The sequence below is a fragment of the Schistocerca americana genome, chromosome 5 (assembly GCF_021461395.2).
Source record: "Schistocerca americana isolate TAMUIC-IGC-003095 chromosome 5, iqSchAmer2.1, whole genome shotgun sequence".
Taxonomy (NCBI): domain Eukaryota; kingdom Metazoa; phylum Arthropoda; class Insecta; order Orthoptera; family Acrididae; genus Schistocerca; species Schistocerca americana.
Window position 1 is genome coordinate 627686493 of NC_060123.1, and position 144179 is coordinate 627830671.

General features: G+C 43.7%; 1 protein-coding gene across 1 annotated transcript; it reads left to right on the forward strand.

The window, feature by feature from the left end:
• The first annotated feature begins 14569 nt into the window (after positions 1–14569).
• Positions 14570–113834, forward strand: LOC124616596 (protein Wnt-1-like). Its single transcript, XM_047144917.1, has 7 exons — positions 14570–14736; positions 42106–42250; positions 51526–51646; positions 77210–77367; positions 81442–81549; positions 91695–91969; positions 113380–113834. Exons 1-7 carry the CDS (start codon positions 14570–14572, stop codon positions 113579–113581), a joined length of 1176 nt encoding a protein of 391 aa, XP_047000873.1. The 3' UTR covers positions 113582–113834.
• The last annotated feature ends 30345 nt before the right edge of the window (positions 113835–144179 follow it).

Consider the following 144179-nt stretch of genomic DNA (forward strand, 5'->3'; position numbering starts at 1 on the left):
AGAGGACCAATGGCTGTCGTTAAAGAAAAATAATTAAAAAAGTAAGTTCGTTTGGCTTTTTTATTACAGTCTCTTGATTGGTGGTAAGCAGTTTCGGAGAAGAATATCATGATAACGTAATTGTTTTGTACCATGTCTATTTTTGTGGTACTCAACCATTCATTTAAGCGTAAGCAAATTCTAGAAATTATGCCAGTAGTTTTGATTTCAAATGGTAGAGATATCTCTGTTTAAGTCATATCTGTGGAGAATTCGTTAATCGTTCCGGTGCGATTTAAGCGTTGATGGAAAGTACATATCAACTAGAAATCGTTTGTCTTAGCTGACGAATATGAAGAAAAGAGCTTACAATAAGTGGAAGCAGGAGGATGTTGACAAAGCTTTACTGAAACATTAGAATGGTGAAAATGGATAATTGAAGCATGTAGAAGACGTAATGTACCAAAGTCTACACTGCGTATTCATTTGAAGGGTTTAGATAAGACATGAAAATTTGAAAGACCTAATGATATAACAGCGGATATGGAAATTGAATTATTACTGCACATCATTAATTTAGGGTCTCGCTTCTTCGGAGTGACTATTAGCGAATTAAGGAAACTTACCTACTAAAGCTATCATCTACCACATCGATTCAATAAAAAAAAAGAATAGTCGGTAAAAAATGGTATTAAAGGTTTATGAAAAATCATCCCATTATGTCCTTGCAATTTGCCTAAGCTACATCGATGGCATGAAGGAAGAGGTTTAACAAAGAGCGTACAAATGAGTTTTGTGATATGTTTACTGCTGACCGAATTATAAAGTGGATGAAACTGCGTTAACCACAGTCCACAAATCATCTAAAGTAATTGCCCCTAAAGGCAAACATCAAATCGGCGCAATCACGAGCGGAAAAAGGGGTCTTACAACGAACTGTGTATTTGCAATGAGTGCAGTAGGGGAATCCATACCTTCAGTGTTAATATTTAAGCGCAGCAGAATAAATGATGTTTCAAAAATTATAGTTGCACCAAACACAGACTTTGGGTGGTCTACAAATGGATGGGTAACATCAAAACTGTTTCGTCTATGGGTCGAAAATTTCATAAAAGTAGAAGAAAAGGGATCAGAACCAAAATTTGCTTTTACTAGATGGACATCGCACATACCAATAATTTAGCTGGTTCGTGATTATTGTATGAATACCATCATTTCCTGCTCACAAAACATAGCACTAGACGGTTTTAAGGCAACAGGCTTGTGTCCAAATGATAGAAAAGTCGTCAAAGAAGAGGACTTTGTAACTCTTACTGTACATATTGTTGATCAATCAGACCAAGAATCGGCTGATCGAACTGAAGCAACAACGAGAAAATTTGGAAGGCCGCCCAACATTGCAACCCTACGCAATGATCAGTTTGGATCTTCTACAATGACTCAAAATTGTGGACCCAAAAACAATATTGCAGCCGTTGCCGAAATTAACAGTCAGCAAATAACGTCTTACTTGAACTCTTTATTTCCTATCCCGTGTGTAACAACAGTATGAAGAGAAGTACGAACCGACCTAAACCAACTACGGAATTAACATCAAGTCCTTACAGAAAGGAAAGAAAAGTCAAAGAAAAGGGAAATAAGAGGAAGAGACCTGTGCACGAACCTATAAAAAGAGACGGATAGATGAAAAATTTAACAAGAACGATGAAATAATATGTCAACTGTGTAAAGAAGATCGAGAAGAAGACATAATTAAGAGTATGAAAAATAAAAGTTGGGTACTTGACCTATGCGCTGGCGTGGAAATTAAACTAAAGAACAATTCCTGTGATATCTGTGTTCAAACCAACTGATTTTCCCAATGCCAGTTATCCAATTTAATTTGTTAAGAATTTATGTTTTCTTACTCATGTATAATTTCACTACGTGTAACTATGGGAACCACGTTAGGTTTATAGTTTGTAATTTGTTATTTTGACTTTTGTTACATTATGGCATATGTTTGTTGTGTCGTCGTTGATTTCTTATCCTAAGTACGGTTTAGACTATCGGCGGTACGCATTAGGAAACCAGGCGCCTTAATCGTACTGAAGGTACAGTTTTGGAAAAGGTTGAAAACGCATTTTGTGACAAGATCTTTGTAGTTGTGCGGATGTTGATTGCTAGCTTACAAAATAGAGATTCAGTGTACGCAAAAAGTATTGTGTTATTTAAATTGCCCTGCCAAATACAGTAATTTTCCATCAAGGGGCACGACATGAGCAACCTTATCCTTTTTGAATTATCACGCTTCATGCAAATTAGTAAAAATAGATAGTCTGCCATTAAATACTCATGTATTTGGATATTTGTTTATAAACCGTAACTTGCATATAGCATGATAGCTCAAAATTTGCTAAAAATAAGGAATGAATCGTACTGTACTTGATACCCACATGTCATAACTGCACGTCATTCATTTCTGGACCCAACATTACTTACGAATACTAGGAGCTGTTGCTTAGAGCTGATTCACAGAGAATTTACATTGCATAATAATTTTTTGCACATTACTGTCATTTTGTTAGTGTGCATAGCCTAAAAGCATAAACATGCCTGACAGTATATAAAGCTATATTCTTGTTTTCTTTACTAAAATGTTACTGATATTTCTAAGATATTAAATAGTTTCTTGTAGATTTCAAAAGTACTTTGCAAATTATACGTACTTATTTATATGCTTTTAAATAAACCTGTGTGCATGTAACACGACTTGTAAAAACTGTCCCATACGAGCACTGGGGAAAAATCGATGTAAACTTCTGATAATGAACACCACATGTTGAGGATGAACCCCTCGTGTAGAGGGTGCGTTGTGAATAATGTCACATTTTCTAACTGATTGCAGACTTTCATTTCACAATTTGATCAACTATAATTCGCAGCTGTGAAAGCAATTAGGATGGGTAATGTATATAAAAATAATTTATGACTATGTTATTCGATCGTGAATGTTTGTTGAAATTTATCAACTGGTTATTTTAGAGACTGCTATCAATCTAAATGATTTGTTAACTTGCTTAAATTATTTTAGTATTGTAATAAGTTTCGGTCAAAATTTTCAGCACAAAAAGGTTTGACATGGTGTTTCCTGTATATTCATATTTAATATTTCTGTATTGAAATTTTTGGCTGACGATGATGTCGTACCTTGAAATTCGTTACAATACTAAAATAATTTAAGTAATTCATTGGTATTTACACCCACCAATTACGCAACAAACCGTCTGTTTATTGCTCAATCATGTTTCTACATATTTTTGCCTTCATCATTGGATACTTTATTTAAGTCTGCATCATACGAACATGTTTAATAGTAATTATTGGAACGAACATTAAATCTAAAATACCTTTTCTTTCCTGTGATATTGTAACCTCTTACAATATTACCTTAATTTCTAGACTGTTAGATTCCGTGGAGCCTTTCGTACGTTTTTACGTAGCTTACCAATTTCACCGTAATTATGTCTTTGAGCGGCGAATTAGCAAATAGCTTTTTCTTTTAACAAAATTTTCGTACGCGAAAATATTATGCGTCAATATTTTGTGATAACTCACACGCAGTTCTTCTCTTGGTTCCTGTCTTCATCAGCGTCTTCATCTGTTGTAGAAATGCATACGGAAGCATGTAACATGCTTTTAAAGAACGTCAATCGTAAGATGAATTATTGAACTATAAAAAACACAGTGCTTGGTCGCTTTTGATGTTCAACTGTTTCCATAATAATTCTGGCACTTCATTTGAAATTTATTTACCTGACTCTCTCTCTCTCTCGCTCACTCTTTCATAGTGCGCGCGCGCCTGTGTGTGTGTGTGTGTGTGTGTGTGTGTGTGTGTGTGTGTGTGTGTGTGTTTTCACATTTATTTTCATCTATTTGTGTTGTCATTTTTGTATTGCTCCTTTAGAACGTCAAACAATCTAGAAAATAATGAGAAATATAGAGTAAAAATATCCATTGATGATCTCACAAAGGTGATGAAACGTGTTAGGGCGAGAAAACGGTTAGTTGTTTGCGTGATTGGCGGATCTGATTCTCGTCATGTAATACGCAGGCTTAGCTTCTGTTTGAGCTTTAAAAAGTAGAGGATGAGAATCTAAGCTCGTTAACAAAGAACTGTAACTGACAACGGTCTTTAAAAAGAATTGTTTGTGAATGTGCTACAGTGTCTTCCTAATGGCTTCCCGGTATATCGACCATCAGAACACGATAACATGTGTCTCGATGCACGAACAGGCCGCACCAGTCTCCCCTGCTTGATAACGTTGCCAATGTAAGACAATAATTGTTAAGCCACGTTGTGTGTGTGTGTGTGTGTCTTTTTGATGTATAAATAATTAATAAATGAAATAAATATGCAACCAAAAATGTTAGAGAATTGAAGAAATCTAATATCGAAGTAGCTACAATATAACATTAAATGAGAGAAAACATAATCTAATTTTATAGTAGGTATAATATAACGTATTCCGGAAGTTGTAGAATTTCCCTGTGTTTCCGTTCTTGTGGTCTTTCTTGTGACAGGTTGGTTTTGTGATCTTTAAGAAAAAGGTTAATCCACTGTTCACCAGCAGTTTCGTCTTTGAAGGGTGTTCTAGTTATACACCTCTGCCAGTTATACGCCCATTCTACGCAGTTCATTGCAAGTAAGTCTAAAGAAAAGCTTCGTAAGACGATATTAAACCAGCTCTTCTTCAAGATCTTTACCCAAAGAATTTACACAAAATTGTAGATCTGCCAGTGTTGTTTTCGCTGCTTGCTCCGGTGTAGCATACTCTATGTTGGACAACCTCGTAAGTGTTGATTTTGGGACGTAAAATTGTTTACTCGCCTTCTTCCACCCCATCTTTCTCCGCACTGCGTCAATAGGTTTATTCGTTTTAGAGGGACTCGACTTTCTTTTATCAACTTCCCTATCATCCTCTTCGAATCTGCAGTAGAATTTCAAGAGTGTAAGAATGTGCACTAATACAGGCAGTCTTTAAACGTGAAAAAGTGAGGGGTTCGTTTCAACAAGTTGAAGGTGCTCCAGTTTACGCAATTACAGCCTACATTTTGTTAACCAAAGAAATTTTTAACCAAACATCTAAATGAAACGATTTCATCATAAACGATAACCTTAAACCTTGCTATAGAAGAAGACATATATATTGAAAGGCTTACCTGCCAATATCTAGGAGAAATAACAAAAATGTAGACAATGTAAAAACTTTTTTTGATTGTCAGCATATGTAAGGCTAACTGATAAGTAACCAGTGAAGTGAACGACTTGTGCACTTTGCTACACTGCAGTAGAAGCCTAAGCTATTATTTACAGTTGGTTCCACTAGGCTTAAGGGGAATACAGAGCTAAGAACTAGGCGCACCGCTTTAGGGGGAGGGGGGGGGGGGGGGGAGGGAATTCAGTTCAAAGCACTTTTCTCTATTTACAACCCAGCTGTTGGCTGATTTGCAATAGCAGACAACAATTTTGCCTTCAAGTATTATTATATTTATTTGTGTAAATTTCCTTTACTTTACGTCTATGGTCAAAAATTTTTTGTCATCAGACTACCGCTTTCAGTCTGTGATGACCATCTTCAGATCTGCTTTATAAAAACATATCCTAATGTACTGCAGCCATAGTAGTACTGCTGACAAGATGACTCTTGCATCTGCTGTTTATATATATATATATATATATATATATATATATATATATATATATACTTACTTATCGCGAATGGACCCAGAAGGATCACGCAAAGCTTTCTGACGTCGTTTCTTCCATACTTCTTTCATTCGTTCTCCATGTTTTCTTTTTCTTTCTTCTGTCCATTTTGTTCCTGGTCTCTTTAGTGCTTCCTTCTCCGACAATACAATCCACTTTTCCACCTTATTTCTAAAAGTTTTTCTATCTTTGACATCTTTAAGTTCAATATTTGCTTTTTGTAAATCTAATTTTACTTGGCTCATCCATGGTGTTGTTGATTTGACTTTTTCTATGTAAGTGAGAATTCTGTTGGTGAGTCGTGTGGGGGGGAGTCTAGTGACATGTCCATAAAATTTTAATCTTCGCCTTCTTATGTCTGCTGCCAGGTTTGATATAGTTTCTGTGGTTCTTCTTGATTGTATCCGGTATCCTTCTTCTGTTAATTTTGGACCTAAAATCTTTCTCATAATTTTGCGTTCTTCTTTTAGTATTTTTTCTAAATCACATTTTGTGTGGAGTGTGAGCGTTTCACTAGCATATAGTGCTGCTGGCTTAATTACTGCGCAGTAGTGTCTGATTTTTGTGTTCGAGGAGATGCATTTTTTATTGTATATTTCATGTGTCATACCATATGCTCTCTTCATTTTCTGTTGTCTGATCTTCTGTGCAACTTTCTCTCCTCCGGTTGGCTCCAAAATTTCACCTAGGTATTTAAAATGTTTTACTCTATTTATTTTTCCATATTTTGTGTTCAAACTGTGTATATGGAATTTCGTACAGAAAAATTCTGTCTTTTGAAACGAAATTTGTAAACCTACTTTATCCGCGCATTCCTTAAGGATCTCTATTTGTTTGGTGGCGATTTCTTCATCATATGCAAGTATGGCCAAGTCGTCCGCGAATGCTAAACAAGATATCTCCACGTTGTCTTTGGTTCTACCAAGATGGATTGGTTTCCAGTAGGATTGATTTTTTAATTCTTTTTCCCATTCCTTAATGACTTTATCCAGGACTATATTAAACAGAAGTGGAGATAGCCCGTCACCTTGACGTACTCCAGTTTTTATGAGAAAAGGTTCAGAGATTTCTCCCCTGAATTTAACTTTAGATACAGTGTCTGTCAGTGATTCTTTGATAAGCCTTAGTGTTTTGGAGTCAAGTCCAAGTTCCTCTAAAATGTTAAACAAAGATTGCCGGTCAATTGAGTCATAGGCTTTCTTAAAATCTACAAATGTACAAATTATGGGGGCATTTCTAATTGCTTTGTGTTTTAATATTGTCTTTAAATTAAATATTTGTTCTATGCATGAGCGACCGGGGCGGAAGCCTGCTTGATAATCACCAATTTGGCGTTCCAGCTGCTCTTGTGTTCTTTTCAGCAGGCATGTTGAGAGAATTTTGTAGGTGACTTGTAAAAGTGAGATTCCCCTGTAGTTATTGACATTTGTTCTGTCTCCTTTTTTATGTAGCGGGTGAATAAGGGCACATTTCCAATCCTCTGGTAATTTTTCTGTTTCCCATATTTTTGTTATTATTTTTGTGAGCTCTTGCAACGTCTTTGGTCCTAGGTTTTTTAATAGCTCTGCAACAATGCCATCTTCGCCAGATGTTCTATTATTTTTTAAGTTTTTAATGTGACATTTGATTTCTTCCTGTGTTGGTGGTAATGAATCCGGTTGAGCGTTGGCACAGATTTCTTTGGGAAACCTTAAACTAGGTTCTGGGCAATTTAGTAGGTTAGAAAAATATTGAGCCAATACTTGACAGTTTTCCTGGTTTGTTAGGGCTAATTTACCATCTGGTTTTCTGAAACATAAATTTTGAGGGATATATCCCCGTATTTTATCTGCGAAAGTTCTGTAGAAGTCTCTTGTATTATAGTTTTGGAAATTTTCTTCTATGGCATCCAGTTGTGCCTTTGTGAACTTCCTTTTGCTTGCCTAATAGATTTTGCAACCTGTTTTCTAACCTCGTTAAATAAATGTAGACTTTCTTGTGATTTTTTACTGTTATATTCTTGAAATGCCTTTTTTCTCCTTTCCAATGCATTTTCACAGTCTGAATCCCACCAAGGGTGTTTGAATATCTTTTTCAAGGGAATAGTTTCCTTAGCTATTCGCGTGATTTTAGAATGAAATTCTTCCCATGTGTTTGCCTTTTCCTTCTCCCATTCTTCTTTTACTTTAGATTCTTTAATCTTCTTGGTGTCATATTTCTGTATTTCTGTTTTCTTCTGATGACTTCTTCGTGCTGTAAACTTGATTTTAATTCTAGTTAGGTAATGGTCTGAATCAATGTTTGCTCCTCTGCGTACTTGGACGTCGTAAATTTCTTTTTGTACTGGGTATGAAATCGCCACATGATCTATTTGAAACTCGCCAATTTGTTGTATAGGAGATCTCCATGTCTTTTGTTTTCTTGGACATTTTCTTAGAGATGTTGACATTATCTTCAGGTTATTCTGCTTACATAGTTCGACGAGCCTTGTACCATTTTTATTGGTAAATTTATGTGCAGGATATTTGCCTACGGTTTTTTGGTGGATTTTCTCTCTACCAATTTGGGCATTAAAATCGCCGAGTAGAACTTTTGTATCATCTTTTGGAATCTTGGCCATTATATTCTCCAAATTTTCCCAGAACTTTTCTGTTTCTATGGGGTTTTTCTTGTTGTCTCCGTTTGTGGGAGCATGAACATTAACCATTGTGTATGTTTTGTTGGCACATTGTAAGCGCATCGTCATTATCCTATTATTTACGGGAGTAACTTCCTTGATGGAGCTGAGCACGCTCTTGTGTATGATAAACGCCATCCCGAGATGGGGGGCTCCTCTTCCGATTCGTTTATCCGTCTTGCTCTTAAAGATGCGATAGTTGCCATAATCTGATGTTTCTTCATCTGTAAAACGTGTCTCCTGTAAAGCTAGTATTACTATCTTTTGCTTTTCAAGTTCTGTTGTAAGGTTTAGAAGTTTTCCTGGTTGGATTAATGTATTTATGTTAAAGGTTCCAATGTATGTAGGTGATTTAAGTGGAAGTTTGCCAGAGAGCTCCGACTTTCTCTGATGTAATCGTGTAAGTCCAGGTTCCCCAGAATCCGAATTCCTGGTTGCCATCTGTTGATGGGTGGATTGGTTACCACCTGGGGTAATGTTGTTATTACTTGCACGAGTCATACTTGCTTGTAATCAAGTTGGTCCAGTGTTTCCACTGGGTGTTTAGAACCAGGGATTGTTAGTTCCTGGCGCATTATGACCAGCCGCACATTGTGTGAACAGACGCTGACCAGGATGCCGATGGTTCCCACTTCAGACGCGTCCTGGATTTGAGTGTTGACAGTGCTTATTGTAATGGCGGCACTTACTCGCCATGCCACAGCAACGTCTTCGGTTTCTGTGGTTTTTGAATGAGTGTGACCCTTGCCAAAAGTCACCCTCCCACACCCTCGTGATGCTGCCGCCTCGGTCCGGGACTGCTTATTTGGGATTCCCCTTATTCGCAGCTGTCCACCATATCTGATGGATCGTTCGCTATCCGCCACCTGCGACCCGCCCTGTACCTGAGGCTCGGCTAGGGTATATATACATATATGACTATCCTGGTGCTAATTTTGTGTTGAACATTTGACGATGCCACTATGGCTGCAGTACATTAGGACATGTTTTTGTAAAACAGATCTGAAGATGGTCATTATAGACCGAAAACGGTAGCCTGACGACAAAAAAATTTGTAACCATAGGCATAAAATACATTTATTCTATATTCGGGTCACTGTTTTATTCGCTGCCATGTCGCAGCTTGTGAAATTTATTTGCGTGTTTGTTGCCCCCTTTTCATTCCTAAACCAAATCAGCTTTCGGATTCATCTTTTACGTTTTCTTTTTCTTGTACTTAACTCTTAACTCAGCTCTAATGCCACAAGCTGCTACATAGGGTGAAACATCGAAAACTTGCACCGCAAATATTTCGGAAATGAAAAGTGCTATTGATGTTTGGTTTTCACAAAATGGATTGGTAGTCAGAGGCTCGTATTGTTAGCTAATAGCCGGCCTTGGCGGCCGTGCGGTTCTAGGCGCTGCAGTCCGGAGCCGCGCTGTTGGTACGGTCGCAGATTCGAATCCTTCCTCGGGCATGGGTGTATGTGATGTCCTTAGGTTAGTTAGGTTGAAGTAGTTCTAAGTTCTAGGGGACTGATGACCACAGCAGTTGAGTCCCATAGTGCTCAGAGCCATTTGAACCAATTTTTTTTTGTTAGCTAATAAGCAGATTATAATATTACTCAGAAAGTGCATTTCTTGTGGAAACATACACTTTTAAAGTGGCATCAACAAATTGAAAGTAGGGTAAATTAGAATGTCAGTGGTGTTCGTTGCAGGATCCTAGAGCGAGTCATTTGCGAGATAACGTATTTTGAAAAGTTCCCATACCGACAATTGGTTATAGCATTCAACCTGTGTAGTTCCGGGTACGATGTTATGTTTGCTTGCAGTGTGCTTGTGTGTTCGCTTAATGCATTGCAACAAGCTTGTCAGTTATTGTGTGACAGTCTAAGTAGTAGGTCGTGAGTGGGCGATGGAATTCACCAATGCAGAAAAAGGCGACACCCTCATGGTTTATGGAGAGTGTAGGAAGAATGCACCTCGCTCTTGTACCGTGCATGCGGCAAAATACGCCAACAGACGTCAACTATCTCGGCACTTGTTTATCAACCCCTTCAGAAATGTTCAAATGTGTGTGAATTCCTAAGGGACCAAATTGCTGGAGTCATCAGTCCCTAGACTTACCCACTATTTAAGCTAACTTAAACTAATTTGCTAAGAACAATACATACACCCATGTCCTAGGGAAGACTCGAACCTCCGGCAGGAGGAGCCGCGCAGTCCGTGAGACGACGCCTCAAACCGCGCGTCCATCGCTTCAACCAGTTACGTGGAAGTGGTCGTGTAACACACAGATAACGTAACAGAAGGAAACAAGTGACGACCGAAGAGGGGCCACACGTTAGCTCCTTCGCAATTGCTCGAGTAAATGGCATGGGTCTGGCCAGTGTCTCAAGCATTCCCCATCGACATAGGTTCTAACGTTTTGACGACACGAGAAGTGGTGCGAAACTGGATTGCATTCAAAATTCACACCTCCCTCTCATCGGTTGACTTACTTGATGCGTCCAGCCTATCCTCTTCTCTGGATAAACAGCTAGCTCGATCTTCCAAAACTTCTCCGAACACTCTCAGTGGTTATAGGAATTTAAAAGACTCTACTTTCGAAATAATTGGTTACTCGCCGAATACTTTCAGTTCAATAGCAATATATTTTCAACTATCACAAAAAAACAACTTTGCCGTTTCTCGTATAAACATTTAAACTTGTGCAAGTCAACTTAGTCGTCAAACATTAGAATTAATTAAACACAGTTTAGTGTCCAAATCATTTTTGAACATGACCTATGTCTTGCCATGAAGTAAAAGTCTGTGGTCAATCGTTCGTTTGTCTTTTTTGCAGTAATCACAGTACCAAAAACCACAGAATATTACACAGACACTCTTTGTCCTTTTAATACAGCTTCCAAGGCGCGACGGGCAAACACTTGTCGGTGCCGCTCGTCTGTCGCAACTGCTGTCTTCCCACGATAAACGTCAATCCTGCACACACAGACATGTGTCGCGCAGTAAATTGGGATCTCTCTAACACTACTCTTTAAAATATCGCGTGTTCGAGGCGGCAGAAAGTCGAGTGGTTCCAAAATTTACGTGTAAATCCTCGAAGCACGACAAGGTTCCATCTCTATCACATCTCTCTCCATCAAGAGCTGCATGGAAACGATTATGAGACTCGTGTTAACCTCCGTACATGGGCGTTACGACAGGATACTCCAGACGTATCACATACCTTGTTTAGTGATGAAGACACGTATACCAGTCATGGCCAGGTGAACCGCCGGAACATACAGTTGGTCTGTTGACGATCCCCGTTCGTCAGATGGAACGTCAGCGCCCATGGAGTGCAAACGTGTGGTATGGGGTAAGGAACCATCAGCCCATAGGCCTATATTTCATAGATGGAACACTGAATGCGCACAAATGTCGCAGCCTCCAAACAGACCGTCTTCCACGGATGACAGAAGACATTCCTCTCCAGACTAGAAGGAACCTGTGGTACCAAAATGATGGCTGTCCAGCGCATAGCGCACAAAGTGCTACAGCATGTCTTCACGAGTTTCCAAATCGTTGGACTGGACGCAGAGGACCTGTACCTTGGCCGGCCCGTACCCCGGATCTGACACTTGTAGACTTTTTTTCTATGGGGAAAGTTGAAAGACGCTGATTATAACGACATACCAACTACACCCGATGATATGCAACGATGTATTACTACAACCTCTTGGGCCATCTCCGCTGAAATACTAGCACGTGTGCAGCAGTCGTTCCATACCAAGCTGGAAGCTTGTATTGCTGCTGGTGGTGGTCATTTTGAACAGAGCCTATGATAGTCAACTGTCTCGTAACTGGTCAGAATTCGTATAACTTGTACTGTCTGCCATCGGGTTCCCCTAAATGGCAGGCAGCACCGCATAACAGCCACGCTATGAGGGAAACAAACCAACAGCCAAACAGGCGAAGACATCAGGTAAACACGCCGAAGATTCCAGTCGATTAATAGGAACCTTTCCTTGCAGAGGTCGCCGCGACATATCCGGCCACGGATTCCTACGCCGGGTTTCTATTGGCTCCAGCTCACTATATAGGCCCGGCCGGTCGAGGGCAGTTAAGTCTTCGTCCGCTGCTAATGGCAACCGCTATAGCAGTGTCCGAGAAGATATCACCGAAGCCGCTGTACTGCACTGCCGATCGAAGTACCAGCCGACCGGCTAGATCGACGGACGTCTACATCTATTGTACAGCCAGCTATTGTATCGTAGAAGAAATTACTTCAGTAAACTGTTGGAGAATACAACATAACTAATGTATGTATTCGTGTTGTTCTTTAGTGTGTGCTGTCACAGGTATTGTGGGTGTGGGAGCTTTTCAAAATACGATACCTCGTAAACGACTCTCAGTAGACTCCTGCAACGAACACCACTGACATTCTAATTTACCCTACTTTGTTTGTTAATGTCAGTAGGCATTCTTCCATTTAAAAAAGTGTATGTTTCCACAAAATGTGCGCTTTCTTTGTGTTATTCCAACCTTTTAATCGGCTAAAAATACGAGCCCTTGACTACCAGTCCATTCTGTAAAAACTGCACATCACTAGCAGTTTCTGCGGTGCAAGGTTTACGTCATTCTACATCTACATCTACATCTACATACATACTCCGCAATCCACCATACGGTGCGTGGTGGAGAGTACCTCGTACCACTACAAGCATCTTCTTTCCCTGTTCCACTCCCAAACGGAACGAGGGAATGACTGCCTATATGCCTCCGTACTAGCCCTAATCTCTCTTATCTTATCTTTGTGGTCTTTCCGCGAAATGTAAGTTGGCGGCAGTAAATTTGTACTGCAGTCAGCCTCAAATGTTGGTTCTCTAAATTTCCTCAGTAGCGATTCCCGAAAAGAACGCCTCCTTTCCTCTAGAGACTCCCACCCGAGTTCCTGAAGCATTTCCGTAACACTCGCGTGATGATCAAACCTACCAGTAACAAAACTAGCAGCCCGCCTCTGTATTACTTCTATGTCCTCCCTCAATCCGACCTGATAGGGATCCCAAACGCTCGGGCAGTGCTCAAGAATAGGTCGTATTAGAGTTTTATAAGCGGTCTCCTTTACAGATGAACCACATCTTCCCAAAATTGTACCAATGAACCGAAGACGACTATCCGCCTTCCCCACAATTGCCATTACATGCTTGTCCTACTTCATATCGCTCTGAAATGTTACGCCCAAATATTTAACCGACGTGACTATTTCAAGCGCTACACTACTAATGGAGCATTCAAACATTACAGGATTCTTTTTCCTATTCATCTGCATTAATTTACATTTATCTATATTTAGAGTTAGCTGCCATTCTTTACACCAATCACAAATCCTGTCCAAGTCCTCTTGTATCCTCCTACAGTCACTCAACGACGACACCTTCTCGTACACCACAGCATCATCAGCCAACAGCCGCACATTGCAATCCACTCTATACAAAAGATCATTTATGTAGATAGAAAACAACAGCGGACCTACCACACTTCCCTGGGGCACTCCAGATGATACCCTCACCTCCGATGAACACTCACCATCGAGGGCAGCGTACTGGGTTCTATTACTTAAGAAGTCTTCGAGCCACTCACATGCTTGGGAACCAATCCCAAATGCTCGTACCTTAGTTAGGAGTCTGCAGTGGGGCACGGAGTCAAACGCTTTCCGGAAGTCAAGGAATATGACATCCGTCTGATACCCTTCATCCATGGTTCGCAAGATATCATATGAAAATAGGGCGAGTTGCGTTTCGCAGGAGCGATGCTTTCTAAAGCCATGCTGATGCAAGGACAGCAACTTCTCTGTCTCAAGGAAATTCATTATATTCGAACTGAGAATATGTTAGAGAATCCTGCAACAAACCGATGTTAAGGATATTGGTCTGTAATTTTGAGGATCCGTTCTGCGCTTTTTTCCAGTCGCTCGGGACTTTACGTCACTCTTAATAATAAATAACTGTAGGAGTCATGTCAGCTGGCGCCATACTGAAAACTGTGCCGCAGCGTAGAATTTGAGGCGTTCTGTGTGAACGGTATAGCTCACCGTATCACTGCGGAAGGCCACGACGTGCGGCGCTACTTCAGTAGCGTTTGTAATCGTGGGTATGTACCGGCTGCAAGCTGCACCCGCCGCGAAGCGAACACGGGACCGCAGAGAGCGGGTCTAAATGCAGCGTTTCTGGCGCCGGCCGAGCGGCCGGGCTAACGACAGCGTTCCTTACCCCTCGAGGACAATTGCGGCGCACGAGAGGCCGGGCCGTGACGTCGGCGCGCACTCGTGCCGCGGCGCGCTCCTATTGGAGGGCTCATTAGCCCCCTCAGCCGCGCGCCTTGCGCCGGCACGCCCGCCCCGCCGGCTCTGCCCTCTAGGGCCCTCGCGCTCCCCCACTGTTCCTTTAATACCCAAACACAGCGCACCGCATGACCGCGACTAATTTTCTACTCTTAACGAGCAGTCTTTGCTTCCCTTCGCTTACCTCCCTTTCCAGTGGATAATAAAGGTAAACGTCTTACCTCCGTGACGCACTTGGGCGTATCTCTAAATTTCTTATTCCTCTCTTCTTTGGCTTTAGAGCGTTCGGGGATTTTCGTTTATTTCAACCACACCGCACACTGATATGCAGGCGAGGCTCTTTGTAGTAAGGTCAGCATGCTACTCTATCCTGTGCAAGCTTCTTCATCTCGCAGTACGTACTGCAGCCTACATCCTTCTCAATATGTTTTGTGTATTCATCTCTTGGTCTCCCTCTACGATTTTTACCCTCCATGCTGCCCTCCAATGCTAAATTTGTGATCCCTTGATGCCTCAGAACATGTCCTACCAACCGGTCCCTTCTTCTTGTCAAGTTATGCCACAAACTCCTCCCCAATTCTATTCAATACCTCCTCATTAGATATGTGATCTACCCATCTAATCTTCAGCATTCTTCTGTAGCACCACATTTCGAAAGCTTCTATTCTCTTCTTGTCCGAACTATTTATCGTCCATGTTTCACTTCCATACATGGCTACACTCCATACAAATACTTTCAGAAACGACTTCCTGAAACTTAAATCTATACTCGATGTTAACAAATTTCTCTTCTTCAGAAACGCTTTCCTTGCCATTGCCAGTCTACATTTTATATCCTCTCTACTTCGACCATCATCAGTTATTTTGCTCCCCAAATAGCAAAACTCCTTTACTCAGTTCCTAATCTAATTCCCTCAGCATCACCCGATTTAATTCGACTACATTCCATTATCCTCGTTTTGCTGTTGTTGGTGTTCATCTTATACCCTCCTTTCAAGACACCGTACATTCTGTTCAACTGCTCTTCCAAGTCCTTTGCTGTCTCTGACAGAATTACAATGTCATCGGCGAACCTCAATGTTTTTATTTCTTCTACATGGATTTTAATACCTACTCCGAATTTTTCTTTTGTTTCCTTCATTGCTTGCTCAATATAGAGATTGAATAACATCGGGGAGAGTCTGCAACCCTGTCTCACTCCCTTCCCAACCACTGCTTCCCTTTCATACCCCTCGACTCTTATAACTGCCATCTGCTTTCTGTCAGCATTACATATAGAAAAAAAAGTTACGTAATTTTTTTGGTTAGTTTGCAGGTACACATGTACAGTTCTAACCATCACTGACACCCTCTCGCTGCAGGACCGTAGCACAGTGCTAGAACATGTTGAGTCTTGCACCATAGGAAACAAGGGAGAGGTTGTTGTTTGGTGGCCGGTATCGTCTTTCTACAACACAACTGCACACATGTGTTAACAGGATTCCTTATTTACATGAACAGGAAGCTACTTATTTTTAAGAGAGTCCATGTGTTGTGGCACAAACTCTTCAAATAACAGTACAGATTAGCCTCACTGCTGGTGAAGTGCAAGTCCCGCTATAAACATTACCCGATCGCTTATATACTCTTGTAGCCGATGATGTGAACTGACAGATCCCATCTAGGATAGTGACTAACCTAGTGGTTGCTAGTGGTTGAGAGACTGAGCTAATGACTGGGACTGAGACCGAGAACCTCCGGTCAGCGGCGGCGGCCTAAATACTTGTGGTCGAAAGGGCGTTGGAGGTGTGTTGCTTGCGAGTTTGTCTTTGGCCTCTCTTCTGATACACGCACTTGATCCAGTGCCTGCTATCGATCTTCTCGCTACATCTTTGCTGTCCGGTGTGCTGGCGACAGCTTATGCCAGCACAGAACACACAAAGAAATAAGACAGTAGCTGTCAGTGAGCACTAATTTATGTTCGTGGGGCAGGTTGAAAATTTGAAACTTTGTGCTGGAACAGGATTCGAACCTGGGCCCCCTGCTTAATATTGACCACCACGCCAACTGGACACAGTGGTCACCACAGCTGCACGGACTACCCTAGCACGCCTCCCGTCATACTCCAAATTCTCAACTTACACCACACACTATTGATGTAATGCCCTGCTCATTAGCCTCATTATTCCTGACATCTCACCAATTCCCATAAGAGTTCGAGTTTGGTGAGCATCTGTACAGAAAGGATCAATGGTCTTAATCGCCTTAATTAAATCTGTAGTGTCTTTTCTTTTGGACACATACCACATATATACAGTGTCATAACAAAGTGGCGCAGCTGGAATCGCGGAAAAGTTATCGATATTATATCTTCGCCTGAAGACGCTGGTGGGAAACTTGTCGAAACGTGGGAACAACGCGATGCCACGACTCGGCTGATAACACGAGAAGATTTCGTCAGCCAAAAATTCAATTATGTAATTTTGCTTTTTCGAGGTTATGATTAAAATCCTATGACTACCCCTACTAGTTCGTCTCCTCCTTCTCCCTCTCCCTCTCTCTCTCTCGATCTCCTCCCCTCCTTTATCGCTCCACCTCCTCCACTCTCCTCCCTCTGTCCATTTCCTCCAGACCCTCACTCTGTCCATCTTGTCCTACCACTGTCTCTATCCATATGCTACTCCCCCCCCTCTCTGTCCACCTCCTTCTTTTCCGTCCGCAGCTCGTGGTCGTGCGGTAGCGTTCTCGCTTCCCGCGCCCAGGTTTCCGGGTTCGATTCCCGGCGGGGTCAGGGATTTTCTCTGCCTCGTGATGACTGGGTGTTGTGTGCTGTCCTTAGGTTGGTTAGGTTTAAGTAGTTCTAAGTTCTAGGGGACTGATGACCATAGCTGTTAAGTCCCATAGTGCTCAGAGCCATTTGAACCAACCAACCTTCTTTTCCCTCTGTCCATCTCCTCCTCTTTCCTTTCTCTGTGCATTCCCCCCTCCCAGTTTCTCTGTCCATTTCCCCTCCCCTCTCCGTCTGTCCATATCCTCTTTCCCCGTCTCTGTCCTCCTCCTGCCCCTTCTCTCTTCAAGTTATCTCCCCCACAGTATTTCTTTCCGGATCGTAACGAATATGAGTACCAAGTTGGTTGAAATAGATCCAGGGATTTGTTCTCATATTTCACCTGTATCTCGAGGAAATTTCGCCCTGCAATTTCATTTTCACACAGCTCAATGTTTATGATGTTCTATATCCTGAACGACGTGTTGTACAGCGATATATTTTTCTAGGTAAACTCAAAGGCATATTGGATACTGTCTTCAAAATGTGTTGCGAACAGAGTTAGCAGTAAAGAAGTAATAAGCTAAAATGTTATGCAAGATGCGGCGGTTTTTGTCGGATCTCAGTATTTATGACATCATATCTCCTAAATTATGTGTCGTGCAATGATATAATTTTGCTGTTACACTCAGTGATATATGTGATTACTAGTGCAAGGATTTTAAGGAGCAAATTGTGGTCAGGAAAGGGAGGGGGGAAGGTTCTGAAAATACTTACAAAAAGGTGCTGATGAAATTGTTTTATTTTGATTTAAACCAGCTAAATTAACTTTCTATACCCCATTTACATGCTTCTGTTATATTGAGTTCCACATACCATTTCAATGTTTCTGACACTAATTCGCTGGCGCTATAAGTTCAGTAGCTCATTATATACAGAGAAACTCCGCTCGACATCTATAGAAAGCAATGGAGCATGTCTTGTCAGCATCCGCAAAGAAAGTTCAGTCAGAGTTGCAAAAGTTTCCACATATGAATTTTTACCAAATTTAATTCTAATTTATCGTATGAAAATCCATCAAGGACGTCCAGATCTCTCATCAACATCTTCTGCTGTTCCTCCTCCCGTACCTTCTTGTTCCAAACTCTGAATCACACCAGGCAAATACTTGTAGCAATATACTACAAAAAGTTCCAAATCTAGGTCTTTCTTGTTGACTAATTGTTGGGCCTGCTTGGGTGATGGCTGCTGCGACCATTGAGCCTAGGGCACATATGAGGTGTTTGATATTATCAAACTTTTCGCGCAAGAAAACTGCGAATCTTAGCCAAGCGTCCCATCTTGTGGTGACAGGAAACTGTGGGAGGTGAAGCCCTCTCATTTTTTATACAAAGCATGACGACTGGGAGCCTTTACCAGAATCTTCTTCAGATCTGTGATGAAATCATTTACATGCAGTAATTCTCCCTGGTACTTTCGCAAGCACAGTGTAGACCATGTGCAGTACATGTCACCTGGCTGAGAGATTAGAGTGCATGTCCTTCAATTGTTGGATAGCCGAAAGCATATAGCGTGCTTGGTTAGCCACCACAAGCCAGACTTATTCCTATTGTATGCCCCCTGGCCACAAGTTCACATGTGAGTCTTTGAATGATAGCTTTATGGTGCAGGAATTAGTCTTCTCCCAAGTTGATACAGTATAAAAAGCGTAATTTTCAGAAGACAATGAAAAATCAACAGATTCAAAGTATAATTTCGCAGCTAATCAATAGTTTCAGCTTGCGAACCGCCTCTTTTACTTTCTTTAAAACGTTCTCGTAAGTTGGCTGTGTGGAACTTTCAGAGTGCTTTCATCCGGTACTGCCCTTTGTGTGTTCTTCTCAACAAATGATCTGAATGCAGGATTGCTTACCTTGTGAATTGTAGTTCCTGACAGGATTAATGCCATTGCAAGATCCGCACTAAACTCAGCTAGTGACTGCTGCTTCTCAGATCCTGAAGTGTAGGTGTGTATCAGAGTAGTGAGCTTAGGTTTCGAGTTAGGAAACTCAGTGTTTCTTAAATTTCTTAAAGTGTACACAACTTCTCCTTCTTAAACTTCGGCATGATTTGACTGTGAAAAATCCATTCTGGTAAAACACTGCCGCAGTTAAAGAGACAACGCACAGTCGATAGACAGGAACCGTTAAATGCGTGCCAGTACTAACGGAATTTAAGCTCTACTGTTACAGCATCGTTGTTTAAATTTTATTTGATTTCACAGCTACAAGTTGAACATTGTTAATGAGGTTGACTATTGTTGCTGAGGTTAACCATTCTCGCTGGTGGTTTCCATAAATATTTTAAATATATTTATTGTCCACTTTTTAACTTCTGATCAAACAAAATCTTAAAATTCTGTTCAAGAAGAGAAAAAATCTGTCTAAGCTATTAAATTCGCAATCAAAAATGGCCTGGGGGGGGGGGGGGGAGGGCTTAAGCATACAAGGTGCGACAATAAAGTAATGAGACGGATTTTCTTTTCAAGATGTGACAACCCTGCAGGCTTGCGACGGCACAATATCTTTGACCTTGGTCTATAAGCTGCTTCTAGTCCAAGCGGCACGTCGATGCAACTCCTCAGTCGTAACTTGTATGACCTGATCGAAGATTACCCGTGAAAATGCAGAAGAACCGAACATCAATCGAGAAACGGTTCGTCTAATAGTAAGTGAAGATCTTGGTATGAGAAAGATTTGTGCAAAAATGGTCCCCAAAAATCTCACACCACAACAGAGAGAAACACGGTCTATTAGAGCAAAACGGAAATCAATCCAGAATTGTTGAGCCGTGTTATTGCGGGTGATGAAAGTTGGTTTTTTCAATATGATCCAGAGACAAAACGCCAAAGTTTGCAGTGGTGCTCAAAGGGATCACCCAGACCAAAAAGAAAAGCTCGCATGTCAAAGTCAGAAGTGAAATTCATGCTTGTGTGCTTCTTTGATTCCAAGGGAATTGTTCATAAAGAGTGGGTGCCTCCTGGACAAACAGTTAACCAATATTACTACAAAGAAATTTTAGAAAGACTTCGTGAAGGAATTCTTCGTGTCCGTGCCAACATTGCTGATAATTGGATTCTGCATCACGATAATGTGCCATCACATACTGCTCTGTCAGTGCAGCAATTTTTAACCTCAAAACAAATTTCAGTACTACCATAGCCATCTTATTCACCAGATATCGCTCCGTGCGACTTTTTTCTATTTCCAAGCGTCAAAGCGGCGGTCAGGGGACACCATTTTCAAACAACACAAGATGTCCAAAAAGCTGTGACGAGGGTCTTCGAGTATATTACATGGCATAAGCGCTGGAAATAGTGTGTGCAATCAGAAGGGAACTACTTTGAAGGAGATAACTCAGAACTTGACTAAGACGGTAAGCAACATTTTTTTCACATCAGTGTCATTACTTTGTTGTTGCACCTCTTAGAATAGAATGGAAATACGCAAAGTTTAGTAGTCGCACAGAAAACTGCAACAAACTGGGCTAATTTTGATGCATTTCATGTCCCCAAGTGCATATACTGATCAGTCTGTGTGAATTTTTTTTTTATGTGCTGCAGCTTAAAATCCTTTTCTTTAGTTATTACTGTCTGCAAAATATGTCGTGAATACACTTAGTACTAAAGAAGTAATAAACTAAAACATCATGCTTCATACGGCAGTTTTACTGCATTAACAGCGAAAACTTTTTTTCCGTTTGTCATTTTGTGGAGGTTGTAAGCAGACAAAAGTTTCGTAATGGTTTGAAATCATGCGTAAAGTTTGTTGCAACTCACTAAGCAGTCTCATTCTAAAATACTGGATGAATTAAGTATGGATATTCGCGCGTCGTGGGCTACAGTGCTCTTTGATCCCCACCTCTTTGATAGGTGAGTGGTTGTTTCGTCCAAAGTGATTTTTTCCAGACAGTAAGTGAAATGTGTAGTGTACCAAGTTTAGCTTAAATCGGTCCAGTGGTTCAAGAGGAGGTGTGGAACATACGTACATCCATTTTTATAATATGTCTGGATATCTGCAGTACCGTTGTAACTAGAACGCAAAGAGGAAGCGTGTGCATCGCGCGTGGTCGCAACCACGACCGTGCGGATGGCGGGAAACTCGTCTGTGGAAACACGCGGCGCACAAGCGTGAAGAACTCATGTCTCGGTTCTACAGCAAGCTGTCCCCGTAACGGCGGCACTCTGCGGAAAGTCTTGCGACGAAACACGCGCCTCAGTTGGGCCCGGCAGCCCCTGCGTGTCAGGTGCTCGGCGTTTTTCCCATCTGTGGCGGAGCGGTGCGGCGCGCCGGCGTCCAATTTGGCGCGAGGCCGCTATTTGGGTGGCGGTGTGCTAAGCTGGGCTTTCAGCGCAGGATTGCCTGCGACACACGTGCCGGGCTGCGGAAGGCGCGCACACGTGTGCTGGAGTGGCTGTCCTACTGGGGACCGGGCGCTATCTCCACCAGTGGCGCCAACATTCCGGCAATTGCGACACTTCTCGGCGCCAACTGTCGCTCCGAACGAATATCGGCCGCTGCTCCGCCTCCTTGTTATTGGGCGCAAAAAGACTGCGTCTGTATGGCCAGTTCGAATAAATAACGAAAGACCGTCGCGAGACTGATGACATTTGACGATTCGTCCACATTATTCGACTGTAAATATCATACTAAAATTATTTAGTTTCTCTTCGAATGCAAGATGGAAATCGCACTAAAATTACCCTATTTCTCTCCGAATATTTGCTAAAAAGCAAATAAAGCGGGCAGAAACATGTTTTATAGCGTTCTCTCTGGAATAACTAGAAACCGGTGTCGAGTTCTGAAATGACAGTCTGCCGCACTACGACCAACACAGAGAAGAGACAAAGCTGCCTGTTTTCGACAGCGCATGCTCTGATGATGTGACGTCCTGCTTGCAGGCACTGAGGGTGCTACGTTGCTCACACCACCAGGCCATTACTTTTCTTCGAAATTACGTGTAAAGTATTGTGTGAGGAGCATGGCGAATTCTGTGCACGATGTGCTAAGGAGGCCCTTTCCAAGTAGAACTTGGAGGAGAAAATGAGAGTTAAAGAGTTTGGTAGACCTCCTCCACATTTAAATCCAACAAACAACGTGACTCACCGATCTGGCTTCGACTGTGTGTAGAAGAAGGCAGATGCCCGTTTCAGGTTCCCAGAGTATTTCGCTTGAGTGGATCGTGGTAAAAGTTAAAATACTCTCTAAAGATTTACGAGAAGAGTACGAGGGATTCTTGAGCAATGCTCGCTGTGTTGGTGCCGTGGTCCAGTAATCAAGTACACTGACTGTCAATTCGCCGGTTTGGACTCGATCTTTGCTGCTACCATAACTTTTTTATTCCTCATAATGTTAAACTGTTAATTATAAAATTTAAATATATTTAAATATTTCAATTTACACATTTTATAAAATTAATGCATTCAGTTCAGTTATGGTTACTTCTGTTACAAGTCAAAAGGCTATACGTCACTGGTTCCCAACCTTTCTTAGATCATTACCCCTGAGTGCAATCAGACATTAGCTAGTACCACCCCGTCCCCTCCCCCTCATATTCACCAAGTTTAGTACCTAACTAAGCTGTAGAATGAAAGACTTTTCTTTTTAAAATGATGTAAGATGAATGACATTTAGTTTGTGTGTGTGTGTGTGTTTGTCGAGAGCGGGGGGAGGGGGGGGAGGGGTGTTAGAATGAATGACGAAGGAATTCGTGGTGCATCGTAAGTGCTACCCACAACTTCTTCTCAGCTAAGAAAGCTAACTATCCACAGTGAATGTAGATATTTGGTACAAAACGTGGTTCCATTGCATTACTCCTCTCCATTGCGCCACTTGCTTCACCTGCCCACTGCAACCCTATTTAAAATCAAACTAGTTGAGGTACTTGAATTGTAGTTACTGCTTGTGAATCCTGCGATTGCTGGGCTCCTTACTTCTGATCTGGCACAAATTGGACGACTTCAGGCTGCTAATGCTTTGTGTCTGACCATTCTAATAATAATACTTTGTCCAGTAGTCCGCAGCTCGTGGTCGTGCGGTAGCGTTCTCGCTCCCCGCGCTCGGTTTGCCGGGTTCGATTCCCGGCGGGGTCAGGGATTTTCTCTGCCTCGTGATGACCGGGTGTTGTGTGCTGTCCTTAGGTTAGTTAGGTTTGAAGTAGTTCTGAGTTCTAGGGGACTGATGACCATAGCTGTTAAGTCCCATAGTGCTCAGAGCCATTTGAACCATTTTTTTGTACAGTCTTCTGTAGTTACTGCTGTGTCGTACTGTCACATCGTTCATTTATCTGTTTCGAAGGGAGTAATGAAACAGTCTCTGGACGACTGCAGATACTATCTACACCATGGAGAAGACATTTTCTTGAAATATTTGGCATTTGTTACCAGTATGTCTCACTTTTATCATCTGTAATGTACGGGACAAAGCACGACATGGGTGTGTAATGGATGAACTATATGAGGAACTTGTAACCTCCACCAGATTAATGCTATTAATTGATAAAAAACAATTATTGATAACTTATGTAAACAATATTAGGGTCTTACAAAATTGTGATAGTAGTAATCATCTTTTCAAAATAATTTAGTTTTGTGACAGAAACAGAATCGAAGAGTTTAGTTTTTATCCCTCAGAAAATTTCATTTTACCCGTCAGGTGGTAACTATCCCCAGGTTGTGAACCACTGCTATAGGTGGCGATAAAAGAAGCGAGTATAGAAGTGTAGGAAGAGGGTTGCATCTGTGGGTGTGATGTTTGTAATGCACTTTTTGCTTTCCATGTTTGTTGTTCATGAAGTGTAATACGTGTCGTATGGGAGGAGTGAAAGAGCTGTTACATATTAATGCATTAATAAAAAAATATAGCGGAAATCATAAACATACAAACAAAGTACTTGTTAGTGCATTAGGTAAAGCTAATATCAGAACGATATTAAGTCTCGCCTATCATGACTATATAGTGAAACCCAATCTGTTTATTTTTGTAATACTGCAGCACACTTGTAAAATTTTGTATTAGCCACCGCTCACAGTTGGCGACGTGGGTCTACGGTTATGACGTTGAGACGAAGGTTCAGTCTTCACAGTGGATTGGGAAAGGTTCTCCAAGATCAAAAACGTTCGTTACCTCAGGTCAAGTGTCGAAGCCATATTTATAATTTTCTTTGGCTTTGTAGGTTTAGTTATTTATGAGTTTGTGCCACAGGGACGAACTGTTAATATATGGTACTATAATCGGCACGTGTTGGCGACGTCTGCGAGAAAATATGAAAAGGAAACGGTCCGAAATGTGGCGAGACAGTTCATGACCCTTGCGTAACGATAATGCACCCGCACATTGATCCCTGTTGGTGCGTGACTGTTTCACAAAAAACGAAATCACTGTGCTGCCCCACCCTCCGTACTCTCCATACCTGTATCCTGTGGACTTCTTTTATTTCCAAATTTGAAAACCCGATAGAAAGGACGAAGATTTGCAACGATGGATAAGAGAAAATAAAATTCGTAGACGGCGCTTCGCGCGAACCAGCAAGAGGCGTACCAAGACCGATTCCGGAATTGGAAACGCGTAGGGAGCGGTGTATCAGTTGAGGTGTTTCGGAGGAGACCATGCACAATAAGTAAAATGTAAGCGTAGAAAAATTTTGTGTACGAAGTTCCGGAATTTTTTGGACAGATCTCGTATGCAATACATGTGCGTAGAAATGCAGCCTTGTTTCACAGGCTACAGTTCCTGGCGTACGGCAAATGGCCGACTCTTTAATAACTTACAGCGCGTTGAATAGGGGTTTTTCGCACACTGAGGGAAGAACGCAGTTACCGCAGCACGGCGACCTTAAATGGTCATGGCTTGCCACTGCTCATGCCGTCGTCCATAAGGACTCCCGAGATTGCCCGTGTTATGCCAGTGAAAGTAAGGTTCGCAGGAGAGCTTCTGTTAAGTTTGGAAGGTAGGAGACGAGGTACTGGCAGAAGTAAAGGTGTGAGGACGGGGCGTGAGTCGTGCTTGGGTAGCTCAGATGCTGCCGGCACAGTAGCTCAGCGTGTTCGGTCAGAGGGCTGTTCGCCCTCTTTAATAAAAAAACTGAGTAAAGGAATCAACGATCAACTTGTGACGTCCGCCCAGTTAAAAAACGCAACGAACAATACCGAACAGAAACAAAAAGAAGATGGTAGAGCACTTGCCTGCGAAAGGCAAAGGTCCCAAGTTCGAGTCTCGATCCGGCACACAGTTTTAATCTGCCAGGAAGTTTCAAAGTAACGACTGATTGTGAACCATATAGATTCGGTGTTGTCGAGACACATACTCGTTACGATATATTCGTTACTCATTGCTTTCGTTATTGAGCATCATTACGTATTTGCAAATTTGTGTTAAGGTCTTATGGAACCAACCTGCTGAGGTCATCGGGCCCTAAGCTTACACACTATTTAATATAACTTAAACTAACTTACGCTAAGGACAACACACACACCCATGCCCGAGGGAGGACTCGAACCTCCGATGGGGGAGCCGCACGGACCGTGCGCCTCAAACCGCGCGGCTACCTCGAGCGGCTCACCATTACGTTACCGTGGATCAAACAGCGGACTAGTGTTTGTTGACAAATAATGGTGTGACTGGTAACAGAGCGGGAAGTGAAGAATTAGTAGATATGAGGGCACATTTCATTTTGAGATATTAGACATCGCGGTTAAAGATATTTTCTATGACAGATTTGATTTCCATGTTCTGCAGGTAAAGTGCATTCGACGTGATTCTTGTATTATAGCTTGGGTGACGAAAGAAATGCTGTTTCTGGCGGTAGTGGTAATTGTAATGGTAATGTAGATACCTGTTGTAGATATTTCAACTCTGGTGGAAATGAACTGACGTAGGTTGATCGATGTTTCGTTAAGAACCCTTTTTTTTTTCTAATTTGTTGTTGACTTCCTTGACTGTCGACATCAATAAAATTTTACTTGATTTCCTGGCGCTTCGAAAACTCCCACAGGTTGATTCTTTTCCTTCCCTTGATCGTCTTACTGCATGGTGATAAACTGTACTGAATTACTGTTAATGTGAATTCAATACAGATATTATAACGAATTGTTGTAAACATCTACACCTACATCTGTATGTACACAACTACCCTGCAACCCACATTTAAGTGCTTGGTAAAGGGCACTTTCAACCACCTCCAGTCTCTTTCTCTACCGTTCCATTCTCTAACAGCGCGTGGGAAAAATGAGCACTTCAGTCTTTCTGTACAAGCTCTGATTTGTCTTGTTTTATTAGGATGATCATTCCTCCCTATGCTGGGTGGTGACAGTAAAATGTATTCGCGTTTAGAGGAGAAAGTTAGAGATTGAAATTTCGTGACAAGATCTCGCCGCAACGACAAACGCCTTTGTTTTAATGATTGTCATCCGCAACTCGCTTATCATACCCGTGACAGTATCTCCTATATTTTGCGATAATACAAAACGAGGTGCACATCTTAGGACCTTTCCGATGTCCACAGTCAATCCTATCTAACTTGGATCCCCATACGGCACGCCAGCCGCTGTGGCCGAGCGGTTGTAGGGGCCTCAGTCCGGAAACACGCTGCTGCTACGGTCGCAGGTTCGAATCCTGCCTCGGGCATGGATGTGTGTGGAGTCCTTAGGTTAGTTAGGTTTAAGTAGTTCTAAGTCTAGGGGACTGACGACCTCAGATGTTAAGTCCCATAGCGCTTAGAGCCATTTTGAGCCATTCTGCGCAACAGACAACAGAGAACGGACAAGCTTAGAGTCTCTTTAGCAGACCAGTTATATCTGTTCTGCCAATAAAACGCAATTTGTGGTTTGCCTTCCCTGCAACATTATCTGTGTTATCGTTCCAATTTAACCTGTTCTCAATTGTAATTCTTAGGTATTTAGTTGAAGTAGCAGCGTTTAAATTCGTGTAATGTACCGTGTAATGTAAATTTAAAGGATTTCTTTTTGTACCCAAGTGGATGACCTCACACTTTTCTTTATTCAGAGACAATTGCCACGTTTCGCACCACACAGATACCGTATCTAAGTCACTTTCCAATTGGCTTTGATCTTCTCATGAGTGTGCTAGACGATAAATAACAGTATCATCTGCAAACATTCCAAAGGGCAACATCAGATTGCTTCCTTGAGGAACACAAGGAATCACTTCCGTGTAACTCGGCGATTTTCCGTCGATTAATACTGCAGGGTCTCTTCATGAGCTTCTTGCTGATTTTGCCACACCACACAGCTTCATTTGTTTACCTCAATTGAGGGTGCAAACGGTCCATTACCCTAGATGTAAAGAAGAAAATGGAAACGATAGTGCAGCTGAGTGTGTGTGTGTGGTGGCCACAGTATACTATCCATATTTCGTTTTAACATTTCATTAGGTTATTGGTACTTGTTGGAGCCCCATACGCGTGTCTGATACAATTAAGTGCCATATTTCAATGCCTCTATTCTTTCCTCTTCTTGTCCGATGAGTTGAATGTATGAATGAGAGTGTGAAAGGATTTCAGTGTGTAGATCCGTGGGAGTGTAATAGTCTGCCACTGTGCCAGAAAAGCCAACTGTAAGAAACACGAACCAGGCAGCAAAGAGGTTTCTGTTTCTCTTGGACGAACCTTTTGTATAGGTTGGCACCACAATAGGGGTTCCTCTGTCCACTTCCGTAAGTACGGGGTGCGGTTTGGGTTGGAGTGCGAATGCTCGTGGAGTGTTCAGGGGGTCGTGAGACGGGTGAGACCCACTGGCGCTAAGTGTGCCTTTTCGATGCGAACTTAATGTTGTGTTTAATGTTACTTTTTGAAAGCTAGTCAAAGTAAATGATCCCTTTCATCGTTCATATTTTATTATCGTGTGTAACAAATTTTACTTGCTAATTCGCGAGTGTTAAATGCGATAAAATCCAGGAACGGTGTAGGCTATTGTTCACTTGAACTTTTAATCAAACACGTGGAGCAGTCTTGAGTTTATTGTAATTCAGTTCACTTTGTTTAGTATCCCTTTCGCGAGAGCATGTGTATTGCGTATGGTTTCCGTGAGTTTATGACTGAATTTTGTGCAATTCGTCTCACTTGGTAACTTTCTTTGTGCACGCTTTTGTTTGTGATGACCACGTGGTCGTGATCTAATGAGAAAGTCTACAGTGCCAGGGCTACAGTGATCTTCCGCTTTAGAATATTAGAATTAATTGTGATTCTTATTTATGCTTCATTTTTATAGTAATTCACTTTAATAGAAATTTATTCATTTATCCAGCTTGTTAAAAAGAAGGGAACAGTCCCTCTTGCTACCTACGTGTGCTGTGGTGAAGGTTTTTAGTTCTTTTCTTTCCTGTTACTCTCACAAGTGCGTGTGATGTAAGTGTTCGAGATCAAACCGTCCTTTGATCATTCCCTTTCCATAGATCATAGGCCTTGCAGGGGACTCAGAAATAAAGTTCTAGGTTTAATTAATACGCGGCGTAATAGATTGCAGGCAACAGCAACCATCACGTTACTCTCTACACATATTCATGTGTGCAATTAATTTTACTGATCTAATAGATGTTCTTTTGCCAGACTTTTTGTTTACGCTCTCACTGCTAAAATTCCACTCCATGCTTCATCCAGCTGTGATGTACGGCACATCCTACTTCATTCCGTTTGCGCGACAGTTGTATTGAGGCCATACTTTATCCCCCTCCCCCCCCATATTCAGATTAATTGTAAAGATACCCCTTAATTGTAAAGATACCTTTCACTTCTACTGTGACCTTACTGACAGGAAGTCACAAATCCAGTCACACAACTGAGAGGCACAATCAGGCACAATCAGATTAGAAGTCTCTTGATGGGAACGGTGTCAAAAGTCTTTTGGAAATCTAGAAATATGGAATGACTTTGAGATGCCTTGTCGATAGTAATCATTACTTCTTGCGAATGAAGAGTTAATTGTGTTTCAGAAAGATATTTTGTGAATCCGTGCTCACTAAGTGTCAGTATATCGTTCTCCTCGTGGCAATTCATAACATTCGAACACAATATGTGTTCCGAAATCCTAGTAAAGTAGAACTAACCTTTCTACTCACCGCACGTCATAATGTAATTTTATAATCGAACTGAAACGTACGTCGGTCGAACTAAACGATGCTGGAGACACAGTTCCCGCACAGGTCACTCACGCCATCTACTGGACGCGCGTAACGCATCAGGGAGTGAGAAATTGAGGTTTACAGGGAAGGAAAGCATGGCGCTCAACAAAATATTTTCGTTATTCCGTGTTACCGACGACTCCGGAGAATAAGAGTTGGGAGGATTACGAAAGATACCGAGCCGGCACGAAGCGTGCTGGACATAGGACAGGCTAGTGAGGGAACGGTTCCATTACTCTGAATCTGCTGAGGACAACGAATCGGAGGAATCCGTGACCTGCAGACTCCAGCCGAGTCGGGCACGAACTGCGTGCGGGGAAAAGAACCATACGATAACGATATGTTTCGGGCAGTAACGAAGCGATACGGCGAGTTTCGTGCAAGATTCGTTACTGAGTGACGAATATGTACGATTTGCAGTAGCGGTAGCCCGTAGTGTCTAAGTAAGTTAGTTGCGTTCTTTGGATTAATCTGCTAGGTGCCGGGGTGGAGAAGAGTTTGTACCTCTTTAATTCAGACTAATTTTGCATGAGAACGAGAACATGCACTCGACCCCCTCCTTATCTACCAACTAATTAATTATGCGCACAACGGTAACGGAAGGAAATGATGGTGGCCTCTGCTGGTTGGTAAAATAAGGAGTGTGTTGTGGATTGGCAAGACAGCCAACCCACTATGAGAGGAAGCCGAAAGGCACGCGTTTTAGCTCACGCAGGCTGGCGTGATGTCTGGAACAGGTCAAGGAAATGAGACTAGCAAAAAACGTACGTAGCTGCTGGAATACTTAACTTTAATCCATAATTGGTGAACATCGCTCTTGACGGTACATGTTTTACAGCATCCGTAGTAACTGGTAATGGCACCTTGCTAGGTCGTAGCAAATGGCGTAGCTGAAGGCTATGCTAACTATCGTCTCGGCAAATGAGAGCGTATTTTGTCAGTGAACCATCGCTAGCAAAGTCGACTGTACAACTGGGGCAAGTGCTAGGAAGTCTCTCTAGACCTGCCGTGTGGCGGCGCTCGGTCCTCAATCACTGATAGTGGCGACACGCGGGTCCGACGTATACTACCGGACCGCGGCCGATTTAAAGGCTACCACCTAGTAAGTGTGGTGTCTGGCGGTGACACCACAGAGTGCACACTCACAATAATGTAATAAAAATCGTAATCTAATCACAGGGTGTATACGACTCGGGACAACCGGGAGATCCGGGAAAAACCCGGGAATTTTTTCATCCGGGAAAAAACCGGGAAAAACCCGGGAATTGTTTACAATTCCGGGAGTTATTCATTGTTTTAATTTTCAGTTAAATTTTTGTGATTTTGAGTGGCAAGAACCAATACTCTAACAAAGGATATTACTGTACCCTGCTACTGCAGAATAACACTGCAGCAACGAAACGTGAACGAGGGAGAGAGAGAGAGAGAAAAGAACAAACAAACTGAAGTTGCAAAGGAAATGCGCCGTATACAGCTACCAAACACAGCGCTCATACAAGCGTCTGCAAACAGCAAAATGTGTCAAAGGCTTTTGGAAGACTATGCAATGCTTCATAACAACAAATTGCCTCCGATGAGCGTGGCGTGACAACTGTTTAAATTAGATTCCTTTGAGCAGTTGCGGGCGGGCTCTTGTGCATGCGTAGTTGAGTCGCGTATGAGTAGTACCTTCTCCCGCTTCTTGTTACAGAAGTGTGGCTTGGCGCCACTACCCAATATTTCCCCGATTCGGAAATGTAGTAAATCCGGGCCTGATGCACAGGGCAGTCTGAGTTGTGTGGGGAGGTGGGTCGTCTCCACGTGACCTGTGTTTACGTTCAATGATTTTGTCGTTTCCTCTTCTTTTATTGCTCTCACGTTAAATGATAAAACGGATTTTTGTAACCGGGAGATATCAAATGAATTAAAATTACGGATGGCTAAAATATGTCATTAGTTTCAGATTTTATTTCCACCTTTCTGACAATCAAACATGAATCGCCTTGCAGAAGAATGAAGTTATCTTTGTCGGTTTGCTAAAGAGATTTGGCTTTTATTAATCTTTTCTGCTGAGGCAGTCAGTTTATATGAAACGAACTGTTTAATTTCACACTGTTGGCTGGTTTCAACTGTTCGCTGATTTCAAGTGCAGGTAAGACATTATGCCATAATAAAGAACCAAACAGGAGATAATACAACACTGGTGCTCCAAGAAAATTTACATCCGAATCTGGACATACGAATGTGCACGTTAAGCCGAAGTATCCTTTGATGTCTTGGTCCTTTTATGACATAATGTTAAGATCTTTTAATGTTTTACACGTACGAACATATGGCCTCCCTGCGTCATCGCGCGGTGACGACTGTTATCTGGCGCTCTCTTGCAACTACCGAAACTAACCTATTTCTAACAGGTAGCGGGAAAATATTGCGAACGGTGATTTGAAAAGCGTTACATACATTAAAAGCAAATTTCCTTTTACGCAAGATGAACTATGTGCGAGAATGTACGATGAATTTCTTAAATAACAAAGCGTTTAACTCTCATTTAAAAATCAACTCTTTGAGGACGGCCATTTAGAAGAATTTCGAGCTCAGAAGATCACTCATTTACGTCGTTGTTAAAAATTTTACTGGCACATTTGTGTGATGTATCTTAAAGTGTCACACGCAGAAAAGATCAACATTATATGTGGAAGCTTAGCTTCTCTTCCAGCTTATTAATCTTGGAGACCAATATTATATGTGAATGCTTTGTATATTAATTTAAACCATTAACTTTTCTTATTTGTGTTTCGCTACTTAAGAGTTATCTTGCTATTGGCTGACTACATCACGTGTCCTATGCTGTCATCAGCTGGCGAGATCACGTGACATGAGTTATGAGTGGCTTACAACAGCGCATCGAAATCTCGATTTCAATGCTTCGGAAAGTAACATGCGGTACTTGGTGGAATTTGAATTTATACCTTCTTAATACGAAAATATGCAGCGTACATAACCAAAGGTGTTTCTAAACGTGTCGTCCCCCCCCCCCCCCCCCCCCCGAGTTTCGTTTTCTAAAGTGGCAGGAAATTCTACATCAGTATAAAAAAATGGTTCAAATGGTTCTGAGCACTATGCGACTTAACTTCTGAGGTCATCAGTCGCCTAGAACTTAGAACTAATTAAACCTAACTAACCTAAGGACATCATACACATCCATGCCCGAGGCAGGATTCGAACCTGCGACCGTAGCGGTCACACGGTTCCAGACTGAAGCGCCTTTAACCGCACGGCCACACCAGCCGGCTACATCAGTATATAAAACCATAAACATTCTAAGGATTGATGAGTTTTACAGTGCCAAGGAGTAGTATACGATCACCTAACACGGAAAAAGTGTATTTTCGCCCTGGAGAAAGTGTATTTTTAACCGGGAAATCCGGGAATTTTTTTTCCTTGTCTATGTAGACACCCTGACTCAGAGAAAAAGAGAACTTTATCGTAATAAACAACAGGAAATGGGATTCTGCCTATATCTACAAACTGATATGCTGATTAAATATTACAATGAGATTTATTATGCATCAGAACATAAATGCACATGATTGTCGACACACACAGTCTACTGAAATATTATGAGAATAAGAGTTGGCTGGAGAACAAGGGGGTTCTACTCTCTGTGATGCAATAGATTGACGATAATGACTGGAGGTCCTAATGAATCAACTATTAATCTCCCGACTATATAGCAGTATCGCAATTAGTAGTGAGAGCTCAAATGGGGTCACATGGAGAAACAAGCAAGATGGACTTGTAGCAAAGCGAGCGCGCGTGGTGCTGAGGGATTCAGTATAAAATTGATAAGGTCCTACAATGCTGGAGCCGCGAAATACTGTACCAGTACTGAAATCTGCAGCACGTCGTCGGGAGGTAGCGTCCTGATGTAGGCGCTGACGTCTGCCATGCAGCAACTCTGTGTCAACCCCTGGCCGCGAAGGCTGTCCGAGAATTCTAAGTTCTTCCGAAAATGAGCGACCAAGTCCCAAGACTGTCCGACTTCGAGGAAGATCAGATCCCGAATCTACTGCCCACGCAACGCAAGAGCGAAGCCAACATTGCTCTACTCCTTACTCTCCTCGAAAACTGCGAATCAGCATTCAGTTCAGATTCCAAAATTCCCCCCACACTGTCTCAGCGCCTCATTCGCGCCAATAGCGATCATTCCCTCTAATTTCGAGCAGGGCTTTATGACGTTCACTAGCCTCAGTTTAAGTTGACCGATCATGCCTCTACTATTCAGCTGAGGGCACTGAACTTACCGTTTGACCGGCTACGAAAACAACCTGCCTAGACCACCGGCCATCCGGCGACAGACAGTCGCACACACCAGGGCACAGTCCACAAGTATTCTCAGAATCAAGAGTCAGTCGGTGCCAGGAATCTTCATTCCGGACGCGCCAGAACGGTAAACACATAAACTGCGGCGACTCTCAGATGTCTCGCAGGTCGTTTCGCCCTGCATGCAATAGGCGAAACTCGACCGACGTCAGTCGTTCCGCCACGCGCTTAGCCTATTGTACGAACCCCTCAGAATTCAGAAAATTGCAGCCCCCAACCGGAAACGCAGTGCGCCGCGTCCTCTGATGCTCGCCTCGCGCAGGCCACCCAGGGAAGTAAAACATGTTTAGGAATCAAGTGAAAAGTATTTTTTGAGCTCTTAGTACAAATACTCTCATTACAATAACCTTATTCGTTCTCTTTTTTACCGTGCAATAACATAGAACATTAATAAAAATGATGAAAATGGAGAGGAGACATGCAAAAGAGGGCATGGAAGCTCTCAAATCCTATGAAACCAGAGGATTATTTGGCAATGTTGACACCGATAAAAAATGAATAAAAAGTAAATGCTTGCGGTTCATCTTCGTTGAAAGTTCAGCCACGGTTATCGCTATAAGTGGGTGTGGAGAGCCGAAACCGACAACTGTTCTGAAGCTGAGGCTGTCTGCCACCCGACCTGAACAGCGCGGTGTTAACGCCTTTACATGACGTCCCCTTGGTCATGAACGGAGATCTATATTAGTTTCTTCCGAAGATTATAAAAGATCGAACGTTGAGGTACAGTGTATGGCGTAAAACGAAGCGATCGCTAAGTTACACGCTTTTGAATACAATTTTTGTGGATGAAGTGCACGTGATGACCAATGCTGAGCTTTCACAGAAAACAGTGAGGAAAACTTGTAATGCTATGGGTTTATCCCGAAGCTAAGGTGTTAGCCTATCACATATAAAAAACAATCAGATATTTTAGCAACCTTTTTTTGCAAAATCGAGCGAGGAATTTGTGGTGCCAAAAATCACGCGACATGTGTTTTTCTTTTTTTCATATGAAAAGTTATACTGGAAATGGAAATGAGCGTTTGGCGTCATTAGCCGGGAAGCCCAACAGCAACCGCGACACAGAAACAGTTCGACACAAGGTGACAAAGTGTAGCGTGTGGAAGAAGAGGCTGACGGGTCGCACTTGTTGCTGGGCTGCTGGGACTGCGCCAGCGGAGCGGGGTGAGGGAGAAGCGGCCGGTTCGCCGCAGAGGCCCACCTTCACCTTTTAATGGCTCCCCGACAGCTGCCGGCAATGTTCTCCGTATAGTAGCAGCGCCTCTAGTGTCGACTTTCAGTTAGTATTCACGGTTCCTTTAGTTCCTCCTGCAGCTCTCGCGACAGCTCGTATTTATGCAAAAAATAACCTCCTCAGTTTTGCGCAATGAATCGCACAGGCGTCTATTCAGATTACAACTAGCATCTTATACTAAATTAATTGTGTCATGCTAGATGTACAATCTCTACAGAATCTTCCTCTTGAAAAACGTTTCAACATACAATATCCCATTTCTCTACTCAATTTTTTTTTCTTTTTTTTCCATCGGTTTTCTGACTGGTTCGAGCGGCCGCCACAAATTCTTCTCTGGAGCCAACCTCTTCATCTCAGCGTGTCCTTTGCCCTTACACTCAGCATCCTCAATCATTTGTGGATATATTCCATCTGGCGGCTCTTGACAACAGCCTCCCACTGCAAAAGATTGAGACGAGCTAAGTGAAGAATGCGATACACATGTTTAGTTTACTACCCGATCCAACAGTTACTTCGTACGAAAATATGCAATATTAACCCACTTCATTTTTTCTAATGTTAATTAGACGTCATTGTATTAATTAAAACCATAAGCGATGTCACTATTAATCATTTATGTGAATGATTTATTTGTTTCACACATAAACATGGTAGTATTTCTGGCAATCTTCGTAATTTCCAACAGAAGCTAGAACATTACATGAATCTATACAATATGAAGTTCAGACGCTAATGTCAGTAATATAACTGAAAAAGATATTTTGTATGTAATTAATATGGTAAACAATAATTTACATATTAATATAATTTTTATAAAACTGAAACTAAAATGATTTATGTTTCCTATTTCCGTGTAGAAAAAAATGTTTACTGTTTATTAAGTTCGCCATGTTGCATCACAATACCTTTCTAATTCTTTTTTGTAATAGTAGTAACAGTACTGACCTTTTTTTGAATTGGCAGACGCGTCTAGATCAGTCCATGAGTCACGAAATCACGGTTTGACATGAGTAAAACAAGACCAATGCAGTACACGATGATGATTGTACGCATCTATAAAAAATTGTATTAGTTTTGTGAATGGAGAAGTGTTGTGGATCATTAAATGGAGCATATCAGTTTTGCTTGCTCGTTTTTATTCCGGAGTACCATAAATGTTAAACTGCCATACCCAGAACTTGGATAATGCAGCGAGTAGATGCAAGTAATTACTGTCATGAGATAGCACATATAAGATAAGTAAGTTATTAAATGGTGTTTCATTCTCCTGCCATACTATACTCAATTCGTGGCATGCTTCGTGATTTCGTTGATGCAAACACAATGCCGACAAGTATTTATTTGAATTATTGGCAGTGGAATGTTACAAGCTCTTTATTTGTTACTTCGCTAGGGTATTGTAGAATATCAGAGGTCGGCGAGCGGGTGCTGAAGCCAATACGCTATTTGCCCTAAGGCTTGGATTTCTGCTGTCGCTGGACTGGAACGAAACGCGACGATGTAGGAACCAAGCAAAACGAAAGGAGCTGAAGTGATATTTAACGTAATTTACTAGCCCCTCCAGTCAGTACTTTTGTAGTCCTAAGTGTCGGTTGGTACGATCCGCTACGTAAAAAAAAGAATTCGGGATGCGATATCTGTAGTGCTCTTAGCTCGTCGTGCCTATAGACTAGTAAACTCTGTGTATACAGGGTGGTCCATTGATCGTGACCGAGCCAAGTATCTCACGAAATAAGCGTCAAACGAAAAAGCTACAAAGAACGAAACTTGTCTAGCTTGAAGGGGGAAACCAGATGGCGCTTATGTTGGCCCGCTAGATGGCGCTGCCATAGGTCAAACGGATATCAACTGCGTTTTTTTAAACAGGAACCCCCATTTTTCATTACATATTCGTGTAGTACGTAAAGAAATATGAATGTTTCAGTTGGACCACTTTTTTCGCTTTGTGATAGATGGCGCTGTAATAGTCACAAACATATCGCTCACAATTTTAGACGAACAGTTGGTAACAGATAGGTTTTTTAAATTAAAATACAGAATGTAGGTACGTTCGAACGTTCTGTTTCGGTTGTTCCATTGTGATACATGACCTTTGTGAACTTATCATTTCTGAGAACGCATGCTGTTACAGCGAGATTGCCTGTAAAAACCACATCAATGCATTAATGCTCAAAATGATGTCCGTCAACCTCAATGCATTTGGCAATACGTGTAACGACATTCCTCGCAAAAGCGAGTATTTCGCGTTCCGTAATGTTCGCACATGCATCGACAATGCGCTGACAACAAAAAGAAATCCGGGACGTCAGATCCGGTGAACGTGCGGGCCATGGTGCTTCGACGACCAATCCACCGGTCATGAAATATGCTATTGAATTCCGCTTCAACCGCACGCGAGCTATGTGCCGGACATCCATCATGTTGGAAGTACATCGCCATTCCGTCATGCAGTGAAACATCTTGTAGTAACATCGGTAGAACATTACGTAGGAAATCAGCATACATTGCACCATTTAGATTGCCATCGATAAAATGGCGGCCAATTATCCTTCCTCCCATAATGCCACACCATACATTAACCCACCAAGGTCGGTGATGTTCCACTTGTTGCAACCATCGTGGATTTTCCGTTGCCCAATAGTACATATTATGCCGGTTTACGTTAACGCTGTTGGTGAATGACGCTTCGTCGCTAAATAGAACGCGTGCAAAAAATCTGTCATCGTCCCGTAATTTCTCTTGTGTCCAGTGGCAGAACTGTACACGACGTTCAAAGTCGTTACCATGCAATTCCTGGTGCATAGAAATATGGTACCGGTGCAATCGATGTTGATGTAGCATTCTCAACACTGACGTTTTTGAGATTCCCGATTGTCGCGCAATTTGTATGCTACTGCTCGCACGTTGGGCATTTTTATCACAATAGCCGTACATCAACACGATATCGACCTATTCCGCAGTTGGCAAGCGGTCCATTTTAACGCGGGTAATGTATCACGAAGCAAATACCGTCCGCACTGGCGGAATGTTACGTGATACCACATACTTATACGTTTGTGACTATTACAGCGCCATCTATCACAAAGCGAAAAAAGTGGTCCAACTAAAACATTCATATTTCTTTACTTACTACACGAATATGTAATGAAAAATGGGGGTTTCTATTTTTAAAAACGTTTGGCCTATGGCAGCGCCATCTAGTGGGCCAGCCATAGCGCCATCTGGTTTCTCCCTTCAAACTAGACGAGTTTCGTTCTTTGTAGTTTTTTCGTTTAACGCTTATTTTGTGAGATATTTGACCCGGTCACTATCAATGGACCACCCTGTATAAGTTCAACCGTTTTATGCACAAGTTTATGATATGGCACTAATCATTACCTACATTACTCATGCGTCTGGTGTGAGACCACTGCAGATACTTCTCCCTTTTGTGTTAAGTAGTTTTTGTGATTTGAGCTCTGTTGAAACTCTGAGCAGCGAAAGTCATAAAGTTCTTTGCTGTCACCGTGGTAAACATTTAAGACATGTACAATCGGATTGACTGTACCTGCCACCCGTGTCGATAAAGACCAATTTACAGTACGTGCTATAATCAGTGAGATATAGATTTTGTTTATGTTCAAGTTTTTCACAAAGTTCATACAATATAGATTTTCTTAGTACAGTGATACATTTAATTTGTTCTGTGCAATATTTTTCATTAGTATAGTTTATTTACCACACATACTTTAGTAATTCTTCACTTTCATTCAACCTACTTGCAAAATTTGCTAACTGTGTAGAAAACATTGCTGAAAGATAATATTTGGGGGAAAGGGACGGGGGAGGATTCACAACTTTCGGATGGGCGCAGGATCATCTTGGTATGGCTCTGATTATACCACTGTAAGAATTTTGTCACTATCTGGTAGAGCTGTACCAGACCTAAATGGTGGGCGAAACGTATGTAGCTATAATAATAATAATCCTCACACCAGTCAGCATGTGAAAGTGTCCTAATGCGATACACGGTTCGAAAAATCCTTAAAGAGGAGTTGTAATTTCGCTCGTGGAAGTGGCATTAAAGCCAGGAAGTGCAGATGATTGCGACTGTCGCATGGAGTATCATGAGGGATCATGCTAGACGGGATAAGAAACTGCCCCCAGTTGTTTTCAAACACAATCTGGATCGAGCTGTGTTTCACATGGGAGGTTTGTGAACCTCATAATTTCCATTTATGAACGAAAGATTTTCTACATGCCTCCGTTGAGAAACTACATCACCCCTAGGTAATGGTTCAAACGGCTTTAAGCACTATGGGTCTTAACATCTGAGGTCATTAGTCCCCTAGACTTAGAACTACACTCCTGGAAATTGAAATAAGAACACCGTGAATTCATTGTCCCAGGAAGGGGAAACTTTATTGACACATTCCTGGGGCCAGATACATCACATGATCACACTGACAGAACCACAGGCACATAGACACAGGCAACAGAGCATGCACAATGTCGGCACTAGTACAGTGTATATCCACCTTTCGCAGCAATGCAGGCTGCTATTCTCCCATGGAGACGATCGTAGAGATGCTGGATGTAGTCCTGTGGAACGGCTTGCCATGCCATTTCCACCTGGCGCCTCAGTTGGACCAGCGTTCGTGCTGGACGTGCAGACCGCGTGAGACGACGCTTCATCCAGTCCCAAACATGCTCAATGGGGGACAGATCCGGAGATCTTGCTGGCCAGGGTAGTTGACTTACACCTTCTAGAGCACGTTGGGTGGCACGGGATACATGCGGACGTGCATTGTCCTGTTGGAACAGCAAGTTCCCTTGCCGGTCTAGGAATGGTAGAACTATGGGTTCGATGACGGTTTGGATGTACTGTGCACTATTCAGTGTCCCCTCGACGATCACCAGTGGTGTACGGCCAGTGTAGGAGATCGCTCCCCACACCATGATGCCGGGTGTTGGCCCTGTGTGCCTCGGTCGTATGCAGTCCTGATTGTGGCGCTCACCTGCACGGCGCCAAACACGCATACGACCATCATTGGCACCAAGGCAGAAGCGACTCTCATCGCTGAAGACGACACGTCTCCATTCGTCCCTCCATTCACGCCTGTCGCGACACCACTGGAGGCGGGCTGCACGATGTTGGGGCGTGAGCGGAAGACGGCCTAACGGTGTGCGGGACCGTAGCCCAGCTTCATGGAGACGGTTGCGAATGGTCCACGCCGATACCCCAGGAGCAACAGTGTCCCTAATTTGCTGGGAAGTGGCGGTGCGGTCCCCTACGGCACTGCGTAGGATCCTACGGTCTTGGCGTGCATCCGTGCGTCGCTGCGGTCCGGTCCCAGGTCGACGGGCACGTGCACCTTCCGCCGACCACTGGCGACAACATCGATGTACTGTGGAGACCTCACGTCCCACGTGTTGAGCAATTCGGCGGTACGTCCACCCGGCCTCCCGCATGCCCACTATACGCCCTCGCTCAAAGTCCGTCAACTGCACATACGGTTCACGTCCACGCTGTCGCGGCATGCTACCAGTGTTAAAGACTGCGATGGAGCTCCGTATGCCACGGCAAACTGGCTGACATTGACGGCGGCGGTGCACAAATGCTGCGCAGCTAGCGCCATTCGACGGCCAACACCGCGGTTCCTGGTGTGTCCGCTGTGCCGTGCGTGTGATCATTGCTTGTACAGCCCTCTCGCAGTGTCCGGAGCAAGTATGGTGGGTCTGACACACCGGTGTCAATGTGTTCTTTTTTCCATTTCCAGGAGTGTAATTAAACCTAACTAACCTAAGAACATCACACACATCCATGCCCGAGGCAGGATTGGAATCTACGACCGTAGCAGCAGCGCCCTAGGTAATGGTGTGGTCCATTGTAACATCAAAACAACTTATTGGTCCGTTCCTTCTTCGCAATACAGTGAGCTCAGACCAGGGGACCGGCTGATGTGGCCGTGCAGTTCTAGGCACTACAGTCTGGAACCGGGCGACCGCTACGGTCGCAGGTTCGAATCCTGCCTCGGGCATGGATGTCCTTAGGTTGATGTTGATGAGTCCCATACTTCTTTACAGAGCGTAGGGGAGCGACGCGGGAGACCCGCGCCGCCTTACTAGGCAAGGTCCTAATGGAGGTGGTTTGCCATTGCCTTTGACATCCGGCCGTAATGGGGATGAATGATAATGATGAATACGACACAACAATGGCCAGTCATCTCGAGGCAGGAAAAATCCCTCACCCCACTGGGAAACGAACCCGGGACCCTGTGCTCGGGAAGCGAGAACGCTACCGCGAGACCACAAGCTAGGTTAGTTACGTTTAATTAGTTCTAAGTTCTAGCCGACTGATGACCTCAGAAGTTAAGTCGCATAGTGCTCACAGCCATTTGAACCATTCAGACCAGGGCCTAGCCGTGTTGGAAGATCAAGTTTGGCCAATTGTGTCCACGTACGACAAAATCTACAACCTCATATTTATGCTAGTTGATGCCGTGCCACAGATTGCAACAAGTGTAAGCAAATGGCTGGTTGCGTCACCACAGTCCTCAGACTGCTCAGTGCGTGGCCCTGATCTACACTGTGTGCATTCTTATTGTAGGTCTAGACAAAGGAGTATGCTAGATGATTTCGAAGTTCGTACCCTGCATGTTGTCACTAATGTACTACAAGCGTTCTTGCTGAAATCGACTAAGGAGATTGGCAAACGATTGAAGAAACTGGTGAAAAATCCTTGCGCCTATGTGGAAACCAGTACGTAGCAGTCTGCTGATAATAGTAAAACTTGTTTGGGTAAAATAGACCAGTTATGTAGGTAAACAGGTACTTGCTGTAGTTGTAGAGCCTCGCATGCCAGTCGGTGCCCGTCGCGTTCTCAGCCCCGCGTGTGTGTTCCTTGTTGCCCGCAGGTTGGTGGCGGCGCCGGGGCAGAGCCCGCAGCCCACGACGGCGGCGCCGCCGGACCGCGAGCGCCAGCAGGACGCGTGCCGCGGCTTCGACTTCCTGGCGGGGCCGCAGCGGGACATCTGCAGCAGCCGGCGCGGCGTCATGCCCGTGAGTAGCGCCATCTGTGGGGCTTCTGGCCGGAGGCTTACAAGTTTAGTAACGCGCCGCCAACGTGCTATTACACGCATGGGTTGCCTACATGCAGGGGCACGGGTCGCGGCGAGGACAACAGCGGGATGCTTTGTCACAATTCCCAGAACCCACAGACCTTCGTCAAAACACACACACACATACACACACACACACACACACACACATACACACACACACACGCGCGCGGACACACACCCACCCACACACACACACACACACACACACACACACACACACACACACACAATTGCTCTCCCAACATATTTCGTCGCTTCCTAATCTGAGTTTTCATCTCCGTTCAGTGATGATCGAAAGTGCATAGTTGTCCACCTTGCTGGTTCAAACAGACATCATACTACAGTAGTAGATAAAATGTCGATATATCGTTAATACACCAATAAAATATCCATATGTGCCAGTCCTTTTGCACTACAGATTTGTCGATGTATCGATATAGAAATGGCAATATCGAGTACCGACATTTTTATATTTTTTTCGCAATTTTGATAAATTTTTGAAGTTGTTATTTTGAAAATGTAGTAGAATATAATTTTACTTTCACTGTGTGAAGGAGTCTTACTGCTTGTTGAGCTTTCATCATGTCCCGTCTTTCTCTTCGACTGTGTGAAGCAAGTGTAGATGGCACAAAGAACAAGTCCGATTGCACTGGGGATTGGCGGTGTGATTGCAATAACATGATACCAGTGTGAAGAAATAACATTAGCATCTGCCAAACACTTCATGACTACCATAATTATCACACAAACTTGATGGTACGACAATATATTAGCTGCACTTCCATTATACAATATTAAGCACAGAACTTGGTTGCATCGCTAACTGCTGACAGTCTTGGTCGGTGGTCTGAACCTTTTGCCACTCATATACAGAAGTACCTACACTTTCTGGCCGAGCGGTTCTAGGCGCTTCAGTCTGGAACCACGCGACCGCTACGGTCGTAGGTTCGAATCCTGCCTCGGGCATGGACGTGTGTGATGTCCTTAGGTTATTTAGGTTTAAGTAGTTCTAAGTTCTACGGGACTGATGACCTCCGATGTTAAGTCCCATAGTGCTAAGAGCCATTTGAACCTACACGGTCTACTGCACATATCTTGCGACTTGATCCACTGGCACTGACACATGTTTTCTCCGGATGTGTGCTTCTTCAAAGTCAAACTCAGTGACCTGTAAAGCTCTTCGGTCAGATCTTTAAGGCTTATCAGGCATTTTAATGCTGTATAATCTTTTATGACCTTGAAACGCCTAACACATAGGTAGCAATGGAAACATATACCATAAACCAGGCTGAGCATGTCCTTCTCTGCAGCAGAATTTTTTCCGCCTTATATACCTGCCTAGGAGCATGTGGTATTGGGAGTTCTGCCTCATCTGTTTCCCGGCTTAATGTGCTCTCTGAAGCATGGTTGTTGGTATCGCCATGAAAGTATGAGCTGCTTTTGGTAATCTCGGAAATTGAGGACAGGACAAGAGGTCAATTTTTTTTTTTGGTCATCAGTCTACTGACTGGTTTGATGCGGCCCGCCACGAATTCCTTTCCTCTGCTTCTTCATCTCAGAGTAGCACTTGCAACCTACGTCCTCAATTATTTGCTTGACGTATTCCAATCTCTGTCTTCCTCTACAGTTTTTGCCCTCTACAGCTCCCTCTAGTACCATGGAAGTCATTCCCTCATGTCTTAGGAGATGTCCTATCATCCTGTCCCTTCTCCTTATCAGTGTTTTCCACATATTCCTTTCCTCTCCGATTCTGCGTAGAACCTCCTCATTCCTTACCTTATCAGTCCACCTAATTTTCAACATTCGTGTATAGCACCACATCTCAAATGCTTCGATTCTCTTCTGTTCCGGTTTTCCCACAGTCCATGTTTCACTACCATACAATGCTGTACTCCACACGTACATCCTCAGAAATTTCTTCCTCAAATTAAGGCCGGTATTTGATATTAGTAGACTTCTCTTGGCCAGAAATGCCTTTTTTGCCATAGCGAGTCTGCTTTTGATGTCCTCCTTGCTCCGTCCGTCATTGGTTATTTTACTGCCTAGGTAGCAGAATTCCTTAACTTCATTGACTTCGTGACCATCAACCCTGATGTTAAGTTTCTCGCTGTTCTCATTCCTACTACTTCTCATTACCTTCGTCTTTCTCCGATTTACTCTCAAACCATACTGTGTTCTGTTCATTCCGTTCAGCAGATCATTTAATTCTTCTTCACTTTCACTCAGGATAGCAATGTCATCAGCGAATCGTATCATTGATATCCTTTCACCTTGTATTTTAATTCCACTCCTGAACCTTTCTTTTATTTCCATCATTGCTTTCTCGATGTACAGATTGAAGAGTAGGGGCGAAAGGCTACAGCTTTGTCTTACACCCTTCTTCATACGAGCACTTCGTTCTTGATCGTCCACTCTTCTTATTCCCTCTTGGTTGTTGTACGTATTGTATATGACCCGTCTCTCCCTGTAGCTTACCCCTACTTTTTTCAGAATCTCGAACAGCTTGCACCATTTTATATTGTCGAACGCTTTTTCCAGGTCGACAAATCCTATGAAAGTGTCTTGACTTTTCTTTAGTCTTGCTTCCATTATTAGCCGTAACGTCAGAATTGCCTCTCTCGTCCCTTTACTTTTCCTAAAGCCAAACTGATCGTCACCTAGCGCATTCTCAATTTTCTTTTCCATTCTTCTGTATATTATTCTTGTAAGCAGCTTCGATGCATGAGCTGTTAAACTGATTGTTCGATAATTCTCGCACTTGTCAGCTCTTGCCGTCTTCGGAATTGTGTGGATGATGCTTTTCCGAAAGTCAGATGGTATATCCCCAGACTCATATATTCTACACACCAACGTGAATAGTCGTTTTGTTGCCACTTCCCCCAATGATTTTAGAAATTCTGATGGAATGTTATCTATCCCTTCTGCATTATTTGACCGTAAGTCCTCCAAAGCTCTTTTAAATTCCGATTCTAATACTGGATCCCCTATCTCTTCTAAATCGACTCCTGTTTCTTCTTCTATCACATCAGACAAATCTTTACCCTCATAGAGGCTTTCAATGTATTCTTTCCACCTATCTGCTCTCTCCTCTGCATTTAACAGTGGAATTCCCGTTGCACTCTTAATGTTACCACCGTTGCTTTTAATGTCACCAAAGGTTGTTTTGACTTTCCTGTATGCTGAGTCTGTCCTTCCGACAATCATATCTTTTTCGATGTCTTCACATTTTTCCTGCAGCCACTTCGTCTTAGCTTCCCTGCACTTCCTATTTATTTCATTCCTCAGCGACTTGTATTTCTGTATTCCTGATTTTCCCGAAACACGTTTGTACTTCCTCCTTTGATCAATCAACTGAAGTATTTCTTCTGTTACCCATGGTTTCTTCGCAGCTACCTTCTTAGTACCTATGTTTTCCTTCCCAACTTCTGTGATGGCCCTTTTCAGAGATGTCCATTCCTCTTCAACTGTACTGCCTACTGCGCTATTCCTTATTGCTGTATCTATAGCGTTAGAGAACTTCAAACGTATCTCGTCATTCCTTAGTACTTCCGTATCCCACTTCTTTGCGTATTGATTCTTCCTGACTAATGTCTTGAACTTCAGCCTACTCTTCATCACTACTATATTGTGATCTGAGTCTATATCTGCTCCTGGGTACGCCTTACAATCCAGTATCTGATTTCGGAATCTCTGTCTGACCATGATGTAATCTAATTGAAATCTTCCCGTATCTCCCGGCCTTTTCTAAGTATACCTCCTCCTCTTGTGATTCTTGAACAGGGTATTCGCTATTCCTACCTGAAACTTGTTACAGAACTCAATTAGTCTTTCTCCTCTTTCATTCCTTGTCCCAAGCCCATATTCTCCTGTAACCTTTTCTTCTACTCCTTCCCCTACAACTGCATTCCAGTCGCCCATGACTATTAGATTTTCGTCCCCCTTTACATACTGCATTGCCCTTTCAATATCCTCATACACTTTCTCTATCTGTTCATCTTCAGCTTGCGACATCGGCATGTATACCTGAACTATCGTTGTCGGTGTTGGTCTGCTGTCGATTCTGATTAGAACAACTCGGTCACTGAACTGTTCACAGTAACACACCCTCTGCCCTACCTTCCTATTCATAACGAATCCTACACCTGTTATACCATTTTCTGCTGCTGTTGATATTACCCGATACTCATCTGACCAGAAATCCTTGTCTTCCTTCCACTTCACTTCACTGACCCCTACTATATCTAGATTGAGCCTTTGCATTTCCATTTTCACATTTTCTAGTTTCCCTACCACGTTTAAGCTTCTGACATTCCACGCCCCGACTCGTAGAACGTTATGCTTTCGTTGATTATTCAATCTTTTTCTCATGGTATCCTCCCCCTTGGCAGTCCCCTCCCGGAGACCCGAATGGGGGACTATTCCGGAATCTTTGGAGAGATCATCATGACACTTCTTCAATTACAGGCCACATGTCCTGTGGATACACGTTACGTGTCTTTAATGCAGTGGTTTCCATTGCCTTCTGTATCCTCATGTCGTTGATCATTGCTGATTCTTCCGCCTTTAGGGGCAATTTCCCACCCCTAGGACAAGAGTGCCCTGAACCTCTATCCGCTCCTCCGCCCTCTTTGACAAGGCCGTTGGCAGAATGAGGCTGACTTCTTATGCCGGAAGTCTTCGGCCGCCAATGCTGATTATTTATCAAAATTTAGGTAGTAGCGGGGATCGAACCCGGGACCGAAGACGTTTTGATTATGAATCAAAAGACGCTACCTCTAGACCACGGGTCCTTTAAATGATCAGAGATATGCTCGCAATTTGAAATCAACTGAAACTTTATTCTCTTGTCTAACACATGAGTAAGACGCCTTGTTACCTTTGTCAAATTTTGCACAAACTTTATATAATATTTAGCCGAACCAAAAAATGACTGAAGCTCTTTTTGAGTAGCAGGAGTGGCGATTTCTCACATTGTTAATACAAGCTGTATGTCCGCTCCGACACTGTCCTGGTTGACATGTCCCAAATAGCGCACTACTTTTAATAGATAATGACGCCATTATAAACTAAATGTTAGTTGTCCTGCTTGCTCTTTAGTCATAAAGACTTCTACAAATATATCACATGCTCTTGGATGTTTTTAGAAAATACTATGATATCGTCTAAGTACACCATCCGCTGTTTGGTATCATGTCTTACGATACCTGGTCCAGTCGGTGTTGGAATGTAATCAATGCATTGTTCTATCGAAATGGCATTCGTCGTGTCAGGTTATCCAAGGTTTTGGCAGTGTTTGATGTAGAGTACGAACCTGTGATTATACACTGATTAAAATATTGATAGTCACGACAGAACCTATAAGCCTTACTGCCATTAAAGCTCTTTGTTGGTACAACTACTACCAGCATTTCCCAGGGACTGGTCCTTAAATTATCCTGTCATGGAGTTACAGGTTTAGAAATTCCTCCATCGTCGATTATAGGTGATGTGGAACCTGGTATGGCTTCCTATACTGCCAACGGTTCGTTCCCAGTGGTAATCCTATGTTACGTTATTGATGTAGCTGGCAGTGGTCTAGCAGGATTAAATAACTCTGTTCTTTTCGTGAAAATGCAACACTTTTCCTCACAACATGACTAAATCAGCTGACTGACCCAGTTTCAAAGACTTTACACTGTTCAGTTCTTCTTTCTCTACCACTTCCAGATTGGCTGTCAGTGTATGACATCATAGCTCCACTACCGTTGGTCCAAAATTACCTACACTGGTGGGCATAACCCAGCTACCAGCAACTACTTGCACGTATGACAAACCAAGGCATATAAAGCACTATGCTATGTCCAGTTCTTCATTTTCTGCCAAAGGTTCAACTATACATAACACATTAATTGATAGATCTACTCCTACATCCACACAGACTAGATGCCTTGCGCCTTGGTACTTTATCCCATGAGTTGGATATTACGTTTAGTAGGCTTCCACAATGTCTGGCATGTATCTTGTGGCATTACCGTTTCCAAGTGTTCCACTGTAGCTTTTGCCAACCCGAGAAAGTACTTCCGCACTTGCCCGGAAGTCTTCCTTTTCCACTCAGAAGTTCATCCATGCTAAACTGAGAAAACTACCGCCTCCACCTACACCACTGAATATACGATGAAGTGCGTTCAACTTCTTCGCACCAAATACACCTTTACTTGAAACAGATACATGTTACCCTGTATCCAATAAAAATATATGTTCGTCCTCCAACAAACACGGTTAAGTCTGCCGCTGATTCAGCTTTTCTTTTAATACCAGAGTGTTAGCTGTATCCTGCATCCATATTGTGCCTTTGGGAACCAGTGCGGACATTACCATTCAAAATCTCCAAATGTCTTAACACATACGGCACTTAGGTCCCCTATAATTCCGCTTAATGTGACCAGGTTGAGAAGAACGCTAACATACGATTTCGGCACTAAAGACCATCTTCTTTTCCCATGTCTTGGTCACTGCATCCATCTGTGCTAACACTGTCACAGCCGTTACGGTTTCGTTTAAGGCTTTTGGGAATTGTAGTCATGTTGTTGTTGTTGTTGTTGTTGTTGTTGTTGTGGTCTTCAGTCCTGAGACTGGTTTGATGCAGCTCTCCATGCTACCCTATCCTGTGCAAGCTCCTTCATCTCCCAGTACTTACTGCAACCTACATCCTTCTGAATCTGCTTAGAGTATTCATCTCTTGTTCTCCCGCTACGATTTTTACCCTTCACACTGCCCTCCAATGCTAAATTTGTGATCCCTTGATGCCTCAGAACATGTCCTACCAACCGGTCCCTCCTTCTTGTCAAGTTATGCCACAAACTCCTCTTCTCCCCAATTCTATTCAGTACCTCCTCATTAGTTATGTGATCTACCCATCTAATCTTCAGCATCATATCTCGCATGAAATTTCAGCTGGAAAACCCCACAAAAATGCGTCTAGCGCCCTTTTGTTTTGCTTCTTGCGGAATGGCCCTGTTAGCATTGTCGTCATCCGTTAACTCGTAACTGATTTTCAGTTTTCTAATTCGATAAAAAAAGCAATCCGCACACTCTCTGTCTTTGTACTATGTCATTGAGATGCTCACGATAAAAACTGCCTAAAAAGATTGAACATTAAGCAACTTCTCACGGCACTCAACATATGCCCTAACCCTGTAAACTTTAATCGATCCATACTTACGAGGGAACCTCCACATCGCACCCCCCTCAGATTTAGTTATAAGTTGCACAGTGGATAGGCCTTGAAAAACTGAACACAGATCAATCGAGAACACAGGAAGAAGTTGTGTGGAACTATGCAAAAAATAAGCAAAATATACAAACTGAGTAGTCCATGCGCAAGATAGGCAACATCAAGGAAAGGGTGAGCTCAGGACCGCCGTGGTCCCGTGGTTAGCGTGAGCAGCTGCGGAACGAGAGGTCCTTGGTTCAAGTTTTCCTTCAAGTGAAAAGTTTACTTTCTTTATTTTCGCAAAGTTATGATCTGTCCGTTCATTCATTGACGTCTCTGTTCACTGTAATAAGTTTATGTTTTGTCAGTGTTTTGCGACCGCACCGCAAAACTGTGCGATTAGTAGACGAAAGGACGTGCCTCTCCAATGCGAACCGAAAACATTTTATCGCAAGGTCATAGGTCAACCGATTCCTCCACAGGAAAACACGTCTTATATATTCTGTACGACACTGGTGACGGCATGTGCGTCACATGCAGGAATATGTTGTCGACCCACCTAACTTGTACACATCGCGAATGGGTAAAAAGATTCTTCTACCTTGCCCGATTTAGGTTTTCTTGTGGATGTGATAATCACTCCCAAAAAAGTGATGAAAACTCAAGAGTTCGTCACATAATCTGCAACAAATGAATGCAACAGTTTAGGTGTAGCGTCCCCATACTACGGCGCAGTTACCTCGCATCGGACGGACGGACAGATAATAATTGTCTGAAAATAAAAAATTAAACTTTTCACTCGAGGTAAGACTTGAACAAAGGACCTCTCGTTCCGCAGCTGCTCACGCTAGCCACGGGACCACGGCACTCCTGATCTCATACTGTCCTTGAAGTTTCCTATCTTGTGCATGGACTGCTCAGTTTGTTTATTTTGCTTATTTTTTCATAGTTCCACACAACTTCTTCCTGTTTTCTCGATTGATCTGTGTTCAGTTTTTCAAGGACTATCCACTGTGCCAACTTATAACTAAATTTGAGGGGGGTTGGATGGGGAGGTTCTCTTGTTAGTAACCATTCCTCATTCCATCCCTCAGTTTTACAGCTGTTAGTAAATGATCTATAAATGGAAAAATATCTTCCCCTGGCCTCCTTACTGATAAGAAATTACTGTTACGCAGGTGTAGAGACACGTTAGGAGACCACTGTTCCCTTCTCTTCTTCCCTGCCAGACTATAAAGCTCCTTAAATAATTATAAGTTATTAGCTTGCCTTTGAGCAACCTAATCCAACATGTCACGTTGAATTGCTTCCTGAGCTAAAACCTATTCACCTGATGCCATTTTGATTACTATTATTACTACCATAAGTTCCTCCTCCATAGCTGAGTGTTCAGTGCAGCAGAACATCATGTGAGGGGCCAGGGTTCGATTCCTGGCCTGGCCAGAAAGTTTCTCTGATCGGGGACTGGGTATTGTGTTGTCTTAAACAACATTTCATCTTCATCGACACGCAAGTCGCCGAAGAGGCGTTAACTAAAAAAGACTTGCACCAGGCGACCGGTCTACCTGGTGGGACGCCCTAGCCGCAGGCACACTACCAAAAGAACAAAGTAAGAATATTACTGAGTTCAAAGGAAGAAGAAGTAAATAATCATACACGAACACACAGTCCCTTACGTCGACACTAAAGTGTTTTTCTTCTGTTGCTGCAGACATAGAACTACCATTTCAACCTGCAAAAAATGGTTCAAATGGCTCTAAGCACTATGGGACTTTACGTCTGAGGTCATCAGTCCCCTAGACTTAAAACTACTTAAACCTAACTAACCTAAGGACATCACACACATCCATGCCCGAGGCAGGATTCGAACCTGCGACTGTAAGAATTCACCTTTAGACAGTGTATCTTTGTAATTGTTTACTTTAAATTCTGATTGCAGTGTTATCTTTTCACGCCCTTACGGCGAGTATGCACTATACGATTAATGTGTGCGGCGAAAATGATGTTGTTCCTGGTTGCAGGCAGTCGGCGTGGGCATGAAGACTGCTCTGGAGGAGTGCCAGTTCCAGTTTCGCATGAGCAGGTGGAACTGCTCTACCGTGCCCGGCAGCGGCACGCTTTTCGGCAACGTCATGACCATCAGTAAGTCTTACAATTACCGTACATGTAGACTTTGTGATAATGATGCTGCAGACCTCGCACCCATTCTGTATCCACCACTGAACAGGGAGAGTAGCTCTAAATTTGTTCTGCAACTATGCTCCGTTCACCACCATCGCACCATAATTACATGCTCACCTTCAAAGTGTGCTGTATACAAACTAATTTGATTTCTTGAAAAAGTAATGTATTGTACTGTAGCTTCACACCTTTGTAAAAATAAAGTTTTAACAAAATGTCAGTTTGGTTTGCAGAAAGGTTTTGCAACGGAAAACGCTATATATACTTTCACTAATGAAATATTAAATGCTCTGAGTAACCGGAACTCACCCGTTGGGATTTTTTGTGATCTCTCAAAGGCTTTTGATTATGTAAATGATGGAATACTTCTAGATAAGCTCAAGTACTGTGTTATGAATGAGACAGCGCTCAATTGATTTAAATCATACCTAACTGGAAGAGTGCAGAAAGTTGAAATAAGCAGTTCACATAATATGCAAAAAACTGGTGATTTCTCAAACTGGGGAACAATCAAGAATGGGGTGCCGCAAGGTTCGGTCTTGGGTCCTCTGCTGTTCTTAATATATACACTCCTGGAAATGGAAAAAAGAACACATTGACACCGGTGTGTCAGACCCACCATACTTGCTCCGGACACTGCGAGAGGGCTGTACAAGCAATCACACGCACGGCACAGCGGACACACCAGGAACCGCGGTGTTGGCCGTCGAATGGCGCTAGCTGCGCAGCATTTGTGCACCGCCGCCGTCAGTGTCAGCCAGTTTGCCGTGGCATACGGAGCTCCATTGCAGTCTTTAACACTGGTAGCATGCCGCGACAGCGTGGACGTGAACCGTATGTGCAGTTGACGGACTTTGAGCGAGGGCGTATAGTGGGCATGCGGGAGGCCGGGTGGACGTACCGCCGAATTGCTCAACACGCGGGGCGTGAGGTCTCCACAGTACATCGATGTTGTCGCCAGTGGTCGGCGGAAGGTGCACGTGCCCGTCGACCTGGGACCGGACCGCAGCGACGCACGGATGCACGCCAAGACCGTAGGATCCTACGCAGTGCCGTAGGGGACCGCACCACCACTTCCCAGCAAATTAGGGACACTGTTGCTCCTGGGGTATCGGCGAGGACCATTCGCAACCGTCTCCATGAAGCTGGGCTACGGTCCCGCACACCGTTAGGCCGTCTTCCGCTCACGCCCCAACATCGTGCAGCCCGCCTTCAGTGGTGTCGCGACAGGCGTGAATGGAGGGACGAATGGAGACGTGTCGTCTTCAGCGATGAGAGTCGCTTCTGCCTTGGTGCCAATGATGGTCGTATGCGTGTTTGGCGCCGTGCAGGTGAGCGCCACAATCAGGACTGCATACGACCGAGGCACACAGGCCCAACACCCGGCATCATGGTGTGGGGAGCGATCTCCTACACTGGCCGTACACCACTGGTGATCGTCGAGGGGACACTGAATAGTGCACGGTACATCCAAACCGTCATCGAACCCATCGTTCTACCATTCCTAGACCGGCAAGGGAACTTGCTGTTCCAACAGGACAATGCACGTCCGCATGTATCCCGTGCCACCCAACGTGCTCTAGAAGGTGTAAGTCAACTACCCTGGCCAGCAAGATCTCCGGATCTGTCCCCCATTGAGCATGTTTGGGACTGGATGAAGCGTCGTCTCACGCGGTCTGCACGTCCAGCACGAACGCTGGTCCAACTGAGGCGCCAGGTGGAAATGGCATGGCAAGCCGTTCCACAGGACTACATCCAGCATCTCTACGATCGTCTCCATGGGAGAATAGCAGCCTGCATTGCTGCGAAAGGTGGATATACACTGTACTAGTGCCGACATTGTGCATGCTCTGTTGCCTGTGTCTATGTGCCTGTGGTTCTGTCAGTGTGATCATGTGATGTATCTGACCCCAGGAATGTGTCAATAAAGTTTCCCCTTCCTGGGACAATGAATTCACGGTGTTCTTATTTCAATTTCCAGGAGTGTATTAATGACTTGCCATTCTTTATTCACGAAGATGTAAAGCTGGTACTTTTTGCCGATGATACAAGTATAGCTATCACACCCAACAGACAAGAATTAACTGATGAAATTGTAAACGATGTTTTTCAGTAAATCCGTAAGTGCTTCTCTGCCAATGGGCTCTCATTAAACTTTGACAAAACACAGTAGATACAGTTCCACACAGTAAATGGAACGACACCATTAATAAATATAGACTTCGATCAGGAATCGGTAGCTAAGGTAGATCATACAAAATTTCTAGGTGTATGCATTGATGAGGGGTTGAGCTGGAAAAAACACACTGAAGATCTGCTGAAACGTTTGAGTTCACCTACTTATGCTATGAGGGTCATTGCAAATTTTGGCGATATACATCTGAGTAAATTAGCTTACCACGCCTATTTTCATTCTCTGCTTTCGTATGGCATCATATTCTGGGGTAACTTATCATTGAGTAAAAGAGTGTTCATTGCACAAAAGTTTGTAATCGGAATAATTGCTGGAGCTCATCCGAGATCATCCTGCAGACACTTATTTAAAGAGCTAGGGATCTTCACTGTAGCCTCACTATATATATATATATATATATATATATATATATATATATATATATATATATATATATATATATGAATTTTTTATTAACAATCCGAACGAATTCAAGAGTAATAGCAGTGTACATGGCTACAACACTAGGAGAAAGGATGATGTTCACTACTCAACGTTAAATCTAACTTTGTCTCAGAAGGGGGTAAATTATGCTGCCACCAAAGTCTTTGGTCACTTACCTAATAGCATCAAAAGTCTGACAGGTAGGCATATAGCATTTAAAAGGAAATTAAAAGAATTTCTGAATGGCAACTCCTTCTACTCATTAGGTGAATTTTTGGATATGGTAAGTGGGTAATATCCGCATCCCGCACCAAAAAAAAAAAAAAAAAAATTGTCATGTAAATATTAAGTGTCATGTAATATTTTGTGTAATGTAATATCTTGTATGGACATCTTCTATTAACATGACATGTTCCACATCAGTACTAACAAGGGAACCTCCCCAACGCACCCCCCTCAGATTCAGTTATAAGTTGGCACAGTGGATAGGCCTTGAAAAACTGAACACACATCAATCGAGAAAACAGGAAGAAGTTGTGTGGAACTATGAGAAAATGAGCAAAATATATAAACTGAGTACTCCATGCGGAAGATCAAGGATAATATAACCTCCCGAGCGTCGTGGTCCCGTGCTTACTGTGAACAGCTGCGGAACGAGAGGTCCTTGGTTCAAGTCTTCCCCCCAGGAAAAAGTTTAATTTTTATTTTCAGTTTATGTGACAAACTATTATGTTTTCATCAGTTTTTTGGGAGTGATTATCACATCCACAAGAAAACCTAAATCGGGCAAGGTAGAAGAATCTTTTTACCCATTCGCCAAGTGTACAAGTTAGGTGGGTCGACAACAAATTCCTGTCATGTGACGCACATGCCGTCACCAGTGTCGTATAGAATATATCAGACGTGTTTTTCTGTGGAGGACTCGGTTGATCTATGACCTTGCGATCAAATGTTTTCGGTTCCCATTGGAGAGGCACGTCCTTTCGTCTACTAATCGCACGGTTTCGCGGTGCGGTCGCAAAACACAGACACTAAACTTATTACAATGAACAGTGACGTCAGTGAACGAACGGAAAGATCATAACTTCGCGAAAATAAAGAAAGTAAAATTTTCACTCGAGGGAAGACTTGAACCAAGGACCTCTCGCTCCGTAGCTGGTCACGCTAACCACGGGACGACGGCGACAATGCACTTACACTGTCCTTGATGTTGCACATGGAGTACTCAGTTTGTATATTTTGCTTATTTTTTCATAGTTCAACATAACTTCTTCCTGTTTTCTCGATTGATCTGTGTTCAGTTTTTCAAGGCCTATCCACTGTGCCAACGTATAACTAAATCTGTGGGGGATGCGATGGGGAGGTTCCCTTGTAAGTGTCGTATTCATGATCTATGGAAAAAGTACTTAAAAAAATTCTACTCCCACTGGGCTGCTTGATTAGAGACTAGTCAATAAATAAATTGTGTTATAAAACACCTTCTTAACTGACACGTGTACAGGTTGGACAAAATAAAACTGTCGCAGAAAACGTTCGAATCACCTTGAACATGCACCCCAACTTACATTGTCCTTACTGGGGAAAACGGTCTAAGTTGGGTCGCCTCTCTTAAAGTGCATGAATTATTTTTGGGGCCTGTTTTATTTTGCCCAACCTGTATTCCTTTTTAAAGTTCTGTCTATTCACCTTCAGGTCTCCTGTCATGGAGTTACAGTCTGCAGACCTTTTTAGCATTCTGTGAAAGAACAAAGTTGTTCAGATGATCATATGTGACAAGTTAAAAACTCATCAAGATTCAAACCCTCATCCCCAACTTTCACGGGGAGTGCGCTACCATCCGATCTCACCTCCCAAAGATTCTCATAGTGTGAGGTCGCCACAAGTTTCTCTCCTTTCACATACAGTCATAGCAGCACGCACTCTTCATTGTCATTGTTATCGTTGACTTCCCTAGTGAGAGTGATGCTAGTCTATCCTGTGCGATTCTTTTCATCTCTGCTTAACTACAGCAACGTACATCCATTTGAATCTCTATTCAAACCGTGATCTCCCTCTACAATTTTAACCCCTCCACATTACCCTCCATTACCGAATTCACAATTGCACGGTGCCTCAGGACGTGTCCTCCCAACCGAGCTTTTCAGTCAGCCACGTTGTGCCACAAAATTTCATTTCTCCCAATTCGTTTCACTACTTGTTTATTAATTATCCGATCTACCTATCTAATCATCAGCATTCGCCTGTAGCGCCACATTTCAAAACCTTCTGTTCATTCCTTGTCTCTGCTGTTTGCTGTTCACGTTGCACTGATGCTGGTCCTCGCTACACCGGAGTATATTTAAAATACACTGTCGTCGCTACTTAATATGACGGAAGTCGGTCATCAGAACGAATGCTTTGGCGATTACCATCTCTGTGTCAACGCAGACGGCACCTAACTGTCTCCATTTGCACTGGAGGAGTGGGACGTATGAGGAGCTTACTAATGTTTGCAACAGCAAAGCAGAACCCAAAATTTCTGTTGTGGTTGGCAGGAGAGCCAACACCGTGTTACTAGAGGAGGCCGAAAGGCACGCGTTTTAGCTCACGCAGGCTGGCGTGAGGTCTGGAACAGGACAAGGAAATTAGAATTTAGAAAAAACGGACGTAGCTGGTGGAATACTTAACTTTAATCCATTAATGATGAACGTCGGTCTTGACGGTACATGATTCACAATATCGATAGTAACTGATAATGGCGCCTTGCTAGGTCGTAGCAAATGACGTAGCTGAAGGCTATGCTAACTATCGTCTCGGCAAATGAGAACGTAAGTAGGCAGTGAACCATCGCTAGCAAAGTCGGCTATACCACTGGGGCGAGTGCTAGGAATTCTCTCTAGACCTGCCGTGTGGCGGCGCTCGGTCTGCAATCACTGATAGTAGCGAAACGCGGGTCCGACGTATACTAACGGATCGCGGTCGATTTAAAGGCTACCACCTAGCAAGTGTGGTGTCTGGTGGTGACACCACAATTTCTATACAAAAAAAAAGCCTAATGTGTTCTCGTCCCAGCAGAGAGGTAGCACGTAGAGCTTAAGTCCGCTGCTCTTGCTGTAAGACTGTGGTGGAACTACTAATATAAAAAACAGAAAACTGATCACAGAAATTGAGCGGTAAAAAAACGTGTGCCTACGAGAGTCATACGTTTTATTGCGAATCATCCTAATTATTGACAAATATTAATCCTTGCTCATTGTTAAACATGGTAGAAAATATATAAATGTTTCACAATAAAATTACGTTTCCTAAGCACAGTTTTAGTCTGCCGCGCTCACAGAGATGCTATCTTGGTCGCACAGCATTTCGTAGTATTAGGAGCTAACTTTCCAGCTAAAGGCTATACTGTGTGGTGCGGTAACTAAAAGCTGTATTGTTCGGCCCTTCTGCTAAGAGCTGAACTGTCTGCTGCTAAGAGTTGAACTGTCTGGCATCAATCGCTTTGCTAGGCGGTCAGTCGGTACGAAACCGATGGCGCTCGAAGTTCTTGGGCTCTTTCTCATTACTCAAATATTCCTCAAAAACTGACACTAAAACAAAGTTTAGACTCTGTTGTGATAGCTTAGTATTAAGAGGTTCTCCCCTATTATTATAAACAGTGATAATTGTACTTTAGCTATAATTAATAAATAATGCACTGGTCCAAGGCTAATCCTTCCATCTTCTATCACAGCAGCATATCAGATCACTAGAGCACTGTTATTCAGTTGGTGCAATTTCTTACGATTTCTCACGGTATATCCATTTGTAGTAGAGTCTGTTTTTATACCTAACTCTATTTTATGACCTCTGTGTCAGCTAATGCATCGTCGCTCAACTGAGATGTGAAATGTGGGAATAAAGTTTGTGGCTCCCGTAGCCAGAAATGTTACGCATCCCCTCCTATGTGAGATTTCTAAAATTTGAATGTTCTCGTAGATATATAACATTTCAGAAATAAGTTTTTCTTAGTGCCTTTTGGATGAGAATGTAAAAAGCAGAGACTTCTCAGTAGTAGTGCTATCATATTAAACTTCGATTCCCAAATGATTCCCACGATTAAATTTTACAAACATTGAATTCAATAAGCAAAATAAGACAACATTAATTTCCAATTCCAAGACAGCTAATCAGTATTTACCAAAGAAACAGATATTACTAGTTAATTATCTAATATATCACGACATTGTTGATGCTGCAGGCCAAATTACTCACTTAGTTCACCTACTCAATCATTAGTAGATGAAATTATTCCTTATTTAATTACACTTTTAAGTATAATGACAAATATAAAGTACACTACTGGCCATTAAAATTACTACACCACGAAGACGACGTGCTACAGACGCGAAATTTAACCGACAGGAAGAAGATTCTGTGATATGCAAATGATTAGCTTTTCAGAGCATTCACACTAGGTTGGCTCCGGTGGCGATACCTACAACGTGCTGACATAAGGAAAGTTTCAGACCGTACCATTACGTTTCCGACTTTGATAAAGGTCGGATTGTAGCCTATCGCGATTGCGGTTTATCTTATTGCGACATTGCTGCTCGCGTTGGTCGAGATCCAATGTCTGTTACCAGAATATGGAATCGGTGGGTTCAGGAGGGTAATATGGAACGCCGTGCTTGATCCCAACGGCCTCGTATCACTAGCAGTCGAGATGACAGGCATCCTATCCGCATGGCTGTAACGGGTCGTGCAGCCACGTCTCGATCCCTGAGTCAACAGATGGGGACGTTTGCAAGACAACAACCATCTGCACGAACAGTTCGACGACGTTTGCAGCAGCACGGACTATCAGCTAGGAGACCATGGCTGCGGTTACCCTTGACGCTGCATCACAGACAGGAGCGCCTGCGTTGGTGTACTCAACGACGAAACTGGTTGCACGAATGGCAAAATGTCATTTTTTCGGATGAATTCAGGTTCTGTTTACAGTATGGTGATGATCGCATCCGTGTTTGGCGACATCGCGGTGAACGCACACTGGAAGCGTGTATTCGTCATAGACATACTGGCATATCATCCGGCGTGATGGTATGAGGTGCCATTGGTTACACGTCTCGGTCACCTCTTGTTCGCATAGACGGCACTTTGAACATTGGACGTTACATTTCAGATGTGTTACGACCCGTGGCTCTACCCTTCATTCGATCCCTGCGAAGCCCTACATTTCAGCAGGATAATTCACGACCGCATGTTGCAGGTCCTGTACGGGCCTTTCTGGATACAGAAAATGTTCGACTGCTGCCTGGCCAGCACATTCTCCAGATGTCTCATCAACTGAAAACGTCTGGTCAATGGTGGCCGAGCAACTGGTTCGTCACAATAAGCCAGTCACTACTGTCGATGAACTGTGGTATCGTGTTGAAGCTGCATGGGCAGCTGTACCTGTACACGCCATCCAAGCTCTGTTTGACTCAATGCCCAGGTGTATGAAGGCCGTTATTACGGGCGGAGGTGGTTGTGCTGTGTACTGATTTCTCAGTATCTATACACCCAAATTGCGTGAAAATGTAATCAAATGTCAATTTTGTCAATATTTGTCCAATGAGTACCCGCTTATCATCTGCATTTCTTCTTGGTGTAGCAATTTTAATGGTCAGTAGTGTAATTCATTCAGTGTTATATGAAAGCAATTATCAGAGAATTGCTATTTGTAGCACACAACATGCTATGTTAAGAAATAAGTAACCAATATAAAGCTGGTTTCATTTATAAGCTAGTCCAAAATTACTTAATCTTGATCATAATATTTAGTGACTAATTTAAAATGCCATAAAGGCTGGAATTGTTCATCAGTCAGCCCTGAAATTACGAGGGCGTGCTGGAAAGTAGTGTCTGTTGTGGACTGGCAAGACAGCCAATCCACTATGACAGGTAGCCGAAAGGCACGCGTTTGAGCTCACGCAGGATGGCGTGAGGTCTGGAACAGGACAAGGTCTTTGTAGTAGCAAAAATAGTACGTAGCTTCTGGACTACTTAACTTTAATCCATAATTGGTGAACATCGTTCTGACGGTACATGCATCACAAGATAAATAGCAAATGATAATCGCGCCTTGCTAGGTCGTAGCAAATGACGTAGCTGAAGGCTATGCTAACTATCGTCTCTGCAATTGAGAGCGTAATTTGTCAGTGAACCATCGCTAGCAAAGTCGGCTGTACAACTGGGGCGAGTGCTAGGAAGTCTCTCTAGACCTGCCGTGTGGCGGCGCTCGGTCTGCAATCACTGATAGTGGCGACACGCGGGTCCGACGTATATTACCGGACCGCGGCCGATTTAAAGGCTACCACCTAGCAAGTGTGGTGTCTGGCGGTGACACCACATTGTCTCCGAATTTTTTTGTGAAAACTCTTAAAGTTTTTTAAGTAAAAGAAACTTTATTAACATTCTACATCTTTGCTCTTCATGTCTACACATTTACTGCTCGACATAGTCATCCTGCAACGAACACATTTCTCCCAACTACAGACTAGTTTGTTGATTTCTCATTGTAGAATGCTTGACTTTGTTGATGGAGCCACAATCTCACCTCTGCTTGCACCGCTTCATCTCTATTAAAGTGTTGTTGACAAAGGTGTTCTTTAAGTTTTGGAAGCAGATAAAAATTAAATGGGCCAATTAGGGACTGTATGGAGTATGGTGGATGGCAGTGAACTCAAGGTGGCGGACTGCTGCAGATGTCGCAGCGCTCGAATGTGGTCTGGGATTGTCATGCTGAAGGGGAGGATGCTCCATGTGTGGACGAACTCTTCGAATTCGTGTTTTCATTTTTCTGAGGGTTTCACATTACCTTGAAGAGTTTATGGTGGTGCCTTTAGGCATGAATTCCAAATTCCACCACACCTTCAACATCTCAGAACGCTGTGGTTATGACTTTGCCTACTGATTGGTTGGTCATGATCTTTTTTGGTGTCCATGATCCTTTACAGTGGAACTACATTGATGCTCTCTCGTTTTCGTAGTCAAAATGGTGAACCCAGCTTTAATCGCCTGTCACAATGTTGTGAAGGAACCCGTCACCCTCACGCTCAAAACCAAAAAAACAAATTGTTGACAGATGTCCAACCTTCTCTATTTCATGAGAGGATTGAGTATTCGGGGTACCAGCTGTGCACACAGTTTTCTTTACCGTAGTTCTGCAATGATGGCCTTTATACGCTCTCGTGCTATGCGGCACTTACCTGAGAGATTTGTCTGTGTCATCCGACGATTTTTTTTTCCTTTGTAGTTATTTTATCCCCCTCGCCCCTTACTTGTGGCGGATGGGCTGTCAGTAGTACAATTTCGCTCTTCAGCCAAGCAAATTAAAGAAATTTTACAGTGAGAAAAACAAAGAAATTTTGGGGTTCTTTTCTATTTTAAATTAAAATTCATAGACGGACAGTTAAAAAAAAAAACAGAAATATAAATTTTTTTAAAATCACTGAAGACATGTTTTAAATTACGCTCATCTTGCTTAAGGAGAACAATAACGTTAGCATTGTCTCTGATTAACTGTTTAGGAATTTTGCTGTATGTCTGTCACAAATAGAAACTGTCTATACCGTAATGGCGACCCATCGAAAAGTAAGCTTTCATGTGATCTTGTTTGTCACAGGCAATGTCATCGAAAATAAAAATTTAAAGTAGTCAGGCTTGATCTGGTGGTATTACATCTTCCTTACTGGAAAATGTAAAGTAGCCAATATCATGTAGGTTTCTAAAAATTTGTTCCAAATATTTATATTTGCGTTGTTGTAGCGATTTGGAAAATATGTAGACGTTTTTAAATTTGAGACCATGTACGTGAATTAGGAGATTAACAATCACATTTGTTTTTCCACAATTGGAAGGACCTGTAATAAAACATCTAATCGTATCAGGAAATAGATCACCGTGCCTACGATCTTGCCTTTGTAGTTCATTTCTGTGTTTAGCAATAGGTTTGATAGGAAGTTGAAGTGCATGTTTCCAGAATTGCATCTTTAACTAAACTAAGGACAGTAGTACAATTCTTCGCTCTTCAGCCAAGCGAATTAAAGAAATTTTACAGTGAGAAATAAAAACAAATTTTGGGGTTGTTTTCTATTTTAAATTAAAATTCAAAGACGGACAGTTAAAAAAAAGAACAGAAATGTATATATATTTTAAAAACACACCGCAGGAAGGTGAAATTCTTCTTATGAAAACACCGAAGCACTACTCTTTCACTTAAAAATTGAAGGACCTGCACTAGGTGAGAGATATTGCTGGAGGAGAGAGTCTGATCCGTAGGACTGAGGGGTGTGGGTAGAAAGATAATGCTCTGTTAGATAGTAAAACTACGGAGATGACAGGTAGACGCTGAGGTGGATAGTGGGAAATACATTCGGTGGGAAAGACAGAGGTTGGGGAGTAGTGCGTCATGTGGGTAGGGCAGCAGTTACAAGAGGAAATGAATGGGGATGGAGATGGAGAGGGAAAGGAGAGCTGGAGCTGGTTTGTGGGAGGTCTGCCTGAGTGCAGTTAAAAACGGACAGGCCAACAGGATGTGGACCACTGTCAACTCTGATCCACAGCGGCAGAGAGGTGAGTCGTCACGGCGCAAGAGATGACAGTGCGTCCGCCAGGTGTGGCCAATGCGGAGCCGGCAGAGACCAACTGAGTCCTTGCAGGAGGCTCGTAAGGAGGAGCGCCACACACCAGCAGTGTCCTTGACGGCCCAGAGTTTGTTGGGTGAAGGCAGGGTGCGCCATTCTTCACCCCGGGTGCGAAGTAAACTCTGCCGTAAAACTGACCTGAGGTCACTCTCTGAAAGCCCAATCTCCAAGGCTGGTGCACCGACAGCCTGTTTGGCCAGCGTATCAACACGTTCATTTCCCGGGTGCCGGCATGACCCGGGGTCCACACAAAGACCACAGAGCGGCCGCAGTGGGCAAGAGTATGGAGGGACTCCTGGATAGCCATCACCAGACGACAGCGAGGGAAACACTGGTAGATAGCTCGTAAACCGCTCAGGGAGTCACTACAGATAACGAAGGACTCACCTGATCAAAAAGTCAGTAGAAATTTGAAAACTGAATAAATCACGGAATAATGTAGATAGAGAGGTACAAATTGACACACATGCTTGGAATGACATGGAGTTTTATTAGAAACAAAAAAATACAAAAGTTCAAAAAAGTCCAACAGATGGCGCTTCATCTGATCAGAATAGCAATAATTAGCATAACAAAGTAAGACAAAGCAAAGATGATGTTCTTTACAGGAAATGCTCAGTATGTCCACCATCTTCCTCAACAATAGCTGTAGTCGAGGAATAATGTTGTGAACAGCACTGTAAAGCATGTCCGGAGTTATGATGAGGCATTGGCGTCGGATGTTGTCTTTCGGCATCCCTAGAGATGTCGGTCGATCACGATACACTTGCGACTTCAGGTAACCCCAAAGCCAATAATGGCACGGACTGAGGTCTGGGGACCTGGGAGGCCAAGCATGACGAAAGTGGCGGCTGAGCACACGATCATCACCAAACGACGCGCGCAAGAGATCTTTCACGCGTCTAGCAATATGGGGTGAAGCGCCATCCTGCATAAACATCGTACGTTCCAGCAGGTGGGGATGATGCGATTCTGTAACATATCGGCGTACCTCTCACCCGTCACGGTAACAGTTACAAAACCATTACATGCATTTTCTCGAAGAAAAAAGGCCCGATAACGGTAGATGTGGTAAATCCAACCCATACCGTGACTTCCTCGTCGTGCAATGGAGTTTCCACGACAGTTCTAGGATTTTCGGTAGCGCAAATTCTGCAGTTGTGGACGTTGACAGACCCTCGGAGCGTGAAATGAGCTTCGACGGTCCTCAACACGTTACTCAACCAATCGTCATCTTCCGCCATCTTTTGAAACGCCCACACCGCAAATGCCCTCCGCTTCACTAAATCGCCAGGTAACAGTTCATGATGCCGATGGATTTTGTACGGATAGCATCGGAGGGTACGCCTCAGTGCCAACCAAACAGTAGTGCATGGAATGCCGGTGCGACGTGCGACTGCATAGACGAACCCGCTACAGTCTCCATTTCTTCCTGAACTGTCTCAGCAGCATTACGCCTTGTGCTCGGTCGGACAGTACGTGGTCTGTCGTCCAAACAACCCGTGGCTTCGAACTTCGAAATCATTCTCGCCACAGCTGCATTTGTCAACGGACCTTTACCCGTTCGAATCCCCTTCCTATGGCGATAGGATCGTAACGCGGAACTAGCACATTCCCCATTCTGATAATACAGCTTCACTATAAGCGCCTTTTCAGGTAACGTCAACATGCTGCGACTGCTGGCGCATCTGATTCTCTCTCTCATTACAGCTGCTTTTATACACGAGTGTCATGCGCAGTCACTGACGTTTTGCTGCCCAGCGCCATCTGTCGGACATTTTGTGAACTTTGTTTTTTTTTCCTAATAAAACCCCATGTCATTCCAAGCATGTGTGTCAATTTTTACCTCTCTGTCTACATTATTCCGTGGTTTATTAAGTTTTCAAATTTATACTGACTGTTTGATCACCCGGTACTCTACGGCGCGAGAGATGGCGACCAGCTCGGCAGTGAAAACACTGGAGCCAGCCGGCAAAGAGTGTTGTTCATAATGATCCTATAGAATAAGAGCACATAACCGACACGACCAGCAACCATCGAACCGTCAGCATATACAACGTCAGAGGCTTGAAACGCGGCAAGGATTGAAAGAAAGCGGCGGCGGAGCACCTCAGGAGGGACTGAGTCCTTCGGGCCCTGTGTCAAATCGAGCAGAAGGTATGGGCGGGGCACACACCACGGGGTAGACGTATATGGGCCCGGAAAACAGGAGTACGTTACATACGCCATGTTACACGCTCTAGAATTCGAAGTCCTCGAGAGGCGGAGGGTTGAACTTGGGTCAGCGAAGCGGGAAAGTCGACCGTGAAATATGTATGTGTGTGCCTCAACCAATATTGAGAACAGAATAAAAAATTTGGAGGCCCTACTGTTCAGTACGTCCTCGCACATTGGAGAACCTTAAAACTAACATTTCTTTAATTACACAATCTCTTTCTTACAACAAAGTGTCGTCCTATAACATTAACACGCCTATTTCTCATTACACTGACGTTGTTTCTTAAAATTAAATGCTTCACATCTATGTTTTTCCGAGACGTGGAGACGAAGGATTCCCTTAACTTGTGCAAGGCGACATCGAGACGTCTGACTTTCACACGTCGCAACCGGAATGGTACTCTTCGTCTCTCTCTCCTCTCGTCACCATCGTATTCATACAGGACAGGTACATATTCACATGATACTAAAAATGTCTTCAATTACCAAGCCTTTATAAGTTACAAAAATCTGAAATAAGTCGCAAAATCATTACCACACCAGTCCGCCCCGGTAGCTGAGTGGTCAGCGTGACAGACTGTCAATCCTAAGGGCCCGTGTTCGATTCCCGGCTGGGTCGGAGATTTTCTCCGCTCAGGGACTGGGTGTTGTGTTGTCCTAATCATCATCATTTCATCCCCATCGACGCGCAGGTCGCCGAAGTCAGTCTGCTTTCGGCCGGTGAGCGGCGAGGACGTCTTGTTTACGTCCCGTCCGCAGAGTCGCGGTCCCGTCGGCAGAGTCGCGAGCGCGCGTAGTTTGTTTACTTCCTCGCCGCAGCTAATAATCGCGTCCGTTAACACTGAGTCGCCATGGCTCATTCGTACAGAAAAGCTACCATCAAGATCTGCTTCCAGCCCGACTACGCACGACCACGAGCCTTTGAAGTCGAACGATTTATCCGTGACGAAGTTCAAATACCAACACAGCACATCATCGGTATCCACCTATCCATCACAAGCAGCGTCGTTTACGTCAAGATGGTCGATGACGAGTTATGTCACGCAGTTGTGAACAGATGCGCGAACACTCTCAAGTTCAAACACTCCGATGGTCACATCGGAGAGGTTACTGTTGACCATGCTGGACTAGGATTACGCACACTAAGAGTCTTCGAACTCCCTTTCGAAGTACCACCGGACGTCGTTACCTCAGCTTTCCGCCCTTATGGGACGGTAATTAGCCACGTGGCCGAAAAATGGAACACCTTCGAGACGTACCAAGTCCTCAACGGCGTCCGACAAGTGAAAATTGAATTAAAGAAACATGTGCCGTCCTACTTAGTCATAGGTGGCTGTCGAGCAATAATAATGTACGACGGCCAACCTCGTACTTGTTCTGGTTGCGGCCAGGAGGGTCATGTCCGCTCGGCGTGTATTCAACGTCGGATTACACAACTTCCATTGCATGACACGACACCACCTCCTACGCTCACGGCCCTCCCCCTCAATTACGCAGAGGTGACACGATCGACCGTCATGACAGACGACAACCCCCCCGGAAGACAGGAAGCGTTAGAATGCGCACCTGTCGCCGGTCCTGGATTGACCAACACCATTACAGTGTCTGCAGGGGTTGAAGAACGCCGCCCATCGACTCCACAAGAAGATTCGGACGAGAGAATGGAACTCGACGCTAGGGTTGTACCGACCTCTGCCTTTCTCCCTGAGGGGGATGCTATGCGGGAACCACAAACTCTTTCGGACTCAGAAACCCACGTCCGCAAACAAAGGTCACCGAGAAAACATAAAAAGCGACGTCGCACACCCTCAGACGATTGCCTCCAGCGGACGTCTTCTCCAGTTGACGACCGGACGGCCGACGAAACGACGAGGAGAATGGATGACACGAGATCGCCCTCACCTGTCACTTTGTCTGATTTTGACAAATCCGTTTCCGCTCCCTCGGACAAACGGATGGCCAGCACAGCGCCCGCCGTTGGTACACAACCGGAAACAACTGCGGATTCACCCTTAGTCACTCAGCCCACAAGTGTTCTACCGCAGCCACCGTTAACTTGCGGACCTTGGGCGGATGACATTGAAGACGATTCTACGGCCGCTGTGGTGGATGAGGAGAGGGGTCTCTCCTCCCACACCTCGGCCTCTCCCGAGTAGCAACAGATGACGGCGCGGACGCGGCCAGCAGATCACAGGCCCCACCTTTTACGGCGACACTGACGGCAGCCCCCACCGCAGAAGACGATCTACAAACCTATCGCTTAACGACCATCAACATTAACACCATTCGGACACGTACGAAGTTGTCGCTGCTCCAAGACATGCTCAATGCAGCAGACGTTGACATTGTCTTTCTCCAAGAAGTCTTCGTCGAAGATTTCCCGGGTATGTATGGTTATACGGCTCATGTGTCCCACGCCTCGCCAACTAACAGTGGAGTCGCCATTCTCCTCAGAGAGGGCCTCGAGGCGGACGAAGTCCGATATCTCCCCGACGCTAGAGGAATGGCCGTAACGGTGCAAGGCGTCCGGTTTATCAATGTGTACGCCCCTTCCGGAACGAATCGCCGTCGTGACCGATCGCTCTTCTTCGCAGAAGGAATAGCACCGCTTTTTCAGGGCAGGCACGATGACTTGATATTAGGGGGCGATTTCAATTGCACCCAAGCACCTAAAGATCAGCTGCCACGCCATTCACCGTGCCCCGAACTTGGGACACTCATCGGCGATCTCCAGCTAGTAGATACATGGGAACATGTCCGAGGAAATAGACCGGGATACACCCATTTCACGAGTCACTCGTCTAGTCGCATCGATAGGATTTACGTCTCCCGTTCTCTCGCGGCAACGGTGAGTGACGCGGAGGTGTGGCCAGTAGCCTTCTCTGATCACGAGGCCTTTATATGTGCCGTCACCCTTCGTCGCCAACGGGTGTGGCGCAGCCGACATCCCTGGAAATTAAACCCTGCTCATCTCGCTTCTCCGGATTGTCGACGCGCCATCGAAGACACGTGGAGTTTGTGCGTCCGCCGCCTCCCAACGTATCCTACGTCGATTAGTTGGTGGTTAACCTGCGCCAAGCCGGCCCTACGGCGAACCTTTATTACGTATGGTCGTGAGACTGCTGCTTGGAGGCGGCAGACCCTTGATTTTTATTTCACCGTCCTTCGCGAATGCGCCTCCTTGCCACCCACACCGGAACGACAGCTGACAGTTCAGCGTGCGAAAGCACAGATCGTAGCCCATATGCGCCGACACCTCGAAGGGACGATCGTCCGAGCGCGGACACAAGACAGACTCGCAACGGAACGACCCACCATGTACCACGTCATCCGAGAACGTACACTGCGAAGACGGGCGCTGATACATGCCATCACCACTGAGGACGGCCTTCATCACACCACACAACGCGATATTGCTGCAGCCTTCTTCGACCATTACGCACGACTTTATTCTGCTCAATGTTCCGACCCGATGACGGTGACAGCAGTCTCACAACTGGTTTACGGCATTGTCCCACAGGATTTACAAACTGAATTATTGAACGACATTACGGAAGACGAAGTTATCGACGCCATCGGTAAAGGAGCGGCGAATAAGTCTCCTGGCCCCGACGGGCTCCCTGTGGAGTTTTATAGAACTTTTAAGTATTTACTGGCTCCCAAGTTAACAGACATCTGTCGGGAGCTTATGTCCCCCGCCGTGCCGCTCCCTGCGACCTTCGTAGAAGGAATAATTATACCGGTTCACAAGCCTAAAGGTGGGGCTCGAATACAAGATTACCGCCCGCTAACACTCGTCAACTGCGACATGAAGATATTCACCAGACTATTAGCAAACCGTCTACGACCGACCCTACCTTACGTCATCTCGCCAGATCAGACTTCCCTAGGGGGTATCAACAACATCCACACAGCACTGTGTCGATACCTGACTTAATAGCCCTAGCCAGGGCACGCCGCGTCCCGGGAGCGCTGGCATCACTAGATTTTAGCCAAGCGTTTGATCGAGTGGATCACGCATACCTAACGTCCGTTCTCCAGCACATGCAGTACCCACAGCAATTCACAGCCATCGTGATGCGCCTACTCCGAGGAGCGACTTCCAAAGTGCTCGTTAACGGGCGTCTCTCGCAGTCCCTCCCGATTTTCCGCTCCGTCCGTCAAGGCTGCCCCTTGTCGACGTTACTATATGCTCTGGCACTGGAACCGCTCCTCTGTTGTCTCCGTCAACGCCTCACCGGTCTTACCCTACGTGACGTCACATTTCGCTGTACAGCATATGCAGACGACCTGGTTCTCGTGTTCCGCAATCGCGATGATGTCAACAGAGCACTAGGATGGATTACCACGTACGGTGTGGCTTCCGGCAGCTGTCTCAACGTCGCCAAATCGGTCGCCATGGCCATAGGAGACGGGTTGACCCCAGCGTGTGTCGAACCCCTACAGCTTCGTGGCACTATCAAATGTCTCGGAATAGAGTTTCACGACGACATACGGCGCACCGCGGCTCTTAACTACCGCCGCTTATTACAACAAATTCGGGTCCAGATCTTCAACCTTCGTCTGCGGACCCTCGACATTCTCCAAAGGACACACTTCGTTAATGTTTACCTCGCATCGCGCCTTCCACACATAGCGCGTGTTCTCCCAATACCGTTACTGATGGCTCGACGTCTATTAGCGGCATTCGGAGCCTACGTCAGTACAGGCATGCTCTTCAAGGTCAGTTATGAGTCACTGACCCTTCCCCCAGAAAGGGGAGGTCTTGGCCTAGTCCATGTCCACGACAGAGCTGTGTCTCTGTATGTCAGCTCACACATCAAGCTGTGGCGCCACCACCCGGAAAGTTTGACAGGTTTGTTGTTGGAGTCCTTAGCTCCGCCGTCCATTATGCCCCCACTGACGACGCAAGACATACCCCCACCCTTCTACTACTTCGGGAACTTTTACATTGAACACAGCTATTTCCGTATCGCAGTACCACCGACGAAACAGGCGTCGGCGCGGGATATATATCATGTCCTACAGCAGAGGCGCCCACCAAACATCGTGGAGACGAAAAGCCCTCAGGTTAATTGGAAGGTGGTGTGGAAGACGATTCACGCGATTCCACTGGACACAGCCGTCCGATCCACATGGTACATCACAGTCAATGGTAAACAGATCACCCGATCACGCCTCCACAAGATAAACATGGCGGAATCGCCTCTCTCCGTAGACTGCGGGATACCAGACACGGACGAACACCGTCTCACATGTGGCGCGGCAGAAGACGTATGGCGCTTGGTGCGACAAATTTTGTCGTATTTTCTACGAGTGACTCCGGAACACATTACACCTCGGTTTCTACTATTTCCGGATCAACAGTATTTCCCGCGCGCCAAGACCAACGCTGTCACGTGGATCCGTGCGCATGCGGTACACTACTTATTTCACGATGGACCTAAAGATGTATTAGACTTTTGGAACTACCTACAAGAACGTCATTGCAAGATCGTACGGAACCCAAAATACAGACAGTATTTTTCTAATTACTTAGGGAGTGCCCTACGCGACCCTCCGCGCAGCTGGATCATCAACAGGTAGGAGAAGATACCCATTGAGTGAGCTGACATGACTAAGTTCGATTCTCGGTGGAATAACATGATATACGTGAAGACGTACCTGGATGATGAAGCGTAAGGAGAGTAGCGACACACCCTTCTGTATCCTGTATGAAGCACTTTTTTTTTTCGTTTTCCCCATATACATTACCTCGGTGTAGGAACGTGCCGAGATATTGTTTTCTTTTTCTCAGAGCACGATGCGGTGCTAGATACATTTATTTTTGTTGTGGTATAAAGTAAAACCACATTAAGAATGTATTAAAACAGTAAATAAAAATAAATAAATAAACAATAATTCCCACAAAAGATTTCCCCTTCCCATCCCTGATTCCTTGACGGACGAGGGGGACACTGCGACCGGGCCTCGGGTTACGACCCCTGATCGCTCTGCCTTCCGCGCTTTCCCCACCTTCTTAAAAAAAAAAAAAAAAAAAAAAAAAAAAAAAAAAAAGTGGCGTCAAATGGAAAGACCTGCACCAGGCGAACGGTCTACCCGACGGGAGGCCCTAGCCACACGACATTTCCATTTATTACCACACCACGTTGTGTGGCAGCTCTCAGGTAGTGTGTTATTTTTATCATTGGTTGTGTAAAACATGACAGTCTTTCATTTGTTTTGTTTTGTTCTGTTCGGACATACAATGTGAAATCGTGTTGCGCTGAAGAAAGTTGCTCTGTCTTTAATATTACCTGTGTCGTTATTTTGCGCATAGTTCAGTAGTTCAGGTCACAGCTGACGCTAATGGCCATATACCGCTTCCGAGTCTCGCAGGCACAGTATAAAGTCCAAAGAGTCTCCGACCTTGGCACAGGTGACCTCCATAGAATAGGTAACTAAGTAAATGTTGCTTTGTTATATTGACTTAGTGTATGGAAGTCAGTTGCTCCATAGAAAGACAGTTTAGAGACATAGCAATACTTTTCTGTATTACAATGGAATTGACCAGTACAAACCAAGACCTTTTTCTTCTTCTTTTTTTTTTTTTAACGTAGCTGACAAGTTGCATCGTCACTTCATCCACTTGTCCAAATACATCCTCTTGTCCTAATACCTTTTGGGTATGACCAAATTCTAGTACTCGTCTTCTGCTCTAGAGTGAAGAAGGCGTAGCTGAATTAACTGTAATTAAGTTTTGACGGTAGTCTCCCATACTGCTGCTGCTTCTTCTTCTTCTTCTTCTTGTGCAAGCTTGTAAAAATAGGTTCTGGTAGCAGGTTTAACTTGACGTAGCTGAATTAATAGTCTTGGCCATGATGCCATTTTCCACCTGATGGCTTAACTGTAGATTCTGGTAAACTTTCACAACTGATTACAATATTCGCATATATTAGCAATGAGAATAGTTCATAGAGCAACCATCAGCACAAATACGCTTCGTAGCACCCCTGACAACCAAGTGCGTCTTCTGCATTGATGCGACAAAGACCTCGTAAAATCTCCAGGTTCAGGCTGGAGTTGTTATTCCGGTTTTTGTTTACACACTTCTGGCACAGGTTAATACCGTTACAAAAACTAGAAAAATGTGAAAGATATAGGTACAGAATAACGCTTACGGTAAGTATTGGTAATTGTTTAAGGGAACATGATGTCTACATTGCAATGACAATGGTATACTTAATTTGATTTGGGCGTGTATTCTACTCTGATCGTCAAACAGGTTTTTTGCAGTTTTGTGTTTTTCTATGAATAGGTTACATCTGTTTTATGTTCCCTATCAGGATGTACAAATAATGAAAGTAATTTTGGTGTGAACAATTTTGTGAATCAGCCATGCTTTTGAATTCAGAATTATAACGTAGTTTCCATATTTTAAATTTGGCAATTTCTCATTTGGTGTATAACTGACAAAAACTAGGAAGCGTTTCACTGTCTCTGTCTCCAGAGTTTCCGCATGAGACATAAAGTTCCAGAAGAGAATTTAATCAATAATTTAACATCATTGCACAATTTGTAATTTTCGTCTTTTGGTTTGTTACTAAAATTATCATGGCTATTTCTATGATGTTGGTACTCAGAGGTTTGTTTACATGTAATATGCATTTCGTTTATTTCAAAATTGATGATTTCTAGATAACTGTGTAGTTGTAAATTTGGTCGTAAGCTTACATTGAAGATAATTTTCGATAAGCTGTAAAATCCGTATTATATTTCTTGTCTGTAGAACTTATGTCATGTCTACAGATGTTATATATCGAAATATTGTGTGAACAGTTTCAACAGATTGTAAGGATGAACTAGAAAGTTTTACTTATCCATAATATTGTAAGCGCGCAGAAAAAATTAATAAAACAAAGCTGAAAAGGGGACCGCACTTACTCATCATGGCGAATTTCCTCCTATTTATGGTGTATGCTGGTTTGGGCCAGAAATGTTGGTGATAGAAATGGGAGCTCGAGATGGCAAAGCGCTTAGCAAAAAAAAAGCATTTTTGGCGTAGATGGAGCAAAGCATGAATCATTTATGTTGTCAAGAGTTCTCAGGCAGCGGTTGGTGCAATGGAAGTAGTACAGAACTCTAATCCAAAGGTCTTTGGGTCGAGTCCCTGCACGGAATTTTTTTATTCTTTAAAATTTTTACGTTACTTACAGTGCAGATAAATCGAAATAATGATCAATATACTATATTTATTAATATTTTCATAAAAGGCCTAAAAACAGAAGGCAAGGGAAAAAGTTTGGACGGAGGATTCAAAAAACGGTGGATAAGTTCTTGGCAAAATATAGGAATGTCGATATTACTTCGTCAGAATGTGGAGAAACAGCCTTGCACAATCTTTTTTTGACTGGTTTCATGGATGTCCTATGTGCAGGAGGACAAATTTAGTATGGCACTGACCTGTGGCGAGCTCAAACAGGTCCACAGTTATACGACGAGGATTTTCAAAATGGAGAACGATTGCCGTCGTGCAGTATTAAAGTGATTTTCCTCAAGCGCAGTCCGGTAGTGTACCCCTGCGATGTCTAGTTTTGTCGTCAGTTAAAGAGTTTTATCAAAAAGTATCAAAACGGCTCTTATCTCATACAGAGAGAAAAAGAAATCATACCCCGAGAAGACTGCACCAAACGATTTTCATTGTAGATCACAAACTACCTTCGCCAATATTTGACGAAATGAGTCATTACACGCTGTGTTCTGCCAAAGTGTGCGATGAGAGAGAACCTTTCGTGACTGTAAACTAAATTTTTCTATAGAAACATTAAAACAACCATGTAATTATAAAATGCGGCGTTTATAACGTGTGCAATATGTCGAGAAAATAATTGCTTCCACTGTTTTACGATGAGTATCACCCCAGAAAGTGTAAACAATCAACTCTAACATAATAAAAGTATCTAATTTTGTATACGAAGTTCTCGTGTACGCCTTTACAGTGTCTTCTTGAAAATTTAGTTGTAGTCCCAAACTTCCGTTTGCCTTCCCTTTTTGCGCTTTTTATGAAAGTGTTAATAAGTACAATATATTGAGAATTATTTTGGTTTGTTTAAACTATAAGTAACGTAGACATTGAAAATAAAAAACTTACCGCGAGACAGTCGACCTAACAACCCTCGAATTACCGTTCTGTACTTATTCCACTGCACCAGTCGCTGCCTGCAGGCTACAGTAACGAAAAAATCTCACGCCTCGCCCGGCATGAAGTTTCGCGTCGAGACGTTATACAGGGTGGTCCATTGATAGTGACCGGGTCAAATATCTCACGAAATAAGCACCAAACGAAAAAACTACAAAGAACGAAGCTCGGCTAGTTTGAAGGGGGAAACCAAATGGCGCTATGGTTGGTCCGCAAGATGGCGCTGCCATAGGTCAAACGGATATCAACTGCTTTTTTTAAAATAGGAACCCCCATTTTTATTACATATTCCTGTAGTACGTAAAGAAATATGAATGTTTTAATTGGACCACTTTTTTCGCTTTGTGACAGATGGCGCTGTAAGTACGTATAAGTACATGGTATCACGTAACATTCCGCCAGTGCGGACGTTATTTGCTTCGTGATACATTACCGCGTTAAAATGGACCATTTACCAATTGCGGGAAAGGTCGATATCGTGTTTATGTATGCCTATTGTGATCAAAATGCCCAACGGGCGTGTGCTGTGTATGCTGCTCGGTATCCTGGACGACATCATCCAAGTGTCCGGACCGTTCGCCAGATAGTTAGGTTACTTATGGAAACAGGAAGTGTTCAGCCACATGTGAAACTTCAACCACGACCTGCAACAAATGATGATGCCCAAGTAGGTGCTTTAGCTGCTGTCGCGGCTATTCCGCATATCAGTAGCAGACAAACTGCGCGAGAATCGGGAATCTCAAAAACGTCGGTGTTGAGAATGCTACATCCACATCGAATGCACCCGTGCCATATTTCTATGCACCAAGAATTGCATGCCGACGACTTTAAACGTCTTGTAGAGTTCTGCCACTGGGCGCAAGAGAAATTACGGGAGGATGACAGATTTTTTTGCACGCGTTCCATATAGCGACGAAGCGTCATTCACCAACAGCGGTAATATGCACTATTGGGCAACGGAAAATCCACGATGGCTACGACAAGTGATTTATGTATGGTGCGCCATTATGGGAGGAAGGATAATTGGCCCCCATTTTATCGATGGCAATCTAAATGGTGCAATGTATTGCTGATTTCCTACGTAATATTCTACCGATGTTACTAGAAGATGTTTCACTGCATGACAGAATGGCGATGTACTTCCAACATGATGGATGTCCGGCACATAGCTCACATGCGGTTGAAGCGGTATTGAATAGCATATTTCATGACAGGTGGATTGGTCGCACGCTCACCGGATCTGACGTCCCAGGATTTCTTTCTGTGGGGAAAGTTGAAGGATATTTGCTATCGTGATCCATCGACAACGTCTGACAACATTCGTCAGCGCATTGTCAATGCATGTGCGAACATTACGGAAGGCGAACTTCTCGCTTTTGAGAGGAATGTCGTTACACGTATTGCCAAATGCATTGAGGTTGACAGACATCATTTTGAGCATTTATTGAATTAATGTGGTATTTACAGGTAATCACGCTGTAACAGCATGGGTTCTCAGAAATGATTAATTCACAAAGGTACATGTATCACATTGGAATATCCTAAATAAAATGATCAAACGTACCTACGTTCTGTGTTTTAATTTTAAAAACCTACCTGTTACCAACTGTTGGTCTAAAATTGTGAGCCATATGTTTGTGACTATTACAGCGCCATCTATCAAAAAAGCGACAAAAGTGGTCCAACTAAAACATTCATATTTCTTTACGTACTACACGAATATGTAAAGCTAGACAAGTATGGTGTGCGTATTGTAAGACCTTCAGTACACACACCATCAGATTATTTGACTTGTCGCTCTAACGAAGTAGGCGAGTGTCAGCAATATGTCTCATGGTCTTATCGTGGCGTTTTATCTTCTGCCGTTAGGTCAGACGATAGAAATGCCACTTGCACGTTTAGAGTAGCAGATTGACGGTGACCAACTTTAAACAGAACTTGATTAATTTTCACCCACATTTATTAAAATAATAACAAGCATAAAAATTACTTAACTTGGTTCTGGATACTATTTACAATTGACAATCTGAAGTTCCTTTGGTATTGGTACGTTGATCTTATTCTCACATACATCTCTGATACTTGACAAAAGTGTCTATACATTTCTCTTCATGGCTATGTACAGGAATATGGTAATCTTATTAGGCGCAGACTGAAACTTGACTATAGGCTGGTACAGACAAATGTAGACTGGTACAGATTAGTGCTGACAAATGCAGACTGACTAATCGGAGGTCTGTACACTCATTATACTACATCGGGCATTCATGTATCACTGCGCGAGTGTGATCTGTGAGGAGAAAAGGTTCTACGTTAGCAGCAATTTCGGAAGCAGAATTTGGTCCGTCTCTATGGCAGCGCCATCTCGTAGTGCGGAGACGGACGAGCGCTGCGCCTGCGCTGTTGTGCTTAGCGGGGCGCACTCTAGTGGGAAAGTTGTGTACGCGCTGACTACGCGGAACTATGTACACAACAACAAGTTTCGTTCTTTGTTGTATTTTCGTTTGATGCTTATTTCGTGAGATATTTGGCCCGGTCACGATCAATGGACCACCCTGTAGAATGGTTGTACGGTTTTTCACTTTTGTTAGTTATGTGACGTCTGCTATGTCACAACAGTAAAAACCTGTCACAATTTCGAGTTGCTCATAAATTTATATTTTATTTTTCTTGTAATCCACAATAAGGTTTGTCTGTACTTCCTGCGTTTCCGGAATTAAACTTGTGACTACCAAGTGATCTAGGAGAGCTTATCCTCAGAGGGAGGCGCACGGCAATAAAGTTGTGTTTCACCTGTACGGTTGTACTGTGCTGCAGTAACGAGCACTTTTTAGTCCGTGGAACGTGATTGCTGTCTTCGTTTGCAGAGAGCCGCGAGAAGGCGTTCGTGTACGCGATATCAGCTGCCGGCGTAGCGTACAGCGTGACGAGGGCGTGCGCCCGCGGAGACCTGAACGAGTGCAACTGCGACAGCAGGGTGCGACAGCGGAAGGCCAAGAGCTGGCAGTGGGGCGGCTGCTCAGAGGTAAGTGCCGGCACCGGCTGCCTGCGTCCGCTTCCTCTCACCCCAACTAGAACCTCCCAGTGTGCTAACCACTGGACTCCGTGGAGGTTGTGCCACCCATGGAGGTAGAATAAGGGGAGATGGCACTACAGACTTACGCTGTGCGTTGTTTTGAAGCCAGTGGGCGGGACCTGCCGCCATATTGGATCCCCCAAAACGTAAGCAGACGAGTGTTTACAAATGCTTCTTGTTCGTTATTTCCGTCGTATGCACGCGACATTTGTTTTATATAGTAAATGTTAGACTGTTTTACTGAACAACACAGCATAAGGAGCGCAACTTCAAACATTTTTCTGGTCTTAAATGCGTATTCGATACAGTAATATGACACGAAAATATGACGCTTCTGGCCTCAGTACTGTAATTCCTTTTTGTGTATACACTTTGAGTAACCGAGAAGAGAAGTATGTGCTATGAAAAGCGTGCTTTCGTAATCCATTTCTATTCACTTTCTTTGTGTTTGTGTCGATAAATGATAAAACCAGAACTCCAAAAGCAATGATTGACAGTTTAGAGGCACCGATTTGTATTCTTTGCATTTTCAAGGCAAATTGAAATTTTAAATGTTCAAGTTTGCAAGAAACTTACCTTATTTCCTTTGGTGTCCCATAGATGTATGCAGGGATGATATAAACAAGCCAGCTGTCATGTCAACAAAGTGAAAGATTCGTTAAATTACGAAGGAAAAGAACTGAATTTGCGATTGTCAGGCCCATTTTAGTTTCACATCTGCTTTGTTTTTAAACTGTACCTACCAAGTGACATTCAGTGTGGCAAATAACAGCAATTTACAGAGTAACACGACAACACAGTCATTAATGTAATGACCTAAATAGCCTGGACTTAGGTAGGGAACTTTGCTTTAACAAATATGTAACCCTTTAAGTACTTATAATTTAACCACTGTAACAGGTGCTACACACATTTTACTGGAGATTTAGTTAACTACATGTAGTTACATTATTTTTATATTAAATTACTGCATTTAAAACATTAGTCCCCATTTGCAGGATATTTCTTGCCAGGATTTTTCAGTTACTTGGGAATAACCAAACAATGAAAACCAAGTGTATTGCTCACCTCCAGAGAGTTCTTCGCTTTGGATTGATAAGAAATCTAAAGTCAAATCACAGAAATAAAACCATACTATATATATATATAATCTCAGAAAATAGCTGTTAAATAAGTCCACCTACGAATGAAATGTGATTTGTTTAAACTGTAGACTACAATCAGAACGATTAGTACACCCGTAAGCGACGCAAGCCGACATTTTTTATCAAAACACTTCACGACTACACGGAATCAAACCACCAGAAGCGAATGTTTTGGGGTAGCTAACATGGCGGATCTTCACTTGGGTCGGCTTCAAGTTTGTGACGTCATGACAACTCCTTATTTTTACCTCCATGGTGCCACCAAAGGTGCAGGGTGGGGATCGATGTTAGTGGCGGTCCTGCGCCCATCTTGTACCTCTGTATAAGTAATCTACGAGGGTCACGCCATAAGAAATGCACACTACTTTTGTAAAAATATAGTTTTCATTCTGCATATGTGAATGTTTTACAGTGTGTAGATACATCCTTCCCGCTTGTTTTCAACCTTAGTTCAACCTGTTCCCCTGAGTGGCGCCGTCACAGCATGCCTTCAAGATGGCTGCTGCACTTGACGTTCGTCAGAAACAACCTTCGACCATAGACACTAGTAGACTGGTCTTGCTGTGCGGAAGCTATAGGGCTGGTGTGGCTCCAACATAAACCAAGTGACTGTTGGCAAAACGTGGCGGGATTTGAAATCAGCGGTCTGCCATCCTATGTTTCTATCGTATTTTCCCCACATTTCTCAATTGATTGCCAAACGCATCCAACAAAAATTACTTTTTTATTTGTGAAAAATTATGCCAGAACTACATTTGACCTGGATTTGTTCACAGTTCCATTTATAAAATGTAACAAATACATCCAACGCCACTCTAGTGTGCAGCGGGACGAAATTACCATAAACTATCAATTACAGTAAAATTTCGTTAAAATTCTTTTAAACAGTAAGAGTGGGCTCGTGTCAAAACTTTAAACATTGGATTCGCCGCGTTTTGAGCTCTAGTCACTTATAAAAGAAAATGGGATATGGGAATTCTGTCAACTAAGACTTTAGGAGCAAGTCCATTTTAGAGTATCAATTTTAGGTGCACTTTGAAGTTTCAGAAAATAATTTTGGAGCCTAGGTTTAAAAATGACAGACACTGTGAATATAAATTATAAATATACATTGTAAATAATAACTAACCTATCAAAACACTTCTCCTCAGAAGTGCTTCGAGCAAAGGCGCGTATGTGCAGATGGCTTCAAGTTTTTCCGTTTCAGGGCCTGTATCCAAAGCTGCCTTCGGTTTCCATCCTTAGGGAACCTATGAGAAGGAACGAGAAAGAATTATACTTACTTCTGTAACCGAATTATCACAGATACTTTCCAAAATGAAATATGAGTCTAACTTTACAGGCATCACTTTCAACACTTTAATTTACGTGATACTCTATTTCAAGTGTAAAAAATATATAAAAGTCACTTCAGCAGATTTCAATAAACGCATCTGCACTATCATAGAAACACTTACACGTGAAATGTAATGTCATTTCCCCTGACAAAACGCTGATTACAGCCATAAGCGCAACACGAAACAACCATGTTTTGCCAACATTCACGTGAGTTCAGACCAGAGATGTTGGAGCCACGAAAATGACGTCAGGGCCAGTCTATTATATTTATGGTCGAAGCAAACAACGTGCTGTCATAGAACTCCTGTGCTGTGAAAACGAGACAGTGAGAAACATCCGAAAGAGGTTGAAAAAGGTGTACGGAGATGTTGCTGTCGATCGCAGTACAGTTCGTCGGTAGGCGAGCAGGTTAAGTGATGAAAGCGAGCACGGCAATATTGAGGATTGTGCTCGCAGCGGCAGGCCTCGTACTGCACACACTCCAGACAATGTGCAGAGAGTTAACGAATTGGTGACTGCTGACAGACGCATCACAGTGAACGAATTGTCACGCTACGTTGTGATAGGGGAAGGAAGTGTTTGCAGAATACTGAAAGTGTTGGCGTTAAAAACGGTTTGTGCCAGGTGGATTCTCTGAATGTTGACAGTGATTCACAAAGAAACAAGAAAAACGGTACGCAGCGAAATTTTGGAACAGTACGAGAATTGTGGAGATGAATTTCTTGGAAGAATTGTGACAGGTGATGAAACATGGCTCCATCATTTTTCACCAGAGACGAAGAGGCAATCAGTGGAGTGGCATCATGCAAATTCACCCAAGAAAAAAAATTCAAAACCACACCTTTTGCTGGAAAATTTATGGCTACGGTGTTTTTCGATTCCGAAGGACTCTTGCTTGTGGACGTCATGCCAAGTGGAACCACCATAAAATTCTGATGCACATGTGACGACACTGAAGAAACTTCGAGCTCGACTGAGTCATGTTCGACCACATCGCAAAAGCAGGATGTTTTGCTGTTGCACGACAATGCAAGGCCACATTTTCAGTCAAAAAACCACGGAAGCGATCACAAAACTCGAATGGACAATACTGAAACACCCGCCTTATGGTCCTAACCTGGCTCCCATGTGACTATCATCTCTTTGGGAAACTGAAAGACTCTCTTCGTGGAACAAGGTGTGAAGATGATGACTCCCTTGTGCACGCTGCCAAACAGTGGCTCCAACAGGTTTGTCCAGAATTTTACCGTGCGGGTATCCAGGTGCTGGTTCCAAGATGGCGTAAGTCAGTTGAGAGGGATGGAAATTATGTGGAGAAATGAAAATATTCTTCCTAAAAGATGTATCTACACACTGTAAAACTTTCAAACATGTAGAATAAAAGATGGATTAAAAAAAATAGTGTGCATTTCGTTTGGAGTGACCCTCGTAGTAATGACATATTTATTCAGCTGTATTGATGCGGAACGAAAGTAAGTCTTGTTTTTATTTGCATTTGATAAAAAGAGCAGAGATTAAGTTACTATGTTTTTTTCCCCAGGACATCCATCATGGCGAGGCGTTCAGCCGCGAGTTTGTAGATTCTGTAGAGAACCGAGAGACTGGCGAGGGTCTAATGAACATCCACAACAACGAAGCGGGACGAAGGGTAAGTAGCATACGTCGCAGCCTGCTTCACTTGTTATATTGATGTCAGCTTTTCACCACTGTACTCATCATTCAGCGTTTTAGCAGCATCCTATACTTTCTCTTTAAAGATTAAAAACAGTCTTGATCGCAACTTTTTATTTTTATTGGAGTGACCGGTTTCGATTCTATTTAAGAACCATCTTCAGATTCCGAAAAAACATATTATCAGCTAGAGGGATCGTTATAATAATAAGTATATATAACAAAATGTAGAACTAATAAATAAATATACCCAGAACGGTGGGTGTACTCCGTGGTGCAAGTTGCGCCAACCCTCGACGCTGGAATAACGGCTAATCGGACAAGTGTTTTTATTTTATTTTTTTGCCTTTATTGAATTTCGATTTCCCCCCCCCCCCCCCCACCCACCCACCCACCCACCCACCCACACCGAAGAATCGGACAAGCAGAGAACGGTTATTAAATAGACTTGCTCACGTCCACCGTCCTGAGTGTGACATCATTCTAGCCAATCAGAAAGACGTCTATGGTTAGGTAAGCACAAGAAGTAGATTAAAAAGTGCGTTATAGTTAAATTACATCGTAACATCATTATAAATGATTATTCGTCATAAAATATAAACTATAAAGGTTACTTGGTTGACGATCAGCTAAAAGTATGCTGCCCTCCAACGTCTATTCTGCGAAAATGCACCAAAGGTTGTTAAATAGACAGGGAGACGCTACTCGCTAAGATACATCGAGGGTTGCCGTGGAAACGGCGTCCTAATTCCGATGTGGCAGTCTACTGTGCTGTCAGAGATTACCGACGGCCTCTGTCAATATAACGTGTTGAACATAATTAGGAAGTGAATTATATAAACTGTAAAGGTTAAAAATTTAAGATCAGCTAAAAGCACGCTGCCCTCTAATGTCATTTCCGTAAAAGATGTTTCTGTAAAAGATGTACCAAAGGTTGCTGTATCGATACTGAGACGGTACTAGGAAGCACATCGAGAGTTGCCATGGAACGGCGTCGTATTCCGTTGCGGCAGTCTACAGAGCTTTCAAAGATCGCTATGGATGAAGACCAACGTCCTCCGTCGATATAACATGTTGGAAATAACTTTGTGTGATGGTGGTTTTAACAGTCATTACAATGAGTGCGTGAGGAGGCAGTCTTCACATTGGTGCATAGTGAAAGACACAGATATTATAGAGTAGCATAATGTTACTATATGCAGGTTCTATTCTATCTAGTATTGATTACGAAAACGTTAAAAAGTAGAATCATGATGCTATTAGGTAGAATGGTGGTAATATTCGTGTACACTAAGGGAAATAATCCCGTAATGAGAGATAGTTGATCAAATGTGTGACATAAACGTTACATTACGAATAACATTTAGAGGATAGAACCTCTAAAACCAGGTGGCCATTTACTTATTAGTTCTACATTTTGTTGTATATTCTTACTATTAAAACGATCTCTCTATCTGGTAATATGTTTGAACAGGCTCTGAAGATGGTTCTTAAATAGAATCGAAACCGGTCACTCCAATAAAAATAAAAAAAAGTTGCGATCAAGACTGTTTTTAATCTTCAAATTTTTATTCTGAAAATCGCTGATAATGTTTTCAAAAGTTTTATATTTTCTCGTCAAATTTGATAGTTGACACCTTTAATTGGGAACTGGATGGGAACTGCAGCTACAAACATTGTATAAACGTAGGTTATGAGATAGCTATTACATCTTGCATGCACCCGTTGACACGAGGCATACCTCGCAGCATATTATTCACACCTGTCGAAAGCCTGTTTTCGGCACTTTTACGTCAGATACAGGTCTTTCTCTTATAATTTTAATTTCCGATAGTATTGTTATATAATTGATCTGAAAATGTAATTTGTTCAATCTTCCAGTTTATACCCGTCATCTGAAAATGTTAAGTACAGGGTGTTTCAGAATTATAAAAGAAACTGTCAGCCTCGATTGCGGTACTGAAACCAACGTTTACCTAGGTTTCAGCCCAAGTAATTGAGCCTTCTTCAGAAGATATACCTGATTCTATAATATATCTACGAGGGCATGGTCTAGAAATAAAACTGAAACAGCCTGAATAGGCGTAGTCGCATTTTAAAAATGCGGTACATAGGTACTAAGTCAACACTAAGACTTAAGCTCAGGGGTGCGCCTCGTCTCCATGGACGCCGTGCGCTGGGCCTCGGGAGCTCACGAGAAACTCAGTAGGACTGGATAACGCGCTGCATAACAACGTGGCGGGGAACATTGCGTATGTCTGAGACCATGACTGTCAAAGATAAAAGACCAACGCAGTTATATCTTGAAACAAATAACTTACAGAATGGTTGAAATTCTGAAACATAAAGCCTCTGCACCAGGTTTTGACTGAAATGTAACAAACTATGCATGGATTTATATGAGTGCGAACACACTACTCGGACTTAGTGCGAACACACTATCCCGACTTACAGTATTAGAATATATCGGCCCTTTCGCAACGAATGTTGTATAACGCAGCCATCGTTATTAATGAAATATGACATTAGACCTAAAACAGCGAAACTGTAGTATGTAAACGCCAAAATGCAATAATTTCGGATAACTTGTACACAGATGGTCGAGTAGGTGTTTTTATCAGTTGATGTAGATATACTTCTTATTGCTGACATGCACTGAATGAAGAACATTGTTAAGATTAATTATTATCTTATTACTAAAAATAATGCGTGAGTGAACGAACAACGCCACTTCATCGCCATGTAATAGCAATTGACCAGCATAGGTCAAATTATGTTGTACGTGTAAAAAATATGGTAATTGCGTGAACGGACGGACAACGCCCTCTCATCGCCCTTATACTCTATCGACCGACATCAGTTTCACTACGTGCTACAAAAGATAATTATCGCCTCTTATGTTAGAGGCTATTGTTAATTAGATAAGATGTAATAAAATGTGCTTGACCCGGTTTTTAAAATATAACTACGCCTATTCAGGCTGTTTTAGTTTTATTTCTAGACCATGCCCTCGTAGACATATTATAGAATCAGGTATATCTTCTGAAGAAGGCTCAATTACTTGGGCTGAAACCTAGGTAAAGGTTGGTTTCATTGCCGCAATTGAGACAATATTAGATTATAACGATTGCTGACTGGGCTGCAATGTTGAACGTATTAAAATGTTTCAAAATTAACATACCGGTTTTAAGGCGTTGTAGCGTTTATTACGTTCAACTTACAATTGTAAATAACACCAAATGAAAGAGCAACTCAAACGGTTTTGTTTGTATACCTGCGCGCAATGGGAAGAGTATGGAATGACAAAGAGTGACTGGAAAATGTCCTGAACGAGTGCGAGTCTTCCACGCTTAGCCCCAAGAAATATCCCCGCGGCAAGTTTATGGGCCTTTATTTTTCGGTGAATCAACTGTAACTGATATTTCTTCAGGTACTACAGCCATGGCCCGTGCCTCAGTGGGAAGAAGCTGAACAACATATCTTTGTTTGGGAGCAAGATGGTGCGCCGCCTCACTGGCATAACTCATTATGCCACTGGTTAAACGACGTTGTATCCGACCCAGGCCCCCACAACCGCACGAGTGGTCGACTGTGAAGAGCGGACAAATTGAATAGCTGGGCGGCGGCCATTAGAGTGGTAAACTGACGCGCGGAGTTCGGATGTATATACATCGCTTTTGCTTATAAAATGCCTTCCCTTGAGATAGGTCACAAACATAATGCCTCATTTACATACTTTCCTACAATATACGTTTTAATTTATGAACAAACAGCAACTAGTCACTGTTTATGAATTTATCTTACGTACTACATGGAATCTGCCGTAGCTAAAAGTTACGTACTGGACCCCTAGCATTTTTCGTAGTTCATTTACGATAGATGTACGCAAAATTCATCAAAATACTCGAAGATTTGCCCACTATATTAATAGATATTTTCTGACTGTACATTGCTTTAGATTTTATGACGAGAAGTGGGTTATAGATGGCATAGTGCTTTGGCAACTCACGACCAAATTATCAAGTTTCAACCTAACCTAGACCATGAAAACACTCCAGATCAGCCAACTTTCTTCAAAATGATCAGAACATATAAAATGGTATTCTGTCGGTCGGAAATGTTGCCTCCTGACAGCGTGAAACCATTTCTGTAACAGCTATGGTTTTGAGAAAGGAAACCTGCAAATAGATGCACAGACATTATACTAATACCGTGTTACAAAAACATTTATTAAGCAAGTGCATTGACATACGAAACAGCTTGAAATATTCACTTACCTGTGAAATGTAATATTCGTTCCTTTCTCGAATTTATTTGTACAATTAATCGCTGCACGACTCTTCACTACTGTACTTCTTTTGATTGGAACGTATAGACAGTAGAATTACGAGTAACAAATACTGTATGTACGTCCCAACAAATATACAACGTTGAATCAGGGTCTTCATAAACAACAGTACTACACAACACATCAGATTACAACCACTATAATGGCGTCCAGCCGAAGGTTCAAATTATCCCGCGACTGCAGCGCCATCAGTGAGTCTAGTTATTTTTTACAAGGTCTTTGATCCGACCAGTGGATTGGGAGCAAGGGGCCGACTGACACGGCATTTCATGCATGACCTCCATGTTTAGGCGCGATCATGTGTATGTGCCTCCGATACCGTCTTTAGAAACAATGTTATTGCAACAATTACTCCTGACACATCGATCAGGGTTTCGGAACAATTTGCCTATCGACTCGATGTGTGATCGGTTGTCACATTGAATAATTGTAAGAAAAACTGTTTGTGTTTCTCTTTCATTTGGTGTATTATTTATAATTGTAAGGGGAGTGTAATACGTGCTACAAAGTCTTAAAACCCGTACATTCATTTTGAAACACCCTGTATTCCTGAGAATGTCCTTGTGTCATAAGTCGTTCCAGGAATTCATTTCTTAGGATTATAACCTACAGTTTTTAAACCCATCATTCTTGAATGGGATCTCATGTTAGACATCACTGCTTTCTACTCCCATTTAACATATTCAATACTGCGACGTGCTTTTAAATCAGAAATTTGTATTAAATCTCTTCCAGGCTTTTCATCCGCTGTGTTTGGCTCCTCTTCAGCCCCGCGCTCCATCATACCGTCTGTTTTGTTCTGACGAGAATTCTTTCCAGGCATTATTTCATTCTGTAGTTGCTGATCAACTTAGTTGTCAACATTCCTCGGTAGTTGGCGCGATGATGTTTGTCGTTTTAGGACGGTTAACTACAGGGTAATCAACGCCCTTACCTAAAATGTTGACAGTCTGATTAAAAAAAGATTAAAATATCATTAAGCTCTAAAACCAAGCAGCAGCTACAGAACGGACATGTTTTGGAATACAGTGTTGACGTAAAGAAGATAATGAAAACAGTGATCCGAAACACATATAAAAACAACGCAGGATAGCAACCGCTAAAATTCAGTATAACATAACAGGCACAAAAGATCTGAAAGGCTACCAGATTACTCTGGCTGAGTGAGTAGTTAACAGTTGTATAATTCAGCAAGCTTCTCTGCAACGTGCTACATTCTCCCTCCCAGTGATTTGGGAAAAAAGACAGACAACACTCATAACATTACAGTCTGTAACACTCACATCTGTCACTGAAAGTGGTACGCAAGTATGCTCAATGTATTGGCTATCGCCTGGAGTATATGAGCCATCTTAGAGAAAAGGTTGTTCTCTTCCAATCCCTTTGTCTTTGCTGGGTTGCGGAATATGTGATAGTAAGTGATGGGACAGAGGCACTAATATTTACAGAATTTATGTTCTCTTCTGATATTTTAGCACCCCTAGCTGAGGATGGTTCGATGGTTTCGGCACTTTCTCTTTCATTACCATTTTTTAAAAGCTGCGTTTTCGTTTCTGTTGTGACGTTCGAGTCGGCGTAAGTACGGTGGGTGTCTGATCACGGGAGGTCGTGGACTTTGCTCCACTTACACCTGCATGTTTAAATGTCTTTATTAAGAAATCTATATACTGTTTCATTCTTGTGCCATTACAACTGAATTTGCATGAATATGTGGCCTACTTACAACACTAACGTGCCGTGAAATTTCGAGAGGATTTCGAAGTTCGACCGCGAATGTGCCTAACGGACAAGGGTATCGGACTATAATTTCGAGTTTGGTGAAATTAACAGAAAAACCAAGCGGGCTTTAACGTTGGGAGTTAACGAAAGTGGTAAAATCATAAATAAATGAAAAAAATGAACGGTTGCCAGCCCAATTAGGCACATAAATTTGGAAATACGTATCTGAGAAAATTGAATAATCGTTACTTTTGTTGAGATTTCCCTTTGAGTAGCAATAAGGATACAAACTGGCACAGTGCACTCTGTAATGTGTGTAGCAGTAGTTACCAATAACACACACACCAATAAATTGTGGGGAGCAAATTTGCACCGAGCTCATACACTAAAGACATTACGTAGCCAAATACTGAAACGTCACTGCACGAAGTGCAGGACCAATTTTGGACACGAGGGGATTCTATCTTCATCGACATGAAACAACACAAATAAAAATGAATAACAGCTTAAATATACCGTTTAAGCTCCTCTTCATATAGCAGTTTTCCTTCGTAACAGTAATAGTTCAATTTATTCTTAGTAGGTGGAGAATATGATGGGGACCCATAAACTAGTATAGTTCCACTAGTCAAAGATCTTTGATTATTGCAATAGTAAAGACTAACTCCAAAAGCTAATCATTCACTTAAATTACTTTGCAAGACAATAAAATACAACACTGGGCTTAATTAACTTCAAAAAGGAACCTTTCGTGATGGTTACCAAAACTACACCTTCTTTGAAAATGTGCATAATTTTACTTTTAACGGCACTACCGTAAATATATTCATTAAAGATTTATATGTACTTGAACTTTAATTACCTGTGAAGCCGGCATTCTTTGCAGGAATATTTACTCAATCTTGCACTGTACTCTTACAAAACTACATTTTATAATACACTAAGGACACTTCAGCAAAAGCCTATCCAACTTCACTTTTGTGGTATTAACTTTTAAATAATTAAGATTTTCACTTTCCTATTAATTGATCTTTGAATTTTTGTACTTAAACTTCCTACCTTAACAATTTCACTTGGAGTGGTTCATTAACACAGCATCCAAATGTCACTCTTCTTTAACTTTTACTACTCCTGTTACTTTAGACAAAAATTCTCTTTTAAACACACGAATGCAAGAATTATTCATTTAAATCAGGATACTTGATTTCAGTATCACTTAGGTGAGGACCGTGCGAAGGTTCGTGATCAAGATTGAAATTACGGTTCTGGACACGAATTTATGTGTTATGTGATTATTGTTGAAACAACACACAAGTTAAGTGGTCCATGCCCATATACATTACTTAACTGAATGTACGAAGTTTGTGAAGCAGTGGCGAAGATTGGTGGCAGGCGCAATGGCGGCTAACTGTACTCACAGCTCTTGTTGTGCGAATGCTCTATAAATTCTCTTCTTGGCGTCGTATTTTCAACATATTAGAGCAATTCTATTATGTCGTGAATACCAAATAATAGCCAGATCCACCTCCGAGCATATCCCTTCTATTGAAGCTTCCAATTGCCTCTTAGCACCGTCGAGGTGTAACGTGCTAAGGCTAGCCACGTACTGCCTGTCGTTCATACAAAGGAGCCGCTCAGTTCGACCGCCAAACCCACCTTTTACATCGCGCCATGTTACTTTTGTTCCGGAGGGACTTCCCTACAGCGTGTACATGTTACAAATACAAGTGCCCCAAGTATGAACCTGCTTTTAACAAACATACTCTGTTTCATAAACAGATTCATATCATAATAATTTAAAATTTCAAAATAAACATATGTTTTTTTTCATATATACATTACAAAACTCTAATTTTCTTGCCATACATCAAGGGGTTTAAACAAGACAGAATACACATTTCATAAATTCCAGATACACAGTTATGTAAAATAAACCTACTCCTAATCGATATAAATGTTACATACTGTTGCCTGAATCTGCATTGTTCGGTGGGCAGATAGAGAGTTCTTTTACGTAGAGATTTGTACCGTCATCACGGTATATATTTCACCTGTAGATCGACGAATCTTCAGAGCTGCATTGTGCTACGCTGACATTGTGTGATTTCCTTTGCTGAAAAAGTATAAAATATGTAGTTGTAGTTGAAAGGGTTCCTTAGTCCACTCTTGGCTAGCACTGGGTATAAATAACTTTCAAACATCAATCTGGATAATAGTAACGATTTATAGTTTATAGTTTCAAAGTTAACAACAAGAGAATAACCATCACTCACATCACAACAACAAAGAGTAGTCAATAGTATAAGAGCATTTCATATTGTCAGTACATACGCACAGCATAATGCAAACTGTCACGACACTAGCGCTCCAAACGCTGAGAAAGCTGACTCTTGCATGCGTCGTAATGATAATGTTTGTTCATAATTAATTTCTACGTAATTAACGGATTAGTTACATTTTTACGTTCCGTGCGTTAGTAAGCTACCAAGAGATAAGAATTATCGTGAATTACGTGTAACAACAGCCGAATCACACTGATTCAATGACATAAGGTACAACTCATTCATTATATGAAGAAAAATACTTTCGAATATGCCTATATTTGCAGCTTACTCCGCTGAAAGCAAGAGAATATAAACACATTTCATGCATGAGAAGCATATATTTCTGTTGTTATCTGTCGTTATTATCACAGGCACTTTCCCTGACACTTAAAAATTTTTTATGGCGTCCGAAGATCCGCCCTTTCTTATGTTTCACTCGACTTTCTAACAAACGAGTATTTTTGTAAATGTAATTACTTTTGCTTCAAAAGCAAACGTGTTGAAGATTTTTGCCCTTTGTGGCGCAGATTAAGCAACAATTGTGGAAGTGGTTTCTCCTGTATTGGGAGATTTCCTTCCACAACTCGAGTTTTCTGACGTCAAAACCTATCTTTCCTCGAGCGTTTCCCTCCTTCCACTGTCTTGTGTTGATTGCGATTAGGCTGGAATTACACTGTGGTGTCACTGACAGACACCACACTTCCTGGGTGGTAGCTTAAATCGGCCGCGGTCCATTTAGTACATGTCGGACCCGCGTGTCGCCACTGTGTGATCGCAGACCGAGCGCCACCACAAGGCAGGTCTCGAGATACGGAATAGCACTCGACCCCAGTTGTACGACGACTTTGCTAGCGACAATACGGACGAAGCCTTCCTCTCATTTGCCGAGAGACAGTTAGAATAGCCTTCTGCTAAGTCCATGGCTACGACCTAGCAAGGCGCCATTAGCCTTACCTAGTTTGAGAGTTATCGTATAAATGTCTCAAGAAGAACGTTGTAAACCAACAAAGAATAAAGGTAAGTATATTCCAAAGCTACGTATTTTCTTGACAGCAGTCATAACGTATCCTGTTCCAGACTTGACGCCCGTCGGCGTGTGTGTACGCGTGCCTTTCGGCTCCCTTCTCAGTGTGGCGTAACTAGCTTGTTACGCCACAACATACACTATCATATTTCTCTGTCTCGATGATATAATAGTACACTTTGTCAAATCTGGCCTCTCATCATAAATATGATCAAATCTAAGGCCTCCCCGTAGATTTGATCATAAAAGTCTTTCGTCTTCTGTTCACTGCAATAACTTTAGCAAACACTGGTGGCATAGAAATAGGTCTAAAATTGTCTACATTATCCCTTTCTCCCTTTTTATAAAGCGGCTTTACTACTGAATACTTTAATCGATCAGGAAACTTACCATTCCTAAAGGAAAAATTATTATCTGGACGTAATACCTATGGCTTCATACAAGTATGTTTCCTTTTTTTTCGCCACTTTTCTTCCAGATACACATTCAATGCAATTGTGGTGCTAGCAGCTGCAGCGCATAATAACAAGTTGTTATCCGCCATCTTGTAATTTGAGGAAAATATGACGACAGTGCAATATCCCTTTTTAGCGCCACGTCAAAGATCTTTGTCAAAGAAATTTGACTAATATTTGATCATGTTTCTTTGTCACTGGCGTTAGTGTTGTTGGGACAGGCCTGAGGGACGCCGTGGTGTGTGGTTGCAGTCGATCCGGTCGCGCATGGAGCGCGTGTGCAAGTGCCACGGCATGTCGGGCTCGTGCAGCATGCGCGTGTGCTGGCGCAAGCTGCCGCCGTTCCGGCGCGTGGGCGACGCGCTGGCGGCGCGCTACGAGGGAGCCTCGCACGTGCGGCTGGCGCGCAGCGGCCGGCGCCGCCCCGGCAAGAAGCTGCGCGCCGTCAGCAGGGACCTCAAGAAGCCCAACAAGACCGACCTCGTCTACCTCGAGGACTCGCCCGACTACTGCGAGCGCAACGAGACGTCAGTACCGCACCGCGCTCCCAGCTCTCTCTCTTTCTAAGCGCACGCCTGCTTCATCATAAATACACTACTAGTCATTAAAATTGCTACACCAAGAAGAAATGCAGATGATAAACGGGTATTCATTGGACAAACATATTATACTAGTACTGACATGTGATTACATTTTCACGCAATTTGGATGCATAGATCCTGAGAAATCAGTACCCAGTACAACCACCCCTGGCCGTAATAACGGCCTTGATACGCCTGTGCATTGAGTCAAACAGAGCTTGGATGGCGCGTACAGGTACAGCTACCCATGCAGCTTCAACACGATACCACAGTTCATCAAGAGTAGTGACTGGCGTATTGTGACGAGCCAGTTGCTCGGCCACCATTGACCAGACGTTTTCAAGTTGTGGAGAAAGCGCTGGCCAGGGCAGCAGTCCAACATTTTCTGTATCCAGAAAGGCCTGTACAGGACCTGCAACATGTGGTCGTGCATTATCCTGCTGCAATTTAGGGTTTCGCAGGGATTGTATGAGTGATAGAGCCACGGGTCGCAACACATCTGAAATGTAACGTTCACTGTTCAAAAGTGCCGTCAATGCGAACAAGAGGTGACAAAGCGTGTAACCAGTGGCACCCCATACCATCACGCCGGGTGATACGCCAGTATGGCGATGACGAATACACACTTCCAATGTGCGTTCTCCGCGATGTCGCCAAACACGGATGTGACCATCATGATGCTGTAAACAGAACCTGGATTCATCCCAAAAAATGACGTTTTGCCATTCGTGCACCCGGGTTCGTCGTTGAGTACACCATCGCAGGCACTCCTCTCTCAGCTGCAGCGTCAAGGGTAACCGCAGCCGGGGTCTCCGAGCTGATAGTCCCTGCTGCTGCAAACGTCGTCGAACTGTTCGTGCAGTTGGTTGTTGTCTTGCAAAGGTCCCCATCTGTAGACTCAGGGATCGAGACGTGGCTGCACGATCCGTTACAGCCATGCGAATAAGATGCCTGTCATCTCGACTGCTAGTGATAAGAGGCCGTTGGGATCCAGCACGGCGTTCCGTCTTACCTTCCTGCTAACAGTCGTTGGATCTCGACCAACGCGAGCAGCAATGTCGATACGATAAACCGTAATTGCGATACGCTACAATCTGACCTTTATCAAAGTCGGAAACGTGATGGTACGCATTTCTCCTCCTTACACGAGGCATCACAACGACGTTTCAGCAGGCAACGCCGTTCAACTGCTGTTTGTGTATGAGAAATCGGTCGGAAACTTTTCTCATGTCAGCAAGTTGTAGGTGTCTCCACCGGCGCCAACCTTGTTTGAATGCTCTGAAAAGCTAATCATTTGCATATCACAGCATCTCCTTCCTGACGGTTAAATTTCGCGTCCTTAGCACGTCACCTTCGTGGTGTAGCAATTTTAATGGCCAGTAGTGTATATGTCCAAGTGATGCTAAATGTTATTTTATTAACTTATAGAAAAATATTATCTTCTCAACAATCCACAAATCGTGATCTACACCTTTAATTTTTATGTATTAAATAAGCAAATTTACTCGTGGCACTTTTGTTGTCTTTGCCTGCGATCACTTTCAGAACTCAAATTAATCATCAAATTAACTAATTTAGTACGATTGCATTCTGAATTGCTGTTGTATCCACGTATCACCACAATAAAATAAAAACTGTAAATGGCTGGGGGGGAGGGGGGGTATGAACGAAAACAGTGGCGCATTTAAGTTCACAAAAATAATGACAAATTTTTATTAATCCTTTTATAACTACAATCGAGCTGGTAAATCTGACAAAGAAAAAGACAAACATATATCGGGAAAGGTTATGAACTGTAGATTAAAACTAAAGAAACCGCAAAAAGGTGGTAATTTAAGGAGTTGGGACCTGGATAAACTGACAGAACCAGAGGTTGTAGAGAGTTTCAGGGAGCGCATTAGGGAACGATTGACAAGAATGGGGGAAAGAAATACAGTAGAAGAAGAACGGGTAGCTTTGAGAGATGAAATAGTGAAGGCAGCAGAGGATCAAGTAGGTAATAAGACGAGGGCTAATAGAAATCTTTGGGTAACAGAAGAGATACTGAATTTAATTGATAAAAGGAGAAAATACAAAAATGCAGTAAATGAAGCAGGCAAAAAGGAATACAAACGTCTCAAAAATGAGATTGTCAGGAAGTCCAAAATGGCTAAGCAGGGATGGCTAGAGGACAAATGTAAGGATGTAGAGGCGTGTATTACTAGGGGTAAGATAGATATTGCCTACAGGAAAATTAAAGAGACCTTTGGAGATAAGAGAACCACTTGCGTGAATATCAAGAGCTCAGACTGAAACCCAGTTCTAAGCAAAGAAGGGAAAGCAGAGAGGTGGAAGGAGTATATAGAGGGTCTATACAAGGGCGATGTACCTGAGGACAATATTATGGAAATGGAAGAGGATGTAGATGAAGGTGAAATGGGAGATACGATAGTGCGCGAGGGGTTTGACATAGCACTGAAAGACCTAAGTCGAAAAAAGACCCCGGGAGTAGACAACATTCCATTAGAACTACTGATAGCCTTGGGAGAGCCAGTTCTGACAACACTCTACCATCTGGTGAGCAAGATGTATGAGACAGGCGAAATTCCCTCAGACTTCAAGAAGAATATAATGATTCCAATCCCAAAGAAAGCAGGGGTTGACAGATGTGAAAATTACCGAACTATCAGTTTAATAAGCCACGGCTGCAAAACACTAACACGAATTCTTTACAGACGAATGGAAAAACTTGTAGAAGCCGACCTCGGGGAAGATCAGTTTGGATTCCGTAGAAATGTTGGAGAACGTGAGGCAATACTGACCCTACGACTCATCTTAGAAAATAGATTAAGGAAAGGCAAACTTACGTTCCTAGCATTTGTAGACTTAGAGAAAGCTTTTGACTATGTCGACTGAAATACTCTCTTTCAAATTCTGAAGGTGGCAGGGGCAAAATACAGGGAGCGAAAGGCTATTTACAATTTGTACAGAAACCAGATGGCAGTTATAAGAGTCGAAGGGCATGAAAGGGAAGCAGTGGTTGAGAAGGGAGTAAGACAGGGTTGTAGCCTATCCCGATGTTTTTCAATCTGTATATTGAGCCAGCAGTAAAGGAAACAAAAGAAAAATTCAGAGTAGGAATTAAAATCGATGGAGAGGAAATAAAAACTTTGAGGTTTGCTGATGACACTGTAATTCTGTCAGACAGCAAAGGACTTGGAAGAGCAGTTGAATGGAATGGACAGTGTCTTGAAAGAAGTATATAAGATACACATCAACAAGAGTAAAATAAGGATAATGGAATGTAATCGAATTAAATCAGGTAATGCTGAGGGAGTTAGATTAGGAAATGAGACACTTAAAGCAGTTGATGAGTTTTACTATTTGGTGAACAAAATAACTGATGATGGTCAAGTAGAGAGGATATAAAACGTAGACTGGAAATGGCAAGGGAAGTGTTTCTGAAGAAGAGAAATTTGTTAACTTCGGCGGCGGGGTCAGGGATTTTCTCTGCCTCGTGATGACTGGGTGTTGTGTGCTGTCCTTAGGTTAGTTAGGTTTAAGTAGTTCTAAGTTCTAGGGGACTGATGACCATAGATGTTAAGTCCCATAGTGCTCAGAGCCATTTGAACCTTTTTTTTTTTTTTTTTTTTCGAGCATAGATTTAAGTGTTAGGAAGTCGTTTCTGAAAATATTTGTATCGAGTGTAGCCATGTATGGAAGTGAAACGTGGACGATAAATAGTTTATACAAAAAGAGAATAGAAGCTTTCGAAATGTGGTGCTACAGAAGAATGCTGAAGATTAGATGGGTAGATCACATTACTAATGAGGAGGTATTGAATAGAATTGGGGAGAAGAATGTAGGTTGCAGTAGGTACTGGGAGATGAAGAAGCTTGCACAGGTTAGAGTAGCATGGAGAGCTGTATCAAACCAATCTCTGGACTGAAGACCACAACAACAACAATCAGGAAAGGAATGGTGCTTGACTGGCGAAGCATTCATTGGGGTGGAAACTAACACGTTCTTCCCCTGTATTAATCCCTTTTACAACGCAGTCAGACTTCGTTTACATGAATCCACTGTGAGGCCAAATTCTATTCAAATAGAATCAGCTACGACCAGGAACACCACAAACTATGGTTTACGGAGAACAGGGAGCTGTTAATATCATTTAACAACCCTACGCCGGTTCATCTATACGTTACCCTTTCGCCTTAATTGAGGCGGCAGCAGAAAACTGCACGCTGTGGGCGAGGGGCGGAACCCGGCGGCATCTGTAATCTTCTCACGCGTCCACGAAGACCTACAAACTATATGAACTGGGGTTATGATTATTAGAACGCAGAAAACTTACTATCAGAGCTCTGAAATCCCAGCAGATTTCAGTGTGAGGTGCACCCGTTCGCTGGTCTGGCCAACGAATTTGACTCACAGCCACGTCGGCATGTGTTGGATTTGTCAGACATCAGATGGCCAACTCACCCTCGTGACACACAACATATCCGAGATGATATGCAGTTCGACTGACAGTACAGTTGGAAACTGCCACTGGCTCTTAGTCCACCACAAGTTGCATATCACGACTCTCACGCACTAGGGAAACACCTAAAGCTCTCCACCAGGGGAGGACCAGAAGGTGAAGAAGGCAAACAATCACAATCACTTTCCAGCAAACCTCGTACAGGAGCCGAATTAGCAGATAGAAAACCGCCTCCACATTGTACCAACCAATCGAACTATGCTAGACTCATTTAAAATCGCCTCTCCTGAGGGGAGGCATTAAGCGACTCAAAATTTCTCATGTCTGAGAAAAGAAGATTTTAGGCTAGGGAGGCGTCGTTCTCACGTTAAGCATGTTTCGACAAAAACATGTACCTAGACAGAATCACAGTCCCTCATTCACGAAGAGATCTGATCTTTCCATGCCGACCATTTCCAATTTGTGAAAGAAGTATCCTTTCCTTTGAAGGCTGCATTACCATCCCTGTTCCTCTCCCTCCCTATCCTTGCTCCTTTGTCCCTGCCCCCTCTTTTCCCTCTTAGTGGAATTCTTTATGTCGACCTGGCTATCTGGCTTGGTTTTGGTCTGTACTATTGTTTAGTTTGCTGTTTCCATGTCCTTTTCGGCGTTTTTGGTCCCCTTGGAGATTGACCTCCGTTTCCAAAATTTTCCGTTCAGTGTGAGCTATTTGAGTATGAACTCCTTACCTAGCTTCCATGGTACAGGTTCCTCTCCCCCTCCCCTCCCCTTTCCCTTTGCACCCAGGCCCTCCTCCTGCTAGGTCACCACCACAGTAGCCAGTCCGAGTGGTGGGGCTACCCACTCGTCTGAGCCCCCTGAAACCACAGGGATCACGCTACTAGTACCTGAGTTGTTAACGCCTCGTGTGTGCCCAGGAGTCGATGCTCAGCATTTTGGGGCACCAGAACTCCCGGTAATGGCCGCCATACCAGACGGCCCTTGCTGTGGCTGGATGGCGCCCACGGGGCTAGCTCCTGATCGGAGTGGGTGGTACTAGGGCGGGCGCCTTGAGCATGAAGCGACAAAAGCTTCATCATCCTGGCCATTCTGTGGCCGTCTCTAAGAGTGGTAGCATACGTGACACTCCTTCTTCTGATCCTTCGGCCTTCCCCTCCCTGGCTACCCTCTGGGAGAAGGGTCAAGCTCGCTGGCTTGCACTGAAACCTTTCCCTTGGTACCTAGTTTATACCAGGACGGATGGCAGTAGTTTTGCCTCGACCAACCCTTTGTTTTTTGTGGAGACGATAGAAGATAAGTATGGCAAAGTTGATCGATGAGTAAAATGCGGTCTGGTGCTTTGCTCATCAAGACATCTTCTGCTGCCCAATCTGACGCCCTGCGTGCTTGTGACCGTCTTGGTGATGTCCCACTCTCCTTCACGCCCTATCAATCTTTGAACTCAGTACAGGGCATTATTTTCCACCGAGATCCGCTTTTGCAAACTGACGAGGAGCTCCGTGCTAACCTTGAGGGGCGAGGGGTTGGCTTTATCTGCCGTGTGCAGCGTGGCCCTCCATACAATTGCAGCGCTATGGGCGCCTTTATCCTGGCCTTCAAGGGGGATGTCCTCCCAGTGAAGGTCAAGGTAATGGTGTATCAGTGTGATGGAAAAACTTGTATTCCACCACCGATGAGATGTTTTAAATGCTTAAGGTTTGAACACATGTCTTCCTGCTGCACCACTGATCCCCCCTGTGGTGACTGTGGGCGCCTCCTTCATGAGGGGAGTGCCTGTGCTCCCCCGCCAATGTATGTGAACAGCATTCTCCACGCTCACCTACATGCCCGGTGTTTGTGAAAGAAAGGACTCAAGAGTACAAAACCTTAGATCGGCTCACCTACACTGAGGCTCTTCAAATATATGACCAGCTCCATCCTGTGTCTATGACCTCTACTTTTGCTTCAGTTATGTCCATTCCCCCTCCTATCCCGTCCTCTTCCCAGCCCCACCCCATTCACCCCATTCCTTCAGCCTCCTCCTCCTGCCCCCTCTCCCACTCCCCCTCCCCCTCAGTATCCATACTCGCCCCTTTGGGTGCTGCTTCCCCTCCCCCACTGGAGAAGTGCTCCCCTCATTCGGCGGCCGCCGGTGCTGGAGCTCCCTCCCGGGACTTCTCTCCCCAGCACCCCCCTGAAAGGCGATCTGCTGCTCCACATTGGCAGCGTGATCCGCGGCTGGTGAGTGCAAAGATTGCCCAGTATAATTCTGTGCCTGCCCTCGCTGAAGTCTGCCCTTCCCTTCCTTCTCAAGAGAAGAAGCAGAAACACAGGATAGAGGGTAATTCCCCTCTGGTACCCCCTGAGGTGCAGCCTTCCCCTCTTACAATGAACCAACAGTCTGACCCCACCTATATGGAATTACCCCATCTTTATCGGTGACAGACAGCGACTCAGTGGCGTGACCAACTCCAGTCCATTCGCTTCCACTTTGGACTCTGGCTTGAGAATCCTCCAGTGGAATTGTAATGGATATTCGCATCACCTTCCGGAGTTGCAGCCCCTTCTTTCCTTCTATTCTGCCGCTTGTATTGCGCTCCAGGAGACCCATCTTGTCAATTCTTACTCACCCACACTTCGTGGGTTCCACGCTTTCTGTCGGAACTGAATTGGCCCCTTCTTCTGGTGGTGTTTGCACCTTAGTCCACAAGGATATTGTTAGTAAATGGGTTCCCCTCCATACCACTCTGGAAGCCATTGCTGTCAGGGTCCACCTGGCCACTCTAATCACAATCTCTACCTCCGACCTGACAGGCCACCCACAATCCATGCCCTCACACCCATCTTCAACAACTACCTTCTCCCTTCTTGTTCTTAGGGGACTTTAATACCTCAACTCTCTTTGGGGTAGTCATACGACTACTGCCCTGGGCAGGACAGTTGAAGCTGTTCTGGCAGGGCTTGACCTATGTTTACTAAACACAGGCGCTTCCATACACTTACGTGTGGTACACGGCACTTTCTCAACCATTGACCTCACCATCTGCAGTTCCAACCTTCTTCCCTCCATTCAGTGGGGCGTCCACGATGACTTATTTGACAGCGACCATTACCTGATTGTTTTGACCTTCCTTCAGTGTCTGTCGCCGGGGTTGCAGGAATTTCTGTGCATGGTGTTGTCCTTACCAATCCGGACTTTGTGGCAGAAAATTTCGCTCTACACCTTGCTCAAGCTTCGGCATCAGCTCAGTATCCGCCCATGTTCCTTCTCTTTGGTCCGAACGACTGCATTTTTCTTTTGCTTCTCTCTACTCAGAACCATATAATGCCCCATTCAGCGAGTGGGAATTTGCCAGCGCCCTTGCCCTTTGTCCTGACACGGCTCCTGGACCAGATCGGATACATAACCAAATGCTCCAACACTTCTCAGTGACTGACCACCGTCGTATACTGACCCTCTTCAACCGTCTGCGGGGTGAGGGGGTATGTCCTACCCAGTGACAGGAAAGCATTGTTGTTCTGGTGTTGAAGGCAGGGAAGCCGCCTCTTCAGTTGGATAGCTACTGTCCAATTAGCCTTACTAACACCATCTGCAAGCTCCTTGAATGCATGGTGAGTTGGCGGCTGTTTTGGATCCTTGAATCCCATGACCTATTGTCATCGACTCAAAGTGGTTTTCTCTGTGGCTGCTCTACGGTGGATTACTTGGTCCACCTGGAGTCTGCTATCCGGTCAGCTTTTGCCCATCGGCAACACCTCCTTGCGCTCTTCTTTGATTTGCATAAAACCAATGCGACCACCTGGCGCCACAACATCCTCACCACCCATCACAAATGGGGCCTCTGTGGCTCACTGCCAGTTTTTATCCGTAACTTCCTTTCTTGTCGCTCTTTTCAGGTCCAAGTTGGCTCCACCTACAGCTCTCCCCATCAGCAAGAAAATGGGGCTCCACAGGGTTCCATGCTGAGTGTCCCTCCCTTTCTCATTAATGGTCTGGTGACAGCTGTTGGGCCGACAGTGTCCCCGTCTTTGTATACTGACGATTTTTGTATCTACCTCGCCTCCTCCATAATGGGCACTGCAGAACGCTGTCTACAGGGGGCAATCTGTCGGGCGCACTCATGGGCTCTGTCCCATGACCTTCAGTTTTTGGCGGCCAAGACTTGTGCCATGCATTTCTGCTGTCACCGTACAGTCCACCCCCAACTGGAACTGTTCCTTGATGGCCAGCCCCTTGAGGTGGTGGACACCCATTGCTTCTTGGGTCTGGTCTTCGATGCCCGGTTGATGTAGCTATCTCACCTTCGCCAGCTGAAGAGGACGTACTGGTCCCATATCAATGTTCTTAGGTGTCTGTGCAATACCACGTGGGGTGCAGAACGCTCTGTTCTTCCGCATTTGTATCAAGCGGTGGTCCAGTCTTGTTTAGACTATGGAAGTCCTTTCTATGGTTCTGCGTCGCCTTCGACACCGCAGATACTGGACCCCTTCCACCACTATGGGGTCCGAATTGCGACTGGTGCCTTTCAGACTAGCCCCATACTTAGCCTTCTTGCAGAGGCGGGGATTCCACCACTGCAAGTTTTGCGCCAGCAACAGCTGATATCCTATGCGCTCCACATTCACTGCACCCCAAACCACCCTAATTATGGTCTGCTTTATCCTGACAAGGAGATCACCCTGCCGCAGCAACAGCCACAATGTGGGCTTACCATGTCTGTCCGCATTCAGTCGCTCTTTTCTGAGCTCCAGCAATTGCCTTTACCGCCTCTCTTCTCCGCTCAGGCATGTACCCCTCCATGGTGCGTCTCTCGGCCGCAGTTCTGTGTTGATCTCCCAGTCGATTCAAAGGATTCTGTCCCTCCAATGGCTCTTCACCACCAATTCTCCTGTCTCCTCAGTTGTTTTCATGGTTCACACACCGTTGGGTGGCTTGCGGAGTATCAATGTAGATGTAGAAGTGATCTATACTGATGGTTCATGGTTGCTGGCTGCACTGGTTTTGCTTACACCTATGTGCGACGCACAGAACTTCGTTCCTTGCCAGATGTCTGTAGTGTTTTTAGTGCAGAAATGGTAGCCATCTTATGCGCACTGGACCATATCCGCTCCTGCTGTGGACTATCGTTCACTTTCTGTAGTGACTCATTGAGCGGTTTGCACGCTATCGGCCAGTGCTTCCCTCACTACCCATTGGTCATCGCTATCCAGGACTCCCTTTCTCTCCTCGCTCAACGTGGATGCTCGGTGGTTTTCATTTGGACCCCAGGCCATGTTGAGATTCCTGGCAATGAACTTGCCGATCTACTGGCTAAATTAGCTACTACCAGGCTATCTCTTTCTGTTGACATTCCGGAAATAGACCTTCGCTTGGCATTATGTCATCAGGTTTTGGGCCTTTTGGATGCAGAATTGATCACTTTTTCCTGGCCGAACAAGCTCAGGGCAATTAAGGATTCTGCAACTCAATAGTGGTCCTCCTTCTGGGCCTCACGTAAGGCCTCTGTCGTCCTCTGCCGGCTCCGCAGCGGCCATACTTTTTTGACTCACGGTTATCTCCTCCATTGTGAGGACCCCCCCTCTATGTCGTTGTGGATCGAGTTTGACTGTGGCTCACATCTTATTGGATTGCCCCAACTTAGCCACCCTACGACGGACTTTTAACTTTCCAGACACGCTACCCCTGGTGTTGGCTGACAATGCCTCAGTGGCGGGTCTCGTTTTACGTTTTATTCGTGATGGGAGTTTTTATCGCTTTATTTAAGGGAGAGATCTTCCACCTTATCAGTGAATGGAGGGGATGGGATACCCTCTTGCTCCCCCTTCACACCGTCTGGATTGGCTTCAATTGGGCTTGGTGGTTCACCCTGGTCCTCTGCCTTCTCACTCCTTTTGTTATGGGGTCTGTTATGTCCTGAGCGTCTCTCTTGTCTCCTGTGCTTCTTCCTTCCCGCCCCTGTCATTAGTCACTTTCTTTCCCTCACATCTTCTTCCGCCCTTTTCCTTCCTTCCCTTAGTTCCTGATTTTATGGATATTGTAGTTGCCTCTCTTAATGTGGTATTTTATCGGTTTTAGTTAATCTAAGGTCGGAGGGACTGATGACCGCGTAGTTTTGTCCCTTTTACACCCAACCACTCAACCGAGATCCCTTTGCAGGTAAAATTCACAGGGCTTCTTCCCCGAGTCACTCGCACAGCCAGGTCTCTGGACACAACATTTATGGCCCACATTCCATCTTTCTCTCTGTTCCCCGTACAGGTTCTCGACAGGCTACACATGCAGCTATAAGAACGTTCTGCTCACAATTTCCTCAAGGTAAGAAGTTCATAAGCCACACATACCAAATGTAGTATTGGGGAACACGAAGATCATGACCTAAAATATGAATATGAACCTGAGCGACAGATTAGTTAAAGTGAGAGAGTGGCTTACCACCTTTCAGTAGTCCCATCTGTTTCTCATTATCATCGTCTTCTACTCATGTGTTTACAATGCGACCGCAGTAGCTTACGATTTGAATTTGCTTATACTGAGTATACGACTAGTAGTCATAGACTTCTAATGATCACCTAGAGAAAAATGAAGTTAATTGATTAAAATTTATTCCAGACAATTGTGGCACGGTGTTAACACCAAACTTCTATTGTGATTAATGTTAAAAGACAGTTCTAGATTGCAGAATGCTCTTTATTGTCCGAAAAACGGCGTGTTGCACCCGGCTAGGCCACCATCGAGTTATCTGGAAGTACAATAAAAATGAACGTAATAAATAAGCGGGCGTGGTCCTATCCTGAGCTACTATAATCAACAGTGAAAGCCAAAAACGTAAATATGTAAGGGGTAAAGGATAGGAAAGTATGTAAAATATCTTAAAATTACTGCCAAAAATCATTCGTCAACTACTTCTAAAAAAGCAAGCAAACGAACTTGAAAAACACCGTAACAGATGACACAAAAACCACTAAGTAGAAATCGATAGAAGATTTCTTAGAAAGTGTAATCATTGGTTTAACTCGAACGATGTTGCTCATCAGCCATAACTGTGCAGCATAAGACAAAACTCATCGGCTGTAAACACGACCCTGGAACAAGGTGCCGGTGACTAGTCTGCGCCCAAACATTGCTTTTTTTTTTTTTTTATTTTTTTTTTTTTTTGTGGTGGTGCTGAAGTCTGATCAACTTCGTTGATTTTTACTTCTGTAGGGAATGGAAGGGGTAAAAATTTTCTCTTTATTTATTTATTCTTCTTTCAGCTTTAGTTTGGGCACACAGGAGGGTCCTTTAACTCGCTGCTTTTGGTGTGTGTTTGAAAACATGTGTGTAGAAGTGCTAAAGGACGATATGTCCTTAAATTATGGAGAATTACGTAGGGATATCATTTACGGAGGCTCAAATACTATCGCCTTCGGTACTTTATATTTGTGGTTGCGTAAGGGTTCTACCGCCCCTACTGTGGTGAGTTGTGGTGTACTGTCACGTATCATGTCCAACTTCCGAAATAAGGTTCGTGCCTTCTCCTTGACCTTGTCTGAGAGGTAAGATTCGCTTAAGGCTCGATGAATGTCTTGATTTCGGATCCACCATTGGGCTCCTGTGATCCATCGCAGGCATCTGCTTTGTACAACCTGTAACTGCTTGTAGTTCGTGGCACACGTAGTACCCCAAGAGGTCGATCCATACAAAATGGATGGTTCGACTGTGGCATGGTACAACTGGAGTTTCGTGCGTTGGCTGAGGTATGAGCTCTTCAGAAAGGGGAGGAGAGCTCCCAGCATTTTGAGGCCAGACGTCTTCTTCTCCATAATGTGATGACTATACAACAGTTTGGCGTCTAGATGCACTCCCAGGTATTTTACAGTTGTTGCCCAGGGGAGTGGCTGGTCTGATATCCGCAGGCGGTCATGGACGATGGGTCTCCGACGTGTGAAGACAATAACTTTGGTTTTTTTCCGCATTGACCGTTATTTTGTTCATGTGGGTCCAGTGGTCCACTAAATCTAGTTGGCGCTGCATCCGTGTGACGAGGTGGTCCATTCTGGTGCCTGCAGTCAGGAGCGCTGTGTCGTCGGCATAGAAACTGGCAGTAACATGTGGCACCGTCGGGAGGTCGTTAATATATAAATTAAACAGCAGTGGAGAGATGACCGATCCTTGTGGAAGTCCTTCAAGGACAGGCCGTGTTGTTGAATTCTTGTCATCAATGCGAACATATAATCTGCGATCCTGAAGAAAATTGTCGAGAAGTTTTAAATAGCAGTCTGGTAGGGGAGTGGTACGTCGGAGCTTGACGATCAAGTTGCGTTGCCATACTTTATCGTAAGCCTTCTCTATATCGAGAAAGACTCCAATAGTATGTCGTTTCTTGTTGAAATTGTCCTGGATAGATTCCGTGATGCGCAGTAGTTGTAACTCAGCCGATAGCTTCGCCTGGAAGCCAAACTGCTCCGGTCGGATGATGTTGTGTGCCACAAGGATGTCCAGCAGGCGTTTCAGTAGGACACGTTCCAGTACCTTTCCCAGCGTCGACAGTAAACTTATGGGTCTGTAGCTGCCAGGGTGTGAGAGATCCTTGCCCGGTTTTGGTATTGGCACTATTCTGGCAATCTTCCATGCCTCTGGGAAGTATCCAATCCTGAGGCAGCTGTTCACTATCCGGGTGAGAAGCACAACAGGCTTTCTCGGGAGGTGTTTCAATTCCGTATTGCTGATTCTATCTGCTCCAGGTGAGGTGTGTTTGCTATACTTGATAATCCCCCGAATTTCCTCCGGCGTTGTCAGCCGGGGCATAGTGTTAGTCGGGGCGTCCCGAATAGCTTCCCATTCCGCCGCTGTGGCCTCCTCTGCACGGTGGAGTGCATCATCTCCATCCTCCGTGGGGGGCGTAGTCATCTGTTGTTGGTATGTATCCGCATACAGCTCCGCCTGCGCCAGTGAGTCGTACAAGAGGCCATGGGGTCCTCGAATTGCCCTTTTGGGGGGCTGTTGCTGTCTGAGACTTTTAACTATTCGCCATTCATCTTTGGTGCGTAATAGAAAGTTGTCCATTTTGAGTTCCCATGTGTGTTGCTTCCAGTCCTGAACCTTCCGCCGGAGTTCTCGGGTTAGTCTATGAGTTTCCCGTCTATCGTCCGGATGACGGAAACGGACCCATCGTTTCCGACAGCGATTGCGCCTTGTCTTAAGCTCCTGCAGTGGTGGTGGAAACTCGTCATAATTGACTTCCGGTTGCAGGTGCTCCGTGAGTGCTCGTTGTTTCGCACTGGTAATCTTCTTCGTGAGTACTGCGACTGCCACATCAATCGCTTCTCTTGTAGTAACAACCTGGGTTGGTCGCACATTGTTGTTGAGGTACGCTTGGAACTGCTGCCAGTCGTAAGTTCTTGTCGTCGGCAGTGGGAGTTGCAAAGTAGCCCTCTCTATGAGTCCTAACACCGGTCTGTGGTCCGACGAAAGATCATCCAGCGTCCGCAGATGGAGATTCGGATTGATGTTCTTGATTATGGCGATGTCTAGAACATCAGCGTCTTGTGTCTGGACGTAAGGTATCCTCGTCGGTTCCCGTGGTCCATGGACGGAAACATGTAAATTCTCAGCCAGTGCAAACAACATATGTCCTTTTGGGTTAGTCTTACGGGAATTCCAGGCAACATGTTTACTATTAAGATCCCCTCCAAGGAGGATCTTGTCGTAACCCTCTGTAACGGAGTAAAGATCTTCTGGGTGGAGAGGCTTCTTTGGGCTAAGGTAAGCCGCAATACAGGTAATGTTTCCGAGCGTCGTGTGGATTGTTACTGCCGTGGCCTCTAAAGTCTGGAGTTGAGGTAAACGTTCTTGGTGGTGACGAATACATTTTTTGATCAGAACTGCGGTCCCTCCACCCCGTTGGTCCCGTCTGTCCGTCCGGTAGATGTGCATGTTCCTCAAGCGCAGGTCGGTTGACTCGCGAAGATGCGTTTCGGAGACAAATGCTACGTCTATCTTGTGACGATGTAAGAAGTCCGTGAATTCTATTTTCTTCGATTTCAGGCCGTTGGCATTCCAAATGCAGAAGTTAAGATTCCTCGCGTGATGCCGTCTATCCATTTAGGGTGTTTGAAAAGCTGTCAGTACGCTTTCTACAAGCGAGAGGATAGACGTCAGCTTCTGCTGGAGGGCGGTGAGTAGTTGAAGAATATCTGTTAACGCTGGTGTAAAGGTGGTCGACCAGGCAGATGACGTCTCCGCTGGTGTTGGAGTCGGCGGATGGGCATGTAGTGCTTCGGAGTACGTGCGCTGTTGTCTTGTCTGCCGTAGAGTCACTCTGGGTGCCGGTTGTGGTCGAGAGGCGATTGTTTCCACAGGGAGAGGTGCCGCTTGTTGTTGGGTGGCCGGAATCGCAGCCATGGCCGAGTTCTTAAAAATTATAGGCCGTTGTGGGGTCGACTTCTTTGGTGTCCTTCTAGTATATTTCCGTAGGAGTTCTTGAAATTTGGGGCAGCCACGGAAGGTCGCTGGATGTTCTTGTTCACAATTGGCGCACTTTGGGGGCGCCGTCCTAGGATGGGTACAATTCGATGATTTATGGGATCCACCGCAGCGGACGCAGCGTGCTGGCATGCTGCAATAGTTCGCTGTATGCTCGAAACGTTGGCAATGTCGGCACTGGACTGGTCCTTCTTTACTGTTATAGGTTTCTATTATCACTCGTGTGTAGAGCAGGTATTTGACATCATAGATCTTGTCACTGTCTTTTCCGGATGGGAGGGTGACTCGGTACACAGGTTGCGGTATCAATTGTTTCGTCTTCTCGTCGCGTTCCTTAAATTGGTAGACTTGTAGCACTTTGAAGCCTTTTTCCTTGAGGGCATAGTAAAGTTGTTCTTCGGTAACTTCCGCCGGAAGGCGTTTGACAACTACTTTCAGTTCCCTGTCTTCTGGTGCTTGATGTGTAAAATAGGAGAAGTTGTGGTTCGTGAAGAATTTTATTGCACGCCTTTGGTCTTCTAAGGACTCAAAGTGGTATTTGATGCGGTCCTTTTGGTATATAGCTTTAAGGTTGCCCTCTAGAAGTCCGTTGAGCGTTTCGTTGAGGTGAACGTAATCCTTTGTGTAATAAATTGTGACTGGGGGCACTTTGCGAAGCACATTCTTGTCTCTGTCCACGGCTTCTGCGGCATTAGAAGTTTGTCCCTGCGGCTTGTTGGTTGATGGAGGCGCAGCTTGAGGTGTCAGTGGGGCGAATCGGTTCGTTGTGGGGATGGTCGCCGTTCGTCTCTTAGCCGGGTTGGCTAAGTCCTTGGCTAATGCGTTGCTTCTGCGCCGTTTGTTGTGTACGAGCGTAAAGTCCCCCTCTGCGTGTAGGGAGTCGTTGTCGTTGTCTGCTGGAAAGGCCGCTGCCATCTCCGCGTCGTCGACCGTTTGGTGGGAGTGCTGTGATTCGGCATCTGAGTCCACAGATGGAGATGCCAGACAGGTGTCGTTCTCCTGCTCTTGCGTTTCCCGTGAATAGCGGATAAGGCGTTGTATGTCCTTCAGCGTTTCTTTGTCCTCCTCCCGACATATATCGAGCCTTCTGGCGTAGTCCTGGCGGTCGTCTTCATTGCTGCGTCCGTCGTGATGTGATGTATGGCCGACGTCCGAATATGGTTTCGTCGTGTGGTGTGTAGTTTTCTGCGGTCGAATAGCGCCTGTCGATCGTCGTTCTATCCTGTCATGAACCGGTGCCGTAGCCTGGGTCGTCAACCTGGGATCCGTCCTGTGTGGAGCGGCCGCTGGAGCGTCCGGCGGGCCAGGCCCAACCGACCGACCAGCGGCCGACTCCAGCGCGTCCGAGGCGGCTGCCCCGGCCGCGCGCGCGTCGTCCTCGCTCGTCGGCATCGCGAACTCCAGTCTCCTCCCAAACATTGTATACACAGTATTAACGGAATCAAAAGCGACTGATGGCGCTTGCAAAGATAACCATCACTAGATGGCGCCAATTGCTGGTGCAAACCCATTAATGAAAAATCATTATAGTAGAGAGAAAGAAATATTCATAAGCGAGCTACAAAGATGTTGAATAGGAAATAAATTGCATAAATATTGCTAGAGAATCCTGTACGGTAGCAGAGACATGGAGTTCGAGTATGCAAACAGAGTACAATGAGTTCAATGAAATAGAAAAAGATTGAGAAACAGGAAAAAGAAATGCGGCAGAGGTGTGTAATACAATAAACAGAGCTCAGAAGCTGACAAATAACAAAGAGGCAAAGTGAAAAGAATTATGCAATATAACATCCAAACAGAATGCTTCTAATAAAAATTATGCGAAATTATGCGCCAGGGCACTAGTTAGAAGGTACCTAAGTGGGAACGCTTGACAGTGAAAACTTTAAAAATTTGTATGCAGAATGACTAAAACTAGAGGACCAGTAATTGTCAAGAGCGTATAGCCCAAAACACAATTTGTTTGTAGTCCTAGTAAAACAAGGCAAAATTGCAAACCTCAGATACTCTATAAAATATAAAAGAATTACAAAGCTAGAACATTTTAAATGTAAAGCCGTAACAAGAACGTACGGTAAAACAGTACCTTCTTGACAAAGTACTAGGCACGGGCAGGGGTTCGGAGGTACATAAGAGAGAGCACATTATCAATAAAATTAAGTAAAGTGGCTAAAATAAAGCCGTAACCTTGTGAAGAATATACAGGCCTATATGCTTAATTTATAAGCTGCAATTGCTATAATACTCCGTTGTGAACAGCAGGAACCCTCAAGATAAGACGAAATACAAACCCTAAGTATACTAAAGGCATTATGTAATTGCAAAACCAGGAATTCTTGGCTTTCTAAAATGATGTTTCATCAATAAGGATTGTTTTATGTTTACATCTCTCCATGTTTTTACCTAAACAATGCACCTTGTGCACTCTCAGCTTACTGAATACTGTTCTTACACCAATACACATAGTTGTTTGGGTGGCACGTGATATCCTTTTTATAACGACGCTGGGCTCAGTTGGTCGCAAGAGCTTAAAGCCTCGCCAGCAGAACCGTGGCACAACAGAACCCTCATATGACACAGTTGTTAGGTGCTGCATGCCTTTTCGTTGTTGTCAAACAAGTCTGAATGCTAAAGACTAAAGTGGCAGACCGAATCTCTGTGAATAACCCGGAGTTTCAAGAGAGAGGCATGGTAGAAAAAATGGATTAGTTTTCGACATCTTGCACCTTTTGTACATGACAAAGATCTCTGCCCACTGGGATGCATGACTGTTCACACTCATTTAAAAAGCCCACTACACTGAGGCAACACGTAAATGTTGCAGATGGTTAGGCAATCGAGATTACTTTTTTAGCCGCTTCGTCACCATGGTCGTCTGTTGGAGTATATTACTACAGCCCAATGACAGAGAAGCAAAGCAGGCAGTGGAAACATGTGGATTGAATGCCACCGGTGAAGGAGAAAACCGAAGATGAAGCTGAGTGCTTTTGGGGGCTGCGTTTGTTATTGTGCTAACAGATTATCCTCGTGTGGGCACGGAAGAAACCCAGGCTTGCTCCTCGACAACACTCTAGCTCATTCTACAAAGGACACAGTCACATATCTTGCTTCTTTGGGCCGCCAGAATCGGTTCCACCTCCGTATTCTCCTGACACGGCAAACCCATTGACTTCATCCTTTTTCCTCGTCTGGAGAAGCCAATATATGGCAGGTTATTTCCAGACTGATGAGGTGGTGATTTTCGCTGTGGAACGTTTCCTGAACAACAGATTTATACAACCAAGGTCTTCGCCAAGTAGTCCATTGTGGGGAAAAATATTTGGCATTGAAGGTTAAATGCGTAGAGAATGTCTAGCGCCATCAGAAAGCTTTGTTTTTTATGTGATAATTAAAACTTTCATGTTATTGGTAAGTATGCAACGACAGAACGATATATGAACTTCTGTTTCTGTTAACATGCGTAGACCTCGATATCTCATAATTTGGAATATTGATTCCTCGTGTTCATAAGTATATTTCGTACCTGCATGTTATTTTTGGGCATTGTCTTTTTCCTATTCCTCTTATTTTCTTATTGGCACAGTTTTACTGCCACAGCCTGCACAATGACAATAATGACCGCCAATCAGATTTCAGTTGAACAGCTAATTTTAAAACCTTGCACAGGCACAGTTAAAATAGTTATACATAATTGGTTGACAATTCATATTGTACAACAGATGTTTAAATATAGAAGTTAAAACTATTAAAATGTAAAACTGAATGAAAAGTCAAATAGTTCCTGCTGCTATATTCATTAATGTCGATTAGTGAGCTGCAGAGTAACAGTTGGTGTGGCTAGGCAAACTTATCAGCCATCCTCAGTTGATAGTAACCAGCGTCATTGTTGATGGTTTTTATCAGTTGAGGAGGGCTGACAACTTTACCTAGTTACGCAAACTGTTACTCTGCTGCATTCTGTAATACCTCCCTATACCGTATGACATAGCATATATATACACCAGAAGATGCAACTTAAAAGTTATAACTAGTTGTGTGGGACTCTAATCGACTTAAATAAATACAGCTGCAGGGACTATTTGACTTTTCATTCAGTTCTACATTTTAATAGTTTTAGCTCCTGTCGTACTGTATGAACTGTCAATCAGTTACTATTTCAGTTGAAACCACGCTAAACATTATGCCACTAGAGTTCTGACTGTGACGTGTGAAAATGGCAGCTGTGGGAGCCACTGTAGTGTGAGTCGCCACAGCTAGTGGTGTCACTTTAATGTGTATGTGGAGAGCCGGTTTAATGCTGGGGACTGGGGCCAACGGTTGTGTGTGACGTCACTGTGGCGCGATGTTTGTCAGTTGGTTGTGTAGATGTGCTGTTCTATTTGATGGTGCCCTCTGGTGGTGGACGTGAACGTGCTGAGTTTAACGTGTGGTATTGGATTCATTCGAGTTTTGGTTTTCACCGCCCTAACGTAGTTTTGAGTTTTGGTAGTTGGTGCGGCAACGTGGCTTGCGGAAGTGTTTCCAGTGAGTCACTGAGGTTTTTTTTTGTGGTCTGATTAGTGTGGTGTTTGTTGTGTAGAAATAAGTCTAATTTTTTGTTGCTTTTTACTTAACTATGGATATGAAAATGAAGTTCACGAGTGGGTGTTTTAGGAAATATAAGGGGCGTTCAAAAAGAAACGAACCAGAGGCATAATTACAGAAACCAGTACCTGTATTTCAGAAGTATTGACCGTGGCTGTTGAGACACTTGCCCCATTGTGACACAAGGCGGCGAATGGCTGTCTCATAAAATTCACAGGGCTGCGATGTTAAACAGTTCCGAACGTACAGCTGGACGTCGTCTTCCGAAGTGAATCATTTGCCCGTCAGAGTCTTTTTAAGGGCACTAAAAATGGCGTTATCACAGGGAGAGAGGTCCGGACTGTATGGAGTGTAGCCGAGAACCTCCAATTTGAATTTCTGCAGGAGTGCCGCGACTGTGTCGGCCGTGTGAGGCTCTGCATTGTCGTGGAGCAGAATCACCCCACGGGTGAGGTCGCCTTGTTTTGGTTTGATCGCTTGGTGAAGGGTGGTCTAGGTTTGCGAGTAACGCTAGCATTCACTGTTGGCCCATGCTGCAGGAAGTGAATCAGAAGGGGGCATCTTGGTCAAAGAAGAACGTTAGCATAACCTTTCCTGCACTCGTGTGGACGATTGATGTATGCTGCTGCTACCTCTGCATAGTCACGTGATATACGAGTGCCCTCTAATGACGGGCTGTGAACTTCCACGTTCTGGTCGGAACCACACTTCATTACACACGACACGATATTACCTTCCCGTCACAGGTTCGCGCATTCCAGACTCAGATTTGTTTCTCATTGAAAGCACCTTATAATTTTTGTTGTGTGTGTGTGTGTGTGTGTGTGTGTGTGTGTGTGTGTGTGCGCGCGCGCTCATTGAAAGCACCTTATAATTTTTGTTGTGTGTGTGTGTGTGTGTGTGTGTGTGTGTGTGTGTGTGTGTGTGCTTCTGTTGGTAGGTAATTTTTATTTTGGTTTTATACTATAATAATTGTGATGTTTTGTCTGTTGTACTTTTATGGTAAGTCGATTGTATTTTAATTCATATAGTGAATATGGGATGTTTGGATTTTTGAGTTTTTCGGGTTTTGGTTCCACTTTTCTGAGTTGTAGGTGTTAGCTTTTGGTATCGAGAGCTTCCGTTGAACTATATAGCTCGAGGGAAATATGCGATTCCACTTTTTAGGTTTGTAGGTGTTTTTTTTTTGTATCGATGGTTGCTCCTGAGCTGTATACGTCAAGGGAAATTTCCGATTCCTTTGGGTTTGTTGGTGTAGCGGAATATTGTAATTTAAATTTTTTTTATGTTACTTGTTTGAGGATTGTGCGCCGATTTTTTTATTCTTGTATATTTAGCTTGTATCCAGCCTAAACACCCAATTTTTCGCGGTTGCCTCGTTAGTTCCATAGATTTTTGGACTGAGACGTTATTGTGTCAAGAATGAAATTTTCAGTCTACAGCGGAGTGTGCGCTGATATGAAACTTCGTGGCAGATTAAAACTGTGTGTCGGACCGAGACTCGAACTCGGGACCTTTGCCTTTCGCGGCAAGTGCTCTACCGACTGAGCTACAAGTTTGGAATGTAGGGGACGAGGTACTGGCGGAATTAAAGCTGTGAGGACGGGGCGTGAGTCGTGGTTGGGTATCTCAGTTGGTAGAGCACTTGCCCGCGAAAGGCAAAGGTCCCGAGTTCGAGTCTCGGTCCGGCATACAGTTTTAATCTGCCAGGAAGTTTCGTTATTGTGTCACTTTTATTTTTGTTCGCGTTTGTTGGCGTGTGTACGTAGTGATGTCATTGTCGCCGTATTGGTGACGTCAGGAGTGAAAGCGGACGGGTGGTATCGGACGCTTCTGTAATGGCGGGGCCTGGCTGTGTGTTTGCAGTATGGGCATCCTGGGGACGCGCGGGCGCATCTGCAACCGGACGAGCATGGGCCTGGACGGCTGCCGGCTGCTGTGCTGTGGGCGGGGCTACCAGACGCGCGTGCGCGACGTCGAGGAGAAGTGCAACTGCCGCTTCGTGTGGTGCTGCAACGTCGTGTGCGAGATGTGCCGCTACAAGAAGGAGGAGCACATCTGCAACTGAGCCCGCGGGGGCCGCCGGAGCCTCGCACTGCTCTCCTCTCCCACTACGGACACTCTACTTCATTATTTATTTCTGTATTAAAGCTTTCTCATTCGTAAACTGGATGTTATGTGTCATAATACAAGCGAGTCACGATGTTTTCTATATAGTAAACGTGGACTAAAAGTACAATCTCCTAATGTGGAATATGTGTTACGTTTTTAAATATATGTAAATTATTACTATTTAGTAATTATAAATGAGCTAGTGTTTTATCCTGTGACAAGATGTATTTACTAGTAAATATATTTGTAAATGAGTGTAATACACTGGTGTTTCTCACTCACACCTCTTTTGTATAATCCGTATTTACACAATGCACTACAGTTTCTCTTACCTCCTGACACCCATATCTCATTACTCTATACTCACAGCTATCAGCAGTGTTTTCCATTCCACCTATTATGAGCTTATTGATGACGAAATAAATGTCGAGTGACCAGCCTGGTATGAGTGTGCACAGGACACAATATTTCGGCAATCGACCACGTTGCCATCATCAGGTGCGCTGATGTACTGACCGGCGGTGGGCCGGCGCCCAGTATATATAGGACAATCCCCTTCCCGCTCCTCCTTCAGGCGCTTCCGCTCGGTCCAGGTGCAGCGTCCGTTCTCCCGCCGTCTGGGCGCTGCGTCCTAGGTCTTCCCGTTCAGGAGGGTCTGCCGGTACCGCTCTCGTTATTCTTCCCTCCTCCCCCGAAGTCGGTACACTCTGGGAAATATCCTTTTTCTTCTTAATCCGGGTGATCGCAGGTTCCCACTCCTTGCTAAGGATGTAACTGCCTTTGATGACACAGTCCCAGTATTTGGAAGTCTGTGTCAGGACTTTGGTTTGTCGTAATCCATGCTGTGGAGTTCCGACAGGCAATGGCTCAGCGATTGCCGACGTACTGGACTGTTGCAGTCTAGTGTGCCGTTGATGTTCTCGGCATCAGTCCTCAATGGTACGAATGGTCTGCCCCATGTATACACTACCGCATTGGCGAGGCATCTGATAAACCCCTGATTTGCGTACACCAAGGTTGTCCTTGACACTACCAAGAAGCCTCTTGGTTTTGCTTGGTGTTTATGTAAAACCAAGAGCCTTCTTGGTAGTGTCAAGGACAACCTTGGTGTATGTAAATCGGGGGTTTATCAGATACCTCGCCAATGCGGTAGTGTATACATAGGGCAGACCATTCGTACCATTGAGGACCGATGCCGAGAACATCAACGGCACACTAGATTGCAACAGCCCAGTAGGTCGGCAATCGCTGAGCGTTGCCTGTCGGAACTCCACAGCATGGATTATGACCAAACCAAAGTCTTGACACAGACTTCCTAATACTGGGACTGTGCCATCAAAGGAGCCCTAGAGATCAGAGTAAGGGAGCCACAACTACATCGTGACAGCGGTTATATCCTTAGCAAGGCGTGGGAACCCGCGATCACCCGGATTAAGAAGAAAGAAATTATTTCACAGAGTGTACCGACTTCGGGGGAGGAGGAGGGAAGAATAACGAGAGCGGTGCTGGCAGACCCTCCTGAACGAGAAGACCTAGGACTCAGCGCCCAGACGGCGGGAGAACGGACGCTGTACTGGACCGCGCGCGGGGCGCGGACCACACCGACTCATAGGAAGCGCCTGAAGGAGGAGGGGGAGGGCGATTGTCCTATATATACATGGCGCCGGCCCACCGCCGGTCAGTACATCAGCGCACCTGATGATGGCAACGTGGTCGATTGCCGAAATATTGTGTCCTATGCACACTCATACCAGGCTGTTCACCCGACATTTATTTCGTCAAAAAATACGCCTGGAGAAATTGAAGAATCGCATCAGCTTATTAATGGATCACAATAATACTTCTACAGTGGCTTAACATAAGAGAAGAGAGAAATTGATTTATTTAGTATGTATCACACATCTCGTTACAACCATAAGTTACAAAACATGAAACACAAACGTTCAATACGTACTACATTACATAACTGGAGATGATTGATGGAAGTTAATCACAACAGAGACAAATTTATACACGAATTCCAAAGTTTTGTTAAACATTTGCATTGTTCAAAACAGAAAACAGTTAATAATGAAAATAATGAGAATCTAACTAACGATAGTTGATTCTTTTAATATATTTTGAGCAGTTAAATATAACAATTGGATGAACAGCAACATAATACAGAAAAGCCAAAATATCCTTGTCTGTTTTTAGTAAATTAAATATAGATTTCAAAATTAAGCTTCCAGTGTTTGTTCAAAAATGTTCACCGAGCGAGGTAGCGCAGTGGTTAGCACACTGGACTCGCATTCGGGAGGACGATGGTTCAATCCCGTCTCCAGCCATCCTGATTTAGGTTTTCCGTGATTTCCCTAAATCGTTTCAGGCAAATGCCGGGATGGTTCCTCTGAAAGGGCACGGCCGATTTCCTTCCCCATCCTTCCCTAACCCGAGCTTGTGCTCCGTCTCTAATGACCTCGTTGTCGACGGGACGTTAAAAAAACACTAACCTAACCTAACCTTCAAAAATGTTCAAATGTGTGTGAAATCTTATGGGACTTAACTGCTAAGGTCATCAGTCCCTAAGCTTACACAATACTTAACATAAATTATCCTAAGGACAAACACACACACCTATGCCCGAGGGAGGACTCGAACCTCCGCCGGGACCAGCCGCGCAGTCCATGACTGCAGCGCCTTAGACCTCCATTTTTTGCAGAGTGGAAAGTTTACAGTCAGTGTGTATCACAAGAATGACTTGTGGTGGTGAGAGACAGACTTTTAATGGGTGAACCATTCGAAAAGAGACGGCTGCTGACAGGGTATTGGATTGATGCGTGAAGGGCAAGACACGAAAACGGACAAATGGATCAGGGAACAACTGAGGCCGAATACATAATTAAGATGATAATGAAAATGAAATGACAGCTGGTGGCTTGTAGTAATGTGAATAAAGATGGGTAGATGGCATTAGAAGAAATTCAGGAACAACAAGGATGTGTAACAAAAACATGGAAAACTTTAGGGTCATCTTATCCAGCACTGCATCTCAACAGTTGACATGGTCGTTATTACTAAAGGAGCAAAGCAGTCACAAAGTCCCAGTTGCATACTGCCTGTGTAATTGCAGCCAGTGGCAACAAAAATTTGGTTTTCAACATTTCAAAGAACTATCAATCGAAATTAAAAATGTAAAATGCTTCGTTATCGAGTTACAGAGAGTTATAATCTCTCGTTATCCAACAAGAAATTGTAGTTAGAAACTGTATATAGGGTGTTACTGTTAGGAGCATACATGCACAAATTTTTATTGGCGAATGAGAACGGTGTACTGAACAACATTAAATCAGTATTTACGTCATTGACAGACAAATAATTACAGGTATTAGGACTAGTAAGTTTTTAGGTTGGTTAGTATCTCCGAGTACATATCGCAAGAGCAACCCATTAATGCATATTTCCCTAGGGGAGCATGTCAGATTTTGAAGTGTGGACATGTGATGCAAAATGGTTAATCTGTCATGAGGCATAGTACACTTAGTGGTGCAGCTACGACTGTGAAGGAGATTTAATGTAGTAAATTATGAGATGTATTTGCAGAAAGACTGTTAGAAGCAGAGAAAAAACAGCTAATACACTTAATTGGGTACGTGTTAAGGTACCAATGATCACAATATCTGCACTTATATCCCTAACATCCTGTGTATTGCTCACAATGTACAAATTAGCCAGTATTTGAGAATGTGAGTAGGTAACGACTCCCAATATACTTCACATATAATTCCAGATTTTCTCGCTGTCACCCACCCACAAGTTAATGAAAATATAGTAATCAGTTACTATATTTTCGCTGTTCATGCAGCAAAACTTGAGTATCAAGCAGGAAATTTTAATTTATTGCTCCTTTACTACTATTCACGATACATTTCGTAGATAGTGTTCACATATGCCACTGTATGTATCTGCAAAATTGTGTCATTGTCCAACATATAGTTCGGGAGATGTGTTGTCATCGACATTGGTATGGGTGAAAAATTAGTTTTTCTCAAAGCAGAGCGCACATTACCCAGACTATACTCTTGCATTGTTTGATAATGAGAGCTCTTATCGACTTCCAAAAAACTTTAATTTTAGACGTTTTCTAAATTATTTCATTAGTCCATATGAAACTAATGAAATAAATGTAAATACGGTCCTGCATCTTCAACGATAAAGGTTTTACATGTTTAACTCCAAATATTTAACACATTTTTATTTATTTTTAAGGAAGGAGGGTATAGAGGGGAGGGCAGAGTGGGCAGGGGTCGTAACCTGAAGCCTGGCCAGAGCGTCCCCCTCGCTGAAGGGTATTCGGAATGGTGAGAGGGAAATCAATAGCCGGAAAATTCTTTTTTAACATTTTTAATTAATTTATTTTTTATTTGTATTTCCATTATATCACACCTAAAATACGTGTAACTAGAGCCGCATCTTGCACTGAGCAGACAAAACAAATAATCCCGGGATTTACCTACACTGAGGTAATATATGTGGGGAACCGGAAAACGTGCTTCGTAGACGACGCAGAAGGGTGCGCCGCCAGTCTCCTTACGCTTCATCATCCAGGTATGTCTTCAAACATGTCGTACGTTATTCAACCGGTAGTTGTTCGTGTTTTTTGTCAGATCAGTCGATGGGTTCTTCCCCTACCTGTTAATGATCCAGCTGCGTGGACGGTCGTATAGGGCTCTCCCTAAGTGATTGGAACAATATTTCCTATAATTTGGGTTCTGGACAATCTTACAATGACGTTCTTGTAGATAGTTACAAAAGTCCAATACATCTTTCGGTTCATCGTGAAGTAAATATTTCACCGCGTGCCACGGACCCACGTGACTGTGTTGGTTTTAGTGTGCGGGAAATACAGTTCATTCGGAAAAAGTAGAAGCTGAGGTGCGATATGTTCCGGGGCACCCGGAAAATGTACGACAAAATTTGTCACACCAAGCACCATACGGCTTCTGCCGCGCCAAATCTGAGACGTTGTTCGTCCGTGTCTTGCACTCCGCATTCCGCACATAGAGGCGAGTCCGCCATATTTATCTTGTAGAGGCGCAATCAGGTGATCTGTCGGCAGCTAAGGGTTTCGATGTAATTATCATTTCATTCTAGAGAAGCTGCACGGTCATCATTGGTATCTGTTCTTTCGGGAACAAAAAAAAAAATGGCTCTGAGCACTATGGGACTTAACATCCATGGTCATCAGTCCCCTAGCACTTAGAACTAGTTAAACCTAACTAACCTAAGGACATCACACAACACCCAGTCATCACGAGGCAGAGAAAATCCCTGACCCCGCCGGGAATCGAACCCGGGAACCCGGGCGTGGGAAGCGAGAACGCTACCGCACGACCACGAGCCGCGGACTTTCGGGAACAGATACCATCTTTATATATGTAAAGGCTACCCGGCCATTGACCTGTTTCGGTGCGAATGCGCACACTTTGCCCGAACTCTTACGGGACTCGTCAGCATAGTCTGGCATGAGTAATAAGTGAATCGGCAAATAACACTACGAATTTAGGTTGTGGACAATTGGGAATGTGGGTCTCACGGGAAGCGTGCAAGGGATAAGTCGCTGCAGTCGCACTCTCCTCTGTGCCCTCGGTGGCTCAGATGGATACAGCGTCTGACATTTAAGTAGGAGATCCTGGGTTCGAGTCCCGGTCGGGACACACAGCTGTCCCCATTGATGTATATCAGTAACACCTGTCGGCAGCTAAGGATTTCGATTTAATTATCATTTCATTCTAGAGAAGCTGCACGGTCATCATTGGTATCTGTTCTTTCGGGAACAGATACCATCTTCATATGATCTGTCTACCGTTGGCTGTGATGTTACATGCTGATAAGACGTCAGTATCCAGTGTAACTGCGTATATCGTCCTCCATACCAACTTCCAACTAAGATGGGGGTTCTTGCCCTCCACGATGTTTGGTGGACGCCTCTGCTGTAGGACGCGTTGTATCTCCCGCGCCGTCGCCTGTTTAGTCAGTGGCTCTGCGATACGGACATAATTGTGTTCATTGTAAAAGTGACCGAAGTAGTAGAAACGTGGGGGTATGTCTTGCTTTGTCAGCGGGGACGTTAGGCAGTGTGGAGTTAAGGACTCCAGCAGCAAACCCATCAAACTTTCAGAGAGAGGTGGAGCCACTGCTTCATGTGTGAGCTGACAAACAGGGCTACTGCTCTGCTGGGAACATGGATTAGGCCAAGACCTCCCCTGTCTGGCTGAAGGGTTCAGTGATTCATAACTGACTTTGAAGAGCATGCCTGTGCTGACGTAGGCTGCTAATGCCACTAATATACGTCGAGCCATCAGTAACGATATCGGAAAGTGTATTGGCGATGCGTGGAAGGCTCTGAGCACTATGGGACTTAACATCTATGGTCATCAGTCCCCTAGAACTTAGAACTACTTAAACCTAACTAACCTAAGGACAGCACACAACACCCAGTCATCACGAGGCAGGGAAAATCCCTGACCTCGCCGGGAATCGAACCCGGGCGTGGGAAGCGAGAACACTACCGCACGACCACGAGCTGCGGACTCGTGGAAGTATGCTAGGTAAATATTGACGTGTGGTCTTTTAAGGATGTCGAGGGTCCCACCCGAATTTCTTGTAATAAGCGGCGGTTATTAAGGGCCGCAGTACATCTACATCTACGTCTACATCTATACTCCGCGAGCCACCTTACGGTGTGTGGCGGAGGGTACTTATTGTACCACTATCTGATCCCCCCTTCCCTGTTCCATTCACGAATTGTGCGTGGGAAGAACGACTGCTTGTAAGTGTCCGTATTTGCTCTAATTTCTTGGATCTTTTCGTTGTGATCATTACGCGAGATATATGTGGGCGGTAGTAATATGTTGCCCATCTCTTCCCGGAATGTGCTCTCTCGTAATTTCGATAATAAACCTCTCCGTATTGCGTAACGCCTTTCTTGAAGTGTCCGCCACTGGAGCTTGTTCAGCATCTCCGTAACGCTCTCGCGCTGACTAAATGTCCCCATGACGAATCGCGCTGCTTTTCGCTGGATCATGTCTATCTCTTCTATTAATCCAACCTGGTAAGGGTCCCATACTGATGAGCAATACTCAAGAATCGGACGAACAAGCGTTTTGTAAGCTACTTCTTTCGTCGATGAGTCACATTTTCTTAGAATTCTTCCTATGAATCTCAACCTGGCGCCTGCTTTTCCCACTGTTTTATGTGATCATTCCACTTCAGATCGCTCCGGATAGTAACTCCTAAGTATTTTACGGTCGTTACCGCTTCCAATGATTTACCAGCTATGGCATAATCGTACTGGAATGGATTTCTGCCCCTATGTATGCGCATTATATTACATTTATCTACGTTTAGGGAAAGCTGCCAGCTGTCGCACCATGCATTAATCCTCTGCAGGTCCTCCTGGAGTACGTACGAGTCTTCTGATGTTGCTACTTTCTTGTAGACAACCGTGTCATCTGCAAATAGCCTCACGGAGCTACAGATGTTGTCAACTAAGTCATTTATGTATATTGTAAACAATAAAGGTCCTATCACGCTTCCCTGCGGTACTCCCGAAATTACCTCTACATCTGCAGATTTTGAACCGTTAAGAATGACATGTTGTGTTCTTTCTTCTAGGAAATCCTGAATCCAATCACAAACCTGGTCCGATATTCCGTAAGCTCGTATTTTTTTCACTAAACGTAAGTGCGGAACCGTATCAAATGCCTTCCTGAAGTCCAGGAATACGGCATCAATCTGCTCGCCAGTGTCTACGGCACTGTGAATTTCTTGGGCAAATAGGGCGAGCTGAGTTTCACATGATCTCTGTTTGCGGAATCCATGTTGGTTATGATGAAGGAGATTTGTATTATCTAAGAACGTCATAATACGAGAACACAAAACATGTTCCATTATTCTACAACAGATTGACGTAAGCGAAATAGGCCTATAATTATTCGCATCTGATTTATGACCCTTCTTGAAAATGGGAACGACCTGCGCTTTCTTCCAGTCGCTAGGCACTTTACGTTCTTCCAGCGATCTACGATAAATTGCTGATAGAAAGGGGGCAAGTTCTTTAGCATAATCACTGTAGAATCTTAAGGGTATCTCGTCTGGTCCGGATGCTTTTCCGCTACTAAGTGATAGCAGTTGTTTTTCAATTCCGATATCGTTTATTTCAATATTTTCCATTTTGGCGTCCGTGCGACGGCTGAAGTCAGGGACCGTGTTACGATTTTCCGCAGTGAAACAGTTACGGAACACTGAATTCAGTATTTCTGCCTTTCTTCGGTCGTCCTCTGTTTCGGTGCCATCGTGGTCAACGAGTGACTGAATAGGGGATTTAGATCCGCTTACCGATTTTGCATATGACCAAAACTTTTTAGGGTTCTTGTTTAGATTGTTTGCCAATGTTTTATGTTCGAATTCGTTGAATGCTTCTCTCATTGCTCTCTTTACACTCTTTTTCGCTTCGTTCAGCTTTTCCTTATCAGCTATGATTCGACTACTCTTAAACCTATGATGAAGCTTTCTTTGTTTCCGTAGTACCTTTCGTACATGATTGTTATACCACGGTGGATCTTTCCCCTCGCTTTGGACCTTAGTCGGTACGAACTTATCTAAGGCGTACTGGACGATGTTTCTGAATTTTTTCCATTTTTGTTCCACATCCTCTTCCTCAGAAATGAACGTTTGATGGTGGTCACTCAGATATTCTGCGATTTGTGCCCTATCACTCTTGTTAAGCAAATATATTTTCCTTCCTTTCTTGGCATTTCTTATTACACTTGTAGTCATTGATGCAACCACTGACTTGTGATCACTGATACCCTCTTCTACATTCACGGAGTCGAAAAGTTCCGGTCTATTTGTTGCTATGAGGTCTAAAACGTTAGCTTGACGAGTTGGTTCCCTAACTATCTGCTCGAAGTAATTCTCGGACAAGGCAGTCAGGATAATGTCACAAGAGTCTCTGTCCCTGGCTCCAGTTCTGATTGTGTGACTACCCCATTCTATACCTGGTAGATTGAAGTCTCCTCCTATTACAATAGTATGATCACGAAACTTCTTCACGACGTTCTGCAGGTTCTCTCTGAGGAGCTCAACTACTACGGTTGCTGATGCAGGTGGTCTATAGAAGCATCCGACTATCATATCTGACCCACCTTTGATACTTAACTTAACCCAGATTATTTCACATTCGCATTCGCTAATAACTTCACTGGATATTATTGAATTCTTTACTGCTATAAATACTCCTCCACCATTGGCGTTTATCCTATCCTTGCGGTATATATTCCATTCTGTGTCTAGGATTTCGTTACTGTTCACTTCCGGTTTTAACCAACTTTCCGTTCCTAATACTATATGCGCACTATTTCCTTCAATAAGAGATACTAATTCAGGAACCTTGCCCTGGATACTCCTGCAGTTTACCAATATTACGTTAACTTTTCCTGTTTTTGGTCTCTGAGGACGAACGTTCTTTATCAACGATGATAATGTCCTCTCTGGTAAGCCGTCAGGTATTTTATCGTTTCGCCCAAGGGCGTCGTGAAACTCTACTCCTAGAGATTTGATAGTACCACTAAGCTATAGGGCGTCGACACACGCTGAGATCAACCCGTCTCATGGCGACCACTTTGATGACGATGAGACAGCTGCCTGAAGGCACACCGTACGTGGCAATATATTCTAGTGCGCTGGTTACACCGTCACTGTTGCGGAGCACGAGAACCAGGTTGTCTGCGTATGCTGTACAGCGAAATGTGACGACATGTACGGTTAGTCCACTGAGGCGTTGACGGAGTAGCGGTTCCAGTGGCAGAGCGTAGTTTAAGATCGACAGGGGCCAGGCTTGACGCACCGATCTGACAACTGGGAGGGACTGCGCGAGAAGCCCGTTAACGAGCACCTCGGAGGTCGCTCCTCAGAGGAGGCGCATTACAACGTCTATGAATTGTTGTGTGTGCTGTATGTGTTGGAGAATGGACGTCAGGTACACGTGATCCACTCGATGCAAAGCGTGGCTAAAATGTAGTGATGCCAAAGTTCCTGGGATGCGGTGTGCCCTCACTAGGGCTATTATGTCATGGTATCGACACAGTGCTATGTGTATATTATTGATACCTGATATGGTGAGATGACGTGAGGCATGGTGGGTCGTAAAGGGTTGCTGATAGTCCGGTGAGTATCATCATGTCGCAGCTGACGAGAGTGAGCGGGCGCTAATCCCTGTCGGTTTGTGAACCGGTATAATCATTCCTTGGACGAAGGCTGCGGAAGCGGCACCGTGGGGGACATAAAAAGCTCCCGACAGATTTCCACCAATTTCGGGGGCATTAAGTACTGGGAAGTTCTGTGAAACTCCACAGAGAGCCCGTCAGGGCCAGAAGACTCGTTCGACGCGCCTTTACCCATGGCATCGATATAAGTCGTGTGAAAAGTGCCATAAAGCAATCATGAGACTCCTGCCACCATGGTCGGGTCGGAACATTGGACAGAATAAAGTCGTGCATTATGGTCGAAGAAGGTTGCGCCAATACCGCGTTGTTTGGTTAGGCGGCAGCCGTCCGCAGTGCTGATGGCCTGGTGGATCGTTTCGTCGTTAATCTGTCATGTGTTCGCGCTCGGACGATCGTCCCTTCGAGGAGTCGGTGCATATGATCTCTGCGCCTTCGCACGGTATACTGTCATGTATCATTCTAGTGTGGGTGGCAACGAGGCACATTCGCAAAGGACAGAGAAACAAAAATCGGAGGTGCGCCACCTCCAAGCAGCGATCTCAGTCCCTACATAATCAAAGTTCTCCGTAGGGCCGGCTCCGAGCAGTTTAACCACTAACTGATCGACGTAGGATTCTTTGGGAGGCGACGGACGCCCGAACTCCACGTGTCCTCGATGTCGCCCCGACAGACCGGAGAAGCGATATGAGCGAGGTTTAATTTCCATGGATGTCGGCTGTGCCACATCTGTTAGCGACGAAGGGTGACAGCACATTTATAGGCCCCGTGATCAGAAAAGGCTACTGGCCACACCTCCGCGTCGCTCACTGTTGCTGCGAGAGAATGGGAGACGTAAATCCTAACCGCGCGGGGTAGCTGTGCGGTCTAAGGCGCGTTGTCACGGTTCGCGCGGCCGTCCCGTCGGGAGTTCGAGTCCTCCCTCGGGCATGAGTGTATGTGTTGTCATTGCTGTAAGTTAGTTTAAGTTACATTAAGTAGCGTGAAAGTTTAGGGACCGATGACCTCAACAGTTTGGTCCCATAGGACTTACACAAATTTCCAATATCCGTAAACCCTATCAGTGCTACTAGGCGAGTGACTCGTGACATGAGTGAAACCTGGTCGATTTCCTTGGACATGTTCCCATATATCTATCAGCTCGAGATCGCTGATGAGTGTCCCAAGTCCGGGGCACGGTGAATGACGTGGCAGCTGATCTCTATGTGCCTGGATGTAATTAAAATTGCTTCCTAACCCCAAGTCGACGTGCCTGTCCTGAAAAAAAAATAGTGCTATTCCTTCCGCGAAGAAGAGCGATCGGTCGTGACGGCGATTCGTTCTGGGACGGGCGTACACATTAATAAACTGGACGCCTAGCACCGTTATAGCCATTCCTGTAGCGTCGAGGAGACACCGTACTTCGTCCACCTCGAGGCCCTCCCTGAGGAGAACTGCGACACCACTGCTGGCGAGGCGCGGTACGCATGAGCCATTTAACCGTACCCGGGAAACCATTGACGAAGAACTCTTGGAGAAAGAGATTGTCAATAACTGCTGCAATGAGCTTCCAGCGGCAACTTCATACGTGTCCGAATGATGTTAACGTTGTTGGTCGCTAAGCGATAGGTCTGTAGGTCGTCTCCTGCAGTGGAGACCGCTGTCAGCGTCGCAGAAGATGTTGGGGCTTGTCATCTGCAGACCGCGTCCGTGTCGTCATCTGCTGCTACTCGGGAGTGGCCGAGATATGTGAAAGACACCCCTCTCCTCACCCACCACAGCGGACGTACAATCTTCTTCAATGTCGTCGCACCGAAGGTCTGTAAGTTAACCTTGGCTGCGGTAGGACACTTGTGAGCTGGGTTACCAAGGATGAATCCATAGCTATCCTTGGCTGTTAACCGGTGGCAGGCGCTTTCCTTGCGATCTGTTTGCCCTAGAGAGCAGAAACGGCTGTGTCGAAGTCAGGGAAACAACAGGTAAGGGCTACTCTGTGCGATCCATGTTTCCCGTCTTGTGGGCCGTCCGGTCATCACCAACCAGAGAAACATCCGCAGGAGGCAATCGTCTGACGGTGTACGACGTCGCTTTTTATGTTTCCTCGGCGATCTCTGTTTTCAGTCGGTGATTTCCGTGGCCAAAAGAGAGTGTGGTTCTTTCACTGCATCCCCCAGGGTGAAAATCAGAAGTCGGTACAACCCTTGTGTCAAGTTCCGTTCTCTCGTCCGAATCTCCCTGTGGAGTCGATAGGCAACCGCCTTCAATCTCTGCCGACCCTGTAATGGTATCGGTCAATCCTGGACGTGCTACGGGTGTGCAGACTTGCGTTCTCTGTATTCCAAGTGGTCTTCTGTCTGCCAAGACAGTCGATTGCGTTACCACTGCGTAACTGAGGCGAAGGGCCATTATCGTAGGGAGTGGTGTTGTAACTAACGGGATTTGTGTAACGTAACATTGAACACACGCGTACGAACGTACATGACTCTTGGCGGTAGCCAGAACAAGTACGAGGCTGTCCATTGTACATCACGACTGCTTGACATCCACCTATGACTAGGTAGGACGGCATATGTTTTGTTAACTCCATTTTAACTGGTCGCACGCCATTGAGAACCGGGTATGTCTCGAAGGTGTTCAATGTCCCAGCTATGTGGCTAATTATCGTCCCATATGGTCGGAAAGATGTCGTGACTGCGTCCGGTGGCATTTCAAGCGGGAGTTCGAAGACTCACAGTGTGCGTAATCCCAGTCCTGCGTGGTCAGCGGTAACTGCTCCGATGAGACCATCAGAGTGTTTGAACTTGAAAGTGTACACATCTGTTCACAACAGCGTGACATATAGCGTCAACGACCACCTTGACGTAGACGATGCTACTTGTGATGGATAGGTGCTATGCCCACTTCATCACTGATGAAGCGTTCGATTTCAAAGGCTCGTCGTCTTGCGTGGTCGAACTGGAAGCTGATCTTGATCGTAGCTTTTATGGAGGAATGGGCCATAGCTACTCAGTGTCAACGGACGCGAGTATTGGCTGCGGCGAGGAAGTAAACAAACTACGCGCGCTCACGATTCTGCTGACGGGACGCAAACAAGGTGTCCTCGCCGCTCATCCACCGAAATCAGACTGAAACTTAATTTTAAACCTTTTCTAATCTACTTCATTAGTCTATATGAAACTAATCACATAGATATAAGTAGGATTTTACATCTTCAACAATAAAGCTTTTACATGTTTAACGTCCAACATTCAACACATTAAATAATTTGTAAAATAATCATACATTTGAAGGTGTTTTATATGTGACACTTCGATTCTTTAAATAATCGGGAGTGGTAGTGGGAGGGGGCGCTATTGGTGCTTACATGTTTCTTTCCTACCTTTGTGAGTTTATACTCTAGAGTGAAAAGATCTGTTACATTCATTTTATCGACTTGTTCTGTCTGTTGTGTACAGGCAGTGACGTGTGAGCCTCGGTGAAGTCCCTATGTACAGTGCAAGGAAACAACAATAGGGGCGCCACAGGCGGCAGCGACAGTCGTCGACCTCCAGAAGAATTCTGCAGTAAAGGGAGCGCTCCTTCTTCCACCACAATTCGGCTCACTAAGTGCTGTCAGCGAAGGGCTAACAGTCGAGATATGAAAGACCCACAGGTAGATCCGAGGAGGGAACACATCGCAACTCATGGAAAATGTTTGGCGTTGTTAAAGGCTGTCTATCGCTGCAGGTGATAAGGGAAAAGGGGCCACAAATATCATGAAAGATCTAAATTACACGACCTGCAACAGTATCGATGACGATCCGTACTTCGAATAGTGACGTTAAACTCCCCCCCCCCCCTTCCTCCTATGAGGTATGGGCTATACAAGCACCTGATTTCAGCCTCTCCATTCTCCAGTTCCAACCTTAACAACAGAGATCTGACTCTAGTGTTGGACGAGTCTTCACCTGGCTCTCTGTTGTGAAGCAATTAATCTGTTTTTCATTATGACCTATACGAATAGCATGTCCTAAATTTCTGAAATTGGTTATCCAAAACTGAAAAGTAATGTTACGTGATGTACTGAGAGGTGAGAATATTACCAAAACCTAACATTAGTAAATCATGATTGCAATGAATACTAATTATCTTTATAAAGAGGAAGTGACTGGTCAAAGCTGACCTGGGGGGAAGATTTGCTTGGGTTTTCAAGATATGTAGGACCACACAGGACAATGAGCCGATCCGACTTATCTTAGAATATAGGCTGCAGGAAGGCATACCACATTTTAAGTATTTGTAAATTTAGAAAATGTATTTGACGATGTTGACTGGAATACGCTCTGAAATTCTGATGGTAGATGGGATAAAATACAGGTCTCAAAGATTATTAACAATTTTCACAGAAGCCAAATACGAGTTACAAAAGTCGAGGACATGAAAGGGAGAGTTGTGGAGAAAGGGAGAGAGACAGGGGTGTAACCTATCCCTGATGCTACCCCATCTGTACATTGTCCAAGCAGTAAAGAAAACTGGGAAAAAAATTAGAATGGAAGGAAATTGATGTTCAGAGAGAAGACGTAAAATCTTTAAGATTTGCCTATAAATTGTAATTCAGTCAGAGATGGCAGGTAGGGAGTAAGATTTTCTGTAAGTTCACTTGATGGCTCAGGTGACACCTCCCAAGTAGATGGCGTTGTGCACATTTCTGGTTGCTCGTAGGAAGCTTCAGATGTTTTTGGGTAATACCACCGGCGTTATTTTGATTGCATTGGTACCTGTGCTGATCAGTCAATACTCCTGTCGGCATATGACGTCACAACCTCCAATCTGGTGGGGAATGACGGTAAGTACACCGGCACTAGGATGGCCCGAGGTCGGAACTTAAGTTTATGGGATACTTTACTTCCCGCAGGTCGTTCCACTGCGGAGAATAAAAACCATTACTGCTTTAATAGATGCGCATTCGGAGGAGTCGTAGCAAAAATCTGCGCTTCATACAGACATTTAGCCACGAAAACAGCTCGTCACAGACCGCACACTGTGCGACAGCCTCTGCAGGAGAGTGGCTGTCATCGATGCCTGCTGGCCGACAGGTTCGCATACAATCAGGTGAACTTACGGTGGACCCTGATGCTTGTGATGTGGGTTCTACAATCAGTGCTGCCTACTGGGCAGACGTTGTGGGAGCCAGAAAATGTTACACCCTGTGGCGAGGGCTTTCAGTAAAACTCCATGTTTCGTTGCAACAAGTCAAAATTGGTAATATAAACTACCCTTTCCGAACATATAGCAAGGTTACTTTCGAAAACCTATTAGTTTACCGAAAGCAAACCAGTCCATTTTTACCCTTCTCTTTTTTGGTCAAATGTTTGAGAAGAGCGAATAGAAGACTTCCTAGAAATTACACAATGCGTTTTTGTCCGAATTTTCATTTCCAAACAAAGAGTGGCAAATGGACAAATGTTGTCTCTAATTGACTACAGTGGGATTAAGTTTTGGAAAGAAAGATAATTGGTTAAAAATAATAAGGATAAGTAAGAAAAACTTAATTAGTGATTTGAGGGAATTTTTTGTCCGAGGTTTCATAGCCAAACGGAGGGTGGGTGCTGGACAAATGGATATCAAATTGACCAGGGTGAGGAAAAAAACAAACAAACAAAGAAAAAACTTTCGCTGCTAGAAAGTTATTAGGGTAGTTAAGAAAAACTTACTTATTGATTTGAGGGAAAGCTGAAATATTTCACTAACAGCTGCTACTGTCTATGTAAATCAAATATCAAAAAGTTCAAGTCCTAAATAATTTGCACAAGGAAAGTTATATTGGGGTAGAAATTGTGGCATTCTTTCCTTCAAATTGAAAAATACAATAAATATAAAATCACAGCATAAAAGGAAATTTCTCTGCGGTTTCTTCATCAATGTACTCTTAACAACAACATAATATCGATGAATATTTAAATTTATCATATTTCACGCTTTCTGAGGAAAAACTAGAAAATTAGAAAAATTGAGAAAAAATGATTTGCCGAAAACTAAGAAATTAAATAATTACAGAAACATTTGAAGCATCTCATTTGATGCACACGATTTCGACTATCATTCAAAAACGCGTCAAATGTTTCTCTTTTTTTTTTTTTTTTTTTTTTTTTAATACATCCAGCAGTCGTCTTCAACTGCCCTAAATACAAAAGGTCATAGGTTTTCGGCTAAGTTTCTACTTTGTAGTATTTTCTTTTCGTATATTTTAATTCTAAATTATTTTACTATTATTGCCACTGATTTTCGAACCTGTTTAGAACTAACTGTATTGAGTTCTTCCATTAGTCGTTGAAGTTTATCTGTACTAGAGGAAACTAGTACAATGTTGTCAGTGAAGCATAGCTGGTTCACGTATGCACGACTAAGACGAATTTCTTTTTTATCTCCACATCGTAACGATCTGAATAACTCATCTAGAGAGTTGCTGAGTGATAATATGAGATTTCCTTTCCTCTCTTATTTTCCAGCCATCAACTCCTCACGATCCTAATAAAGTCTAAGGGAAGCTACAGAACTAAAGTATTTATGTTTCAGTAGTTGACATGTGGCCTCTAACGGAAAATAGTGTGTTCTGATGATGTCTCCACTGGCAAAATGTGGCGTTACCGGTTTTTGTGTGTTGTTTATTAACTGGCTCGGCCTCGGCATTATCGAATATGTGAGTTCATTTGACCTCTTTACAAGGCAACGAGTGATGCTGGGATATTACAGACAAACTAACTATTGCACAAAAGCCTCGCCACTGGGCTCTATCGTCCAGAAAACAATGAAAGAAAGTTCAGATAACTTAAGGGAATGCAGCTGTGTGACGCCGTCGACAAACGGAGATATGTCGACAGGTGACCACTCTGTCATTTCCAAAGCAAAACTGCGACAAGTAAGGGTTGTACACTAATGGCCATTAAAATTGCTGCACCAAGAAGAAATGCAGATGATAAACGGGTCTTCATTGGATGAATATATTATACTAGAACTTACATCTGATTACATTTTCACGCAATTTGGGTGCATAGATCCTGAGAAATCAGTAGCCAGAACAACCACCTCTGGCCGTAATAAGGGCCTTGACACGCCTGGACATAGAGTCAAACAGAGCTTGGATAGCGCAGCGTGTACAGGTACAGCTGCCCATGCATCTTCAACACGATACCACAGTTCATCAAGAGTAGTGACTGGCGTATTGTGACGAGCCAGTTGTTCGGCCACCATTGACCAGACGTTTTCAATTGGTGAGAGATCTGGAGAATGTGCTGGCCAGGGCAGCAGTCGAACATTTTCTGTATCCAGAAAGGCCACTACAGGACCTGCAACATGCGCTCGTGAATTATCCTGCTGAAATGTAGGGTTTCGCAAGGATCGAATGAAGGGTAACAGATCTGAAATGTAACATCCACTGTTCAAAGTGCTGTCAATGCGAACAAGAGGTGACCGAGACGTGTAACCAATGGCACCTCATACCATCACGCCGGGTGATACGTCAGTATGGCGATGACGAATACACGCTTCCAATGTGCGTTCACCGCGATATCGCCAAACACGGATGCGACCATCGTGATGATATAAGTAGAACCTGAATTAATCCGAAAAAATGACGTTTTGCCATTAGTGCACCCAGGTTCGTGCACGCAGGCGCTCCAGTCCGTGATGCAGCGTCAAGGCTAACCGCAGCCGTGGTCTCCGAGCCGATAGTCCATGCTGCTGCAAACGTCGTCGAACTGGTTGTTGTCTTGCAAACGTCCCCATCTGTTGACTCAGGGGTCGAGACGTGGCTGCACGATCCGTTACAGCCATGCGGATAAGATGCATGTCATCTCGACTGCTAGTGATACGAGGCCATAGAGATCCAGCACGGCGTTCCGTATTACCCTCCTGAACCCACCGATCTCGACAAACGCGAGCAGCAATGTCGCGATACAATAAACCGCAATTGCGATACGCTACAATCCGACCTATATCAAAGTCGGAAACGTGATGGTACGCGTTTCTCCTCCTTACACGAGGAATCACAACAACGTTTCACCAGGTAACGCCGGTCAACTGCTGTTTGTGTATGAGAAATCGGTCGGAAACTTTCCTCATGTCAGCTCGTTGTTGGTGTCGCCACCGGTGCCAACCTTGTGTGAGTGCTCTGAAAATCTAATCATTTGCATATCTCAGCATCTTCTTCCTGTCGGTTAAATTTCGCGTCTGTAGCACGTCATCTTCGTGGTGTAGCAATTTTAATGGCCAGTAGTGTACTTGCACTGCGTGTACCATTACCTCCTTTCTTTGTAATTGTTGTGGTGTTGAATTAATTTAGTTACTTCATATCAGTTAGTGCAGATTGCTACGTGTGGTCTGAAACATGCGCGCAAGCGTCAGTCACAACGTACAGCGATGATAATGTAACGCAGCAGTTTAAATTCCGAATATGTTTTTGGGACGCCACGTATATTTTGAGCGCGAGTAAATGCGTCTTAAATATACGTAGCGTGACTTAACCTCAGTGCGCAGGCAAAAAGTTATTTATTATTAATGGAAGTGTTACGCTCCTTTTCAATGAATAACAACGTAACGTAACCTGCAACTAACGCAGCGATAATATAGAGCATGAAATGATTTCTTTTCCCAGCAGATTAATCTAATGTTACACAGAAAGAAAGAATGGTGCAAACATCTGCGCATTATTGAAATAACTGCAAAGAATTGCTTTAATTTTATCTCTTTAGGAATTGAGTTAACTTTTAATCCTTTGAATTAAAATGAAAATATTCTAAACCAGAGGTGAAGCCTCACCTAAGCCTTGCAGTGTTAAATCTCTGAGTAAGTTTCGTAAGCAAAAACATTAACTAACTTTAATACTGAAAACTGACTGTAAAAATTCATTAAAGCACTTAGAATTATTTTCCTTTGCGAGTGAAGCTCGCAAACACTGAAATATTCTTTAGTCCATGTAATGGCGGACCTGGCGCCACCGAAACAGTCGAAGCTAGATGGAGAATCGACAGCGGTGGTGGTGGTGGTGGTGGTGGTTAGTGTTTAACGTCCCGTCGACAACGAGGTCATTAGAGACGGAGCGCGAGCTCGGGTTAGGGAAGGATTGGGAAGGAAATCGGCCGTGCCCTTTCAAAGGAACCATCCCGGCATTTGCCTGAAACGATTTAGGGAAATCACGGAAAACCTAAATCAGGATGGCTGGAGACGGGATTGAACCGTCGTCCTCCCGAATGCGAGTCCAGTGTGCTAACCACTGCGCCACCCTCGCTCGGTCAATCGACAGCAATATTATTAATATCTTTAAATAAATTTCACGTCGAAGGATCGGTATTTTTGAAAGGAAACATAAGATACTTTCCATTAACAATATATTGTAATCTTAAAGCTCATACAGACTGCTAGTTACACAAACATCGATCCACAGGAGAGAGAGAGAGAGAGAGAGCAGGCGAAAAACAGAGAACAAACGGGGGGGGGGGGGGGGGGGGGGGGGCAACATAGGTCGTGTATATATATTGCAACCTGAAGTTCCATGCTTTCATGGAACGTACTGAATTGTCGTATTCTTTATCTTTGCAATTAATGGAAAATATTTACAATATTTGTCACAAAATATTATTAGACTCGACAAAATGATTCGTAATATTAGAAGCATTACTTTGTTGTTTTGCATTACATTCATATCAGTTGAATAAAGCGCGTCATACGTTAGATAGGCTTCCAGGTGACGCCACATGGTACAGTCTTGCGTTGAAAATGACAGGGTAGTCAGCTGTCGACATATTTACGTTTGTCGATGATGTCATTCAGCTGCATTCCTCGAAGTTATTTGAGCATCGTACATGCCGAGAGAAACTCAGGTCTCACAATGAAAGTAAGTTCGGAAGGCTTTCATGTTCAAGTCCTAACAGTGAAATAGTACCCCAGTTTACGTGGTATTATGGCAATCGAGCCATCAGGCACATTAAAACAATATCTGGCAGTTAACAATAGTACATTTATTCCTTTAAGAGCACAGCATACCACTCCACTACATTTATATTCAATTATAATAGCAAAATTGCTGAAAAGGCAATTCCATCCAATAAATAATTTAAATCATGACAAATAAATCTATATACAGCTAAGTCTGTTAATGCGTCCATGGAACTTAATGCTTAATACGAGTTGTGCCGTTCGTGGAACACGTCCGACGTGTCTCAAGATTCCTCTCAGTGTGATCTCCTATAAGCTGGCGTTCCGATTAAGTTCAACTTATTCAGTTTCGAAATCAGTCAATACGCTGACGAGTCCCACCTAAAGCCAGGCCTCCTTCCCTTGTGCTTAACTATCATTTATATTAACTTTTACGCGAAACATATGCTTCCTTTCATTAAGCGTCTGTATTTGTCTTTTTTTGTTCCTGAAATTAGATCGCACACTGTGCGTATTAGACTTTTATTATGAACTCGCGATTTTCCTGCCAACGATTTTTCCCGTGATTACGTGTGTCTGAAAATTTCTCCTGTCGAAGGGTCACCGGTGGGAGGATTATCTTGCGTGCTCCCCCCCCCCCCCCCCCCCCCCCCCCCCCCCCCCCCCCCCCCCCCCCCCCCCCCCCCCCCCCCCCCCCCCCCCCCCCCCCCCCCCCCACCCTGACTCGTTCCCGGCATCTCGGCACCACAGCCGTTTGCCCACGTATGCACAGACATTATCTGGTTACTTTACAAGGTTCTGGATTAGTCCCCGATTCGAATGTCCAGAACGGGTCTGGAAAAGGGAAGATGATCGTTGGAAAAATACTGAATAACCAGCTAAAGCGTAACGTACTACGAGTCGGAGTGTGGAATGTCAGAAGCATAACCGTGGTAGGAAAACTAAAAAGTCCGAAAAAGGATCAATCTAGATGCACAGTAGGTGTCAGTGAACTGAAATTGAAGGAAGATAAGGCTTTCTTATCAGACGAATATAGCGTAATGCCAGTAATAGTAGAAATTGGTATAGTGGGAGTTGAATTCGTTATGAATCGCAAGGTAGAGTCAAACTGTGAGTCACTGTGAACAGTGCAATGATAGGATTAATCTCATCAAAATGGACAACAACCCAACGCCAATAACAATAGCTCAGGTCACGTCTCTAGCAGATGATAGAAGAGATAGAGGACGTACATAAGAGCAATGATCAATTCAGAACGTAAAGGAAGATGAAAATCTAATAATCACAGGGTATGAGAATGCTATAGGAAGGGAAAGAATAGAACAAAGAGGTAAGCTAGAACACGGGTTCGTTAGTAGGAATGAGGGAGGAGTAAGACTACTCGAGTTCTGCAATAAATTTCAGCAGCTAAGAGCAAATACACTGCTCAGGAAACACAAGAACAGAAGGCGTACTTGGAAAAGGCCTAGGGACAAGAGAAAGTACAAACTGAGTTACATCGTGGATAGATGCAGATTCCAAAATCCGATGCTGGACTGTAAAGCGTACTCAGGAGCATATACAGTCTCACAGCTTAGTAACGACGAAGAGTTGGCTGAATTTAAGAAAATCTTAAGGAACAATCAGTGTGTAAGGAAGTAGGGTACTGAAGTACTGAGGAATCATGATTTTCTTTCGAAGTTCTCTGAAGCTGTAGGTACTTTGATAATGCATATCATAGCAGTTAATTCAGTTGAGAAGAACGGAGTTGCCACGCCGCATCACAGCAGCTGCTCTTAAGGTCAGTGCTGACATGTTGGGCCTGGTGTGGGCAGACTTGGACTACCGATTAGATGTGTGCCGTGTGATGATGGGTGCACAAACTGAACATTTACAAACATTGTAAAGAGAAAATCTTTGAGGATTTGTGTTTCACACACAGTATCATTTGTTACTTTGTTATTGGCCGTTTATGTAAACCAATTTTTGAAATCTTTCATGGACTTTATAATCACCCTGTAACTGCGAGGAAACCTCGGGTGACAGACAAAATACTTCAGTTGATCGACGAAAGAGGTAAACAAAAAATTGTATAGGAATGGTTGTCATTTAAGAATGAAATCAGTAGGTAGTACAGGGAACCAAAAGCGAAACGGCTCCAGCAAAAATATGAGGGAATCGGGGAGGAAGTGGTCATTGGAAAAGCAGATTCAGCTCATAGAAGTGTAGAAATAACGTTCTATGAGACTAAAAGCAATGGCGTGATTGAACATTAAAAGTGCAAAATGAATTCCACCGTTAAATGCAAAAGAGAGGACGGATTGTTGAAAGGAATGTTCTAAGGGCCTCTGCGAGGGAAGAATCTGTCTGCTGATATGGCAGAAGACGAAATGAATGTCGATTTCGTAGACATAGGGGAACAATCTTCGAGGTTCAACATTAAGCGTGCAATGAGAATTCTAGTGTCAAGCACAAGGAAAAGAGCATAGGTGGAAAGAGTGCACGGAAGACTAACACAAGGGGAGAGTTGTCTGATGACATGACTGAGGAGGAGATGGCAGTCGATATGGAAGACATAGGACATCCAGAATTAGTGTGTAATAGAGCTTTGGAAGACTTGCGGTAAAATAAGGCAGAAAGGATAGATAACATTCCTTTGGAATTTCTGAAATAATTGGGGGAGGTGGCAAGCAAGTGACTATTCAAATTGATGAACCTGGAGGCAGATCATCAGCCTTTCGGAAAAGTATCATCCACACAGTCCCGAATATAGCAAATGAAGATAAGTGTAGTACTGTACAGTCAGTTTAACACCTTATGCAAGCAAGTTGCTGACAAGATTAATGTACAGAAGAATGAAATAAAAAACTGAGGATCTGTTACATGAAGAACAGATTGGTGTTCGGAAAAGTAAATGCACCAGAGAAGCATTCTATCGTTGTATTTAATAATGAAAGCAAGATGTAACAAAAATAAAGTCGTACTGAGATGAATTGCCCCCTGAAAAAAGCATTCGACTATGTGAAATGGTACAAGGTATTCGAAATTATGAGAGATAGGCGTAATCTATAGAGAAAAACGGAATATAATATGTACAAGAACCAGGAGGGAAAAATAAAAATGGAAGATCAAGAACGAAGTACTCGGATTAACAGTGTGTCAGACACGAAAGTAGTCTTCAACTCTTACTGTTCAGTCGGTACATCGAAGAAGCAATAGCGAAAATAGAAAGAAAGTTTACCAGTGGAATTAAAATTTGGGGTGAAAGGATATCAATGATAGAATTCGCTGATGACATTGCTATCGTCAGAGGAAGTGGAGCAGAATTACATGACCACTTAAATGGAATGAGCAATCTAATGAGTACGGAATATGAATTGAGAGTAAACCGAAGAAAGACGAAAGTAAGGACGAGTAATTGAAATGAGAGTTGCGAGAAACTTACCATAGAAATTGGAGACCACGAAGTACAGGGTGGAATTTTCAACCTTGGAAGCAAAATAACACATGATGTACGAAGCAAGGAGGACATAAAAAGCACATTGGCATAGGCAATGGAAGTCTGACAGTATTAAACATCAGTGTTAATCTGAGGAAGAAATTTCTGAGAATATAGTAAACCATGGTCTGTGAGACAACCAAAAAAGGAAAGACTCGAAGCGTTAGAGATGTGATGCTACAGAAGAATGATGAAAATTATGTGGACTGGTGGACTTTAGAATGTGACAGCCTCCCGCAGAATTGGCGAGAAATGGAATATGTTGGAAACACTGAGTAGAAGGAATGACAGGATGATAAAAAGTGTATTTAGACGTCAGATAATAACTTTCGTGCTACTAGAGCCGTAGAGAGCAAAAACTGTAAGAGGAGAAAGAGATTGGAATGTTTCCAAAAATAATTGAGGACTTCTGAGATTGAGAGGTTGACGTAGCACAGAAAGTCGTGGCGCACCATATCAAACCAGTCAGACGACTGACGTGCCTTCGCTACAGTCTGGAACCGCACGACCGCTACGGTCGCAGGTTCGAATCCTGCCTCGGGCATGGATGTGTGTGATGTCCTTAGGTTAGTTAGGTTTAAGTAGTTCTAAGTTCTAGGGGACTTATGACCACAGCAGTTGAGTCCCATAGTGCTCAGAGCCATTTGAACCATTTTTTGACGTGCCTTCCCCCCTCCACTCCGACCCCCAAAAAAAAAAATAACGTGGACTGAATCAGTGCCTTCTCTCTCAAGGAGCGTTAACACATATTTAGTTGAAAGTGACTCTAATGGCCGGCCAGAGTGGCCGAGCGGTTCTAGGCGCTTCAGTCTGGAACCGCGCGACCGCTACGGTCGCAGGTTTGAATCCTGCCTCGGGCATGGATGTGTGTGACGTCCTTAGGTTAGTTAAGTTTAAGTAGTTCTAAGTTCTAGGGGACTGACGACCTGAGATGTTAAGTCCCATAGTGCTCAGAGCCATTTGAACCATTTTTAACTGTAATGGACGCTCAGATTCTATGAACCACATACAAGGCAGTGATTCACACTCGTTGCATGGTTCCATAATTTCGTTCACGACTATCATCGGTCCGTTGTGTTATACCTAATTCTTGCTAAACTCTAGATTTCTCCTATACATACTTAAAATCCAACGAATTATGTATGCGTCCGGTGGTAAATGTGAATAGTCGTCTGCTGGTTTTTTAGTTCTCTTACGTCTTTCATATTTATTTACTTGCGAAATAAAACAATTACAACATTCTTCCACTATTGAGGAATCATCTTACTCCGCAGGCGTTCTCTATTTAATATCACGAGTTCCTTTTGTACTGTTTATCCTCAAATTTCGGCCATTTCTACTGACTGCCAAACCTCTGTCTCCAGGCTTCTTTCTTCATACTTCGAATACATATATACATCTCATCTCTCAGTACCTGAAGACTGTCATTATTTTCATTATCACATATTTGTTTTTCTGATACGTCTCTTGAACTGCATAAATATTTAAAGAAAACTCGTAATGCGTGATCGATACCCCAAAGATTTCCACAAACAATTCTTTTTAGTTGACGCCCAAATCACTCAGTTCACACTTTCTTCCTACTCTACATTGTGCAGCAAGTCATTTGTACTGCGTTACAGTTTGAAATGTACTGGTGCTCACTACAAAAGACTTGATTTTTAAATTACAGTTTATAGTAAGGGCATATTTATGATTCAATTCATAGAATTTTCTTTATTCTGCTGTGAAACTTGAAACTTTTACCCAACTGAGCCATGAAGCTCTCCATGTTCGAATTAATGTATGCTAACATTCATCTTCTAACTGTGACAAGGTGCACATTATCAGGTGAAACGGGCAATAGACTATTACATCTTTAACTTCCTGGAGATGCCTTAAAAACTAAAGAATTAAATATAAAGACACACTTGACTGTTCTTCTGAGACATGTCACAGCACAGATCGAACATCAACAAAAAAACTTCTATGTTATAACACAGTTGTTGACGCTTCTACAGTCTGGAACCGCACGACCGCTACGGTCGCAGGTTCGAATCCTGCCTCGGGCATGGATGTGTGTGATGTCCTTAGGTTAGTTAGGTTTAAGTAGTTCTAAGTTCTAGGGGACTTATGACCACAGCAGTTGAGTCCCATAGTGCTCAGAGCCATTTTTTGTTGACGCTTATCGTCTGGAAAACAAAAAAAAAAAAAAAAAAAAAAAAATGGTTCAAATGGCTCTGAGCACTATGGGACTTAACATCTGAGGTCATCAGTCCCCTAGAACTTAGAACTACTTAAACCTAACTAACCTAAAGACATCACACACATCCATGCCCGAGGCAGGATTCGAACGTGCGACCGTAGCGGTCGCGCGGTTGCAGACTGTAGCGCCTAGAACCGCTCGGTCACACCGGCCGGCGTCTGGAAAACAAATTGATACGTATACAGTTAGGAAAATCATGGATCAGATGTACAGTTGGTTCACAGCAGACAACTAAATTCTTAATCAAAAAACCACATATGATGCGTATACAGAGAAGTAAAAAAAGGTTTTCAGATCCGGAAAGTCGAGATAAGTTGACACACTCTAAATACAATTCTGTGTGTGCAACATATTGGCATAGAGATGGTTTACAATTCCTGCTGACACAAAAACTTCTATGAGTTAACTAAAATCCTCTGTATTGTCTGCTTTACATTTAGCATTTTATCTCTCTCTCTCTCTTTTTACGGTGACATATTGACAGGACTGATGATAATGTACTTTCCAACTTTCCATTCCGTCACTCGATTCTATTCTACAGCACTATTTTCTGGGACAGTGTAGCTACAAAGAGGTATCTATTTTCCTGACTCGTACTGTAAGAATGTTTTAGGATCCAATTTAGAGGCAAAGGATGCATTGTGAAACCCACAATCACAATAATTAAATAATGTCTACATTTATTTTGCGGCCCTGTCTGCTGACCAGAACGAAATTTTATGTTCTGATACGTAAGTCTTTAGCAGACAACCAGCAGTCAATAATAATAATTTCACGTATGCTTTTTATAAAATTATTTTCAAGAGGGTAGCGTGTGGTATCTGATGGTTCCTGTTTTTATGAATGAAAGTTCCCTTGCAGCCTGTTGTTTTTTTGGAGCTTCGCAACCAAATCCGGTTATTTCGTGCGCAAGCAGTGTTGACGTTCCCAGAGGGGTATTTCGTCGGCTACAGCCCCACCATCATCGGGCGTAGCGTAAAGAGAGCGCGCAGTCCGCCCGAGACGATCCAAATATTTAGGAGCGGTCCAGGCCGTCACAGACCCGGGAACAGGGAGACGCCTCAAATATTTGTGGCTGCTCGCGCGTCACAATGTATCAGCCGGCGCGACGTTTACTGCCCAAATATTTACACTTCGGAATTTCATCTTGCACTTCATTTCTGCCCTGGCCCCATCATTAAAATGCTATAAACGGGTGATTTCCTGCCACTCTGTGTTTTCTAGGGGCTGGCTGCTTTCCTTCGTAGTTTACGGCCTATCAGCGCCCGGGTCTGGCGCCATCTGCATGGGATTCGGGGCAGTGGGTCACACGTCGGCTGTTGAGTTTTTCACAGGCACTGATAATTCTCACTGATTCCTGTATAGGTGGTCCTACAGATTTAGAATGATTTGTACTAGCCTTGCCGCAATTACGAAAATCAGAGGTAAATTGTCGTGGAACAAAGGGGAAGGAGAAACGTTACTGTACTGTATAGTGAGAACAGTTTTCTTCTAGATAGCGGTTTTGTTTGGTTTAGATATTTGCGACAACTCTCTATGATGAAGAACGATCTGTATATTTATCGACATATCAAATTTCTTCAGTACAAATCTACAATGAAGAGACAAAGGAACTGTTACACCTAATATCGTGTAGGGCCCCTGCGAGCACGCAGAAGTGCCGCAACACGACGTGGCATGAACTCGACTAATGTCTGAAGTAGCTCAGGAGGAAATTAACACCACGAATCCTGCAGGGCTGTCCATAAATCCATAAGAGTACGAGGGGCTGGAGATCTCTTCTAAACAGCACGTTGCAAGGCATCATAGATATGTTCAATAATGCTCGTGTCCGGGGAGTTTGGAGGCCAGCGGAGGTTTTTAAACTCACAAGAGTGTTCCTGGAGCCACTCTGTAGCGATTCCGGACGTGTGGAGTGTCGAATTGCCCTGCTGGAATTGCGTCCGTCGGTATACACAATGGACATGAATGGATGCAGGTGATCAGACACGATGCTTACGTACGTGTGACCTGTCAGAGTCGTATCTAGACGTATCAGGGGTGCCATATCATTCCAACTGCACACTCCTCACACCACAACAGAGCCTCCAACAGCTTGAACGGCCTCCTGTTGACATGCAGGGTCCATGGATTCATGAGATTTTTTCCATACCCGTATACATCTATCTCCTAGATACAAACTGAAACGAGACTCGTCCGACCAGACAATATCTTTCCAGTCGACAACAGTCCGATGTCGGTGTTGACGGGCTTAGGCGAGATGTAAAGCTTTGTGTCGTGCAGTGTTCAAGGGTACGCGAATGGGCCTTAGGCTCCGAAAGCCCATATCGATGATGTTTCGTTGAATGGTTCGCACGCTGACAGTTGTTGATGGCCCAGCACTGAAATCTGTAGCAGTTTGCGGAAGGGCTGCACTTCTGTCATGTTTAACAGTTTCCTTTAATACTCTGTAACATCCACGAGATAAATTTTACCTACTGTGCGACGAGAGGAAATTATGCCTCTAACAGTTATAAACATATCTATCCGACATATGGAAAAACAGTGAAATAAAACAAAACGATGATAAATATTAATTATTTATATAATATTTTATAATGTAATTGGACATATCGATGTGTATCATACAAAGACAAAGATAATTGTAAATTCCTTTTATGATCTGCGTTTGTCTTCCTTTGTTTTTACCTTTTTTGGTTGGCTTTTGTAGGTTGCGGACGCAAGACGTATATCAAATTGAGGTCTGTTAAGAAATTGTAATTATTTGTTAATTATTACTTGAGAATAGAGTTCATTATTATTATAAATATGAGTGAATAATTATTTGTAACTTTAATTCCTCTCTCAGTAAGCATTATCTGTGTTAATTATTTCTTTCCGCTGCAAGGAATGCAGCCATTGATGATAGCGATTTGTATCGCGTTTTTATCTGTGTTTCTTATGAAAGTATCAAAGGTTTGCTTGATGAAAATTACTCTAAATAGTGCACAATATAAAAGTAAAGTTTAATCGGCATTAATTCAAATACTTATCCTGTTAAAAACAATAGAAAGTCTCTGAGAATTGTCTGCCGCCATCTTAACAATTATCTCAGCGGCAAATTCAAATTACGCAACTCTGCGGACATAAATGCCGAAGGCAATAAAAATGTGTAAAAATAAATGTGCACCGGTGGTCCCGAACTCATTTTAATGAAAATAATTCGAATCAGATTGGTTCTTTAAAAACAGTGCTCATAGCACGATCCATATAACAAACTTTTTCTTGCTGATGTATGGAGCCGAAATTAATCACGCACGAGTTGCGAAGAATATTGTTTCAGGTAATATACGTCAGTGTTGTGCGCGGCTGATATTCGGTGGTTTTAATGATCATTTTGCTGAAGATAACTGTTTCCATCATAATCAGTAGTTGTATAGAATCTGTTGTATGAACTGTGATTTACTGACACTTACACAATTTACAGACAACACTTTAACACAACGTTAACCTGGATTTCTTTGTAACATACCCCAAACCTTTAGCCGGGAGAAAAAATTATTTTGTAATTACTCACTGTAATGAAATAACATTATCATTTTCATTTACAAATTAGTTAAATACCAAACTACTGAATAACACAGCGAACGCCACACGTCGTTGGTCCCGGTCTTGCAGCATCTTTTTCCAGCCGCAGCGATGTCGGAGATTGGATGTTTTACCGGTTTCCTGTTACTCATGGTATAGTCGTGAATGGTCGTACGGGAAAATCCCCACTTCATCCCTACCTCGGAGACGCTGTGCCCCATCACTCGTGCGCCGACTGTAACAACACGTTCAAACTCACCAAATCTTGATAACCTGCCATTGCAGCGGCAGTAACCGATCTAACAACTGCGCCAGACACTTGTTGTTTTATATAGCCGTTGCCATTTGCAACGGCATATTCTGCTTGTTTACATATCTCTGTATTTGAATACACATTCCTCTACTAGTTTCTTTGGCGCTTCAGTGTAGAACAGTATTTTAATATATGTAACTCAAAAGCACACAGATGTTATCCATTCAGAAATTTGTCTACGTAATATATGAAATTGCCAAGTAGATACGACGTCAGTTTGTTTTCATCGTATATCAACACGTTTGATTCACAAGGTTGATGGTGAAATATTTTTATGTATGTATACGTTGTAGCCTTCTGTGCAAACGGAAAGTTAAATTGCGGGCAGTGAAGCCCATTTTTGTTTCTGTTGCTATATTCATGAAGGCTACTGTTATTTTCAAATTGTGCCTGGTTCATCGCAACAACTAATTGTGAAGCAGGCCTTTGTACCCCTAGGTTTTTTGAACGGTTGTCTACATGAGGTTCGAGAATGAACATCAGAAAACAGCCTGCTTGTTCGCAACGAATGTTTTGAGTCTAAGAATGGAATCGATGTAAAAAATTTGTCTATATAACCTATATAACATTTACGAATGGATGTATGCAAAGTAACCCATTATGCAGATGCTTAAAACATCAAGATCACGAATCACATGCATAGTAAATGTTGCTTCAGGCAGCCGTTTGCCAAGGTGTAAAGTAAGTGGTTTCCAGTTCAAGTTCTGATCAATGTGCTTTACCAAGGTGTTAGAACAATAAGTTTTACCTATTTTTTTCTCTACGTGTACAGTTTTGCGCAATCTGTGGGGCAAT

Bases quoted from the DNA above. Each gene is read 5' to 3' on its own strand.
- LOC124616596 (XM_047144917.1), top strand. From the start codon at position 14,570: ATGCAGCGTTTCTGGCGCCGGCCGAGCGGCCGGGCTAACGACAGCGTT. The intron at 51,647-77,209 runs GTAAGTCTTACA...CTTCGTTTGCAG, and splicing joins CGGCAACGTCATGACCATCA to AGAGCCGCGAGAAGGCGTTC. The intron at 77,368-81,441 runs GTAAGTGCCGGC...TTTTTTCCCCAG, and splicing joins AGTGGGGCGGCTGCTCAGAG to GACATCCATCATGGCGAGGC.